Source organism: Schistocerca cancellata, chromosome 3 (genome assembly GCF_023864275.1).
Source record: "Schistocerca cancellata isolate TAMUIC-IGC-003103 chromosome 3, iqSchCanc2.1, whole genome shotgun sequence".
Lineage (NCBI taxonomy): Eukaryota > Metazoa > Arthropoda > Insecta > Orthoptera > Acrididae > Schistocerca > Schistocerca cancellata.
The window spans coordinates 803650422-803794600 of NC_064628.1; positions in this window are offsets into that span (position 1 = coordinate 803650422).

Here is a 144179-nt window from a genome sequence, read left to right on the forward strand (position 1 = left end):
ATTTTGGAAATTTATTGGCCTAATATTCTGGGAGATTCTTGGGTTGTCAGGGAAAAAAATGAACCTCAATATGACCTCTAAATGTCAAAAGTACGCATCTTTACAGCCATTTCCTCTAAATATGACAATAATACGCGCAAACGCCAAAAAAACGCAAATATATGCATTTTAAATTTGAATTTAAAGTGGTCTAGTACCTCCAAAATATCGTATTTCGTTGAGATGCAACACTAGATATCATAAAAAAATGATATGCAAAATATGTAAAATCCGAACTCTTATGATTACACGCACTGTTGAGTACCATGCTTCGCTTGTTGTAATGTCCAGGGGACCATCATTAATTGCAGTGACTACAGTCTCATTCCTGTCTTCGAATAAACGTGTCATTCTGTTCATCTCATTGCGTGTTTCTTTCAGTTACGCTTTGTACTATACTGTAGCAGTTCTTTCTGTGTATGGTCCAAGTTTCATCCAGCTATGTTACTTGGCGGAGACAAATCATGCGAAAATTACGTTGGTCCTTAAGTTTTTTACACATCGGTGGATTATTTTGATGCATGTGATTACTATTAAACTGATAAATGACAACATTTACAGGGTGACTATTACTGAACTATATGAAATACAATCGTCATAACTTCTCAACGGTTTGCTTTAGGACGTTCAGACAGCACGGTTGACCGCGGGGCAAATTGGAATTAGTATGCATTGTTTGGTTTGGCTTAGCAACGAAGCCCACTTTCATTTGGATGGGTTCGTCAATAAGCAAAATTGGCGCATTTGGGGGACTGAGAACCCGCATTTTGCGATAGAGAAAGTGTCTTCACCCCCAACGGGTAACTGTGGTGTGCAGTGTCCAGTCATGGAATAATCGGTGCCATATTATTTGATGCCACGGTGATTTTATCGACATTATCGAAAGTGCCCTGATGTCGACAAGATGTGGTTCATACAGGACGGAGCTCGACCGCATCGAAGCAGAGTGTGTGATGTCCTAGAGGAGCGCTTTCGGGACCGCATTCTGGCTCTAGGGTACCCAGAGGCCACTGGCATGGGCCACGATTGGTCGCCATATTCTCCCGATCTGAACAAATGTGACTCCTTTTTGTGGGGCTATATTAAAGACGAGGTGTATAGCAATAACCCCAAAACCATTGTTGAGCTGAAAACAGCCGTTCAGGAGGTCGTGGACAACATCGATGTTCCGACAGTTCAGTGGGTCATGCAGAATTTCGCTATTCGTCTGCGTCACATCATCGCCACTACATCGAACACGACATAACCTAAATACGAAAATCTGTAGTGACGTTACATGTCGAATAAAGTGTGTGCACGCCGTAGTTTGTAACTAATTTACGTTTCTTTTCATACAGTTCAATAATTGTCACGTTGTACTTACCAACTACGTTTTCTGTCACTTTCCTAGACTTTTTGAAAACTCATTTCGATGCTCTACAACTTTTCCCTTACACAGTTTTGCATCAAACCGGTCAATTCTCAGATATTGCACGTAAATGTGGAAAAGTAAACGTAAAAAAAAAAAAAAACAGTGGGATTATCTATGGCGCACACTAGCCTTTCCTCTCTCCTAAATGACATTAGTTAAAATAATCGTTTACAAAATACTCAGCACGATGAGAAAAACAGTATTCGTACTTTCCAGGAGAAATGTAGTAAACTATGGCCGTGTGTAGGTGAACGAGTGTCTTCTCACAGCGCCCAACTTCGGCAAGTATGCCAACTGACAATTTGGGTAGCCGTGACGCAGGGATAGCGCTGCCTGGACTTTCCAGGACTCGAGACAACCCACATTCCATTGAGGCGTAGTCCACACATTGGTGCCAATATTGTTGCCAGTAGTAACTCATCGATTCTGTATTCCCCTGGCGCACTACGCTATGCTGGTTATAGCAGCGGTTTGAAAACACGCTAATTTTGAAATAAAGATTATATTGCAATCGATTTAAGATCTCTTTTCACTTTTTTTTTTTAGCTTTGTGAATATTTCGGAAGGGGCTTCAAACCCCCAACGCCCCCTCTGGCTACGCCCGCGCTTTAGCAATATCATGGACAATCATCTACAGAAGTATAGAAGAATTCTGCAATTGATAAAAAGTCTGTCCTTCTGATTACATGGGAGTGGGCTCCGTTTTGTATGCGGTACTTATGACTGTTTTGCATACGTTTTGGAAAAGATATTGGCGCCACAATCTTCTGCGCCATCCATAAATTACGTCACACGTTAAGACAGAGGGAGGGAGGGGCCAACAAAGATGATATCGTGCGACAAGAGGGGCGGGGGAGGGGGGGGAGGACGAGACATAAGGTTCCTGATGTTACATGTATAAACTTTAGTTTTGTATTACAGCTCTAACGAACAACTCTAACGAAAAACTTGAAATCATTAGCAGTTCTATCATTATTATTTACTAAGGTTTTAATTTGTTTGTATCACTTTTTGGAATCTTTAAAATGTTGCACATTTTAAACCATAACTCGCTCGTATCGTGGATTTTCGTCGGAACCACGTTCGCGAATGAAAATGAACACGGGTTTTACAAAAACCTTCTCAAGCTCTTACTAACTTTTCGAAAGATGGTATTTCTTTCGTAGGTCTGTGGCATAACATGAATCCCTGCGGCTGGGGAAGAATGTTTTCCACTACGAATCGCTCCGAATGTAGGCCCAGAGTGTGTCACGCGTCGGCCACCTTTGACATACGCCGAAGCGCAATCCCACCTTTAAGGGTTTGACCAAAAATCGCCACAGCGCTGATTATGGCTATGTTGAATTGTCAGTCAAAACCTGACTTTCGCTGAGTGATGGACGTGTTTTCCTTGGTTCTACTATTTTGTGATTTTCCATTTTTCTAACTAATTTTAAATGACCAAAAAAGTGATTTAGTTATTCTTTACCGCAAACTTTAAAGCAAATAGTGCATCTTATGCTGATAAAATATACAAGACGAAGTTAACACCTTTTGGCGAAGTTTAAAAAAAAGTGACAATGTTGAAGGTGAAGTGAATTCAAAAATCAAAGAATTGCAAAAAAAAACTGACGAAAAACAAAATGACACATATAGATTTTTTTGAAAATTTTCTTCGTCGTCACAACCACCGAAACGTCTAGAGCCCGTGAGCGTAAAACGATGTTGAGTTTTACATTATTTTAACATTTCGTGCTCCACCACTAAGAATATATTTAGCGTTCTGTGGCAAATTGAAAAAGAGAACAAACCAGTCAATTACGTTCAGATGTTATTCACTACTTATTATTAAACAAAATCGGCAACCTTATATCTCAGTCTGTTTCTCGGAGGTAATCTCGGAAGGAACAAGGTCGATTTCAAAGCAGTTCTCACTATCGTGCAGCTGGATTCTTCAACGTGATTTAGTGCACTTATTGTGTGAAATGCCCATATTTAACATTTTACATGCTTACTTTTAACTACAGGAAGAAACCGAACAGGAAATACCAGAAGATACTTATGATATTAGTATACAACCAAGTGGAAGCCAGTTAACTCAAACAGCACCTAAAACTACGCCTAGTCAGAACACTTATACGAATAAAATTGTAATACTAGAATCTGAGCTCGATACCTTGCTGTTAGCACGCGATGCTGGCATGGCGACAGACGAAGCAACAAAAAGAATAACAGCACTAAGGAAAGACATTCAACAGGCAACGAACATACTGAAGAGAAAAATCAACGCGGCCGAACTACAGAAAAAAGTTGTGATTCTAAAGAAACAATAAATTCTAGAAATTCGTGAAAGTAATTCCGTCATAGCATAAGCTCTTAAACTTCGAAATACTGTTGGTCGGCCTAGAGGAAAAGAAAATCAATCCGGTTTACTTGCAGTCATAAAGGAGAGGGCTGTTTTTGGTGGTACATCTGATGATTGACGTCGCACTGAAATTATATGGTGCTACAAAACAATAGACAACTTACAAGCCCAAATATGTAAAAAAAGGTTATCAGTCGATCAGGGTTATATTTAAGACACCTTCCCAGACGAGTCAGTACAGAGGAAGAAAAAACTTTTAAACAGTACAAACTAGACTACGCTTCATGTAAAGCGTAGAAATGGCAAAATCTAAAGATATTATAAGAAACATTGAACCTTTAGTTTCAATTTTGGGCGCTGGTCAGTTATCCTTTTTATCTACGGATGATAAAGCAGGTGTGCTATTTGCTGTTACATCAGCACCAATATTAATGCACCTGGACTACAGTGTGAAATCATTGGATCATGATTTCGTGGGCACTGAAAAACATAAAACTTACCCCCTCTGTTTATGCGGGAGTTGTAATAAAGAAATATGTAGGGAAATCTGAAGCTGCGACGCACTCTGGGCCTACATTAGTAGCGATTCGTAGTGGAAAACATTCTTCCCCAGACGCAGCGATTCATATTATGCCACAGACCTACGAAAGAAATACCAGCTTTCGAAAAGTTAATAAGAGCTCGAGAAGGTTTTGTAAAACCTGGGTTTATTTTCATTTGGGAAGGTGGTCCCTACGAAAATCCACGATACGAGCGAGTTATAGCTTAAGCTGTGCAACATTTTAAAGATTTACATTGCCACAAATGCTTCCGGAAGAAATGAATTTAACAGAATGGAGCGTCTGATAGTCGCGGACCTACTGTTGTATTAAAATAGGACAGTTTCGGTTCACAACTTGATTCCAGTAATCGCACAACTGATTTAGAACTAGAAAAGCGAAACTTTGGGAATGCTTGCATCATGCTGGCTAATATTTGGAGCCAACTGGTCACTGGCGATTTTCCTGTAGTTGCTGAATACATTGTGCCAACATATACCAGACTGGATATCGTACAGGCTAGGACGCTACTTGGTACGTGACTCACGAACTTTAAATCACAATATTTTTTACAGCTGAAAATACGAGGTTGTCTCGTGCTGCGGTGTGCGACGATCCAGCCTGTGGCGATTATTACGAGAGAGGTTTTTACGACCACCTGTTTTGTTCAACCAGACTTCAGACGGGTGTGTACGCGTCGGAAATGATGACTCCAAAGGCAAATTTGCTGCGCTGTTACTTCAGTTATCTATGTATCTCTGAGCGTCATCACATTTGAAGCAAATTCCGTGTGATGGCTGTTGCCCAGTGTCGAGGAATACTTAATTAAACGATCGAGTGGCATCTGATGCCTATATGTTTCATCATACAAAGCCACTAACCAACACACGCAATGACATAAAAGGCGACAAAAGGTTTTGGCCATCACGAAGATTCATCCTCAAATAACTGCAGCTAGACGTGCCAGGGAAGTTCTTTGATTGATGAGCGATGATGATGCTATATTGTTGGATGAAGATGATGTGGACTCATCGAATGCTCCTAATGTTATCCAAATCGAGAACGAAGTGACTGCTATCCCAGTTATAAATAATATAAAGGAATTGGTTCAAAGTCCTTGGACGCAAGATGATTAAATTTTGTATCAGTTATTTGATTTGTTATGTTTAAATACTAACACGAATTCTTTACAGACGAATGGAAAAACTGGTAGAAACCTACCTCGGGAAAGATTAGTTTGGATTCCGTAGAAATGTTGGAACACGGGAGGCAATACTGACCCTAGGACTTATCTAAGAAAATAGATTAAGGAAAGGCAAATCTACGTTTCTAGCACTTGTAGACTTAGAGAAAGCTTTTGACAACGTTGACTGGAATACTCTCTTGCAAATTCTGAAGGTGGCAGGGGTAAAATACAGGGAGCGAAATGCTATTTACAATTTGTACAGAAAGCAGATGGAAGTTATAAGAGTCGAGGGGCATGAAAGGGAAGCAGTGGTCGGGAAGGGAGTGAGATAGGGTTGTAGCCTATCCCCGATGTTATTCAATCTGTATTTTGAGCAAGCAGTAACGGAAACAAAAGAAAAATTCGGAGTAAGTATTAAAATCCATGGAGAAGAAATAAAAACTTTGAGGTTCACCGATGACATTGTAATTCTGTCAGAGACAGCAAAGGACTTCGAAGAGCAGTTGAACGGAATGGATAGTGTCTTGAAAGGAGGATATAAGATGAACACCAACAAAATCAAAACGAGGATCATGGAATGTAGTCGAATGAAGTCGGGTGATGCTGAAGGAATTAGATTAGGAAATGAGGCGCTTAAAGCAGTAAATGAGTTTTGTTATTTGGGGAGCAAAATAACTAATGATGGTCGAAGTAGAGAGGCAATAAAATGTAGACTGGCAATGGCAAGGAAAGCGTTTCTGAAGAAGAGAAATTTGTTAACATCGAGTATAGATTTAAGTGTCAGGAAGTAGTTTCTGAAAGTATTTGTATGGAGTGTAGCCTTGTATGGATGTGAAACGTGGACGATAAATAGTTTAGACAAGAAGAGAATAGAAGCTTTCGAAATGTGGTGCGACATAAGAATGCTGGAGATTAGATGGGTGGTTCGCATAACTAATGAGAAGGTATTGAATAGAATTGGGGAGAAGAGAAGTTTGTGGCACATCTTGACTAGAAGAAGGGATCGGTTGGTAGGACATGTTCTGAGGCATCAAGGGATCACCAATTTAGTATTGGAGGGCAGCGTGGAGGGTAAAAATCGTAGAGGGAGACCAAGAGATGAATACACTAAGCAGATTCAAAAGGATGTGGTTGCAGTAGGTACTCGGAGATGAAGAAGCTTGCACAGGATAGAGTAGCATGGAGAGCTGCATCAAACCAGTCTCAGGACTGAAGACCACAACAACAACATGTTTTGTAAATTTTCTAAGACGTTTGATTTAGTCTTGATTATATATTAAAAAAGGTTTTATATAGAAGTACAGGATTTGTGAAAAATGTTCAAATGTGTGTGAATTCCCAAGGGACCAAACTGCTGAGATCATCGGTACCTAGTCTTACACACTAAAACTAACTTATGCTAATAACAACACACACACCCATGCCCGAGGGAGGACCTGAACCTCCGGCAGGAGAGGCTGCGCAATCCGTGACGTGACGCCTCAAACTGGACATGACGCCTCAAACCGCGCGGCCACTCCGCGCGGCCAGGGTGGGTCAAAAATGTACTATCAGTTGGAAGGAATACAAAAATTTTATTTATGAGCATAGAGACATGCTCATCGGCTTGAATTAGAGAAGAAAAATGTACTTAAAGAATCATATTCGCAAATGTTCAGACTGATGACCGTCACTGTCCAGACAAAGCCGATAACGCGAACCAGTGGATTCGCAAACGTCACGACACAGCTCTTTTTGGAATTCTGTGACATTGTCGTTCAATTTCAAATTTCAGTGTATCAGTTGTTCTGGGTTTTGTACGATAAAGTCTGTCCTTGAGGTATCCCCATAAAAAGAAGTCCATTGGTGTGAGGTCTGGAGAATGCGCAGGGTATTCAATACTACCCATTCGTCCAATCCATGTGTTTGGAAAAGCTGCAAGGGTAGCTACTTGTCACCAGTGGCAGTTTCGTTAAAAAAAAACCTAGTAAGTTTAAATGTTGTTCAATTGTAACAGGGGGATTTACTGGACCCAGTAGGTACAATTATGGCGCTTAATTGTCATTTAATTTAAAGGTGACCTCATCGCGCCAGCCAATTTTGTGTGGAAACCCTGAATCTTCTGCACATTTTGCCAGTAACCATTCATAGAATTGAACACACCGGTCTAGATCGCCTTCATTGAGAGCATGGATTAGAGCTGGTATCTAGCATTTCCAGCGAAGACGCTTCAAGATGAGATGAACGCTATCTTTTGAGATGTGTGTCTCCCGAGCAGTTTCTCGAAGAGATTTCTGTAGGGATCGAATGAGAGTTTCCCACACCTACTTTTCTCTCTAGGGCTGGTGGATGCCCGTGGTCGTCCAGAGCGTTTCTTGTGACGTGTTAACGGTTCCATCTACTTCAATTTTATCTAATTTACCTCTGATGCGAGCAATGGGCCGGTGCGTTGGTGACGGTTTATCGAATTCTCTTCTTAACCGTCTTTGCGCATCCGTGGCGTTTTCGGTTTTCCAATGACATTTAAGGACCATCTTTCCCTCTTCAAAGCTAAGTTGTTCTCCTGCCATTCTGTTCCATAGGTTACACCTGAAAAAACATAATAGTCAGCACATTATGGGCAGTCAAAGCGTTAGTGCAGTTTTAATTTAAAAATTTCTAAATTTAAAACTATAAAATATGTTGCGTCACACCAGGGGAGAGGTGGTGACACAAATGTGACCACCTGTGACATGGAGGGGTCTCCAAAAATTATTAAATTCGTGTAGCGTAATTTATGGGTGGCTCCTTTGCCATCTTAGCTAGAAATAGGTTTCTTACAGGATGTCATCTGGTACTCTTAGATAACGTAAATGTATGGCTCTAGTTGTTGGAGATCAACAACAGCCGTAGACTGCTGTGCTAACACGAGCAACTAAGTCGAGTGTCGTATCTTTCAGTGTGACTTGTGTTCAAAGGGATGCTGTGGATAAACGCACCATGTTTGCACGAGATGTTGCACCAAACAGATCCTGCAACAATCGCCCACCACAAACATTTGCCCTTCTAGATAGACAGCGCACACTCTGTATTTCAAGTTCTGACATTTGACCTTCGAAGCAGCTGATATCTTGGTGTACTTTAACTCTCCCTACAGAGCGCAAGTCGTCAGATTCCGAAAAATCTACTTTGATTTTTTCTTGATTTCTCGAGCAAATCATTAGCATTTAATAATTTTTAACTCTTGTCATGAAATGTAATTTGAAAGCTATATTTTGCGCTGAGGGCCCCAAAGAACAAAAGCTACCTTAAGAAGTTGTGCTAATTTCTGAGCAACGCTCAGCAGTGGTGAAATACTCTCGATGTTTGTTTTCTGGACACAGTTTTCCCGAGCGAATGGGTGGCTGTTTCCTCACGATTATAGCCAATTAATGGATCTCTAGTAAGTTACTTTAGAACTTGCATCTGAACTAGTTCTAATGAAATTTCTTTTGAGCGTTCCGAATCTTAATCGTATACCTGAAAAAACGATGTATGAGTCACTGGGAAATAACGGTCACATTATTAGCGTTTTTTCCTAAACCCAGACAAAAATTTAGTACTGCCGATGTTATCTTGATTGATTGGGCTTTACATGTTGCTAAAGGCATAGGTGCAAATGATTTTAGTTTTCCTGAATTGGATCACATGTTTCTACATAATTTAAGACAACGTATGACGAGAAAAACGCCGTAAAAAGAAGTGATTCAAGCAGCAGTGATCGAACCTTTCAGTGAAAATGCATAGATTATGATACCTGTTTTTTGCTAATCTTATGCATGTAAATCTGATTCTGAAAAAGAAATGCGCGCTTGAAGAAAGCAGTTTGAAGGCTACCCTCATGACCTTATTCCAAGCTAGAATCAGAAGTCCATTATCAATTTACGCTATTTTGTGCAAACAGCACTACACAGCTTCGACATACTTATTAAAGGCACTACGAAACCACCAAAATCTGCAGTAAATTTGTCTTTATTTACGGACAGTCATATTCGGTGAGTCGACAATATTCCAATCACCGACACCATTACATCAGGTTAAAAGGAGGTTGCTTGGCGTCAGGTACATAATTATTTTCACTTGCGGTATACGAAACAGATGGTGCAGCTGATAATAGTTACGTACCTAACACTAAGGAAGTTTCCACTACCCTTAAACCACCCAACAGAGGAAAGTCCACTGGACCTGACGGGATACCAATTCTATTCTACACAGAGAACGCGAAAGAACTTGCCCTCCTTCTTACAGCCGTGTACCGCAAGTCTCTAGAGGAACGGAAGGTTCCAAATGATTGGAAAAGAGCACAGATAGTCCCAGTTTTCAGGATGGGTCGTCGAGCAGATGCGCAAAACTATAGGCCTATATCTCTGATAGCGATCTGTTGTAGAATTTTAGAACATGTTTTCTACTTGCGTATCATGTCATTTCTGGAAACCCAGAATCTACTCTGTAGGAATCAACATGGATTCCGGAAACAGCGATCGTGTGAGACCCAACTCGCTTTATTTGTTCATGAGACCCAGAAAATATTAGATACTGGCTCCCAGGTAGATGCCATTTTCCTTGACTTCCGGAAGGCGTTTGATACAGTTCCACACTGTCGCCTGATAAACAAAGTAAGAGCCTACGGAATATCAGACCAGCTGTGTGACTGGATTGAAGAGTTTCTAGCAAACAGAACACAGCATGTTGTTCTCAATGGAGAGACGTCTACAGACGTTAAGATAACCTCTGGCGTGCCACAGGGGAGTGTTATAGGACCATTGCTTTTCACACTATATATAAATGACCTAGTAGATAGTGTCGGGAGTTCCATGCGGCTTTTCGCGGATGATGCTGTAGTATACAGACAAGTTGCAGCATTAGAAAATTGCAGCGAAATGCAGGAATATCTGCAGCGGATAGGCTCTTGGTGCAGGGAGTGGCAACTGACCCTTAACATAGACAAATGTAATGTATTGCGAATGAATAGAAAGAAGGATCCTTTATTGTATGATTATATGATAGCGTAACAAACACTGGTAGCAGTTACTTCTGTAAAATATCTGAGAGTATGCGTGCGGAACGATTTGAAGTGGAATGATCATATAAAATTAATTGTTGGTCCATCAACAAAGGAAGTGGCTTACGAAACACTCGTTCGACCTATACTTGAGTATTGCTCATCAGTGTGGGATCCGTACCAGGTCAGGTTGACAGAGGAGATAGAGAAGATCCAAAGAAGAGCGGCGCGTTTCGTCACATGGTTATTTGGTAAGTGTGATAGCTTTACGGAGATGTTTAGCAAACTCAAGTGGCAGACTCTGGAAGAAAGGCGTTCTGCATCGCGGTGTAGCTTGCTGTCCAGGTTTCGAGATGGTGCGTTTCTGGATGAGGTATCGAATATATTGCTTCCCCCTACTTATACCTCCCGAGGAGATCACGAATGTAAAATTAGAGAGATTCGAGCGCGCACGGAGGCTTTCCGGCAGTCATTCTTCCCGCGAACCATACGCGACGTGAACAGTAAAGGGAGGTAATGACAGTGGCACGTAAAGTGCCCTCCGCCACACACCGTTGGGTGGCTTGCGGAGTATAAATGTAGATGTAGATGTAATGGTGTTCGTTGGCGGAATGTGGTCGCTCGACGGAATCTGGTCATCCGTAAATAAATACACCTTACACCAGACTTTGGTGGTCTCGTGATGACTTTCTTTGAACGAATTTTGGGCTACACTTATTACAAACTGCATCCCAGTTTTGTGTAAAAACGTCGAAGCCCATCTGTGCCTTCCAGGATTTTCAAATTTCGTCCTTTTGGTGGAGCAATGGAGTATACTCTCCCTCACCTATTTGCAATAATACAAAAGGAGCTGCCTTTTTCGATGTCCTCCATCAATCCTATACTGCGCAGCAGTATTTTGGAGGTCCGCAGCTCGTGGTCGTGCGGTAGCGTTCTCGCTTCCCACACCCGGGTTCCCGGGTTCGATTCCCGGCGGGGTCAGGGATTTTCTCAGCCTCGTGATGACTGGGTGTTGTGTGATGTCCTTGGGTTAGTTAGGTTGAAGTAGTTCTAAGTTCTAGGGGCTGATGACCATAGATGTTAAGTCCCATAGTGCTCAGAACCATTTGAAGTATTTTGGATCCTGACGAACGAACGCAGTCTAGGCAGTCTCTTTAGTGGATTTATAGCATCTTCTAAGTGTTCTGCCAATAAACCACAGTCTTTAGTTCGCCTTCCCCAAATTATCTAAGTGATCTTTCCTACTTAAGTTGTTCATAATTGTGATCCCTAGATATTTACTTGGAATGACAGCCTTGAGATTTGTGTGATTTATCAAGTAACCGAAACTTAACACATTTATTTTAGTACTAATGTGAACGACTTCACACTTTTCGATATTTAGTAAAGACGGCCCTTAATGTACCCCAAAGCATCACGTTCACCACTACGCCTAATCCAGCGATCCGGAAGTTCGTCGACTAGGCTGCGACGAATATCGATGCTCCAATGAGGGGATGCTCCGTCTTGTTCGAAGATGAAGTTCTCGGAACCATCAATCAGTTGTGGTAGTTACTACAAACTGCGGAAACAACAACAAATGCAAAATATAATCGTAAGAGATACCCCATCACGATCTTCTCACAGAGGAAAAACGGCCCATACAGAATCGTGTGTGACACTGCATAGAAAACATTAACCTTCGGCGAGTCTCATTCATGCGTCTCTATTTCATGAGGATTTTCAGTGCCTCACATTTTCCCATTTCGGCAATTAATCTTTCCCGATAACGGGAAGGTTGCCTTGTCCCTGTATATCAGCATGCAGAGGAAATGGTCATCCACAACTCCACATGTGCCTCCTGCATTGTGATTAAAGTCGAAGGCGCCGGCTTCCGTTTTAAATTGTTGCACGAGCTGCAGAGGATACGGTTTGAAATGCAACCGCCGTCGCAAAATCTACCACACAGTATGCTGCGGTTTTCAAAGTTCGTGGCTTACGTGGATCTTCGACTCTTTCTGGACCACGTACAAAACTTTCCCTCGCCCTCTCCAGGGCACACTTTGGCACACTCGGTCGACGAGTGGAAGTCCAACATCTTGTCACCTATTTGGGCTTTCGCCCTTCCTTCAGTCACTTTCCACTGAAATTTCACATTCATTCTGCTTTGGCGAATAAGGGAAAAACTACAGCACAGAAATTTATATTTTGGGGAACATTATCTGTAGTTATTGCATGTGTGAACGTACCGTCTCAAGCAAATTTTTAGCTTTTTGCTAAATATTATGACTTCTTGTGAATCATAATTCTCTGTTACACGCTACTGTGTCTTCGACGAATTGTGGTTCTGTGTGTCTTTAGATTGGATAAGCTTCAAACATAAAGTTGCACTAATTCAGAGTTTTACAAATAAATGACTTTGATGGGTGGTGGAACAGGGACGTCTCCCTATTTCAAAATCATGTTACTCAGTTTTAGCCAGCCGAATGCAGTACTTCCATTGTGAAGTCCCTCCCTGGTGTTCCCCGATTTGCGGGTCCAATTTCGGATCTGCCCTGTTCAAAACGACTTTAGAAAGAATCTTGTTTGTTATATCCAGCAGTGATATTCCTCTGTAATTGGTGGGGTCTGTCTTCAAACCTTTCTTGTGGATAGGTTGGATGAGAGCTGTTCTCCGTTCTGTGGGGATCTCTTCTTCTTTCCAAATTTTATCGAAAACATACTTAAGGGATGTAATTGCATTTTTGTCAGCCTTTTTCCATAGTTCGGCCACTATTTGGTTTTCTCTGGACACTTTGTTGCTTTTAAGTTCTGAAATGACCTTCTGTAGTTCTTCAGTCATCGGCGGTTCTGAATCCGGCTCCTCACGGTTATTTGGGATGGATTCAAATTTTTCAAGGATGGGTTCACAATTCAAGAGTTTCTCAAAGTAGCCTGCTAGTATTTTGCAATTTTCCCTGTTACTGAGAGCGATGGTCCCACTTACATCTCGAAATTGGAGGGTGGGTGCTTTGTATCTTGATAACCTTTGTTTGAGGTGTTTTTATTATGCAATCATCCATTTTATACATGTTTATCTCAAAGATCTGCACTGTGGAACTTCATTCCATTTTTTGGAGTGAAATCCCGTAATTTTTGTTTTAGCTAAATTGTAAATTTGTCTGTAATTAATAAACAGACAAAGCTAGAATTTGGAGGTAACCACCCAACCTATGTCTTCAACTTGAAATCACGGAAAAATCTGCCCCTCATTGACCACAATATTAGAAAAATTGAAAATTTCAGGGCTTTTCCCCACCCATCCCATGGGAAAGGGACCTCTGGGAGCAGAATTATTCTCTAAGGTAAGGTAACCATAGTTCTGGGAGTCTAAGCTGAAACCAATGTTCATTCCTTGTAACGCAACAATGCTCTCTGATTGTTATACACTATTAAAGCTTACAACGAAGCGAATAGTAGGTACCAAATGATAATATACCAAACATGTCTAAAGCATAGGCACATTGGTAGTTATTGTATAGTTATACAACACTTAAATCTTAAAATTTGGTAAACACGGCACTTCGTTAGGTAATAACACATAGTTTTTAACACGTAGTTTTCCATGTTCTCATACTTCTGTGATGAATTAATTTGATTCAGCAAATCTTTGCTTCCCTTTAAGTTTAAGAGGTCATAGATTTCGTACAACTGTACTTACGGTCGTGTTAAGAAAAGAATTTCGTAATGGTCCATCCGCGTTTTTAAAGAGACTGTTATACATCTTGCTGGAACCTCTAGAATGTATTTGCCCCCAAATCATTATGTTCCCCATAGCTTCTTACTTGTATATGAAAATTGTTTAATTTCACTTATGTGATCTAAATTTCGTAGGCCTTTACATAGGGATTCCATGTCTATCACTCTCCAGTCTTACCCCAAGGTTTCTTATTTTACCTACTGACGTGTAGACTTCATTATATTCCTATTTTGTTACAATTGTTGGACTTTTTCGTAGAAATTTTTCTGCTCTACCGAAAATGCGATCAGTAACTGTGTCTTGGTAATTATAATTACTAACATTATTACTACGCGTTTGTTACGAGAGAGCGCAAAGCACAAATTGGAGACAGCAGCTGCTCTGCGTGGGAAAGTCTAACCTTGACTAGAATGGAATCACGTGACTGGAATGAGCATCTCCTATTGGTCGTAACGGAATAGTTCTTCTTTGCACAAAATGTATATGTTGACAGGTTTGTGCCTGCTCTGAACCATATATTTTCACAGCCTCGTACCACGACACATGTTTGACTTCACTTAAACTCCGTGATGTGTTTAGATTCTGCTTATCCTATACGTAACGTTCCACTCCGAATCTCTCTTTTTTTTTTAATTCTGAACTTGTTCGCCTTTGTGTGTCACTTCCTCAAATGTCGTTGCATGTTCTGCCCATGAAGCCCCTCAGTTGAAGGCTGGCTGCCGAAAGCTATTACACAGGATAGTTCTGTCAACTCCCAAGTAGCTGCTGGAACGAATCTTCGCGATAATATTCATTTGTTGTTGGTAAACACAGCACTCGGTGATTTCGACGGAAACGTCATAGGCCGTGAGTAATAGTGGCCCTCTCGTTTGACGATAAGATTCGTTCGAGGTCATCCTTATCTTTCGTGCTTCTGTTTGGCGCCCTTCGCCCTTCCTCGTACGATATCTGCTGTTTATTTCACATCTGGTCAGATACCCTGTAGAACTGTAGAAATTAAACCACCCTCCTTGACGGCAGCCGGAGACCGAACCATACGCTTACTTACTTTTTTTTTTTTTTTTTTTTGTCATCAGTCTTCTGACTGGTTTGATGCGGCCCGCCACAAATTTCTCTCCTGTGTTAACCTTTTCATCTCAGAGTAGCACTTGCAACCTACGTCTTCAGTTATTTGCTGGATGTATTCCAATCTCTGTCTTCCTCTACAGTTTTTGCCGTCTACAGCTCCCTCTAGTACCGTGGAAGTCATTCCCTCGTGTCTTAACAGATGTCCTATCATCCTGTCCCTTCTCCCTAACAGTAATTTTCCACATATTCCTTTCCTTTCCGATTTTGCGTAGAACCTCCTCATTCTTTACCTTATCAGTCCACCTAATTTTCAGCATTCGTCTGTAGTACCACATCTCAAATGCTTCGATTCTCTTCTGTTTCGGTTTTCCCACAGTCCATGTCTCATTATTTTACAATGCTGTACTCCAGACGTACATTTTAATATGTAACCGTATTATAGGGATCTGGGTCAGGTCGGCGTCTGTCTTATGTATTTTATAAACAACACAAGTTACTGCTTCAGTCGCATTTGATAACAATATTTACTCTAGCAAAGCGCCTTTCGCCAGCATGCTGCCATGACCTGTTTTAGATTCGATTGGATTAGATGTACCTTTGTTCCATAGGCTCATAGTGAGGAAATCCTCATGTATGTAGAACATGTCATAAAACAATACATTTCTACAAAGCAAAAAGAGATATGCTAATATACTTTCTACGGATCCCAAGTGAATTGGTCCACATGGCTATGGAACAAGGCAAAACATTTTGAACATTGTTTCATTTAAAAGATAATTTAAGTATCACAAAATATTTAAATGCAAAATACACTAAAGTGATGACAATTTTTAGGATAATATAGCGATGCATCATCAAATTGAAAATCAGTTTGCGACGCTTACTTAGATTGATCACATTACTGCACCGAAGATATACTGAATTGATATTACGTAAAACTGACATTCCTCAATATTATTAATAATATATTAACGTCATTCGGTTCTACTAAGAAATTCGTCACGGAAAATAGAAGCTCCTCTTACATGAACTTTATAAGCAGTTAAACTTATGGCTGCTATCAAGTTATTGATAATGCGAGATACAGACCAATCGAAACCTTTATGGGCCCAAGTAAGTGATTTTGAAGTTTTGTGAAAGTCATTCTTAGTTCCAGTATCGATTTTATGAACTGAGATTTTGTCGTTGGTTTGGAAAACGGATTATTATGTATGGTAAATTTCATTAAGGAATAAAGATACTGGAAGGCATTAGTTAGTATTCCCAGTTCCTTGAAGAAGCCTTTATAGGACACTGTTGAGCTCACGCCACAAATAATTCGTGTTACACGTTTTTGGACTCGGAAAACTGTAGTCCCCTGTGACATTATGAAATGAAAGTAAGCCAGTTTTTTTTAATTTTTATATCACCTACGTCTCCCAACGTCCGCATTGCAAATAAATACTTCTTTAGGCATTTCAGCAGTTCTGTAATATGCTCCTCTCAGCTGAATTTATGATCAAGCTGTAATCACAAGAATTTAACACTGCCAAACTCTTCTATCTGCTTGCCATCATATATTAGGAATATACGGGGGGGGGGGGGGGGGGGGGAGGAGGCGGAAGGCGCCGCCGGCCGTGGTGGCCGAACGGTTCTAGGCGCTTCAGTCCGGAACCGCACAACTGCTACGGTCGCAGGTTCGAATCCTGCCTCTGGCATGGATGTGTGTAATCTCCTTATGTTAGTTAGGTTTAAGTAGTTCTAAGTTCTAGGGGACTGATGACCTCAGATGTTAAGTTCCACAGGGCTCAGAGCCATTTGAACCATTTTTTGGGAAGGCACCTCTTACAAGTTCTGAACTGCAAATAACGTTATTTTTGAAAGTTTAATGACAAAGAATTGACGAGGAGCCGTTTGTTAATACCTTGAAAATTTCACTAACCGATCTACCTAAAACTATACTTGCTTTGCCCGCCCGGTTGGCCGTGCGGTCTAACGCACGGCTTTCCGGGCGGGAAGGAGCGCCTGGTCCCCGGCACGAATCCGCCCGGCGGATTTGTGTCGAGGTCCGGTGAACCGGCCAGTCTGTGGATGGTTTTTAGGCGGTTTTCCATCTGCCTCGACGAATGCGGGCTGGTTCCCCTTATTCCGCCTCAGTTAACCACCATTACTCTACCTCGCAAACATAGGGGTTACACTCGTCTGGTGTGAGACGTTCCCTGGGGGGTTCACCGGGGGCCGAACAGCACAATAACCCTGGGTTCGGTGTGGGGCGGCGGAGGGGTGAAGTGGACTGCGGTAGTCGTCGTGGGGTTGTGGACCACTGCGGCTGCGGCGGGGACGGAGCCTCTCCGTCGTTTCTAGGTCCCCGGTTAGCATACGATACATACAATTCTTGTTTTGCTATTCATTGCATTTTTTGCATAACGAACTTGGCATTTGGTAATGTTACTGATGTAAGGTCACTGATATACAAAAGAAAAAGTGCGGACTCTAAGATGAACTTTGTGGACACCACATGTAATCAGTTCCCACTCGCGTGATGCCTGATACCTTAATACGTACAGCACGTCTTCCTGTAGACACAGTGTTTCCTGTCAGAGAGGTACGATTTGAAACGTTTTAAGCATTTCTTGCTACACCATAATATTATAATTCACTTAAAAGTGTATTGTGATTTACACAGTCAAATGTGTTTGACAGATCACCCAATATACTAGTACCCTGTAATTTATTGTGTACATTCTCACCGTATTTGTAAAAAGCCTTCTCAGTATCTGAATCCTTTACAAACCCGAGCTGTGACTTTGACTATATAATATTTTAAAGTCAAACGATAGAAAATCGAGGATGGAATAATGACAATTTACGAAAATATTATGAAAATTATGAAAAGCATAGTTGTTACCATATAGCGGAGATGCTGTGTAGCAGATAGGCACAACAAAAAGAGTGTAAAACGAAGCTTTCTTTTTGTTGTGGCTATCTGCTACACAGAATCTCCGCTATGGCGAGTAGCAATCATACTTTTCATAGCACCGTTATTATTTGTAGCCAGATGGTTACGAAGTCGACTGTGTATTAGCTTTACAAAAATTTCTGCGAATGCTTGCAATAGTGAAACTGGTCCTCTTTTTGACTGTATATCTTTATCTCCATTCTTAAACAAAGGTTCCCCACAGTCGTTTAATGAACAAAGTAAGAGCATATGGACTATCAGACCAATTGTGTGATTGGATTGAGGAGTTCCTAGATAACAGGACGCAGCATGTTATTCTCAATGGAGAGAAGTCTTCCGAAGTAAGAGTGATTTCAGGTGTGCCGCAGGGGAGTGTCATAGGACCGTTGCTATTCACAATATACATAAATGACCTGGTGGATGACATCGGAAGTTCACTGAGGCTTTTTGCAGATGATGCTGTGGTGTACCGAGAGGTTGTAACAATGGAAAATTGTATTGAAATGCAGGAGGATCTGCAGCGAATTGACGCATGGTGCAGGGAATGGCAATTGAATCTCAGTGTAGACAAGTGTAATGTGCTGCGAATATACAGAAAGATAGATCCTTTATCATTTAGCTACAAAATAGCAGGTCAGCAACTGGAAGCAGTTAATACCATAAATTATCTGGGAGTACGCATTAGGAGTGATTTAAAATGGAATGATCATATAATGTTGATCGTCGGTAAAGCAGATGCCAGACTGAGATTCATTGGAAGAATCCTAAGGAAATGCAATCCGAAAACAAAGGAAGTAGGTTACAGTACGCTTGTTCGCCCACTGCTTGAATACTGCTCAGCAGTGTGGGATCCGTACCAGATAGGGTTGATAGAAGAGATAGAGAAGATCCAACGGAGAGCAGCGCGCTTCGTTACAGGATCATTTAGTAATCGCGAAAGCGTTACGGAGATGATAGATAAACTCCAGTGGAAGACTCTGCAGGAGAGACGCTCAGTAGCTCGGTACGGGCTTTTATTGAAGTTTCGAGAACATACCTTCACCGAAGAGTCAAGCAGTATATTGCTCCCTCCTACGTATATCTCGCGAAGAGACCATGAGGATAAAATCAGAGAGATTAGAGCCCACACAGAGGCATACCGACAATCCTTCTTTCCACGAACAATACGAGACTGGAATAGAAGGGAGAACCGATAGAGTTACTGAAGGTACCCTCTGCCACACACCGTCAGGTGGCTTGCGGAGTATGGACGTAGATGTAGATGTAGCTGTAGGCTTAACTTCAGTATGTTTCAGCCATTCAGGAAATATTCCACTGATAAATATGTGGTTACACAAATAATTTAATACGTTACTAAACTTAGAAGATCACTCTTTGATTAACTTTGGTGATGTTTTATTATGGCCACTACAATTTTTGATTTTGAAGATTTTGTGGTGCAGATTTATTAGTTATCTATCATTTTATATAAGTGAATATGCCACAGCTATGAAGATTTTGCTGTCACGTGTGCCAGTGAAGTTGTGTGGCGTAGTTCTGCGGAGAAATTTGTAGTGGGCTATGAACCAACATTGTATCAAGATATTTGATTTTCATCTCTCTCTCTCTCTCTGTCTCTATCTATCTACATTTAAACTGAAGCCACCTCCCGATGTTCGTCTGCGTGTGCAGGGTAATCTCAGGAACTGCTGTAGGGATTTTGTTACGTTGATTCACGAAGAAGGTTTTTGTATATAATTTGTAAACACTAGATACAATTTGTCTGAATTCCGATGAATTAAAGTTAACTTGTGAACATGATGCCACTACCACCTACCGAACAGCCGCCATAGCTCGAAAGAGCGGCAATGCTTTGAGTTTAGTGGTAAACGTGAGCTGCTTCGTGTCTGGAGTTGTGGGTTAGTGGTAAAGCGTTTGGCTAGCAACCCTAAGGTTGTAGCATCGAATCTCTACTGGGTAAAATTCTTTCATTCTGCCTTTAGACTTAGCATTCATCTCTCAATGATGTGCAGATTCGCTAGAAACGAAACATTGGTCGGATTTTACGTCACACTGCAGCTCTCTTTCCCGATTTGATAACTGGTTAGGGACATGCAAGTCGCCTAAGCGACATCCAATGGATTGCAGTCGTTTCAGAGCAACTGTGCAGCGAAAACACACGCGAGTCCAAAACTTGTGGTTTTCAATTATTTATGCAGAGATTAAAACCTTCAGCCTTCTGCTTTCCATGAGTCAGACACAAATGCGAACACGATTCTCTGCGTGGTGGTGCGAAAGATATTATTTGACACGACATTTTCAAATTATACAAAAGCCTGCTAAACGAATCTCCACCGGCGAGTAAGAGATTTGAGCCTTTTAAAGATAATTAACACCTGAGCACGATCCTCTTGAATGGAATTCAGAAATTTATTGTGGATGAATACATAAGATTTCGAAATACTTATTTAGAGCTTGAGGGATGCATTTCGAAATATGACGGCAGTTTCAGACTGCCAATTTGTGCTTCCCTCACTTAACTAGTCGCAATTCGCAGTCATAAATCACTGCAAATTCAACAAACAACGGGTAGTGAGTTACTCAACTTTGAAGTATCATAATAAATACGACCAACTGTGATGTGAGACACAGTGGTTACTAAGCTTCACAAAAGGAATGATGTAATACGAGCTAAACATGTAGCTCATGCATGTGTTTTCTTATTTTTTCTTTTATTTGTGCCACATCAGCCAACATTCGATACATACTGAATCACTCACACACATATATAACCATGATTCGCATACAATATCTACCTTTGTCGTAAATATATTATTTACAACACGATGTGTTACCCTCATTGCGTCGGCCGTTATGGCCGAGCGGTTCTAGGCGCTTCAGTCCGGAGCCGCACTGCTGCTACGGTCGTAGGTTCGAATCCTGCCTCGGGCATGGAGGTGTGTGATGTCCTTAGGTTAGTTAGGTTTAAGTAGTTCTAAGTCTAGGGGACTGATGACCTCAGATGTTAAGTCCCATATTGCTCAGAGCCATTTGAACCGATTGAACCCCTCATTGCTATGAGATGTAACTCCAAACGACGATTCAGTATGGAACACATAATATTCATGCCTCCAAACAACTTTCCTGGTGTTATATGCAAATAATAATAGTCATTAACTTAACGTTGTTCCCTGAATTTTATTTGTGGTCCCCAAACGAAATATTCTACGCCAGCCAAGTTGTTTGGCCGTAGATAAGTAATGCTACCCGTGCGTAGCCGGGCCAGGTTTCTAATAACACATAATGCAGAATGGTTATCAAACAGAGTACATGAAGAACTTCATGAGTGATAGGAAGTATGGAAATAAGTTGCTGAATTATAATTTAGAAAGCAGTAATGTGATCTAATTTCAATAAGTTTTCTATTGATAGTTTATTAACATGCGTTAGTTTTGCCCCTTACAGATGGCAGGTCATAAAAGTATACTGCAACTTATGCAATGTATACCTTGCGTGTTGCCTATAAGTCATCTATTCGGTATGAAAGTGGGTAGGCCCAGAGATTTCAAAGTTCTTGATTCGCTTCTAAAATACCTTTCTCCGCTCAGAGACATTCATTCTTAAGATTTTCTTTTTGAAAACTCAGTCACTTTATTGGCGGAGCTAGTCTGCAGCACACTTGGTTAGGAAACCTTGCCAGTTCCGTGAAATCTCATTGCCTCACGGCCGGTGAATACTGAAGGACGCATAGAGTCGCTGGTAAGCTTCAGCAAACATTTCGTCTCCAACAACAGTAGTTCCCCTTGACGTTTTCTATCACCCCTAAAAGTCTGATACAGAGTCTTTGAAGTAACTTGTATACTCTTAACAGGAATTTCGAGTAGTACTCACTTGGGCTACGTCGGAAGTTACTGTCATATGTGAATATTTCTTTCCAACAAGAACGATATTCTGTGTTCTGTTTGCTAGACTCTTCCGTCCAGTAATAAATCTAGTATGATATTCAGCACGCCCGTACTTAGTTCACTAGCCGAAAGTGTGAAACTGTACTGAATGACTTCCGGACGTCGGGGAACGGGGCGCCAACCTGAACGGCAGTAATTACATCCTTCTGGGTCTCTTGGACTAAAAGAGCGATCTGGCTTGCACAAAATCATTGTTTGAAGAATCCATTCTTGGCCACTAGAAAGGTCATAATAGATGAGCATGAAACGTATTCCAAAATTTTACAACAGGTTGATATCGGTGGTCTCCAGAAAGCGAGTAAAGAAATAATTCCAAAATTTTGCAACAGACTAATGTCAGCTATACAGGCCGATACTTGCGTGCATCTGTTCAGCGACTTGGAAACAGAATTACTTGTGCATTTCTCGAATCACATGTAACGCTTTGTTCCCCCAGTGAGCTACCTGCTTAATAGTTGGTGGTCCACCATTGGCACGCAGTACAGCAGCAATTTTGTGTGTCATGGATTTTCAGAGGTATGTAGCACCAGATTTCCACACACAGACCAAGTCAATCCCGAATATTATGGGCGAGAGGATTGTGGGTGCGGAACTGAGACCGTTAGCGTCATAAATATGTTCCTTCGGGTTCAGATCTGCCGAATTTGATGGTAAGGAGACCGTTAAGTACTGAGTTCACTATCATGGTCTTCAGTCCACTGTAATACGATTCTGGCCTTTTGATAACAACAGTTATCCTGTTAGAAAATGCAATCGCCGTCGGAGAAGACGTCTAGAATGAAGGGATTCAGATGACCTGCAATAATGTCATGGTGCCTTCGATTACTGTCACAGTTCCCATGAAAGTCAATGTGCCTCTTAGTATAATATTGTCTCCACCCGCCTGTGTCCTTGGCCCGGTGCATGTTTCGAGCAGCCTGGCGTTTGGATGGCGGTGTATACCACCGTGATGTAACAAGAAACGTGATTCATTCGGCAAGGCAACAAGTTTGAATCGATCTATGGTTCAGTCACAACTAACGATTTCGTTGGGTCATCGTGGGGACACGTAGTGGTCATGTGCTGCGAGACACCATGTTCAACAATGTGCGTTGACCGTTGTGCCCCGAAGCACTTGTGCTGTGCCAGCATTGAACTCTATCGCTAGAATCACTATGGATCGCTGGCTATCCTGTTTTACAGAGCAGACAAGCTTCCGATTCGGGCTAGCACAAGCAACACGAGTAGCTTCTTGGGACACTTGAGGTGCCCGAGCCCCAATTTGTATACGAAAAGCATCATAATTATTACCGAAAACTAACATCAGTGAAAATAAATCACAGCAGGAGTAAAGACGTCCCAGCCATTTGTGAGGTAGTAGCAAAGGTATGTTTACGAGCTGCCACTGACTTTAACATCAAATATGCCGTAGTTAGCATCAGTTTATTTGAAATGTAAAGTTTTCGATAAAATTTTCGTCTGATTGTAGTCGAATTCCATCTGAGGCTACCTTAACAAGAAACACGTAGCTACTTCAGCACATTACAGAATTTACTACTGAGTTTTCTTCACATGCAACAACAACCATCATGATTAAGGTGTGTCTCGCGTCAACACATGACTATAATTTTTTGTTTCATTTCTGTCCCACATTTTCTGATGAAAGGTGAAATAATTATCTGTATAATGGAGGAGGGTGGTTGGATTCCAAATGATACACGGTCGAGATGAAAAATTAGTACACTCTTTTAAAGGTTTCCAATGCACTCGCGATTTATTGTTGCAGTAGTGCGTATGGAGTACATGAAATGATTACATTGACACATCAATAGCACAAGCGGTTCTGAGTTACCAGGCATCGACCCGTCGATTGTGCAGACGACGAACATTGACCTGGGGTAAAGTGTGCCTCGCCTGCTCGACCTGTTCAGATATTTCTGTGAGAGTTATTGGGTGATGAGTCGTACGTGTCACTTCTCGTCACATTATGTCCCACACGTGTTCGATTGAGACAAGTAGGGAGATGAAATGATAATTAAAACCTTCAGCTGTCGACAGGCATTGATATACATCAACGGGGACAGACGCTCTATCCATCTGAGCCACCGAGAGCACAGAGGATAGAGCGACTGGAGGGACTTATCCCTTGCACGTTCCCCGTGAGACCCACATTCCCAACTTAATGTCCACTCTCTACATTCGCAGTGCCCCTGCACGTTACACTCATAACTCGCGGCAGACGATCTTATGAGTCCCGTAAGAGTTCGGGCAGTGCGTGTGCATCCGTACAGAAGAAGAAGGTCAATGGCCGGTTAGCCTTAACTATATGAAGATGTCCGAAAGAACAGATACCATCTTCATAAAGTACGGAGATAGACTTGGAATGGAAAGTTCCTGCACGTCTTGCAGAGTGCGTTGAGTTTCATGGGCAGTGTGTGGGTGAGCATTATCTTGTTGAAACAACACGTCATCTTTCCGCTGCAAGAACACAAAGGAAGGGATGTAACAAAATTCTCCACGCGCCGAGTGCTCGTTAGCGTCTCCTCCAGAAACACCAAAGGTGAACGATAGTTGTAGCTGATCGTGGGGCCGGTGTGTCTTCGACGAATGCACTCTATGAGGCAGTGCTCACCATGATTACGTCATATCCGCAAACGAACATCACTTGCGTGCAGGAAGAATCTGCTTTCATCACTAAAGACCACTTCGCGCCATTTCATCTTCCAAGAGATCCTCTGGTGCTGCACCAGTCAAGTCGGGCACTTCGAAGCTGTGGCGTGAATAGAAGACGGACCAGAGGTGTGTAATCCCACTGCTAGTGACTGGTTCGCAACAGTTCGTGTTGACATGTCAGGGTTCACAAGCGGTCTTATCTGTGCCGTGGTAGCTGTACAATCTGCCACTGCTGACCTTATTACAATACGACGATCCTGGCAGGCATCTGTGATTCGTTGATGTCCAGGACTTCGTCTAAGGGTGTGAGAGATGGGCAAAGTGGTTCGTTCGTCCTTGGGAACTAGTTCACTGGTGATCACTCTTTTTTGGGAACCGTTCATTTTTACTCGTTCACCGTTCACTGTGCTTGGTATATGGTTCTCATGAAAAAATAGGTGACTGAAGATGGAAGGCGCCAAGAGGGGGCACTTGCCTCCCCCCTGGAGTACAGAGTTTTTATTCATAACAGAATTCTCACACAATTGTAATTTTCGTGTTTCTGCCAAACATCTCGTTTAACCAACTGTAACGTTATGTGGCTGATCGCAGTGATATAATATAAGGTAGCGCACGAAAAACCGGCCCCGAGTACAGACTGCCAATTTCGCACGATTTGTTGACCGCTACAAGCAGAATAGATAAACATATAACAATTAGGCAGTGAAGAAATAACAAGTAAGCTAATGCAAACAACATCGAAACAATAGATGATGATTGGTAAGCGACTATGAGCACCTAGTACTCAGTGCCGATTTTTCGTGCACCACCCTGTACCACTGAAATAATTTTGTAGGAGTTATCATATTCTCTTCACAAAATGTGACACCATACACTCGATTACGAAGCGCGGACTTCATTCGGTTGTAAGTCGGTCTGCCTTCCATAACAGTGAACATGCTCTTTTACCTTGGATCAAAAAGACTAATGTGTGCCGTGCCGACGTTCTTTGCATGTGTAATAACAAAAAATCTAGCCTTTTTACAAATATTTCTTGTGTTGTTTATCGAAATAGTGAAGTAAGATGATACGCCGTTTTGTTACCTGAAAAGATGTATGTATCACATACCATGTAATTTTTATATAATTCACGTAACTGTAAAATACGTTTTAATTATCGGTCGTGGACGCTGAATAGAATACGAAAAGAAACAGAAGTTCAGAGTTCAAAAAAGGTTTGAAACAGATCAAGAATGGGCGTGCGAAGTGAACGGAACGAACAACAAAAACTCGATACTGAACTATGAACAGTCAGCAGTCGAAATGCGACGAGTGGCCGCGCGAAGGACGAGTTCAGCCGAGCGAGATCGAGACCGAGACAGGCGCGAACGGGACCGAGGCTGGAACGGGATCGGCCGTCGTGCCGTTCGAGAACGAGACCGACCGTATCCCGCAGCTGGGAACTATGAGTAGAAAGCCGATACCGAGACAGGCGGGAACGGGACCCAGGCTGGAACGAGAGCGCCGACCTGCCGTTCAGGAACGAGATCGACCGTATTCCGTTCCCGGGAACTATGAGTAGAAAGCCGAGACAAAGACAGGCGGGAACAGGACAGAGGCTGGAACGAGATCGGCCGACGTGCCGTTCGGGAACGAGACCGATCGTTTCCCGTTCCCGGGAACTATGAGTAGAAAGCTGAGACTGAGACAGGCGGGAACGGGACCGAGGCTGGAACAAGATCGGCCAACGTGCCAACCGTGAACAAGACCGAACGTTTACCGTTCCCGGGAACTATGAGTAGAATGCCGAGATAGAGACAGGCGGGAACAGGACAAAGGCTGGAACGAGATCGGCCGACGTGCGGTTTGGGAACGAGACAGACCATTTCCCGTTCCTGGGAACTATGAGTATAAAGCCGAGGCCGAGAGAGGCGGGAACGGGACTGAGGCTGGAACGAGATCGGCCAACGTGTCGTTCGGGGACGAGACCGACCGCTTCCTGTTCCCGGGAACTATGAGTAGAAAGCTGTTGACCGAGACAGGCGGGAACGGGACAGAGGCTGGAACGAGATCGGCCGACCTGCCGTTTGGGATCGAGACCAACCATTTGTCATTCCAGGGAACTTTGAGTAGAAAGCCGAGACCAAGACAGGCGGAAACGGGACCGAGGCTGGAACGAGATCGGCCGACATGCCCATCGGGAACAAGACGGACTGTCTCCCGTTCCTGGGAACTATGAGTAGAAAGCCGAGACTGAGACGTACGGGAACGTGACCGAGGCTGGACGAGATCGGCAGACGTGCCGTTCGGGAAAGAGACCGACCGTTTCCCGTTCCCGGGAACTATGAGTAGAAAGCCGAGACCGAGACAGACGGGTACGAGACCGAGGTTGGAACAAGATCGGCCGACGTGCCGTTCAACAAAGAGACCGACTGTTTCCCATTCCTGGGAACTATGAGTAGAAAGTCGAGACTGAGACAGGCGGGAACGGGACCGAGGCTGGAACAATATCAGCACACGTGCCGTTCGGGAACAAAACAGACCATTACCCGTTCCCGGGAACTATGAGTAGAAAGCCGAGACCGTGACAGGCGGGAACGGGACCGAGGCTGGAACGAGATCCGCCGACGTACCGTTTGGGAACGAAACCGAACGTATCCCGTAGCTGGGATCTATGAGTAGAAAGCCGATACCGAGACAGGCAGGAACCGGACCGTGGCTGGAAAGAGAGCGCCGACGTGCCGTTCAGGAACGAGACCGAACATATCCTGTACCCGAGAACTATAAGAAGAAAGCCGAGACCGAGACAGGCGGGAACAGGACCGAGGCTGGAACGATATCGGCCAATGTGTCGTTCGGGAACGAGTCCGACCGTTTCCTGTTCCCAGGAACTATAAGTAGAAAGCCGTTGACCGAGACAGGCAGCAACGGGACAGAGGCTGGAACGAGATCGGCCGACGTGCCGTTCGGGAACGAGACCTACTGTTTCCCATTCCCGGGAACTATGAGTCGAAAGCCGAGACCAAGACAGGCGGGAACAGGACCGAGGCTGGAACGATATCGGCCATTGTGTCGTTCGGGAACGAGTCCGACCGTTTCCCGTTCCCAGGAACTATAAGTAGAAAGCCGTTGACCGAGACAGGCAGCAACGGGACAGAGGCTGGAACGAGATCGGCCGACCTGCCGTTCAGGAACGAGACTGACCGTTTGCTATTCCCGGGAACTTAGAGTAGAAATCCGAGACCGAGACAGGCGGAAACGGGACCGAGGCTTGAACAAGATCGGTCGACGTGCTGTTCGGGAATGAGACTGACCGTTTCCTGTTCCCGGGAACTATGACTAGAAAGCCGATACCGCGACAAGCGGGAATGGGACCGAGGCTGGAACGAGATTGGCGGACGTGCCGTTCGGGAACGAGACCGACCGTTTCCCATTCCCGGGAACTATGAGTAGAAAGCTGAGACCGAGACTGAATGAAGCTGGAACGAGATCGGCCGATGTGCCATTCGGGAACGAGACTGACCGTTTCCCATTCTCAGGAACTATGAGTAGAAAGCAGAGACCGAGACAGGCGGGAATGGGACCGTGGCTTGAACAAGATCGGTCGTCGTTCCGTTCGGGAACGAGACCGACCGTTTCCCATTCCCGGGAACTATGCGTAGAAAGCCGAAACCGAGACAGGCTGGAACGAGACTGAGTCTTGAACAAGATCGGTCGACGTGCCGTTCGGGAACGAGACTGACCGTTTCCCATTCCCGGGAACTATGAGTAGAAAGCCAAGACCGAGACAGGCGAGAATGGGACCGAGGCTGGAACGTGATTGGCAGACGTGCCATTCGGGAACGAGACCGATCGTTTCCCATTCCCGGGAACTATGAGTAGAAAGCCGAGACCGAGACAGGCGGGAACGGGATCAAGGCTTGACCAAGATCGGTCGACGTGCCGTTCAGGAGCAAGACTGACCATTTCCCATTCCCGGGAACTATGAGTAGAAAGCCGAGACCGAGATAGGCGAGAATGGGACCGAGGCTGGAACGTGATTGGCAGACGTGCCATTTGGGAACAAGAGCGATCGTTTCCCATTCCCGGGAACTATGAGTAGAAAGCCGAGACCGAGATAGGCGGGAACGGGACCGAGGTGGGAACGAGATTGGACAACGTGTCGTTCGGGGCCGAGACCGACCACTTCCCGATCCCGGGAACTGTGAGTATAAAGCCATTGACCGAGACAGGCGGGAAAGGGACAGAGGCTGGAAGGAGCTTGGCCGTTTGGGAACGAGACCGACCATTTGCCAATCCAGGGAACTTTGAGTAGAAAGCTGACACCGAGACAGGCGGGAACAGGACCGAGGTGGAACGAGATCGGCAGACGTGCCGTTCGGAAACGAGACCGACCGTTTCCCGTTCCTGGGAACTATGAGTAGAAAGCCGAGACCGAGGCAGGCTGGAACGAGATTGGCCGACATGCTGTTCAGGAACGAGACCGACCGTTTCCCGTTCCCGGGAACTATCAGTAGAAAGCCGAAACTGAGACAGGCGCGAACCGGACAGAGGATGGAATGAGATCGGCCGACCTGCCGTTCGGGAACTAGACCTACCATTTGCTATTCTCGGGAATTTTGAGTAGAAAGCCGAGACCGAGGCAGCCGGAAACGGGACTGAGGCTGGAATGAGATCGGCAGACGTGCCGTTCGGAAACGAGACCGACCGTTTCCCGTTCCCGGGAACTATGAGTGTATAGCCGAGACTGAGACAGGCGGGAAGGGGACCGCGGCTGCAACGAGATTGGCCCATGTGCCGTTCGGGAACAAGGCAGACCGTTTCTCGTTCCCAGGAACTATGAATAGAAAGCCGAGACCGAGACAGGCGGGAACGGAATCGAGGCTGGAACAGGACCGAGGCTGGAACGATATCATCCAATGTGTCGTTCGGGAACGAGTCCGACCGTTTCCCGTTCCCAGGAACTATAAGTAGAAAGCCGTTGACCGAGACAGGCAGCAACGGGACAGAGGCTGGAACGAGATCGGCCGACCTGCCGTTCAGGAACGAGACTGACCGTTTGCCGTTCCCGGGAACTTTGAGAAGAAAAGTGAGACCGAGACAGGCGGAAACGGGACCGAGCCTTGAACAAGATCGGTCGATGTGCATTCAGGAACAAGACCGACCCTTTCCTGTTCCCGGGAACTATGACTAGAAAGCCGAGACCGAGACTGGCGGGAATGGGACTGAGGCTGGAACGAGATAGGCCGACGTGCAGTTCGGGAACGAGACCAACCGTTTCCCATTCCCGGGAACTATGAGTAGAAAGCAGAGACCGAGGCAGGCGGGAATGGGACCGAGGCTTGAACAAGATCGGTCGACGTGCCGTTCGGGAACGAAACCAACCGTTTCCCATTCCCGGGAACTATGAGTAGAAAGCCGTGACCGAGACAGGCGGGAACGGGACCGAGGCTTGAACAAGATCGGTCGACGTGCCGTTCGGGAACGAGACCGACCGTTTCCCATTCCCGGGAACTATGAGTAGAAAGCCGAGACCGAGACAGGCGGGAACGGGACAGAGGCTGGAACGAGATCGGCCGACCTGCCGTTTGGGATCGAGACCAACCATTTGTCATTCCAGGGAACTTTGAGTAGAAAGCCGAGACCAAGACAGGCGGAAACGGGACCGAGGCTGGAACGAGATCGGCCGACATGCCCATCGGGAACAAGACGGACTGTCTCCCGTTCCTGGGAACTATGAGTAGAAAGCCGCGACTGAGACGTACGGGAACGTGACCGAGGCTGGACGAGATCGGCAGACGTGCCGTTCAGGAAAGAGACTGACCGTTTCCCGTTCCCGGGAACTATGAGTAGAAAGCCGAGACCGAGACAGACGGGTACGTGACCGAGGCTGGAACAAGATCGGCCGACGTGCCGTTCAACAAAGAGACCGACTGTTTCCCATTCCTGGGAACTATGAGTAGAAAGTCGAGACTGAGACAGGCGGGAACGGGACCGAGGCTGGAACAATATCAGCACACGTGCCGTTCGGGAACACAACAGACCATTACCCGTTCCCGGGAACTATGAGTAGAAAGCCGAGACCGTGACAGGCGGGAACGGGACCGAGGCTGGAACGAGATCCGCCGACGTACCGTTTGGGAACGAGACCGAACGTATCCCGTAGCTGGGATCTATGAGTAGAAAGCCGATACCGAGACAGGCAGGAACCGGACCGTGGCTGGAAAGAGAGCGCCGACGTGCCGTTCAGGAACGAGTCCGAACACATCCTGTTCCCGAGAACTATAAGAAGAAAGCCGAGACCGAGACAGGCGGGAACAGGACCGAGGCTGGAACGATATCGGCCAATGTGTCGTTCGAGAACGAGTCCGACCGTTTCCTGTTCCCAGGAACTATAAGTAGAAAGCCGTTGACCGAGACAGGCAGCAACGGGACAGAGGCTGGAACGAGATCGGCCGACCTGCCGTTCAGGAACGAGACTGACCGTTTGCCGTTCCCGGGAACTTTGAGCAGAAAGCTGAGACCGAGACAGGCGGAAACGGGACCGAGGCTTGAACAAGATCGGTCGACGTGCTGTTCGGGAATGAGACTGACCGTTTCCTGTTCCCGGGAACTATGACTAGAAAGCCGAGACCGAGACTGGCGGGAATGGGACCGAGGCTGGAACGAGATTGGCCGACGTGCCGTTCGGGAACGAGACCTACTGTTTCCCATTCCTGGGAACTATGAGTAGAAAGCTGAGACCGAGACTGAAGCTGGAACGAGATCGGCCGACGTGCCATTTGGGAACGAAACCGACCGTTTCCCATTCCCGGGAACTATGAGTAGAAAGCCGAGACCGAGACAGGCGGGAACAGGACCGAGGCTGGAACGATATCGGCCATTGTGTCGTTCGGGAACGAGTCCGACCGTTTCCCGTTCCCAGGAACTATAAGTAGAAAGCCGTTGACCGAGACAGGCAGCAACGGGACAGAGGCTGGAACGAGATCGGCCGACCTGCCGTTCAGGAACGAGACTGACCGTTTGCTATTCCCGGGAACTTCGAGTAGAAATCCGAGACCGAGACAGGCGGAAACGGGACCGAGGCTTGAACAAGATCGATCGACGTGCCGTTTGGGAACGAGACCGACCGTTTCCTGTTCCTGGGAACTATGAGTAGAAAGCCGATACCGCGACAAGCGGGAATGGGACCGAGGCTGGAACGAGATTGGCGGACGTGCCGTTCGGGAACGAGACCGACCGTTTCCCATTCCCGGGAACTATGAGTAGAAAGCTGAGACCAAGACTGAATGAAGCTGGAACGAGATCGGCCGATGTGCCATTCGGGAACGAGACTGACCGTTTCCCATTCTCAGGAACTATGAGTAGAAAGCAGAGACCGAGACAGACGGGAATGGGACCGTGGCTTGAACAAGATCGGTCGTCGTTCCGTTCGGGAACGAGACCGACCGTTTCCCATTCCCGGGAACTATGCGTAGAAAGCCAAAACCGAGACAGGCTGAAACGAGACTGAGTCTTGAACAAGATCGGTCGATGTGCATTCAGGAACTAGACCGACCCTTTCCTGTTCCCGGGAACTATGACTAGAAAGCCGAGACCGAGACTGGCGGGAATGGGACTGAGGCTGGAACGAGATAGGCCGACGTGCCGTTCGGGAACGAGACCAACCGTTTCCCATTCCCGGGAACTATGAGTAGAAAGCAGAGACCGAGGCAGGCGGGAATGGGACCGAGGCTTGAACAAGATCGGTCGACGTGCCGTTCGGGAACGAAACCAACCGTTTCCCATTCCCGGGAACTATGAGTAGAAAGCCGTGACCGAGACAGGCGGGAACGGGACCGAGGCTTGAACAAGATCGGTCGACGTGCCGTTCGGGAACGAGACCGACCGTTTCCCATTCCCGGGAACTATGAGTAGAAAGCCGAGACCGAGACAGGCGGGAACGGGACAGAGGCTGGAACGAGATCGGCCGACCTGCCGTTTGGGATCGAGACCAACCATTTGTCATTCCAGGGAACTTTGAGTAGAAAGCCGAGACCAAGACAGGCGGAAACGGGACCGAGGCTGGAACGAGATCGGCCGACATGCCCATCGGGAACAAGACGGACTGTCTCCCGTTCCTGGGAACTATGAGTAGAAAGCCGCGACTGAGACGTACGGGAACGTGACCGAGGCTGGACGAGATCGGCAGACGTGCCGTTCAGGAAAGAGACTGACCGTTTCCCGTTCCCGGGAACTATGAGTAGAAAGCCGAGACCGAGACAGACGGGTACGAGACCGAGGCTGGAACAAGATCGGCCGACGTGCCGTTCAACAAAGAGACCGACTGTTTCCCATTCCTGGGAACTATGAGTAGAAAGTCGAGACTGAGACAGGCGGGAACGGGACCGAGGCTGGAACAATATCAGCACACGTGCCGTTCGGGAACACAACAGACCATTACCCGTTCCCGGGAACTATGAGTAGAAAGCCGAGACCGTGACAGGCGGGAACGGGACCGAGGCTGGAACGAGATCCGCCGACGTACCGTTTGGGAACGAGACCGAACGTATCCCGTAGCCGGGATCTATGAGTAGAAAGCCGATACCGAGACAGGCAGGAACCGGACCGTGGCTGGAAAGAGAGCGCCGACGTGCCGTTCAGGAACGAGTCCGAACACATCCTGTTCCCGAGAACTATAAGAAGAAAGCCGAGACCGAGACAGGCGGGAACAGGACCGAGGCTGGAACGATATCGGCCAATGTGTCGTTCGAGAACGAGTCCGACCGTTTCCTGTTCCCAGGAACTATAAGTAGAAAGCCGTTGACCGAGACAGGCAGCAACGGGACAGAGGCTGGAACGAGATCGGCCGACCTGCCGTTCAGGAACGAGACTGACCGTTTGCCGTTCCCGGGAACTTTGAGCAGAAAGCTGAGACCGAGACAGGCGGAAACGGGACCGAGGCTTGAACAAGATCGGTCGACGTGCTGTTCGGGAATGAGACTGACCGTTTCCTGTTCCCGGGAACTATGACTAGAAAGCCGAGACCGAGACTGGCGGGAATGGGACCGAGGCTGGAACGAGATTGGCCGACGTGCCGTTCGGGAACGAGACCTACTGTTTCCCATTCCTGGGAACTATGAGTAGAAAGCTGAGACCGAGACTGAAGCTGGAACGAGATCGGCCGACGTGCCATTTGGGAACGAAACCGACCGTTTCCCATTCCCGGGAACTATGAGTAGAAAGCCGAGACCGAGACAGGCGGGAACAGGACCGAGGCTGGAACGATATCGGCCATTGTGTCGTTCGGGAACGAGTCCGACCGTTTCCCGTTCCCAGGAACTATAAGTAGAAAGCCGTTGACCGAGACAGGCAGCAACGGGACAGAGGCTGGAACGAGATCGGCCGACCTGCCGTTCAGGAACGAGACTGACCGTTTGCTATTCCCGGGAACTTCGAGTAGAAATCCGAGACCGAGACAGGCGGAAACGGGACCGAGGCTTGAACAAGATCGATCGACGTGCCGTTTGGGAACGAGACCGACCGTTTCCTGTTCCTGGGAACTATGAGTAGAAAGCCGATACCGCGACAAGCGGGAATGGGACCGAGGCTGGAACGAGATTGGCGGACGTGAAGTTCGGGAACGAGACCGACCGTTTCCCATTCCCGGGAACTATGAGTAGAAAGCTGAGACGAAGACTGAATGAAGCTGGAACGAGATCGGCCGATGTGCCATTCGGGAACGAGACTGACCGTTTCCCATTCTCAGGAACTATGAGTAGAAAGCAGAGACCGAGACAGACGGGAATGGGACCGTGGCTTGAACAAGATCGGTCGTCGTTCCGTTCGGGAACGAGACCGACCGTTTCCCATTCCCGGGAACTATGCGTAGAAAGCCAAAACCGAGACAGGCTGAAACGAGACTGAGTCTTGAACAAGATCGGTCAACGTGCCGTTCGGGAACGAGACTGACCGTTTCCCATTCCCGGGAACTATGAGTAGAAAGCCAAGACCGAGACAGGCGAGAATGGGACCGAGGCTGGAACGTGATTGGCAGACGTGCCATTCGGGAACGAGACCGATCGTTTCCCATTCCCGGGAACTATGAGTAGAAAGCCGAGACCGAGACAGGCGAGAATGGGACCGAGGCTGGAACGTGATTGGCAGACGTGCCATTTGGGAACAAGACCGATCGTTTCCCATTCCCGGGAACTATGAGTAGAAAGCCGAGACCGAGATAGGTGGGAACGGGACCGAGGTTGGAACGAGATTGGACAACGTGTCGTTCGGGGCCGAGACCGACCGCTTCCCGTTCCCGGGAACTGTGAGTAGAAAGCCATTGACCGAGACAGGCGGGAACGGGACAGAGGCTGGAACGAGTTTGGCCGTTTGGGAACGAGACCGACCATTTGCCAATCCAGGGAACTTTGAGTAGAAAGCCGAGACCGAGACAGGCGGGAACAGGACCGAGGCTGGAACGAGAACGGCAGACGTGCCGTTCGGAAACGAGACCGACCGTTTCCCGTTCCTGGGAACTATGAGTAGAAAGCCGAGACCGAGGCAGGCTGGAACGATTTTGGCCGACATGCTGTTCAGGAACGAGACCGACCGTTTCCCGTTCCCGGGAACTATGAGTAGAAAGCCGAGACTGAGACAGGCGGGAACCGGACAGAGGCTGGAATGAGATCGGCCGACCTGCCGTTCGGGAACGAGACCTACCATTTGCTATTCTCGGGAATTTTGAGTAGAAAGCCGAGACCGAGGCAGGCGGGAATGGGATCAAGACTTGACCAAGATCGGTCGACGTGCCGTTCAGGAGCGAGACTGACCATTTCCCATTCCCGGGAACTATGAGTAGAAAGCCGAGACCGAGGCAGGCGAGAATGGGACCGAGGCTGGAACGTGATTTTCAGACGTGCCATTTGGGAACAAGAGCGATCGTTTCCCATTCCCGGGAACTATGAGTAGAAAGCCGAGACCGAGATAGGCGGGAACGGGACCGAGGTTGGAACGAGATTGGACAACGTGTCGTTCGGGGCCGAGACCGACCGCTTCCCGATCCCGGGAACTGTGAGTATAAAGCCATTGACCGAGACAGGCGGGAAAGGGACAGAGGCTGGAAGGAGTTTGGCCGTTTGGGAACGAGACCGACCATTTGCCAATCCAGGGAACTTTGAGTAGAAAGCCGAGACTGAGACAGGCGGGAACAGGACCGAGGTGGAACGAGATCGGCAGACGTGCCGTTCGGAAACGAGACCGACCGTTTCCCGTTCCTGGGAACTATGAGTAGAAAGCCGAGACCGAGGCAGGCTGGAACGAGATTGGCCGACATGCTGTTCAGGAACGAGACCGACCGTTTCCCGTTCCCGGGAACTATGAGTAGAAAGCCGAGAGTGAGACAGGCGCGAACCGGACAGAGGCTGGAATGAGATCGGCCGACCTGCCGTTCGGGAACTAGACCTACCATTTGCTATTCTCGGGAATTTTGAGTAGAAAGCCGAGACCGAGGCAGCCGGAAACGGGACTGAGGCTGGAACGAGATCGGCAGACCTGCCGTTCAGGAACGAGACTGACCGTTTGCCGTTCCCGGGAACTTTGAGAAGAAAAGTGAGACCGAGACAGGCGGAAACGGGACCGAGGCTTGAACAAGATCGGTCGATGTGCATTCAGGAACAAGACCGACCCTTTCCTGTTCCCGGGAACTATGACTAGAAAGCCGAGACCGAGACTGGCGGGAATGGGACTGAGGCTGGAACGAGATAGGCCGACGTGCCGTTCGGGAACGAGACCAACCGTTTCCCATTCCCGGGAACTATGAGTAGAAAGCTGAGACCGAGACTGAAGCTGGAACTAGATCGGCTGTCGTGCCATTCGGGAAAGAGGCCGACCGTTTCCCATTCCCGGGAACTATGAGTAGAAAGCAGAGACCGAGGCAGGCGGGAATGGGACCGAGGCTTGAACAAGATCGGTCGGCGTGCCGTTCGGGAACGAGACCAACCGTTTCCCATTCCCGGGAACTATGAGTAGAAAGCCGTGACCGAGACAGGCGGGAACGGGACCGAGGCTTGAACAAGATCGGTCGACGTGCCGTTCGGGAATGAGACCGACCGTTTCCCATTCCCGGGAACTATGAGTAGAAAGCCGAGACCGAGACAGGCGGGAATGGGACCGAGGCTGGAACGAGATTGGCCGACGTGCATTCAGGAACAAGACCGACCCTTTCCTGTTCCCGGGAACTATGACTAGAAAGCCGAGACCGAGACTGGCGGGAATGGGACTGAGGCTGGAACGAGATAGGCCGACGTGCCGTTCGGGAACGAGACCAACCGTTTCCCATTCCCGGGAACTATGAGTAGAAAGCTGAGACCGAGACCGAAGCTGGAACTAGATCGGCTGTCGTGCCATTCGGGAACGAGGCCGACCGTTTCCCATTCCCGGGAACTATGAGTATAAAGCCGAGACCGAGGCAGGCGGGAATGGGACCGAGGCTTGAACAAGATCGGTCGACGTGCCGTTCGGGAACGAGACCAACCGTTTCCCATTCCCGGGAACTATGAGTAGAAAGCCGAGACCGAGACAGGCGGGAATGGGACCGAGGCTGGAACGAGATTGGCCGACGTGCCGTTCGGGAACGAGACCGACCGTTTCCCAATCCCGGGAACTATGAGTAGAAAGCTGAGACCGAGACTGAAGCTGGAACGAGATGGCCGACGTGCCATTCGGGAACGAGACCGACCGTTTCCCATTCCCGGGAACTATGAGTAGAAAGCCGAGACCGAGACAGGTGGGAACGGGACCGAGGCTTGACCAAGATCAGTCGACGTGCCATTCGGGAACGAGACCGACCGTTCTCCATTCCCGGGAACTATGAGTAGAAAGCCGTGTCCGAGACAGGCGGGAACGGGACCGAGGCTTGAACAAGATCGGTCGACGTGCCGTTCGGGAACGAGACCGACCGTTTCCCATTCCCGGGAACTATGAGTAGAAAGCTGAGACTGAGACTGAAGCTGGAACTAGATCGGCTGTCGTGCCATTCGGGAACGAGGCCGACCGTTTCCCATTCCCGGGAACTATGAGTAGAAAGCAGAGACCGAGGCAGGCGGGAATGGGACCGAGGCTTGAACAAGATCGGTCGACGGGCCGTTCGGGAACGAAACCAACCGTTTCCCATTCCCGGGAACTATGAGTAGAAAGCCGTGACCGAGACAGGCGGGAACGGGACCGAGGCTTGAACAAGATCGGTCGACGTGCCGTTCGGGAACGAGACCGACCGTTTCCCATTCCCGGGAACTATGAGTAGAAAGCCGAGACCGAGACAGGCGGGAACGGGTCAGAGGCTGGAACGAGATCGGCCGACCTGCCGTTTGGGATCGAGACCAACCATTTGTCATTCCAGGGAACTTTGAGTAGAAAGCCGAGACCAAGACAGGCGGAAACGGGACCGAGGCTGGAACGAGATCGGCCGACATGCCCATCGGGAACAAGACGGACTGTCTCCCGTTCCTGGGAACTATGAGTAGAAAGCCGCGACTGAGACGTACGGGAACGTGACCGAGGCTGGACGAGATCGGCAGACGTGCCGTTCAGGAAAGAGACTGACCGTTTCCCGTTCCCGGGAACTATGAGTAGAAAGCCGAGACCGAGACAGACGGGTACGAGACCGAGGCTGGAACAAGATCGGCCGACGTGCCGTTCAACAAAGAGACCGACTGTTTCCCATTCCTGGGAACTATGAGTAGAAAGTCGAGACTGAGACAGGCGGGAACGGGACCGAGGCTGGAACAATATCAGCACACGTGCCGTTCGGGAACACAACAGACCATTACCCGTTCCCGGGAACTATGAGTAGAAAGCCGAGACCGTGACAGGCGGGAACGGGACCGAGGCTGGAACGAGATCCGCCGACGTACCGTTTGGGAACGAGACCGAACGTATCCCGTAGCTGGGATCTATGAGTAGAAAGCCGATACCGAGACAGGCAGGAACCGGACCGTGGCTGGAAAGAGAGCGCCGACGTGCCGTTCAGGAACGAGTCCGAACACATCCTGTTCCCGAGAACTATAAGAAGAAAGCCGAGACCGAGACAGGCGGGAACAGGACCGAGGCTGGAACGATATTGGCCAATGTGTCGTTCGAGAACGAGTCCGACCGTTTCCTGTTCCCAGGAACTATAAGTAGAAAGCCGTTGACCGAGACAGGCAGCAACGGGACAGAGGCTGGAACGAGATCGGCCGACCTGCCGTTCAGGAACGAGACTGACCGTTTGCCGTTCCCGGGAACTTTGAGCAGAAAGCTGAGACCGAGACAGGCGGAAACGGGACCGAGGCTTGAACAAGATCGGTCGACGTGCTGTTCGGGAATGAGACTGACCGTTTCCTGTTCCCGGGAACTATGACTAGAAAGCCGAGACCGAGACTGGCGGGAATGGGACCGAGGCTGGAACGAGATTGGCCGACGTGCCGTTCGGGAACGAGACCTACTGTTTCCCATTCCTGGGAACTATGAGTAGAAAGCTGAGACCGAGACTGAAGCTGGAACGAGATCGGCCGACGTGCCATTTGGGAACGAAACCGACCGTTTCCCATTCCCGGGAACTATGAGTAGAAAGCCGAGACCGAGACAGGCGGGAACAGGACCGAGGCTGGAACGATATCGGCCATTGTGTCGTTCGGGAACGAGTCCGACCGTTTCCCGTTCCCAGGAACTATAAGTAGAAAGCCGTTGACCGAGACAGGCAGCAACGGGACAGAGGCTGGAACGAGATCGGCCGACCTGCCGTTCAGGAACGAGACTGACCGTTTGCTATTCCCGGGAACTTCGAGTAGAAATCCGAGACCGAGACAGGCGGAAACGGGACCGAGGCTTGAACAAGATCGATCGACGTGCCGTTTGGGAACGAGACCGACCGTTTCCTGTTCCTGGGAACTATGAGTAGAAAGCCGATACCGCGACAAGCGGGAATGGGACCGAGGCTGGAACGAGATTGGCGGACGTGCCGTTCGGGAACGAGACCGACCGTTTCCCATTCCCGGGAACTATGAGTAGAAAGCTGAGACCAAGACTGAATGAAGCTGGAACGAGATCGGCCGATGTGCCATTCGGGAACGAGACTGACCGTTTCCCATTCTCAGGAACTATGAGTAGAAAGCAGAGACCGAGACAGGCGGGAATGGGACCGTGGCTTGAACAAGATCGGTCGTCGTTCCGTTCGGGAACGAGACTGACCGTTTCCCATTCCCGGGAACTATGCGTAGAAAGCCGAAACCGAGACAGGCTGAAACGAGATTGAGTCTTGAACAAGATCGGTCAACGTGCCGTTCGGGAACGAGACTGACCGTTTCCCATTCCCGGGAACTATGAGTAGAAAGCCAAGACCGAGACAGGCGAGAATGGGACCGAGGCTGGAACGTGATTGGCAGACGTGCCATTCGGGAACGAGACCGATCGTTTCCCATTCCCGGGAACTATGAGTAGAAATCCGAGACCGAGACAGGCGAGAATGGGACCGAGGCTGGAACGTGATTGGCAGACGTGCCATTTGGGAACAAGACCGATCGTTTCCCATTCCCGGGAACTATGAGTAGAAAGCCGAGACCGAGATAGGTGGGAACGGGACCGAGGTTGGAACGAGATTGGACAACGTGTCGTTCGGGGCCGAGACCGACCGCTTCCCGTTCCCGGGAACTGTGAGTAGAAAGCCATTGACCGAGACAGGTGGGAACGGGACAGAGGCTGGAACGAGTTTGGCCGTTTGGGAACGAGACCGACCATTTGCCAATCCAGGGAACTTTGAGTAGAAAGCCGAGACCGAGACAGGCGGGAACAGGACCGAGGCTGGAACGAGATCGGCAGACGTGCCGTTCGGAAACGAGACCGACCGTTTCCCGTTCCTGGGAACTATGAGTAGAAAGCCGAGACCGAGGCAGGCTGGAACGATTTTGGCCGACATGCTGTTCAGGAACGAGACCGACCGTTTCCCGTTCCCGGGAACTATGAGTAGAAAGCCGAGACTGAGACAGGCGGGAACCGGACAGAGGCTGGAATGAGATCGGCCGACCTGCCGTTCGGGAACGAGACCTACCATTTGCTGTTCTCGGGAATTTTGAGTAGAAAGCCGAGACCGAGGCAGGCGGGAATGGGATCAAGACTTGACCAAGATCGGTCGACGTGCCGTTCAGGAGCGAGACTGACCATTTCCCATTCCCGGGAACTATGAGTAGAAAGCCGTGACCGAGACAGGCGGGAACGGGACCGAGGCTTGAACAAGATCGGTCGACGTGCCGTTCGGGAACGAGACCGACCGTTTCCCATTCCCGGGAACTATGAGTAGAAAGCCGAGACCGAGACAGGCGGGAATGGGACTGAGGCTGGAACGAGATAGGCCGACGTGCCGTTCGGGAATGAGACCAACCGTTTCCCATTCCCGGGAACTATGAGTAGAAAGCTGAGACCGAGACTGAAGCTGGAACTAGATCGGCTGTCGTGCCATTCGGGAACGAGGCCGACCGTTTCCCATTCCCGGGAACTATGAGTATAAAGCCGAGACCGAGGCAGGCGGGAATGAGACCGAGGCTTGAACAAGATCGGTCGACGTGCCGTTCGGGAACGAGACCAACCGTTTCCCATTCCCGGGAACTATGAGTAGAAAGCCGTGACCGAGACAGGCGGGAACGGGACCGAGGCTTGAACAAGATCGGTCGACGTGCCGTTCGGGAACGAGACCGACCGTTTCCCATTCCCGGGAACTATGAGTAGAAAGCTGAGACTGAGACTGAAGCTGGAACTAGATCGGCTGTCGTGCCATTCGGGAACGAGGCCGACCGTTTCCCATTCCCGGGAACTATGAGTAGAAAGCAGAGACCGAGGCAGGCGGGAATGGGACCGAGGCTTGAACAAGATCGGTCGACGGGCCGTTCGGGAACGAAACCAACCGTTTCCCATTCCCGGGAACTATGAGTAGAAAGCCGTGACCGAGACAGGCGGGAACGGGACCGAGGCTTGAACAAGATCGGTCGACGTGCCGTTCGGGAACGAGACCGACCGTTTCCCATTCCCGGGAACTATGAGTAGAAAGCCGAGACCGAGACAGGCGGGAACGGGTCAGAGGCTGGAACGAGATCGGCCGACCTGCCGTTTGGGATCGAGACCAACCATTTGTCATTCCAGGGAACTTTGAGTAGAAAGCCGAGACCAAGACAGGCGGAAACGGGACCGAGGCTGGAACGAGATCGGCCGACATGCCCATCGGGAACAAGACGGACTGTCTCCCGTTCCTGGGAACTATGAGTAGAAAGCCGCGACTGAGACGTACGGGAACGTGACCGAGGCTGGACGAGATCGGCAGACGTGCCGTTCAGGAAAGAGACTGACCGTTTCCCGTTCCCGGGAACTATGAGTAGAAAGCCGAGACCGAGACAGACGGGTACGAGACCGAGGCTGGAACAAGATCGGCCGACGTGCCGTTCAACAAAGAGACCGACTGTTTCCCATTCCTGGGAACTATGAGTAGAAAGTCGAGACTGAGACAGGCGGGAACGGGACCGAGGCTGGAACAATATCAGCACACGTGCCGTTCGGGAACACAACAGACCATTACCCGTTCCCGGGAACTATGAGTAGAAAGCCGAGACCGTGACAGGCGGGAACGGGACCGAGGCTGGAACGAGATCCGCCGACGTACCGTTTGGGAACGAGACCGAACGTATCCCGTAGCTGGGATCTATGAGTAGAAAGCCGATACCGAGACAGGCAGGAACCGGACCGTGGCTGGAAAGAGAGCGCCGACGTGCCGTTCAGGAACGAGTCCGAACACATCCTGTTCCCGAGAACTATAAGAAGAAAGCCGAGACCGAGACAGGCGGGAACAGGACCGAGGCTGGAACGATATTGGCCAATGTGTCGTTCGAGAACGAGTCCGACCGTTTCCTGTTCCCAGGAACTATAAGTAGAAAGCCGTTGACCGAGACAGGCAGCAACGGGACAGAGGCTGGAACGAGATCGGCCGACCTGCCGTTCAGGAACGAGACTGACCGTTTGCCGTTCCCGGGAACTTTGAGCAGAAAGCTGAGACCGAGACAGGCGGAAACGGGACCGAGGCTTGAACAAGATCGGTCGACGTGCTGTTCGGGAATGAGACTGACCGTTTCCTGTTCCCGGGAACTATGACTAGAAAGCCGAGACCGAGACTGGCGGGAATGGGACCGAGGCTGGAACGAGATTGGCCGACGTGCCGTTCGGGAACGAGACCTACTGTTTCCCATTCCTGGGAACTATGAGTAGAAAGCTGAGACCGAGACTGAAGCTGGAACGAGATCGGCCGACGTGCCATTTGGGAACGAAACCGACCGTTTCCCATTCCCGGGAACTATGAGTAGAAAGCCGAGACCGAGACAGGCGGGAACAGGACCGAGGCTGGAACGATATCGGCCATTGTGTCGTTCGGGAACGAGTCCGACCGTTTCCCGTTCCCAGGAACTATAAGTAGAAAGCCGTTGACCGAGACAGGCAGCAACGGGACAGAGGCTGGAACGAGATCGGCCGACCTGCCGTTCAGGAACGAGACTGACCGTTTGCTATTCCCGGGAACTTCGAGTAGAAATCCGAGACCGAGACAGGCGGAAACGGGACCGAGGCTTGAACAAGATCGATCGACGTGCCGTTTGGGAACGAGACCGACCGTTTCCTGTTCCTGGGAACTATGAGTAGAAAGCCGATACCGCGACAAGCGGGAATGGGACCGAGGCTGGAACGAGATTGGCGGACGTGCCGTTCGGGAACGAGACCGACCGTTTCCCATTCCCGGGAACTATGAGTAGAAAGCTGAGACCAAGACTGAATGAAGCTGGAACGAGATCGGCCGATGTGCCATTCGGGAACGAGACTGACCGTTTCCCATTCTCAGGAACTATGAGTAGAAAGCAGAGACCGAGACAGGCGGGAATGGGACCGTGGCTTGAACAAGATCGGTCGTCGTTCCGTTCGGGAACGAGACCGACCGTTTCCCATTCCCGGGAACTATGCGTAGAAAGCCGAAACCGAGACAGGCTGAAACGAGATTGAGTCTTGAACAAGATCGGTCAACGTGCCGTTCGGGAACGAGACTGACCGTTTCCCATTCCCGGGAACTATGAGTAGAAAGCCAAGACCGAGACAGGCGAGAATGGGACCGAGGCTGGAACGTGATTGGCAGACGTGCCATTCGGGAACGAGACCGATCATTTCCCATTCCCGGGAACTATGAGTAGAAAGCCGAGACCGAGACAGGCGAGAATGGGACCGAGGCTGGAACGTGATTGGCAGACGTGCCATTTGGGAACAAGACCGATCGTTTCCCATTCCCGGGAACTATGAGTAGAAAGCCGAGACCGAGATAGGTGGGAACGGGACCGAGGTTGGAACGAGATTGGACAACGTGTCGTTCGGGGCCGAGACCGACCGCTTCCCGTTCCCGGGAACTGTGAGTAGAAAGCCATTGACCGAGACAGGTGGGAACGGGACAGAGGCTGGAACGAGTTTGGCCGTTTGGGAACGAGACCGACCATTTGCCAATCCAGGGAACTTTGAGTAGAAAGCCGAGACCGAGACAGGCGGGAACAGGACCGAGGCTGGAACGAGATCGGCAGACGTGCCGTTCGGAAACGAGACCGACCGTTTCCCGTTCCTGGGAACTATGAGTAGAAAGCCGAGACCGAGGCAGGCTGGAACGATTTTGGCCGACATGCTGTTCAGGAACGAGACCGACCGTTTCCCGTTCCCGGGAACTATGAGTAGAAAGCCGAGACTGAGACAGGCGGGAACCGGACAGAGGCTGGAATGAGATCGGCCGACCTGCCGTTCGGGAACGAGACCTACCATTTGCTATTCTCGGGAATTTTGAGTAGAAAGCCGAGACCGAGGCAGGCGGGAATGGGATCAAGACTTGACCAAGATCGGTCGACGTGCCGTTCAGGAGCGAGACTGACCATTTCCCATTCCCGGGAACTATGAGTAGAAAGCCGTGACCGAGACAGGCGGGAACGGGACCGAGGCTTGAACAAGATCGGTCGACGTGCCGTTCGGGAACGAGACCGACCGTTTCCCATTCCCGGGAACTATGAGTAGAAAGCCGAGACCGAGACAGGCGGGAATGGGTCCGAGGCTGGAACGAGATTGGCCGACGTGCCGTTCGGGAACGAGACCGACCGTTTCCCAATCCCGGGAACTATGAGTAGAAAGCTGAGACCGAGACTGAAGCTGGAACAAGATGGCCGACGTGCCATTCGGGAACGAGACCGACCGTTTCCCATTCCCGGGAACTATGAGTAGAAAGCCGAGACCGAGACAGGCGGGAACGGGACCGAGGCTTGACCAAGATCAGTCGACGTGCCATTCGGGAACGAGACCGACCGTTCCCCATTCCCGGGAACTATGAGTAGAAAGCCGAGACCGAGACAGACGGGAATGGGACCGAGGCTGGAACGAGATTGGCCGACGTGCCGTTCAGGAACGAGACCGACCGTTTCCCATTCCTGGGAACTATGAGTAGAAAGCTGAGACCGAGACTGAAGCTGGAACGCGATCGGCCGACGTGCCATTCGGGAACGAGACTGACCGTTTCCTCTTCCCGGGAACTATGAATAGAAAACCGAGACTGAGAGAGACGGGAACGGAACTAAGGCTGGAATGATATCGGCCGACGTTCCATTCAGGAACGAGACCAACCATTTCCCGTTCCCGGGAACTGTGAGTATAAAACCGCGACCGAAGTGAACTATGAAAGACCGTTCCTTATGAAACGTCCCCGTCTCCTCTATATGTCTTTTGTTGTTACGCAATAACCGTCTCCTCTATATCTCCTTTGTTACTCAACCTTCCCTTCTACAATAACCTATGAAACCTTTCCTTAGGATTTCTATCTCTTGCTTAATAATAACGAATGAAATCTTCCATTTGAAATTTATTCTCTTTCTTAATCTTCGTATACGTATTGAATTGCTGCTTATTAAAAGTGATTTTCTGATTATTTCGACGAAACATAGAATGTGTCGTCGTCGTGGCCTTCAGTCGTTATCTGCAATAACCTGAAACTGTTCCTTACCTTTTTTACTGTTAGTGGATCGCCATCTGACTGCTACATTGAACTGCAACATGAATATACTTACTCTGATTTACTATATTAACTGCTTGTGGGCTGTCATAATAAGTGGCCGTATTTATTACCATAGTTGACATTATTCTTTAATAGCAAAGCTGACGTTATTCTTTAATTAATTTGACTGAAGTTACGTAATTCATAGTTACACTTTTTCTTGACAACAATAAAATTTTTGCAAAGTTTTACATTGATAGTTTTTGGGATGGATTATAATCAGTAATGCAACACTGCTGGCAAAACTTAATTATATTCTGAAAACGCTTCAAACCAATGATTTTACAAACGTTCAAATGGGACTTACTTTTTACAATAATCTTACAAAATGGTTCGAATGGCTCTGAGCACTATGGGGCTTAACATCGATGGTCATCCGTCCCCTAGAACTTAGAACTACTTAAACCTAACTAACCTAAGGACATCACTCAACACCCAGTCATCACGAATAATCTTACAACTAGCATTGCGCAAACATACCTTTAGTAGTCTTGAGTTTCGCAAAGAAAATAATTCAATAATATTAGTTCCTCTTATGATAATAGTTAGTTGATGTCTCTGTACATCCGTTTATAATCTGTTGTAAATCATAGCTGGTGGCTGGCAGGCACACCGCTCCTCTCACCCTCTCGCTTCAGACCTGCTACCAACTCGCTTCACATCTCGCTTACTACTGACTTCCTACGAACTCTGAAGTGCTGTCTCTCGTGCCAACAACGCTTTCTGGTGCAGACAATCCCTGCTACCATTACAAAATGTATCAATGCGCGGTCTTTCCCGCTCTTTTCTTAAAATGTATCCATACGGGGTCTATCCCGCCCTTTTTAAAATTATATCAATGTGCGGCCTCTCTAGCCAAAAATACTTTGGTGCAGACATTCCCTGCTACCATAATTATTTCCAACATGACAAATATTAATTATTCCTACTTAATCCTATTAATAAAATATAAACATCTTTCATAAATTGTGGGTTGACAATAGATAATAGAAATATACACGTCTTACACTTAGAATTCGTTCCTCAGTCGTTCCGTTCATCTTGGTGAACGGTTCCTTTGGACCCGTTAGTTCGCGGACGACCCATCTCTGGTGAGAATGTTCACGTGACCACTGATACTCGCATCGTTACACGACTGGCGCAGCACGTCCCACTTGTGTGGTAATTCTTCGAAAGCACAATCCCGTCATTCGGTAGGCCGCGATCTGACTCCTTTCAAACTCGCTCAGTCGACTGTAGGAAGCACAGGTGTGTCTCCATGGCATGGCTTCCTGCTTGCTTCACACTTTTGCACCACACTGAGCCTTTTGGCTGTGAGCACTCCCTATTAAAGGGTAGACATAGATGGCGCTCTGGTAGCTGCACCACACGTCGTCTGTTGGCGAACGACGTTAAATCTATTATCAGTATATCTACGAGGTGCATTCAAGTTCTAAGGCCTCCGATTTTTTTTCTAATTAACTACTCACCCGAAATCGATGAAACTGGCGTTACTTTTCGACGTAATCGCCCTGCAAACGTACACATTTTTCACAACGCTGACGCCACGATTCCATGGCAGCGGCGAAGGCTTCTTTAGGAGTTTGTTTTGACCACTGGAAAATCGCTGAGGCAATAGCAGCACGGCTGGTGAATGTGCGGCCACGGAGAGTGTCTCTTTCATTGTTGGTAAAAGCCAAAAGTCACTAGGAGCCAGGTCAGGTGAGCAGGGACCATGAGGAATCACTTCAAAGTTGTTATCACGAAGAAACTGTTGCGTAACGTTAGCTCGATGTGCGGGTGCGTTGTCTTGGGTGAAACAGCACACGCGCAGCCCTTCCTAGACGTTTTTGTTGCAGTGCAGGAAGGAATTTGTTCTTCAAAACATTTTCGTAGGATGCACCTGTTACCGTAGTGCCCTTTGGAACGCAGTGGGTAAGGATTACGCCCTCGCTGTCCCAGAACATGGACACCATAATTTTTTCAGCACTGGCGGTTACCCGAAATTTTTTTGGTGGCGGTGAATCTGTGTGCTTCCATTGAGCTGACTGACGCTTTGTTTCTGGATTGAAAAATGGCATCCACGTCTCATCCATTGTCACAACCGACGAAAAGAAAGTCCCATTCATGCTGTCGTTGCGCGTCAACATTGCTCGGCAACATGCCACACGGGCAGCCATGTGGTCGTCCGTCAGCATTCGTGGCACCCACATGGATGACACTTTTCGCATTTTCAGGTCATCCAGGATTGTGTGCACAGAACCCACAGAAATGCCAACTCTGGAGGCGATCTGTTCAACAGTCATTCGGCGATCCCCCAAAACAATTCTCTCCACTTTCTCGATCATGTCGTCAGACCGGCTTGTGCGAGCCCGAGGTTGTTTCGGTTTGTTGTCACACGATGTTATGCCTTCATTAAACTGTTGCACCCACGAACGCACTTTCGACACATCCATAACTCCATCACCACATGTCTCCTTCAGCTGTTGATGAATTTCAATTGGTTTCACACCACGCAAATTCCGAAAACGAATGATTGCACGCTGTTCAAGTAAGGAAAACGTCGCCATTTTAAGTATTTAAAACAGTTCTCATTCTCGCCGCTGGCGGTAAAATTCCATTTGCCATATGTTGCTGCCATCTCTGGGACGTATTGATAATGAACGCGGCCTCATTTTAAAACAATGCGCATGTTTCTATCTCTTTCCAGTCTGGAGAAAAAAAATAGGAGGCCTTAGAACTTGAATGCACCTCGTACTACCCACAGGTGGGATCTGACATTATCGGATCAAAATCGACCTCATCTTTCCAGGTGTACTATTTTTTTTCCTGCACTATATATCACTTGTGTGGAAAAAAAGATTCTGCGATGAGGCATGGGCGCCCAACGCCGTTTCACCGTCCTTTGACCGCATTCCATTCAATTTAACAGATAGACCATTTCTAGTAAAGGTAGAACAATACGACAGGTCTAGTTCTCCATTTCCTCCATTTTCACTAAAAGCTTTTAAAGATCTTAGGATATACGTTAAATAGAAATGAATTGTTTCTCGTTTTTAATATTTAGCATCGGCATAAGATTAAAAAATTCATTTTTCGCGTGATATAATTACAAATTAACACTTCTCTGATTTTTTCCCTTTACATGTGCTGTTAAACCTTGCTTCTTGCCAAATTTCATGATTCTAGGTAAACTGGAAGAACCCTGCAAAGGTTTGATGACTGAGTTTGTGAGTATCAAAATATGTGACGTACATGGCCGTCTTCTGACTTCATTGACTTAGAAGCTTAAGTTGATTACAGCGTGAAGGAACCATAGACCTTAGTATGGGACATAAATGCACCGTCCCGTCCCTGAGAAAAGAGGGTCTTAACGGACGGTCAGACAGACAGACACTCAACAAATGACAAAAAATATTTTTTTGTGATATAGTTACAACTTATACACTTTTCGGATTTTTTTCCTTTATATGTACCGTTAAAACTTGCTTCTTGCCAAATTTCATGATTCTAGGTAAATGGAGAGTACCCTACACATTTTGATGACTGAGTTTGCGAGTATCATTAAATGTGTCATTAATGGCAGTATTTTTTGACTGCATTGACTTGGAATGTCAATTTTTTACGCACCCAAACGACCGCAGACTTCAATGTGCGACATAGATTTCAACTTGATACGTGTACCCGTTCCCGAGGGAAAGGGATTTTAACAGTCGGACAGGCGGTCAGACGGACAAAAAGTGATACTGTAAGGGTTCCATTTTTACAGATTGCGGAAAGGAACCCTAGAAACAACCGATTTTGACGATGAGTAGATTTACATTTATTTTTGAAGGTCTTACCACGAGCCCAAGACGAGGGTGGGGAATGATACGTCGCTTGTCTGGGAAAAACTACTCGAACCGACCATGGTCGTGTGATGAAGCGTGGGCTTCCAACGGCTTGTCGCCCACTCATTTCACCGTTCTTTAACCAATTTCACATTTGTTCACGCAAACAGCCGAGTAGCAAGACCGTTCCAATATGCTCGTTCCGAGGCACAGTGCCATAACAATCTGCTTTTGACAAAGTCGCCTATGTTAATGATTTTCACGATTTGCCGCCCATATCGTCGCTGGAATGATTTCCCTTTCCTCTCTGTTACGCTTGTATACATTCCTTACCTCATGACGTGCCCGCTGCGCCACCATGAGACATTCATTTTGTAACACCCCACCCGTTGCTTGTCCGATTTTTGCTGTGTTCGCGCCCTAACAAACAACTTACAGAGAAAGTGGGAGTGGAACTGTACGCAAAAATGGATAACGCTATATTTAAATGTGGCCCTATGACACCTAATTAATCTGCGGTGGTAGTGTTGACGATAAATCACACCTACTTTTACTTCCAAACATGAACGATCACGAACACTTACGGTGTTCAATGACATCAAACACATACACAAAATTAAAAAGGGTGAGTTCAGAATCAACTACTGAAAGTAAATGCTCTACTGAATCACAATAATTTCATTATAACCTTCAGATCAATGCTGAATAAAACACAATGAACAATTTACAAATTACGCTCCTAACTGGCACTGGCAGTGAACTGCGTTAAAATCGGTCCAAAACGCGATCTCTTATAACTTGGCTGACAGACTGACATCGACACAAAACGTAAAATACGAAGAACCACTACACCCCAAAGTGTCGTGAAACCTCTGTGGAAACAGCAGTTGCACGTGATCCAACTATGTAACGTTACTCCTAACACAGGCTGAAGCGGGAGCGATCTCAGTGTAATATTCCTGATGCAGCGGCGGTCTCCGACGGCGACGGCGCGGCTGTGCTGTCGGCGTGTGCCGTCTCGGAAAGTACACTCCTACATCTACATCTACATCTACATCCATACTCCGCAAGCCACCTGACGGTGTGTGGCGGAGGGTACCTTCAGTACCTCTATCGGTTCTCCCTTCTATTCCAGTCTCGTATTGTTCGTGGAAAGAAGGATTGTCGGTATGCCTCTGTGTGGGCTCTAATCTCTCTGATTTTATCCTCATGGTCTCTTCGCGAGATATACGTAGGAGGGAGCAATATACTGCTTGACTCTTCGGTGAAGGTATGTTCTCGAAACTTTGACAAAAGCCCGTACCGAGCTACTGAGCGTCTCTCCTGCAGAGTCTTCCACTGGAGTTTATCTATCATCTCCGTAACGCTTTCGCGATTACTAAATGATCCTGTAACGAAGCGCGCTGCTCTCCGTTGGATCTTCTCTATGTCTTGTATCAACCCTATCTGGTACGGATCCCACACTGCTGAGCAGTATTCAAGCAGTGGGCGAACAAGCGTACTGTAACCTACTTCCTTTGTTTTCGGATTGCATTTCCTTAGGATTCTTCCAATGAATCTCAGTCTGGCATCTGCTTTACCGACAATCAACATTATATGATCATTCCATTTTAAATCACTCCTAATGCGTACTCCCAGATAATTTATGGTAGTAACTGCTTCCAGTTGCTGACCTGCTATTTTGTAGCTAAATGATAAAGGATCTATCTTTCTGTGTATTCGCAGCACATTACACTTGTCTACATTGAGATTCAGTTGCCATTCCCTGCACCATGTGTCAATTCGCTGCAGATCCTCCTGCATTTCAGTACAGTTTTCCATTGTTACAACCTCTCGATACACCACAGCATCATCTGCAAAAAGCCTCAGTGAACTTCCGATGTCATCCACCAGGTCATTTATGTATATTGTGAATAGCAACGGTCCCATGACACTCCCCTGCGGCACACCTGAAATTACTCTTACTTCGGAAGACTTCTCTCCATTGAGAATAACATGTTGCGTCCTGTTATCCAGGAACTCCTCAAACCAATCACACAACTGGTCTGATAGTCCATATGCTCTTACTTTGTTCAATAAACGACTGTGGGGAACTGTATCGAACGCCTTGCGGAAGTCTACAATACTCGGACAACAGACCGCTGTCCGTAAACTTCTCTAATTGCAACAGTCTTCCTGGCAGCAAAGAGCTGGCGCAGCTAACGTCCTCTCAGAGCGAAAGATCCAGACGGCAGACGACTTGGCTAAAGTCCTCTCAGTACGAGAGCGCAGAAAGGAAGATCCACCGAGAGTTAAGCAAGATCGCTCTCTCACCTCTATTTCCCCACCGCAACTTTTACCGAGCGAATCACATCGCCAGACACGCTCAAAATACGCATTTTGCCAGTGCCGACCAATGTCTGGCCTGGAAATCTAACTCTCTCCCAAAGTTCTTCCCTTTCTAGAAAATTTCACAAGTAAACTCCGCCCAATCTGGCTGGGAAGGACCGCAGCTGCGGGCAACAACAATTTTACTGGAATTTTTATCCTAAGAGACCACTCGAGATTTTCCCGGCAAAATTCCCCGTCGTAGCGAACACAGTTTTGTTCCTCAGAACTCCTGGCCTGCCCCACTTGAACTGCTCGAGGTTGTAAAATCAGTGGAATTTAGGCGACAGCACGTCCTGGAGACCACGTTCAGCCAGCTTGCTCTGTTTAGTAAACCCTTGAGGCTCCACAGCTGGAGACGCGGGAGCTAGCGGCCTGTACTGCCTCTCTAAACGGATTACAGGACTTCCCACTTCTCCATTCATAACGGCCGGCTGTAGCCTTCGGGGGCTAGTCGAGGAGCTGTAGCCGAGCTCTGTCTCGCATACAGCATTTCCGCAGAATCTTAAGCACCAAATCGCATAATTCTCACTGTATTACCTAGCCAGCATGACGATGCGTTTCCATATAGACATTTCATACATCATACTGTAGAGTATTTCTCCGACAAAAACAACAAATTATCCACAAAGCGATTGCGCCGCTGTCCGTTTTTATTGACATAATGTCCTCACAAAGTGATTATAGTCACGTTAAATGGACTCATGTAAGGTGCAAGACCGTTGCCACCTTACAACTTATGTGTGTGTGTGTGTGTGTGTGTGTGTGTGTGTGTGTGTATGTGTAACGTTTCCGAAGTGCTACTTTTATTGAGGCTGGAGTTCTGAGGTGAATAGGTTTAGGGGTTTAGGGGATTTAGGTAAAAGCAAGGACTTGGCCTCGGGGTCTTGAATCCTGCTGAGATGTTGGTTACAACAGTTTGGTAGTTATTGGGGTGCCTCCACGATGGAACAAGGCACCTTTATGCGACGCCACCGTTCAGAAATTACTGAGCCGGTGTGGCGAGATGTAGGGCATAGCCCTTTGATTTGAAACTACTGAGTTCCTCCGTCAACTCTACTATTTGTACTCTGATCGTCGGCAGTTGAAGTTCAACTGTGTCCACAGCTCGTGGTCTAGTGGCTAGCGTTGCTGCCTCTGGATCACTGGATCCAGGGTGCGATTCCCGGTCGGGTTGGGGGTTTTTTTCCTGCACGGGGACTGGGTGTTTGTGTTGTCCTCATCATTTCATCATCATCATCATCATCATCATCATCATCATCATCATCATCATCATCCGTGACAGTGGCTAATTTGGATTGTGTAAAAACTGAACTGTGAAAAAATTGGGACCTTGTACGGGCGCTGACGACCGCGCAGTTGAGCGCCCCACAAACCAAACATCATCATCATCATCATCATCATCATCACGTAATTCGTATATCTGGGCAGTTCGTGGAGCACCCAAGAAAAGTCGTAAACTCCGATTCTGAATTACCTGGTGCGGCTTCAGATTGGAGCGGCTGGTAATATCCTATGATGAGCAGCCATATACGAGTACAATGAAGCGCCAAAGAAAGTGGTACAGGCAAGCTTATTCAAATACAGAGATATGTAAACACGCAGAATACAGCACTGCGGTCGGCAACGCCTATATGGGGCAACAAGTGTCTGGCTCACTTGTTAGATCGGTTACTGGTGCTGTAATGGCAGGTTATCAAGATTTAAGTGAGTTTGAACGTGGCATCGTAGTCGGTGCACGAGCTATGGGGCACAGCATCTCCAAAGAGGTACTGATGAAGTGAGGATTTTCGCGTACGACAATTTCACGACTGTACCGTGACTATTAGAAATCCGGTAAAACATCAAATCTCCGACATAGCGGGCGGCCGGAAAAAGATCCTGCAAGAACGGGACCAAAGACGATTGAAGAGAATCGTTCAGCGTGACAGAAGTGCAACCCTTCCACGAATTGCTGCAGATTTCAATGCTGGGCCATCAACAAGTGTCAGCGTGCGAACCATTCAACGAAACATCATCGATATGGGCTTTCGGAGCAGAAGGCCCACTCGTATAATCTTGATGAATGCACTACACAAAGCTTTACGCCTCGACTGGGCCCGTCAGCAACGACAGCGGAGTGTTGATGACTGGAAACTTGTTGCCTGGTCGGACGAGTCTCGTTTCGAATCGTATCGAGCGGATGGACGTGTACGGGTAGGGAGACAACCTCATGAATCCATGGATCCTGCATGTCACCAGGGGACTGTTCAAGCTGGTGGAGGCTATGTAATGGTGTGGCGCGTGTGGCGTTGGAGTGATATGGGACCCCTGATAGTCTAGAAACGACTCAGACATGTGACACGTACGTAATCACCCTGTCTGATCACCTGCATCCATCCATTTACATTGTGCATTCTGACGGAATTGAGCAATTCCAGCAGGACAATGTGGCACCCCACACGTCCAGAACACTCTTCTGAGTTTAAACATTTCCGATAGCCACCAAACTCCGCAGACGTGAACATTATTGAGCATAACGGGAATGCCTTGCAACGTGCTGTTCAGAAGAGATCTCCACCCCCTCGTACTCTTACGGATTTATGAACAGCCCTGCAGGATTCATGGTATCAGTTCTCTCCAGCACTACTTCAAACATTAGTCGAGTCCATGCCGCGTCGTGTTGCGGCACTTCTGCATACTGGCATTGTAACTGTTCAGGCAGGAGCGTTACTATGTATAGCTTACAGGTGGCCCAACATTCATTTGCTCACTGACCAGAATAGGATACAGATTGTGCAATATATGAAGAAGTTGAACTCTCTTGGCCTGAATGTGTGGTTCAAAGATAACTTATGATCGAGGGTAACTCCTCAATGCTTTACTCTGGTGGACCATGGGAGCCCACGGTTCTGGAGTACGACTCTGTGCCTCATGTTGGACCGTAAGAGAATATACATGACTGCCGCTGTCTTGTTAGCGTTGAGAAGAATGACGTCACCTGCTGCCCCTAGTCGTCGTTGCAGTCGACCGATTGTCGCATTGATTCGTTTGTTGCTGGTTAACAAAGCGGTGTCATCCACAAACTGGACCAGAATGACTTGTGGCAGCACAGGTAAATTATTAACGTACTGAAGCAAGAGTGTTGGCGACAATGTCGGTCATTGTGGGAGGCCTTCCTGAAGTTGCTTGTAAGTCAACCGCTGTCCGTTAAGTTTAATCATAATCTTCCGGTTCTGTAAAAAGCTGATGTTTAATCGTATCATACGCCTTCTCAAGGTCCAGAAACATGACTGCCGTATAGTTGGAAACGTTGTGGTTGTGAGGGAAATACACTCCTGGAAATGGAAAAAAGAACACATTGACACCGGTGTGTCAGACCCACCATACTTGCTCCGGACACTGCGAGAGGGCTGTACAAGCAATGATCACACGCACGGCACAGCGGACACACCAGGAACCGCGGTGTTGGCCGTCGAATGGCGCTAGCTGCGCAGCATTTGTGCACCGCCGCCGTCAGTGTCAGCCAGTTTGCCGTGGCATACGGAGCTCCATCGCAGTCTTTAACACTGGTAGCATGACGCGACAGCGTGGACGTGAACCGTATGTGCAGTTGACGGACTTTGAGCGAGGGCGTATAGTGGGCATGCGGGAGGCCGGGTGGACGTACCGCCGAATTGCTCAACACGTGGAGCGTGAGGTCTCCACAGTACATCGATGTTGTCGCCAGTGGTCGGCGGAAGGTGCACGTGCCCGTCGACCTGGGACCGGACCGCAGCGACGCACGGATGCACGCCAAGACCGTAGGATCCTACGCAGTGCCGTAGGGGACCGCACCGCCACTTCCCAGCAAATTAGGGACACTGTTGCTCCTGGGGTATCGACGAGGACCATTCGCAACCGTCTCCATGAAGCTGGGCTACGGTCCCGCACACCGTTAGGCCGTCTTCCGCTCACGCCCCAACATCGTGCAGCCCGCCTCCAGTGGTGTCGCGACAGGCGTGAATGGAGGGACGAATGGAGACGTGTCGTCTTCAGCGATGAGAGTCGCTTCTGCCTTGGTGCCAATGATGGTCGTATGCGTGTTTGGCGCCGTGCAGGTGAGCGCCACAATCAGGACTGCATACGACCGAGGCACACAGGGCCAACACCCGACGTCATGGTGTGGGGAGCGATCTCCTACACTGGCCGTACACCACTGGTGATCGTCGAGGGGCACTGAATAGTGCACGGTACATCCAAACCGTCATCGAACCCATCGTTCTACCATTCCTAGACCGGCAAGGGAACTTGCTGTTCCAACAGGACAATGCACGTCCGCATGTATCCCGTGCCACCCAACGTGCTCTAGAAGGTGTAAGTCAACTACCCTGGCCAGCAAGATCTCCGGATCTGTCCCCCATTGAGCATGTTTGGGACTGGATGAAGCGTCGTCTCACGCGGTCTGCACGTCCAGCACGAACGCTGGTCCAACTGAGGCGCCAGGTGGAAATGGCATGGCAAGCCGTTCCACAGGACTACATCCAGCATCTCTACGATCGTCTCCATGGGAGAATAGCAGCGTGCATTGCTGCGAAAGGTGGATATACACTGTACTAGTGCCGACATTGTGCATGCTCTGTTGCCTGTGTCTATGTCCCTGTGGTTCTGTCAGTGTGATCATGTGATGTATCTGACCCCAGGAATGTGTCAATAAAGTTTCCCCTTCCTGGGACAATGAATTCACGGTGTTCTTATTTCAATTTCCAGGAGTGTATATCTGGAGTACTGCCGACAGAGACAGTTGAAAAGCAACTGATCCGTTCTGATAACATCTTGGCCGATTAGCAACCAATCAATGTCGATGCCGCTGCACTGTTGGCCGAACTATAGCTGTCAGTGTTGCCGGTGTGCTAACCGCACAGGACGCCTCGATAGTTTCTCCCATCTCGTTCAGCGTAGCTGGCTTCTGTTGATAAACTTCATTTTTCATGGTCCCCTACAGGTATAATTCAAGAAGTGTAAGGTCTGGAGACCCTGATACGTACTCAGCAGCTCCTCTTCGAGCTATCGATCGTCTAGGTAGATTTTCGTCCAAACAGGCTTTGACATCTCTGTAGGTAAAATATTTCATTTCCAAACACCTCTCGGGTGGCAGGTAAAATCAATATTTGCAGCATATGAAGATACACCCCACCAGTTACGATACCTTCAAAGCAAAACGAGCCAATCAAACAACACGATGACAGACCACACCACAGGTTAACACCCGGTGGATTAACATGTTTGTCCAAGTGAACGTGAGGATTTTCAAGAGCGCAGTACAAGCAGTTGTGGCGCTTTACAGTACCGCTGTTTGAATGCGCCTCGTCAGAGCTGACAACCGAACCCGCAAACCGTTCATCCCCCGACGAATGCCTTCAAACCACTCGCAGTACTACATCCTTCAGTCCGGGTCGTCCTCGTTCTTAGCGTGCAGTGATCTTGTAATGCACCCCTTACGCTTTGGAGCCTTCAGAAATCGTCGTAGCCGGCCGTGGTGGCCGAGCGATTGTAGGCGCTTCAGTCTGGAACCGCGCGACCGCTACGGTCGCAGGTTCGAATCCTGCCTCGGGCGTGGATGTGTGTGATGTCCTTAGGTTAGTTAGGTTTAAGTAGTTCTAAGTACTAGGGGACTGATGACCTCAGATGTTAAGTCCAATAGTGCTCAGAGCCATTTGAACCATTTTTTGAAATCGTCGTAGGCTTTCACGTGCATCCAGTCCGACAACTATTTGAGGTGGTGACCTATTAAAATGTTGGAACTACAGCGGCGCTGGAAGCTGGACCTGTTGATGTATTAGGTCGACTAAGCTTTTTCTTATGCACATACTGGACAGTACTATCAGCTTCAAACTTATCCCGAATATGATAAATTGTTGTACGTATTGGTGGCCGAGTGCCGTACACATTACGCCAGTGCCGTTGTACCTCCATATGTTCTCGTACCTCCATGCAAAACTGCAACGATATGTTATTATGTTCTAAAGAATTTAACTATCAAAGAGTGTCCGCATTTTGCTTATGTTTTTTCACTTTCAGTAACACTTCAATACGGGCTTGCTTGCTCGAACGAAGAATGTTCGTTTCACAACAGTCCTCGCAAACACACAATACCGACGACCGTAAGGTCGGCTATCGACTTTTGTTAGCATTCGATACGGGCCTCTCACAAGGCTTAATGCACGCGTACCGGAGATTTACAAAAAACACGATATTCTTGGAATGATTTATCAAAATTATTGCTATAATAAAATTTACACAATGATTTATCGACGGTTGATATAAGAGTACTCAGGGGTGAGTTATTATCGTCAATAATTTACACATTAAGCATAAAACACCCTCGTTTTATAATTTGCAGTATGCCGTTTCAAGGTAATGAGCCACTGAGAATTTATTACAAACCCGTCATCATTACCATTAAATGTCACTTGGTAACACGTCACGATAAGACGAAGTAAATATTCCAGAATTCGAATAAAGAACAGCTATCAACATGAGTAACGTAGAAGTAAATATGCTCGGAGTAGTGAAGCAACTTAAATCACTTACTAGAGGCAAGTCTTCTGGTCCAGACTGTATACCAATTAGGTTCCTTTCAGAGTATGCTGATGCAATAGCTCCATACTTAATAATCATATACAACTGTTCGTTCGACGAAAGATTCTTACCCAAATCTGCACAGGTCACACCAATGTTTAAGAAAGTTAGTAGGGGTAATCCACTAAATTACAGGCTCATAACATTAACGTCGATATGCAGCAGGATTTTGAAACATATGTTGTGTTCGAACACTATGAATTACCTCGAAAAACTATTGACAGACAGTCAACATGGGTTTAGAAAACATCATTCTTGTGAAACATAACTAGCTCTTCATTCGCATGATGTGTTTAGTGTTATTGACAAGGGATTTCAGATTGATACCGTATATCAATCCGGAAGGCTTTTGACACTGTACCACACAAGCGGCTTGTAGTGAAATTGCGTGCTTATGGAATGTCGTCTCAGTTATGTGACTGGATTTGTGATTTTCTGTCAGAGAGGTCGCAGTTCGTAGCAATTGACGGAAAGTCATCGAGTAAAACAGAAGTGATTTCTACGTTCCCCAAGGTAGAGTCATAGGCCCTTTGCTGTTCCTTATCTATATGAACGATCTAGGAGAAAACTGAGCAGCCGTTTTAGGTTGTTTGCAGATGGCGCTGTCGTTTATCGACTAATAAAGTCACCAGAAGTTAAAAACAAACTGCTGAACGATTTAGAAAAGATATCTGAATGGTGCGAAAATAGACAGTTGACCCTAAATAACGAAAAGTGTGAGGTTATCCATATGAGTGCTAAAAGGAATCCGTTGAACTTCGGTTACACGATATATCAGTCAAATCTAAAGGTAGTAAATTCAACTAAATACCTAGAAATTACAATCACGAACTACTTAAATTGGAAGGAACACATAGAAAATGTTGTGGGGAAGGCTAACCAAAGACTGCGTTTCATTGGCAGGACACTTAGAAAATGTAACAGATCTTCTAAAGAGACTGCCTACACTACGCTTGTCCGTCCTCTTTTAGAAGACTGCTGCGCGGTGTGGTATCTTTACCAGATAGTACTGCCGGAGTACATCGAAAAAGTTCAAAGAAGGGCAGCATGTTTTATATTATCACGAAATGTGGGAGAGAAATGATACAGGATTTGGGCTGGACATCATTAAAACAAGTTCGTTTTTCGTTGCGACGGAATCTTCTCTCGAAATTCCAATCACCAACTTATCCTCCGAATGAAGGAAAATATTTTGTTGACACCGACCTACATAGGGAGAAACGATCACCACGATAAAATAAGGGCTATCAGAGCTCGTACGGAAAGATATAGGTGTTCGTTCTTTCGGTGTGCTATACGAGACTGGAATAATAGAGAATTGTGAAGGTGGTTCGATCAACCTTCTGCCAGACACTTAAATGTGATTTGCACAGTATCCATGTAAATGTAGATTTTCAAGAGAGAATATAACAACCAAGACAGGAAACAAGCATAACATGATTAACTGCTAACGTAGATTCACATCCGAACAGATGCAATTTTTTTTATGTTAGCGTTGTTAACGCATTCTGGGACTTTCTTACAAACACAAATACAAATATGTTCTGCAATATTGAATGTTATTTACTTTTCGTCTGATTTGAGAACGAAGGAGGAAATAAATATTTAGTGAATTCCGAGTAGGACCGTTGATATTTTTAAAATATCGGGAATCTGATACATCGATATTTAAAAAAGTACCATTATCGACCCTCGACATACCGAAAAAATTATTGTATCTTTAAATATAGACGGAAAAATTATTTACGTATCGGCCCAAAAAAAAACCCGGCTGCACATTGTAAATAGTAAATATAGTGCCAGTTTTAGAGCTGTATATTTAAGTGTTAATTTATTATTCGATGTTCTGTACATCAAGTTAGCAGCCTGCTTATCCCCCTTCGAGCAAGAATCGAAAGGAAAACAATGCAAGTTCACGCTTGGCGATAACCAATTTACCAGCAATGGTAGTCGCAAGTAAGTGGCACTACAAAAGGTGTTCCATGGGTCCGTCGTTCGGTTTCGACACATGTCGGATTTGTCTGGAACACTTCATGTCGACTTCCCTGTTTTTTCATTTCTGCAAACGCCGGCGACCTAGCAGTTGTACGTTAAAATTGCGGGGTGAGGTTAAACGCTGTTGTATATATTGGTAGCATCTAGCGTCGATTACGTCAGCACTTCCCCTCTCGCATCTCCGCCCTCCGCAACGTCAGTCTTGTCATTTAGATTTTTGTTCATCAGTTTGAGCAACTGTTTTTGAAGAATGCCGATGTGAAAAACTAGCAGAGTAGTTGCGTTAAAAACTGTTTTGAATTCTACTGGTGTGCTATTCCTTCACATCGGAAATCTTGTTATGTCCATTCACACTGTCATCCCTCTCCCCCTCCCCAGTGCGATCGGACTTCTTCGTGCCATCTACACTTGCTTCACACAGTCAAAGAGAAAGACTGGATGTGATTAAAACTCGAAAACAATGAGACTCCTTCATACAGTGAAAGTAAAATTAAGTCCTACTACAATTTCAAAAGAACGGCTTCAAGTATTCATCGAAAAGCGTGAAAAAAATATTATAAAATAATAGTATTGTCACTCGATATCGCCATTTCGATGTCGATATATCGGTATCAATTAGGTCACGTATATATATCGATACTCCTTGGCAGAAATGTCATTATATCGATATTACGTCATCAGTCCTATTTGCGAATGTGTGTTTAGATGGGGAGCTAAGAGGACAACTTAAATTACTGCGAATGAAACGAGCAGCAATAACATTCATATTCTTCCTTGTCACAAATATTTCGCTGTTTGTTTATGAATGTGTGGCAATTTCCGAGTGTGTGGTTAGGCGTGAACCTATGAGTACAGTTTTAAATCTAGAAATTTGTGGTAAGTTCTATAGGACCAAACTGCTCAGGTCATCGGTCCCTAGGCTTACACACTACTTACTCTAACTTAAGCTATCTTACGCTAAGGACAACACATACACCCATGCCCAAGGGAGAACTCGCACCTTCGACAGGGAACAGCTTTAAATGCTGCGGCTGAAGCGAGCTGCAATAAAATTCATTTTCTGTCTTTACATAAATATTTGGCTCTTTATTTCCGAATCTGTCACGATTTCCGAATGTGTGGTTTGGCTGGAGCGTAAGAGGACAGCTTTTGCTGCGAGTGAATCGAGGAGCAATGTTATTGCTCTTCGATTCGTACTTTTCCTTGTCACAAAGTCGATAGCCGATCATGGGGTTGATGAAACCACTCTCACTCCTGAGGGTATAATAATGGTCTACGAAAAACCAGATGCGTTTGTGAAGACACATTTTCAAGAACGTTTCTCTGTAAATGTGTAACGTGATATGATAGATGGTAAGTTGAGTGGGCACGTTGTGTTATCGCATTGTCTTACAAGGCCCTGTTTTCTATACTAGCTTGAAAACGAGCATCCGGCATTAATGGAAGACGTTTCTTTGGCTGCAAGGATGGATATGTTCAAAATGGCTCTGAGCACTATGGGACTTAAAATCTGAGGTCATCAGTCCGCTAGACTTAGAACTACTTAAACCTAACTACCCCAAGGACAGCACACACATCCATGCCCGAGGCAGGATTCGATCCTGCGACCGTAGCAGCTGCGCGGACTGAAGCGCCTAGAACCGCTCCGCCACAACGGCCGGCATGAATATGTACCTCCAGTATGATGGGCACCTGCACATTCTAGTCGTCAGGTAACACATCATCTAAACCTAACATTTCCCAGAAGACGTTCGGCAGAAAAGGTAACAATTGTTGATCACCAATGTCCCAGGTCCTTACAACTTCAGATTTTTGGATTAGATTAGTGCTGCCCTCCCCTAACGAACGCCAAGATGACGACACAAGAGCTACACGCGGAGATATCGAGAGAATGCGAAAGTTCATTGAAATCGGAGGTGGAACTTGTGAAAATAAATTTTGAACTTAATCATTTGCCTTTGTTTAATACCTTAAGTCATAATTTTCTTTATTACATTCTAACGATTGAATCTCCATAATCAGCAATAATTGGATACATGCTACTTGCAATGTTGCAATGCTTTATTTGAAACAGTTCACACTACCACTTCCTAAAACGCTTACTATTCCTCCTGAAAACCTTCGATAATATGGCGTAAAAGGCTCTTCTATCTAGACGAAGACCACAATATCTGTGTGCCATTGACTCGAAATTCTATCGAAAGACCTCTGAAGTGTTGAGGTATACTGTTTGAAAAGCTCCACATAGCTTACGGAGCCAGCCAGAGTGGCCGAGCGGTTCAAGGCGCTACAGTCTGGAACCGCGCGACCGCTACGGTCGCAGGATCGAATCCTGCCTCGGGCATGGATGTGTGTGATTTCCTTAGGTTAGTTAGGTTTAAGTAGTTCTAAGTTCTAGGGGACTGATGACCTCAGAAGTCAAGTCCCATAGTGCTCAGAGCCATTTGAACCATTTTGAACCATAGCTTACGGATATTTACAGCTGCAAGAGTCCACCTCAGTGACCGTGGTGTATACCTCACTGATGCTGTAGCGTCTAGCTCCAACCATCCGGATAAATATGCTGCTGATAGTGGAAGAAAGACATCCCACCCTGTGCCTATTTTCGTAGCTAAGTACCAGACGTCGTCGGACTGAGTAAGATTCCTAAAATCTGAGCTGAACTGTCCGCCATGTTTTCCCCTTAATACAGGATATTCATACTTGTTTACATATGAGTCACGATACGAGTGGTGATTTCTGATTTAACATATTGAATAATTCGTCATCAATTTGGGTGGCTGCTCAATTGTGAACTGCAATAATCATTGCAAAGATGGTTTTCGCATATTTAGATTCCCAAGTGACCTAAACCAGGAAAAAATCAGCCATAAGTTGCTGCAGACACAACTGGGAACCGAGACTTGACGCTCAATAGCGTATTGTAAATATGTGTTAATAAAAGTAGTTATAAACACGAAACCAACTGCGTTTCTTCTACACTGAAGCAAATTGTCTCAAAATTTGTCCATTCCTGAAATATTTTCGCAACTGGCTAAGTGAGGAGGTATATTTATTATGAAGTATTTATATCTCGTTTTCACAAACAGATATACACAAACTGAATGACACTTAACACCATTTCTCAAATGGCTCTGAGCACTATGGGACTTAACTTCTGAGGTCATCAGTCCCCTAGAACTTAGAACTACTTAAACCTAACTAACCTAAGGACACCACACACATCCATGCCGGAGGCGGGATTCGAACCTGCGACCGTAGCGGTCGCGCAATTCCAGACTGTAGCGCCTAGAACCGCTAGGCCACTTCGGCCGGCGGTACGATAGGACGAGTGATAATTACGGTATTGTTATAGCGGACAGGTCATTGTGAGGAAACCTGCACAAGTAACATAACCTTCAAAGATTAAAGTTTTGACCACAACTCAACAAGTAAGAAATGAAACAACTAATAGAAATTCGTTTCACTGGAACATGAAAATATACTATTCCGCCCTCTGTACAATTAAAATGCTCCAGTTGTACCTGCTTATGACTAAACAATAACATCATTTTTGCAGGCCTTATATACCGACAAAAACAACAGAGGGTCACAGGTCGATACTCCTTATATCCCTACTTGAAGAAATTCGTAATGTGCTCTTAACTCGTTATATTGAACATTTACAAACTACTGCAAATGAAATATTGCATTTCAATTTTTCTGTTATATGAAAATGGCGATCTAAGTATCTCTATATACATTAATTACTATCTGGTGCATGCAATATCAAATATTTTGTAAGAAATATTGTAGAAAGTTGCTGTAGTAGGTTAACCACCCACACGGACAACATTGCCGTATCCTCAGAGTTGGGGAAAACATGGTGGACGATTATGCCTATTATAAAGGATTGAGGACACGGGGCATCGCTGACAGTGATTCACTTGTTGGGTGGAAACGCCACTGTGTTACACTTTCGAGAGGAGCGCCCGGTGTGCTGCAAACAGGTTTCACTCCTTCCCTCCTCCAGCCTTCGCCGTCAACAACACAAACACGACGCTTTCCTATGCGGACGTGTATACAGTTATTACTCGTAACCCGTCAGTCTGTAAGTAGCAGATTCAAACTAAGGAATGCAGATTAAGATTTAACATCTCGTCGACGACGAGATCATTAGCATAGATAAATGCTGGATATTGTGCTACACCTATTATGATGTACCACGTCCAGTCACATTAATAGGACCGCCGCCTATATTCGACGTCAACGTGCAATAACCACTCACACACGGCAGGTGGCAGCACTAGGAGTGGATGGTATATGAAGCTCGTCACGGGCAAGGGGGGGGGGGGGGGGGGGAGGGGCGAAAGTAGCGCAATCGTTGTCGTAAAGAAGCAACAAAGCGATTTATCTTACATCCAAAAAGGGCGTTATCATTGGCTTTTTGGGCCAAGGGTGGAAGCATTTCGGAAAAGTGAGTTTGTAAGCCGTTCGCATGCCACTGTGGTTAAAGATCCCGTGCATGGCAAAATGGTGCTGTCCACAACTGGCGACAAGGCAGCTGTGGTACACCAAGGGCCATAGACGACAGAGGTGAACGACAGCTACGGGGATGTGTACGGGCGAGTAGACGTGCAACTGTTGAGCAACTGACCGCCCAGATGAACCAAGGGGCTGGTGGCTCTGAGCACTATGGGACTTAACATCTATGGTCATCAGTCCCCTAGAACTTAGAACTACTTAAACCTAACTAACCTAAGGACAGCACACAACACCCAGCCATCACGAGGCAGAGAAAATCCCTGACCCCGCCGGGAATCGAACCCGGGAACCCGGGCATGGGAAGCGAGAACGCTACCGCACGACCACGAGATGCGGGCGAAAAAAAAGAACCAAGGGGCTACCAGTGTCTCCTCAACGACTGTTAAGTGAACGTTGCTGCATGAGGGGCCTCATCATCAGGTGCCTGGTTCGTGCACCCATGCTGACTGCCGTTCATGGGCGATGAAGGCTGAAATTTGCACGCCAGTGCCGCAACTGGACATCCACTCAGTGGTGATAGATGTCCTTTTCAAATTAATCACGTTTATGACCCATTGGAAGGTGGCTGTTGGTGTTCACGGCATGAAACGTCTGAAAACAAGTACCCTGCAACAGTCGTCGGAAGGGTCCAGGCGGGAGGGCATTCCCTGGGTGATCTCGTCATTCTGGAAGGCACGGTGGACCAACACAAGTATGCATCTGTCCCTGGAGACCATGTCCACCCGTGCATGCAGTTTGTTTTTCCTCGGCACGATGGCATCCACCAGCAGGAGGGTGCAAAGTGTTGCACAGTTCGCTGTGTATATATGTGGTTCGAAGAGCAGCAGGACGAGTTTACCATACTCCCCTGGGCAACAAGCAGGCCAGATTTAAACCCACTCGAAAATCTACCACTTCGACCATGCTGATCGTGTCATGGATCCTCAAACGAGAAACCATGTTCAGTTGACCATGACATTGGGACCGCACTCTCCTGGCCAACAAGCTGCCCAGATTTAAACCCACTCGAAAATCTACCACTTTGACCGGGCATATCATGTCAGGGATCCTCAAAAGAGAAACCATGTTCAGTTGGCCATGACTCTGGGATCACACTCCCTTGGCCAACAAGCTGCCCAGATTTAGACCCACTCGAAAATCCACCACTCTGACAGCGCTGATCGTGTCAAGGATCCTCAAACGAGAAACCTTGCTCAGCTGACCATGACACTGGGACCGCTCTCCCCTGGCCAACAAGCTGCCCAGATTTAAACCCACTCGAAAATGTACTACTTCGACTGTGGTGATCGTGTCAGGGATCCTCAAATGAGAAACCATGCTCAGTTGACCATGACACTGGGACCGCACTCCCCTGGCCAACAAGTTGCCCAGATTTAAACCCACTCGAAAATCTACCACTTCGACCGCCCTGATCGTGTCAGGGATCCTCAAATGAGAAACCATATTTAGTTGACCATGACACTGGGACCACACTTCACTGGACAACAAGCTGCGCAGATTTAAACCCACTCGAAAATCTACCACTTCGACCACGCTGATCATGTCAGGATCCTCAAACGAGAAGCCTTGCACAGCTGACCATGACACTGGGACCGCACTCCCCTGGCCAACAAGCTGCCCAGATTTAAACCCACTCGAAAATGTACTACTTCGACCGTGGTGATCGCGTCAGGGATCTTCAAACGAGAAACCATGCTCAGTTGACCATGACACTGGGACCGTACTCCCCTGGCCAACAAGTTGCCCAGATTTAAACCCACTCGAAAATCTACCACTTCGACCGCACTGATCGTGTCAGGGATCCTCAAATGAGAAACCATGTTTAGTCGACCATGACACTGGGACCACACTCCCCTGCCAACAAGCTGCCCAGATTTAAACCGACTCGAAAATCTAGCACTTCGACTGTGCTGATCGTGTCAGGGATCGTGAAATGAGAAACCATATTTAGTTGACCGCGACACTGGGACCACACTTCACTGGCCAACAAGCTGCACAGATTTAAACCCACTCGAAAATCTAGCACTTCGACCACGCTGATCATGTCAGGATCCTGAAACGACAAGCCTTGCTCAGCTGACCATGACACTGGGACCGCACTCCCCTGGCCAACAATTTGCCCAGATTTAAACCCACTCGAAAACCTACCACTTCGACCGCGCTGATCGTGTCAGGGATCCTGAAATGAGAAACCATATTTAGTTGACCACGACACTGGGACCACACTTCACTGGCCAACAAGCTGCGCAGATTTAAACCCACTCGAAAATCTACCACTTCGACCACGCTGATTATGTCAGGATCCTCAAACGAGTAACCTTGCTCAGCTGACCATGACACTGGAGTCGGCGTGATTCCACACCCGTGGTGCTACCTTTCGGAATCTCATTTACTCTCCTCCTGCACGTCTCGCTGAAAAAGGAGATTATTCAGGCTTCTGACAGGTGGTCGCATTAATGTGACTGGACAGTGTATCTCTAGTTTCTAAGTATCCCGACACTTTTTGCTTTCATTTTGTATAATATTTTAATCACATAATGTTGATTACTTTTTTGCAATGCTCAAAAAAAGAACGATTTTCCTAAATTTCTTTAAGTAGTCAGTTAATAAAGATAACATATCTTATAGAACTCGATAGTTGCCCTAATAATTGCCATTTTCCGTCACCAAAATTAATCAGTATCTTGAATTTCAAGTTATCTTTTATTTGAAATGAAATTTTCATTGTATGTAGTATGTGAAATTTAAAACAGTTTTTCAACGGTGAACTTTTTAGAGTACGAATTCATTATTATTAATTTCATGTATATTTCAAGTAATGACGACTATAAACGATCTACGAAATCATGATGCCGACGCGACGCGATGCAACGCGATGTTGACACATATCTCCCGCAACACGGTAAAAGCCGTAGAATTGTGGAATAATTTCATATCTGCCTGGGTGTGATGTCTGCTGGTGCAACGAAATATTAATTTGTTATTGACAAATAGGCCTCGAGTGACGTAATTTGTTATTAACAAATAGACACAGCCTACCACCTATCCTTTTGGTGGTATCTCAGGTGTCCCAATTATAAAAGATGGAGTTGGGGAGATGTGCTTCAATTGCAGTGATATCTAATTCGGGTACGTACTGCACTGTTATTGCCAGAGACGCGACGTCGGGAACAGTGGGGTGGATCTTGCGTAATTGGGCAAAATATGTACAATTGTTTAAAATCCGGTAAAAATAAGTAAAATTGGGGAAAATAAGTAAAAATGAGAGTACTTAAATACCTACCTCTGTCCTCTGCTAACGCCTTGAATGCCGTTATATTGGTATTAACACTTAGAGTGACGTAATTTGTTAACAAGTAGATATATCTTACAACCTCTCCCTATGCTACACAACTCAATACTGCCCCCAATTGTAAAATAGCAAAATTGGTGAAAAATACGGAAAATATGGAGAAATGAGAGTACGTGCATATCTACCAGAATGTTGCCCCTGGTGGTGTCGCGTAATATTGGTATAACAAACAGGGCTCAACTCACGTGATCCATAAAAAGACCATGTCCTGATTGACATGTTCATCACTACCCAGCCCAAACCGCTAAGGATAGAAACTTGAAAATTTGGCGAGGGTGTTGATCCTATACTTTACGCGTCGGTTAATAAGGCATTTCTCGAAACTTCAGATGTTGAAATACGGGATGAAAGGTTTTTGAAAATATGTTGCTATTAAGACAATTTTTACGCTAGACCTACAAAAATTTGTATTTGGTTTCTCGGCGAGAAATAAAGAAAGGCGTGTTTCAGCATTTTTGGACATACAGCCTCTATGGGGATGAAATAAAGGCTGAAAGTTTTTCAAAGTAAAGCATTATTAAAGAACTACTAAAATATCTTTAAAGTGTCATCAATGAAAATTAGTATTTGATTTCTCGGTTACAGATATAAAAATAAGAGTTTCAGTGTTTTTGGAAATTCAGTCCGTAAGGGCGTGAAACGGAATCAAATGTTTTATGAAACATTTCTGTCTCGGGTTCTTCGGTCGATGTTCGTCTAATGATTTTGCTGACGTTTCGCCAGCCGCTTGTGCTGGCGAAACGTCAGTAAAATCATTAGACGAACGTTGGCCGAAGAACCCGAGACAGAAGCCAACAGAATAAAGGAATCTTAATGGATACGTAGGTACATTTGTTTTTGAATCATCCTCCGTGGTCGACCCCGAAGAGCTGTTAAACTCTAGATTTCTTGAAACTTCCTGGTAGATTAAAACTGTGTGCCGGACCGAGACTCAAACTCGGGACCTTTGCCTTTCGCGGGCAAGTGCTCTACCGATTGAGCTGCCCAAGCACGACTCACGCCCCGTCCTCACAGTTTTACTTCTGCCAGTACCTCGTCTCCTACCTTCCAAACTATGCAGAAGCTCTCCTGCGAACCTTGCAGAACCAGCACTCCTGAAAGAAAGGATATTGCGGAGACATGGCTTGCAGTTTTAAGCAGCCATGAAGTTTCATATCAGCGCACACTCCGCTGCAGAGTGAAAATCTCATTCTGGAAACATCCCCCAGGCCGTGGCTAAGTCATGTCTCCGCAATACCCTTTCTTTCAGGAGTGCTGGTTCTGCAAGGTTCGCAGGAGAGCTTCTGCAAAGTTTGCAATATAGGAGACGAGGTACTGGCAGAAGTAAAGCTGTGAGGACGGGGCGTGAGTCGTACTTGGGTAGCTCAGTTGGTAGAGCACTTGCCTGCGAAAGGCAAAGGTCCCGAGTTCGAGTCTCGGTCCGGCACACAGTTTTAATCTGCCAAGAAGTTTCATACCAGCGCACACTCCGCTGCAGAGTGAAAATCTCATTCTGGAAACATCCCCCAGGCCGTGGCTAAGCCATGTCTCCGCAATATCCTTTCTTTCAGGAGTGCTGGTTCTGCAAGGTTCGCAGGAGAGCTTCTGCAAAGTTTGGAAGGTAGGAGACGAGGTACTGGCAGAAGTAAAGCTGTGAGGACGGGGCGTGAGTCGTACTTGGGTAGCTCAGTTGGTAGAGCACTTGCCTGCGAAAGGCAAAGGTCCCGAGTTCGAGTCTCGGTCGGGCACACAGTTTTAATCTGCCAGGAAGTTTCATATCAGCGCACACTCCGCTGCAGAGTGAAAATCTCATTCTGGAAACATCCCCCAGGCCGTGGCTAAGCCATGTCTCCGCAATATCCTTTCTTTCAGGAGTGCTGGTTCTGTAAGGTTCGCAGGAGAGCTTCTGCAAAGTTTGGAAGGTAGGAGACGAGGTACTGGCAGAAGTAAAGCTGTGAGGACGGGGCGTGAGTCGTACTTGGGTAGCTCAGTTGGTAGAGCACTTGCCTGCGAAAGGCAAAGGTCCCGAGTTCGAGTCTCGGTCCGGCACACAGTTTTAATCTGCCAGGAAGTTTCATATCAGCGCACACTCTGCTGCAGAGTGAAAATGTCATTCTAGATTTATTTTCTTCCAAAGTCCACGTCATGCAGCGAAAACACTTGTCATTACATATGCGTTACGTGCCTTGGAAACGTTACACCTCTTGCAAAATACGCGACTTGGTATAAATAACAAATTGTGCAGTTTCCTTCTGAACGGGCCAGGGGCGGGGTTAAGAGGGGTGGCAAATGGATTGGCTGTACCTACAAATCAGAATGTGCAACGACGTAGGTCACTTTGGACTTAGCATGTTCATTTCAGTATGGAATCGGAAATTTGGGTATGGGAATGCAAATGGTCAGTGCACTTCACTGACGGCATTTTCTTCGGCAATCAGCCGATTAACAGGGTCTTACTGCAACGTTTCGACAAGTTTGCTACACCAGAATGTAGTGAGTAGTGCATTCGTCGAAGTGCTGCATGAGGACGATAGTAATATTTGGCTGATAACCGGAGAAGATTTCACTAGTTTAAAAATTGGTCAGCAGTTCGTTACACCGGGTATGCTTAAGCAGATGAACACATTACGATTTCGTGACCATCATAGAAGATTGTTTTGTCTCTGGTAGTGTATCGGTCCGATTGCGAGAACGATTATTACTTTCTATATGGTAATATTACCTTTCCAATGTTGTGTGAAATTGCATGTGGCTACTCTGTACTAAAAGTACAACTTTCACCGGCGCCTTTTATTTCTATTATTCTCTAAGTAAAAGAAGACCTGGAATCATACCTCAGAATAGCTACGAAGGCGGATGTATTGCTTCTCGGTGAAGAAAGAGATGCGATCCGTATGCGTGAGTCAGCTCTACGTGGTGATGACAGAACAGGTAGCAAGAAGTGCGTGGGACATTGTGTTGTCGGCTGAGAACCGTGCGCGATGCGGTACCGACACTGCAGAGAGAAGAAAAAGAACCTGATAATGAGTTCAGACCAAGATGGCTGCGTCTAATCGGGTAAAACGCTCCACATACGGGTAGGTCTGCAATGCCTTAAAAGACAGTAATCAGCGGCGGGTGCGCGGAGGTTTCACGTGCAAGAAAACGTATTTGAGTGTGTCTACCAGTTCAGGTTTTGTCTTAGTTCACACTTACTGATCTACTGTACTCGTTAGAGCAAAATTTCATTCGTGCTCCCTGTACAACAGGAAAATGTAGAGGATGTGTAATTTAGATTTCATTACTATTAACATTGTTCCTTAGGTACCACGAAGGGCCAGATTAATGGGAGAACACCTAAAAATGTAACTTTCCTTCTGTTTTGCCGATTTCAATCTAATTTTGAAATCATGTCAGTCATGTAGAGATGTAGCAACACGAAAGGTTTGAAGTGCAGAACTTCATAGGTTTTCGTGTTACGAATTTTAATATGATTTTAATGGTATTTTTGAAAATCATCTTTTGGTACTCAGATCTCAATTCCCGCATTCCAGATTTTTAGGTACATTCACAAGACGTTGTTCAACAGTTTTGTGCATTCTATTTTATGAGAAATGTTATTAATTTACTTTCATTAGGTTTTTCTTCTTTCAGACTTAAATTTTCTTGAATTATCGGAATACAAATGTGACAATAAAATACTCAAACTACATTTTCGATAATATTAATGCTTAAAAGTGGGCAAATACCTCAAAACTACTTGCTGCAAAAATTTCATTGAGATTGGATAAAATTTAGGGTTAAAAAGTTGGCTTTGACCTTAGAAAAACAAACTTAGGGAAAATGGATTTTAAAATTTCATTAAAAAATGAACGTTAGTACAATACACATACCTTTTAAAATTCACGAGCACCATACGTTTTCCATTTCTGCTCGTGTAAGGCCTTCTTCTTGTAATTTAAAGACCAGGGTAGCTTTTTTCTTGATTTTTTTCCTTCTCCACACAGCATCTTGTAGGACGCTTGATCTGTCGTTGATCCCTGGATAAGCAGATCTTCTTCGGAGAGGGTGATAAAGGAGTATGGCGAATCCTGTTGTCTTCATATTGAACTGAGATACAGCTTCTACACGACCCAAAAGAATCTTTTTTCTTTGAGACACATGGAGCAAATGACTCTATGCAAACTTCCATTTCCATTTGGTGTCCTGCCATCAGTACGTCTTGCCAGCTGAGCGTCAGATGCAAGTCTTGGCAGCTGTCAGTATGCCAAGGTCCCTCGTGCAGCCCATATTTCAGATATTTGTTACACATACTTGTAATTCGAATACAAAAAATCGTTTAGAGATGTAAGAGTAAACACACAAAAGATGTGAAAAAGCCATTACAATTTTAAAAAATGCCGAATTTTTAGGGTGCAGTCTTCCCTTAAGGGTCCGCAGCTCGTGGTCGTGCGGTAGCGCTCTCGCTTCCCACGCCCGGGTTCGATTCCCGGCGGGGTCAGGGATTTTCTCTGCCTCGTGATGACTGGGTGTTGTGTGATGTCCTTAGGTTAGTTAGGTTTAAGTAGTTCTAAGTTCTAGGGGACTGATGACCATAGATGTTAAGTCCCATAGTGCTCAGAGCCATTTGAACCATCTTCCCTTAAGGCCCAAGCGCCACAAGCGACTGTTTTGTATACAGGCTGTATTATAATTAGTAGCGGAAATTGACTTGTATGAAAGTGTTCATAAAAAAGGTAAAAACGTTTCAGTGAATATGAACCACAAAGCAGCCGTTTGCTAAACGTGTGGTTACGATCCGCCTCTGACTTCTGTAGGAAATATTGTTCTACTCAGTACAAAAGTATTTGACAGGTAAAATTTTCGATTAAAACCGTACCTAACTGGACTGAAATTTCACGCAAAACCTACCTTAACAATAAATGCAGAACTAGTTCAGCACGTTACTTGTTAAACTTTTCTCTACACTCGTACAGTACCTGTTGAAAGTGTCCCACGTGTCGCCCTCATATCTGCAGGCAATACTACACTCTTCTCTACACAGAGCTACAAATTCTTTCAAACATCACCTGATCAATTCGTATATCCTGGCGAGGCTATAGTTCGCTGCTACTCTTCTTCAACCGTATCAAATTTAAAAATTGGAAACTTGTGATAAGTTCTATGTGACGAAACTGCTGAGGTCATCGGTCCCTAGCTTACACACTACTGAATCTAACTTAAACTAACTTACGCTAAAGACAATACACACACCCATGCCTGAGGGAGGACTCGAACCTTCGGGGGGGGGGGGGGGGGGAGGCTCGCAAACCGTGGCAAGGCGCCCCAGATCGCACGGCTACCCCGCGCGGCTCAACCGTATCGACAGGCTTCTTGAACACTTTACTTTTGAGATGACCGCATACAGAAAAAGTCCAGGGAATTGAGGTCTGGTGACCTTGGAGGCCAAAATGCAGATTGTGCTCTACCTGTCCATCTACAATATTATTGTAATTCTTCATGCTTTCCTGGCGATCTGTTGACATCTTGGATATTCCGGAATCCAGCCGGATGTTCGCGTCGTTCTGGTCCACACTGGTCCACAGAGCACAAACTCTGTCTGATACTGATAGTCTGGCCACAGAAATAGAACACTCACAATCAGTGTTCAGCAGGAATGGGTACTCCTCTAGAGATATCCAGAAGGCACTTCAACCTGCTAACCGGCCAAAGGATCAAGAAGAAGAACCAGAAGAGGCAAAGAAGATGGCATACCTGCCATATGTCGGACCTATCTCTGCCAAGATCAGCAGGATTCTCCAGAAATATGACATCAAGAGCATATTTTGCCCACCCACCAAAATTGGGGCTATTCTGGGGAATGTAAAAGATGACCTGGGTCTACGCAAGCCAGGTATTTACAACATACCATGCCAGTGTGGGATGTCATACATTGGCCAGACCACCAGAACTGTGAACATCAGGTGTAAAGAACACCAGAGACATACCAGACTCAGGCAGGCAACTAAAGGTACGTTGTCCAAGACGCGACGCACACTAGCGACTGCGACGGGTCGCTACGTGACGTCAGAAGTTGCCTGCTGGCGCATGCACAGTTCGAGTTTGGGATGCGACGCGCGACTGTTGAGGCAGCTGTCGCAGCACTGCACCAGTGAGCAGTGTTGCGACGGAAGTCGGACGACACAAAGACGTACTGCTGCCACAAAGATGTCGAGCCAGTCAAGGAAAACTGAAATGAGCCACTCACAGGATGTGATGCTCTGTGAGCTGGTCTCGCAACATCCTTGCCTTTACGATTTGCAGAACCCTAAATATAGAGACACTATGTTCAGAGACAGAATTTGGGAAGAAATTGGTGCACAGTTGAAACTGGCAGGTGAGTGAAATATATATCTTCCCATTAAAGCAAATTTTTCAGGCCTGTTATGAAAATCAGTATAATCCATGCAGATGTAGAATTAAAATGATGAAAATGAACTTGAAGGTCAATTTTCGCATTTCTCTTTTTTGTGACGATAAAAATTGAAAACGGCAAGTACATTATAAAATAAACAATCTAAAGTACAACGAGAAAGTTACATTTTACAATACCTTCACTTTGAAAGTAAACGGTAGATTGGCGTCTTGATGATACCACCACCAGATTGTTGTACAGCTGTCTGCAATCAATAGATGTTCGTTTTTGAGGAAGGCGTTTCTCAACAGATTGCGCAAACAGTATGCTGCAATAAGTAATTTGTCACATTCACTTCAATTCATTGGTAGAAGATGGTGCTCAAAAAACTTGTGCCAAAAGTGCACTACTGTTTTACAAGGCCCTTCTGGTCTGACACAGTTCACAATTGAAATTCGTATTTTGTAAATCCTGGAGTCATCTTTTGAGTGCAGCTTGGCGAAATTAAATGTTCATGTCATCCATAACGATGTATGCTGTCAGAATATAAGAATATGGAAGTTCATTTGGATGGGAATAAAGAGTCAGTCGGCTATGAAAGTTGCCTTAGCTTGTTCCAAAAGTTTCTGCATGGGAGAAACTGACAAGTATAATTTGGGGATATTTTGTGAACAAGCACGGACATTATTTCTTCCACATTTCTGCCAGTGTATACTGTAGACGTTCAGAATGAAAATTCTAGAGATGTTTAAAGTGTAACCCTATCTTGTTGTCAAGAACTTGAAACAATGCAATGACGCTAGCGTGCGCTTATTGTTAATAAACCTATCTTTCATTGGAATTTTAGGTGAAATGTGCAAAAACAGATGGAGGAATATTCGGAACTCGTATCAGAGAAATAAACGAGAAAGAAAGCTTGGAACAGGTTCAGATGCCTCAGCAAAACCAAGAAAATGGGTTCTGTTTGATCACTTGGCCTTAAGAAACCTACATTTCGTGGCATTTTAAATGAAATTGTCTAGAGCATATGGAGAAATATTAGTAGCTCATACCGGAGAAATATATGACATAAAATGATTTCATTAGGTCCAAATGTATCAGCGAAACAAAACAAATGCATTCTCTATCGTGTGATGACCACACGATTCTCGTTGCGTGTCGACAGAACTGGCGACTAGTCGCGACGCTCTCGGAGATATATGAGCCCAAATCTCGGAAACGGAGATCGATATCATTCTGATTTCAACTTTAAAAATAATTTCGATATGTTAGCTTCTTTTCATCGGCAACGGTGTATGACCTAACGTGAACCATACGTAAAGTAGCCAGCGACCACATTTTTCACTGTACACAATTCAAATTTTATGCAGTAGGTTACTTGTAAATTAAGTATCGGAATAACTGTGACGAATATCGGAAAAATAGACACCTCATTATCAAGCTGTGATGTGAAACTGTAAGATACGCAAACATCAATTTTTTGTGCCTTTTACTTTCCTCACAATTGATAGAGAAGTAATATACAGCGAAAAAAACACGCAAAACCGGAAGAGATACTTTTCAATTTTTTAAAGTAAAAGGAGAATCTGTATCGAAAAACTAACTCTGGGAGCCGATGTAACTTTGTTGCATTAACATACAGTATTTTTTACAGCAAGAAAATCGGAATTCTTATTTTTCTTATGTATTTTGAATCCGCCGCCGCCGACCGGAGCTTGGGAAACAGCCACGACTCCAGTCGTGTTGCGGCCGTGTCGCCGTCTGCCAGGGTGGGAAAAGAGGAGGGGGCAGCGTCGCAGTCGCAGCCAACTGTCGCGTCTTGCACAACGTAACTTAAATCAGCCATAGCAGAGCATTGTCTGGAACTTGGTCATTCAATGGATTACAATGACACCAAGATTGTGACACAGACCTCAAGATTTTGGGACAGTGTCATTAAAGAAGCCATTGAGATTAAGGTCACAGACAATCTAATCAACCGTGACTCGGGATACCAAATCAGCACTGCCTGGAATCCAGCGCTTGAGCTTGTGAAAACTCAACGCAGGACACTCAGGGATTCTACAAGAAATAGAAGTGGAGACCGAGAGAACAGCCGTGAGACAAGGTGTCTGACATTGGAGACCAGATCTGACACACCCCAGATCATGAACTCGACTTCAGAAGACGGCCAGGCCGGGCGCGGACGGCGGAGGGAACACCAGCGACCAGAGAGGGACAATGTAGCCGCGTCTGGCGGGCGCGGACCTCAGACGGAACACACGACGCGGCGCGGACCGATTAGGGAGCGCCCAGCACGAAACAGAAGTGGAAATCATAGTAACAGTCAGGAGATAGAGTACCCAACATCTCAGACCAGGTCTGACACACCTCAGATGATAACCACATCCGTTGAGGACGGCCAGAACGGGCGCCGACGGCAGTCGGGACATCTGCGACTGGAGGGGTCCGTTGAAGCCGAGTCTGGCGGGCGCGGACCACAGATGGAACACTCGACCCGGCGCGGACCGATTAGGGAACGCCCAGCTCCTCCCAGGCATAAATACTGGACTCGATCGGCCCACTCCGACGCAACCATCAAGCTCCAGGCCGCCGACTGGAACGACTACAGGGCCCTGAAGGCCCTTGTGGCCGCTCACACGGTGGACGCCCCGGAAAGAGGTGCGATGGGTCAAAAGGCCCGTCGCAAAGAAGTCACCAAAGCGCTTCTGAGGGGACTACCTTGGATCCTCACGGAGCGAGCAGTGGAAGAAGGACTGCGCCGCCAAGGTTTTGTTGGGGCAACCGTCAGGTTGCACAACAGAACCAATAGGACGAAGCCGCCTCTGTTTATTGTCGCCACACCAGCGGCGGACAACGGCGGGGACGTTCTTAACATCCGGAAGCTGTTGGGCTTCCATGTGCAGCCGGAGACTCTCCCCCCCCCCCACCTGGACATGAAGCCGCAGTGTTTCAAGTGCCAGGAGGAGGGGCATGTGGCAAAGTACTGCCGCAACGCCGCCAGGTGCGTCAAGTGCGGGCGTCACCATGACACCCGCACCTGTACCAGCACCAAAGCCGTCAAACCGACGTGCGCCCGCTGCGGCGGTGAGCACGTCGCCAGCTGGCGCGGATGTCAGGCCTTCAACGGCCGAAATCCCGCCACTGCAAAGAAGACTGCGGCCCAGACAAAGAGGCGACGCCGCAGGAGAAGGAGACAACGTTCTGCAGCTGCGGCGAGCAACGGAGGCACAGAAACAGCGAGAGGAGGCAACGCCGCGGGAACAACGGCGGCACCTGGAGGAGATAAGACGACGGCCACCGCTCACGTGCGGCCGCCTTCCCCCGCCGCCTATGGCAAGGGCGGAGGAGGGAGGCGGCGGCGCGACGCGGCGAGTGGGAAGACGGCGGCGACAGCTGGTCCCGACGTCGACGTCGACGTCGACTCGGCCCTCCAGGAGGCGGAAACAAGATTCCGCATGGTCCTCGATGCAGAGATGGAGGCCGCCTGCTTCACTCTCCGTGTATACCTCCGCCGCAATACCAGCAAGGAGACGCAGGCGCTGCAGACGGATCAGCAGCACCAAGACGACGGGCCGGCAACACCGGCAACAGACGCAGCACACCCCAGGCGCGACCAGGCCACACAAACGGCCTGGCCGAAGAAGTTGACCATCGGTCGCGCCATACAGGTCTCGTCAGAAGGCACGGGAGCACTGGTAGCACGTCAGGACTCAAGCGTCCAAACCAAGGAGTTCGTCAACCACTGGAAAACCCTAGTGGACAGCGAAATCCTTGACGACACCATCCCAAACTTGGCCGACCGAGATGAACACCAAATGAGCTTCCTGCAAAGCACGGAGCTCATAAGAAGAAAGGAGGAAACCCTGAACGACCTGAACGAGCAGTTCAGAAGACAGAGAGAGGAGCAAGAGGCGGAGCGTGACAGAAGACGCGAAGCCCGCCGAACACGGAAAATAAAGAGAAGGCAAGACACAAGCAGTTCTGGCCGGGTTTTGCAGGTTTTCCTTGGCCGCTAAGGTAAATACCGGAACTGTCCCCAACAAACTCCTGCAAATAAATTCCCAATTGGGAGAAATGCCCCCCTTCCTTGCACCCCAGCAAAAAAGAATAAATAGAGCCAAAGCAGAATAACCAAACCCAATGGCTGAAAAGAGCACCGCACGCTCTCAAGCAGCCCGCCCTTCTCCATCTGAGAAGGGAATGAAAAAAAAAAAAAAAAAAAAAAGACCCAAGGACCAGTCTCAGGTAGCACCTGAAGAAGACAGCGAGGCACGCTGTTGAAATATCGTGCGAGAACGACGCGAACATCCGGCTGGATTCCCGAATATCCAAGATGTCTACAATAATATTGGCGCGTTAGACGTCTTGTATCAGCGGACTTCAGCGGTTTGACCACTGCCGGTGCAGGTAAGAGCTTATTTTATGTGAGCGTGCTGGAAAGTATTGCCCCGAATTCTTTGTGTTAAAACTCGTAAAGCTCTTTAAATAAAACAAACGTTATTAACATTCTAAATATTTATTCATGTCTATATACAGGGTATCTCAAAAAAATGACCCGATTTTTAAATAGAATTATTTATTAGGAAGAAGGGCTTAACACCAACAAATTGCATACTAAATTACTCAGAAACGACAGAAGTTTATTAAAATCCATCATAAATGTTCAATGACCTCCATTGGCTGCACGGATGACATCTATCCGATAGCCGAATTCATCCCAAACTGATCGTAAGGTGTCTTCTGTCACTGAAGGTACAGCAGTTGATATTCTGGTTTGTAGTACATCAATGTCACGAGGTAAGGGAGGAACGTAAACACATTGTTTAACATATCGCCACAGGAAGATATGGTATTAAGTCAGGGGACGTAGGAGGCAAAAAGTGTAAAGCCTGGTCTCGCGGTCCTGTACGCCTTATCCAACGTTGAGGCACGTTGGCATTGAGGAAACTGCGCTCGTAGCGACATCTAGCGGATTTTTTCTGAAACTCTAGACCATGCCGATTACATCTAGCGGATTTTTTCTGAAACTCTAGATCATGCCGATTACATCTAGCGCTGTTCCAGTTACCTAATGACATTTGTCTCAATATTATTACAAGTTAAAATCGGGTCATTCTTTTTGGGACACCCTGTATTTGTAGTCCTCTACCGCTAGAGGGCTCCGAACTGTAGCGTGTAACATGGCGGTGGGTAACGTAACTATGTCGGTTCGTGAGAAACACCGTGCTGTAATCGAATTTCGAATTCGAACAGTGTGTCCACACGTGAATCACCCTCTCCTTCAGCGTAACAATGCGAGACCACACCCGAGCGCTGTGCGAGACCTGCAAACAATTCGACGCCTTGGGTTCACTGTCATCGATCATCTTCGATACAGTCCCGACTTGGCCCCACACGATTTTTATCTGTTTCCAAAACTTAAAGAACACTTTTGAGGACTTCACTTCCACAGTGATGAAGTGGTGCAAGCAGAGGTGAGGTTGTGGCTACGTTAACGAAGTCAAACATTCTTCAGTGACAGTATCAACAAATTAGTCTCTTGTTGGGATAATGTGTTCGTCGCCAGAGTGACCATGCTGAGAAATAAACCTGTAGACATGAACAATAAAGATGTAGAATGTTAAGAACATTTGTTTTATATAAAAAGCTTTAAGGGTTTTCACAAAAAAATTCGGAAGCATTAGTTTTCAGCATGCTAAAACTTAGTTTCTTGTTTCTAACAAAAAATACGAAATTTATATGAGAAATTAATTTTTATTTGTGTTGTTTTTTTATATTATCGGCAGAGAGAAGGTAATCAGTGAAGTAAAAGTAATATGAGATTTCGGCTTTCCGGACGGGAAGGAGCGCCTGGTCCCCGGCACGAATCGGCCCGGCGGATTTCTGTCGAGGTCCGGTGAACTGGCCAGTATGTGGATGGTTTTTAGGCGGTTTTCCATCTGTCTCCGCGAATGCGGGCTGGTTCCCCTTATTCCGCCTCAGTTACACTATGTCGGCGATTGCTGCGCAAACAAGTTCTCCACGTACGCGTACACCACCATTACTCTACCACGCAAACATAGGGGTTACAATCGTCTGGTGTGAGACGTTCCCTGTGGGGTCCACCGGGGGCCGAACCGCACAATAACCCTGGGTTCGGTGTGGGTCGGCGGAGGGGTGAAGTTGACTTCTGTAGTCGTCGTGGGGTTGCGGCTGCGGCGGGGATGGAGCCTCTCCGTCGTTTCTAGGTCCCTGGTTAACATATAATACAACATGAGATTTAAAACATGACGAAGGGGGCAAAGCCTCGAGTATCCCGCCCTACATACTTCACAACCGTCACAAAAACAAAGCTTTGTGAATGCACAGCAAGGGGATAACTGCCTCGATCCCCCTAAATACCGTCTGCAAATCTCTGTTGTATCGTGAGAAGTCCGGAATCTCTTATGTACCGTGTGTATCATTTCACGGTCCATGAAATTAAATTAAACATTGTAACATTTATCTTAAGATGTCTAATCAAGAGTTCAAGGGAAGGTGGTAAATGTCTCATTTTGGTGAAGTTTCATGTCGTCTTCTCCTCGCCTTCTGTGTACTTCAGTTTTTTTGTCAGGCAGTCTAAATACTTGATACGAGTAGAATTCTATTGCTGAAGGAAGTTCTCTCCGCCTGTCACAACCTACTCCCGATATCTTCCTTGCTTCCGCCATATTGTTTAATCTTGCTTCCTGGATACGAAACGTTACCACTGCTTCCATTACTGTGTGGTTCCAAATTCTGATGTTCAGCATGTCGTTATTCTGCATTGTACTACTCTGCACCAACTCCGTCTTTTCGCTGTTTATCCTGTAGCCACATTCCATGGTAATTATGCTGCCCACTCTGTTTAACAGGTCTCCTAAGTTTCCCTCACTGCCTGCCAGTAGGAATATGAACTTGCACTTTGAACCATCTTCCAAAATTTTCTATCAAGTCTTCAACTGCTTCTTTGGAGCACAGTTTTCACAAAACTACAGTGTGATAAGCTTTAGTTCCGTCTTGGATACTGCTTAACATGAATTTGTCTCCCCGTTTATCTTCCACCTTTCTTAATTCCGCTTGGGTTGTAGATTATCCGCCTGTCTCTCTGTTGTGATCCCAGTCTCCCAAGAAGTGTGAATATTTCGTTACACATTACATTGGATTTTACTAGGTACATAAATACTTGGAAGGTTTCTCTAGTACTATTCGCCTTCTTGAAAACAAATGGACCTGCATCCAGTACGTCTTCAGTTTTTCTCTTGTTCGACACAGTCAAAAGTTTAAGAGCGTGATTTGCAGACTATGCGTCCGACAGTTCTCGCATTTGTGCGCTTGTGCCTTCGTTGTTAACGTAATGGTATGTATCTCGTTTCATAGCTTACTCAAGCAACAATCGAGGTCCTACAGCTTCCACAGACTTTAGTAATTCCAAAGGTATGTCAGCGACTCTTGTTAATTTTCTGAGCTCAGGTCATTCAGTGCACTGTCAGACTGACTGCACTACTAGATCACTTGTTTTCTTCACACCAACTTCCTGCAGTACTACCGTACGTCCGGGTAGTTCCCCTCCATCCAACAAGCCTCGGATGTACTCCTGCCTGTAATTGTTCTTTATTTACGTGACCATTACGGCACTCTAACCCCAGTTCTCGATACCAGTAATACCGTACTACTTCTCTGTGAAGTTACAGACATATTTTTGTGACAATATTCACATTTGGTTTTATTAATGTATAGGTACTCCGATGTATCGATATATTACAGTGATATGGTTCTTATATGTATTCACTTCTGTGAGACTGTCATAATCTTTGACTTACTGGTAACCGTTTTGGCGCGAATGCGCTTAGAGCAGTCTTTGTTTCACTTTACAGATTGGTTCAAATGGTTCAAATGGCTCTGAGCACTATGGGACTCAACTTCTGAGGTCATTAGTCCCCTAGAACTTAGAACTAGTTAAACCTAACTAACCTAAGGACATCACACACATCCATGCCCGAGGCAGGATTCGAACCTGCGACCGTAGCGGTCTCGCGGTTCCAGACTGCAGCGCCTAGAACCGCACGACCACTGCGGCCGGCTCACTTTACAGAAGTTAAGTTCTTATTTCGCTTTGTGAAAGAACAGTTAAGTCTTGTGTTTGGTTAAAGTGGAAATTAAATATATGAAGATTGATACAACACTGTTTTCTTGATGATGTGACAATTAAGAAGAAGTATATGCGAATTTACAAGAAGTTTAATAAAAATGTGGATCGTGAACACCAAGTCAAAAATTATTTCTACCAAACGATTGTTCTGATCTGGGATTGTTTGATCATTAAAAATTTCCTGAAAAACGCATTGGTTAGGTCTTCAAATATTGCTGAAATACAGATCTGGACCTTCTAGCAGTCAAAGTGGAATCACCCTAGAATCAACAAGATGAGCCATAACAACTTCGACGAAATCTACGTGGGAATCCATTCAAGATAAGGGCCAAAATTAATTACTTTTTTACAGTGACTTCATTATTTCCATTCTGACGATACCATCCACAGTCAATAACTTTGTTGTTGCCCGATAAAACGAACATATGCTGCGTGAGCAACATTATTAATCTGATTTCTAACCTACTTTGCAAGTGGTGGTATTGTTAGATGCCCTCTGTCGGCCTTTTCCATTTAATTGACGTTTCCCATCTACGTCCCAATGTTCCTGGGAGCATTACGCGTTCCTCTCGCCATATGAGGGTACATCTGGCATTGTCGAACATGATCGTTTTGGTGCCCCAGGGTGTACGGACCTCCAAATGTTTGAACACGGGGCACTTACCAGCGAACGCTATTGTGATGCTGTGCTCCTGCCCCTTGTGCGTGTTTTATTAAATGCATTTTGCCATGACTTCATTTTCGTTCATGACAATGCGCGACCGCATCGAACAGTGCAGGAGAACCCGTTACCAACCTCATGGGAGCACGTTGGAGAGCTGCACTGACGTTAGTGGCGATTACACACCCTATTAAGAACCATGTTTCGCCTTTTGTAATGTCCAGGGGACCTTCGTGGATCGCGGTGACTTCGAAAAAAAGTGTAATTTCCGTTCGTCTCATTGCGCATTTCTTGCAGTTACCCTGTACTATACAGTAGCAGTTCTTTCTGTGTGTGGTCCAAGTTTTATCGAGCTGTGTTACTTGGCAGGTGCACATCGTGCGGAAGTTACATTCGTCCTTAAGTTTTGCACGCCAGTACACTAACTGTGGTACCGATAGCTACGATGCCACGGCGTAGGGGCAAGTTCGTAGGTTGGCACTACGACATCGACACCGACGACAGCGCCCTCTAGCCGGCGCTGTGCAGCTCTACGAGGGAGGATGCTAAGTTCACCGGACTTGGATACGATGTGACGTCATTATGACGTATACACGCTACATCGAAAACGATAGAAACCGTATATCGACGATTCGACTTTCGTGAAATTTCGAGAGGTTGTGACAGGGTAGCGCTGTGCTCTGCACCATTCGTTGAAATGCGTTTTGCGTTCCTTGCGTTTAAATCGTGTATTGTACTGTGTTTGTGTCCTGTGCGTTGTTTTTCGTTTGCTCGTTTCTAATTATGTGTTCAGCATTCGAGAGACTAATGAGAGAAAATCTGAAAGAGTTCAGCATCGATGACGACGGGCAGTTGCGTGGTTATTGTGAATCTCAAGCAGAAATTTATGTACTTCTGACCCAGCTGAAGTGCGTCGGTTATTTGTACTCGGTGAGAAGAAGCACTCAGCAGCCAAAATCTTTAGATGCGTCAAGACACTAACCTTTCGTTAAGATTACATTGAGAAATCCACTTCCCCTCGTATTTCATCTCCGGTCGACGATTTTTCTTCAACAATGCCTCATATTTTTCTTTTTAAAATCGAAATTCAATCATTCTACACACCAGTCATTACTGGACACTAAGGTACCTGTCTCTGCGGTCCGAGTGTAAAATTACTTGGAATTATGGTTGATAAAAGACTATCTTGGGATGGACATATAAATTACTTAGCTAACAAACTTGCACGAGTTCTCTTTCAGCTAAATAAATTAAGAAAAAAAAGTCAGCAAGAGTATGCTGCTACAATCTAATATGTACTGACAAGACCAATTGTATGAAACCATACTAAAATATTGATAATAAATAAATATTATTTTCGGCGTAAGCGTTCAATACAACAATCACACAATCTAATCTGGTCAGGACATAAGAAGACTTCACTTTATTACGAAACGTGTTGTCCGTGGTGTTTTCAAGGCCACGGTCAGGAATATTTCTATTAATATCCAGCTCTTTTACTTTTATTTTGGCGAAATACATATACGCTGCCACACTGAGCTGTTATCAGAATCGCACGTGTCAAAACAAACCACTAGCTGATGACAGTTTAGAATCTCGAACGTTCGTAAAAGTCGATAGGTGTGTTAATCGACTAAAGCGTATTACGTCATAATGACGTCACATCATATCCAGGTTGGGTGAACTTAGCATCCTCCCTCTACGAGCGCCGCTCCAGATTCACCCCATTTTGATGCCGAGCAGACGACCAAGCAACATTGTTTCTCTTTCATAGTGGGCGAGCCACTACTTGTAACTTTGTAACTTGATGTACAGCTTCGCACCTACGTGCGCATCTCAGCGAAAGTTAAGTACATAGTAAAACCACTGTCAATTGCAATACTTCACGTGCTCCTCCTAGCTTCCTACATTCGGCCTACCCTTCAAGTTTCAGGAGCAGACCCACGCGCCACCTATCCAGGCGGGATACAAAACTAACAACTATTACCAGTTCAAAAAGAGGCTCATTCTTATAAAACTGAAGATGTGAGATAAATGATGAAATAATTACTTTTAAATCTGAGAAAATATTTCTTTTTTCCTCCACAGAGACCAATTTTTCTCCGTTGTAAAAATGAGAGTTACACCAGTTGTTTTGCATGTATCGTAATTTTCACTAACTAAAAAATATGTGTATTTCTAATATTTTTGAGCCAATGAAATAAAGAAGGGATTTAATAAGAAAGGATGGAAAGAAGATAAAAAGTTCCAATGTCCGTTGACCATCGGAGACGGAGCGGGGGCTTTGTTCGCGGAAGTATAGAGAAGAATCGACTATTTAATTTGTAACGGAACTATCTTGGTATCTGCCTTAAGCAATTCACCGCAATTACGGAAAACCTAAATCCAGATGGCTCGAAGGGGATTTGAACAACGTTGCTCCCGAATATGAGTCCAATGTTTTACAGCCGTACCACCTTACTTTCTCATTGATAACAGATTACCACACAGTCAAATTTTTTTCAGTTTTTTTTTTTCAAATAGCCGCTCAACTGGGGTAAAAATAACGACAACACGCAAATACTTTCTGACTAACAATAAAATATAGAGTGTCATGTATACATACCTGATATTTCCCGCCGGCCGCGGTGGTCTAGCGGTTCTGGCGCTGTAGTCCGGCACCGCGGGACTGCTACGGTCGCAGGTTCGAATCCTGCCTCGGGCATGGGTGTGTGTCATGTCCTTAGGTTAGTTAGGTTTAAGTAGTTCTAAGTTCTAGGGGACTTATGACCTAAGATGTTGAGTCCCATAGTGCTCAGAGCCATTTGAACCATTTTTGATATTTTCCCTTATCTGTAAATAATTCGCCCAGTAATTTGCATCTATAGATGTTAACAAGTAATGGGAGAATTCTAAAGATTCTAGGATTGCAGCACAGGCCAACACGCTCCTGTTTTCTTGGTTGTGTTCAGTGAGGACGCTTTGTGATGCGACCACACGAGGCCTGTTCAAAAAATTCCGGGACTTTGTCCACAATATTTTTGTACGCTTACCTTGTATTTATTGCGCATGGTCTCCTTCGAAAGACACTCCTCCACAATTGATACACTGCTCCCAACGCCATTTCCACTTCCGGAAGCAGTCCTGGTACGCATCCTACTGGATCGCGCGAAGCGCCGTCTGCGAATTTCATTTTATTTCGTCTGTCGTTACAAATCTTCGTCCTTACAGCGGAGTTTTCAACTTTGGAAATAAAAAAACTCCGCAGGGGCCAGGTCCGAAGGGGACGGAAGATGAGGCGGTACAGTGATTTCATATTCTGTGCAACAGTCACGCACCAACGGGGATAAATTTGCGGGTGCGTTATCGTGATGCAAGAGCCATGAATTGTCTTGCCACATTCCAGGTCGTTTCCTTCTCACACTCCCGCAGGCGTCCCAACACGTCCCGATAGTACCATCATTTAACAGTTTGTCCCTGTGGCACGAATTCATGATGAAATAATCCCTCAAGGCCAAAGAAAACTATCAGCGTGGCTTTGACATTCGACCTGACCTGACGAGCTTGCTTTGGTCTTGGAGGACCTTTCTCGACCCATTGTGAAGACTGAGCCGTGGTCTCACAACATCATAGCCGTAGATCCACGGTCCCTCTTCACAGACAGCGAAGCGAAGGTCTTTCTGGTCTTCACTCATGAGCCGTGGGACGAACTTGCGGCAACGCGACGCATTCCAGCTGAAGTGTTACGTTCTTCTGCACTCTCTCGGACAGTCAGTTTTCGATTGGTACGCGGAATTTCGTTGACGTTCCTGACATGAGCGTCGTCAGACGTCGATGGGCGTCCTGGACGAGGGTCTCCTTTAACTTCCGCCCGGCCTTTTTTAAATCATTACGGAGTTCGGCGTAAGCACCCATCACCATAGTCTTCCTGCATCATTTGGTGTGTTTCTTGAGTTTCATACAAAATTTAATACAGACGCGTTGCTCCTCAAACTCAGCCATCTGGAAATTCGGAAACTGTGCGACACAACGACCTACTCAATACAGCACTGAACAATAACTAACAGGCATACAACAATGAAACTTCCGGCTGTGACACATTAAACACAGGCGAGTGCGGGGATGCCAGCCGTATTTCGCTCCAACACATCATTGGCGCGAAATTACGAATGTTCCGGAGTTTTTTGTACAGGCCTCGTGTACTGCCTGATTATAACTAAGCTTTCGCTTCTTGAGAGAGCCACCATGAAACACCAGTGATAGTATGGCAATGAAACTTCGTGGAAACACTTGTAAGAAAAACAACGAATGAACTTTTGAAAGAAACATTTTAATTTCCACGTGGGAGTAAATTTGCCAATTGCTTACCATGTCTACGTTCTAGGTTGCAAACGTTGCTCAATGTGACGACCACATGCATCCACGACAGCCTGGAAGTCTGTACGGATACCATTTCACCATACTGTTCGCAGCACTTTTCGATTGGTGGACCATGGAATGCTCATCTGTCCTGACACAGATCGTGCACTGCTCGAACCGTGGGACGAACTTGCAGCAACACGATGCATTCCAGCTGAAGTGTTACATTCTTCTGGACTCTCTTGGACAGTCAAAATTCTCAGCTACCGCAACATAAGCTTCCTCCACAATTTGTGGCGCAACTGACCGTCGGCCTCCCGCAGGACCAATTTTCGAATCGCCAGTTAATTCGAAATCCCGGACCATGGAAAGAGGACCTCTCCGTTTTCTTCTAGTGGGTCGATCCTCGCGAAGAAAAGCGCCGCCATTTACGTTGTTTTGATAAAACGGCATTACGAGTAAAGCCCTGTTCATCTAGTCCAGACCCATGCTGACTGTCTGCAGCTGTAATTCACACTGATGCTTGTATTTCCATCCTCCGTCGCCGTACCAGTACCCGTGCCTAACGTCAAGTCATGTCACTAACATTTCTAAGAACGCAAATACTGCAGCTCTCAATCGGAACACCACTCCATAAAGTTGCTTAACCATACGGCAAACAATTTTCCATATACACTGTTCAAGTAGCGAAGTTTAGTTATAATCACCCTGCACTTGACTGTTCAGTTCGCTGAGTTTTCAAAATATCAGCGCAGACGCTGAACTTTTTGAAAAGCGTATCCGCACATCGATTTCAGGACCTACGCCTTACTACATTGGCTTAGTAACGTATACTATATACGGTAAACAAATTCAGTATATCATTTCATCAAGTGTTAAGCAATAATCTACACTCGTCACACTACATGTACTTGACTTAACAGGCGAACTGAAGAGATGGAGAAATATGATTGACTTTAGTACTCTAATGCATTAGATGGAGAGGGGACTAGCTGACTAGGTAATTTAAAATACATTGGAAATTAATTGAGTTGTTCAAAGTATATGTAAAGTGAGAGATTTGGATATGTTTAATACATTTGAAATACCTAGTCTGTTATGAATTCTAAATGCATGTATTAAAAAGCATAGAGAAGACAAGAGATGTATCAATTTGTTACTTACAGTAAATCCTAATTGATGAATCTTCGCTCTGTTAAGTTTATTTGACAGAGTGTGATTATTGCGTTTACATTCAGCACAGAGATTCCGTTATGATGTTACAAACTTTCAGGGATGACCCTGGTTCGGAAGTGTCCAAGTCGGACCGGCCGGTGTGGCCGTGCGGTTCTAGGCGCTTCAGTCTGGAACCGCGTGACCGCTACGGTCGCAGGTTCGAATCCTGCCTCGGGCATGGATGTGTGTGATGTCCTTAGGTCAGTTAGGTTTAAGTAGTTCTAAAGTTCTAGGGGACTAATGACCACAGGTGTTAAGTCCCATAGTGCTCAGAGCCATTTGAACCATTTGTCCAAGTCGAAAGTACAAGTGAAAAGCGTTCTGATACTTTTAAGACGGAAATACATGTACGGGTACTGTTGTTGCTCTGATTGTAGGACAGGCAACTTTCAGACGAGGCAGTATGGACCAAAACAAGAAAAAATGCAAATATGGAACCTAAAATGCATACTTTAAGAGTTATGAGCACTTTTTCATCTTCGCTATTATGAAACACATCTCTTCTATTGAATAAGTGCTTATAGCTCTTAAAATAAGCATTTTAGAGTCCGTCTTTATTGGACATTTTTTTCTTGTCATGGTCCATACTACCACCTCTAAAAGTTTTCTACCATACAATATTCGCAACAACAATAAGGATACATATATTCCACTGTCAAAGATATCAGAACGATTTAAATTGTAATTCCGACCCTATCGTTTCTGTACCAGGCTCCATTACCTCCAACTGATACATTTACCTTTCTCCATCATCCCTGAAAGTTTGCAACATCGTCAACGAATCACCCTGCATTATTTTAAGAAATACACCGATCAGTGACTGTTTCTTAAAATAATTTAATTATGGAAGTCTGATAATCAGTGAAATGTATCGATATTATCGATATATCGATGGGAATACACTAAAACAATACATAGATGTCAACTCTAGAAGAGACTGTTTTGCTCGTTTTGAATAGCTCTCGCCAGTTTTCTTATATCTTACAGTATATCTAACACATAGACTATCATCGTGTCCCTTTTCCTCGTCACTGTATTCCATATGTTTTCTCCTTGCCGATTCTGTGGAGAATCTTCTCATTTCTTATCAGTCCACCATATTTTCAGCATCCTGAATAGCACCACACCTCAAACTCTTTGATTCTCTTTTTCCGGCTTTGTCACTGTCCATCATTCACTTCCATACAATGCTGTGCTGTAAATGTAAATTCTTAGCAATTTCTTTTCAAATTACAGTCGATGCTTGACACTAATATACTTCTTTTGCGCAAGAATGCCCTATCCGCTTGTCCTAATCTTCTTCGCATAGCCCCCTTACTTTGTCAGTCACGTGTCATATTCCTTACGAAGCAGTAAAATTCCTTCACTTCGTCTATGTCTTGATCCCCAGTTTTGAAATTAATAGAGGTCCCCATTACTTCCGTCTTTCTTCAGTTCACTTTTAACCCATAGCGTATGCTCAGTAAACTGCTCATTCCATTCTACACGTCCTGCAATACTTTCTGGCTCTCTCTGAGGATAGAAATGTCATCCTCGAATATTATCATTAATATCCATTTATTCTGAATTTTTATTCCACATCTAAAGTTTTCTTTTTTTTACCTCATGCTTCGTCGAAGTATAGATTTAGCAATAGAGGCAAAAGACTTCGTCCCTATTTTACATCCTTTTTAAACCGAGTACCTTGTGTTTACTCTTCCAGTCCTATTTTTTCCCTCTTGATTCTTATATATAGTGTATATTACGCATCTTTTCCCATCTACAGTACGGCTTTCAGAAACTCTTTCTTCTCTGTTAATGGGGTTTGATGTGAAAGTGAAACAAGCACCGCAATTATATCGGATTGAATGTTATAGGTGCAAGTATAATTATAAACTGTGGATGTAAGGGTGTTGACAGTAGTGTGTTCTGTCATTTGGTTTCGCCTTGTATTGTCAGTAACCATCAAGGCGACAAGTAATAAAAACAGTGACAGTCGCAGGTCGTTCGGAAATAATATTTCCAGATCAAATACCTCGTTCCTAATGGTCTGTTTATCGAGAGAGGCCGTTGGTTAGATAACAGTCGAGTAAGACCGCGCTGCTGCCAGCCGCTCTATAAATAAAGTCCAGCACGAGTTTCGACGGTTCAGCAGAGTTCTTTCCGTTAGTATCGTAGCTGTCATTTGTGGCATGCACATGTGACGTATTTTTCGCAGTTCGGCGAGACAAGACCGTCTTGCATGCGTCATGTAGAATAGGAACATTCGGTGCCACAAATATAATCCAAGACTTAAGTCGACTGAAATCGATCTGATATTAATGGCATGACCATCTAAAAGCTTGGTGGACTTAAATAAAGAGCGAAAAATTAGTAATTCGATATCGTTTGTGTGTTTCGCGTTGAGCCTAGCAGGTTTTCGCTACGGTCTGGCCATTATCTTCCAGTTTACGCGCTGTGACGTAGATGCTTCCTCTTGATTGCACATGCCAGTGCGCACTTTCTCCCCGTGGCACGAGGAGGAAGTCACAGTCGGCATTCTGCTTCAACACAGCATGTTGTTCTCAATGGAGAGACGTCTACAGACGTTAAAGTAAGATCTGCCGTGCCACAGGGGAGTGTTATGGGACCATTGCTTTTCACAATAGGCCTATATATAAATGACCTAGTAGATAGTGTCGGAAGTTCCATGCGGCTTTTCGCGGATGATGCTGTAGTATACAGAGAAGTTGCAGCATTAGAAAATTGCAGCGAAATGCAGGAAGATCTGCAGCGGATAGGCACTTGGTGCAGGGAGTGGCAACTGACCCTTAACATAGATAAATGTAATGTATTGCGAATACATAGAAAGAAGGATCATCTATTGTATGATTATATGATAGCGGAACAAACACTGGCAGCAGTTACTTCTGGTAAATATCTGGGAGTATGCGTACGGAACGATTTGAAGTGGAATGATCATATAAAACTAATTGTTGGTAAGGCGGGTGCCAGGTTGAGATTCATTGGGAGAGTCCTTAGAAAATGTAGTCCATAAACAAAGGAGGTGGCTTACAAAACACTCGTTCGACCTATATTTGAGTATTGCTCATCATTGTAGGATCCGTACCAGGTCGGGTTGACAGAGGACATAGAGAAGATGCAAAGAAGAGCGGCGCGTTTCGTCACAGGGTTATTTGGTAAGCGTCATAGCGTTACGGAGATGTTTAGCAAACTCAAGTGGCAGACTCTGCAAGAGAGGCGCTCTGCATCGCGGTGTAGCTTGCTGTCCAGGTTTCGAGAGGGTGCGTTTCTGGATGAGGTATCGAATATATTGCTTCCCCCTACTTAAATCTCCCGAGGAGATCACGAGTGTAAAATTAGAGAGATTCGAGCGCGCACGGAGGGTTTCCGGCAGTCTTTCTTCCCGCGAACCATACGCGACTGGAACAGGAAAGGGAGGTAATGACAGTGGGACGTAAAGTGCCCTCCGCCACACACCGTTGGGTGGCTTGCGGAGTATACATGTAGATGTAGATGTAGAACATAAGGACGATTTTGGGAGTATCACCTTTTAGTATCGACGTTTTAATTCACGTGTTGTGTCAGTGTTTTTGGTTCATATATGAAGCAATCAAAGAACGAAGCAATGACTATGAATAGCCTGTTTGTCTCGGATTCGTCAGTTTTGAAAAAGCTTGCAATGTGACTACTGTTATAGAAGCTGGACCACTATAAAAAGTAGTATCTTTAGAGTTAATGAGGGTATGCTTCGAAGTCAATAAACTCATGACCCAATAATCAATTTTGTCACGAAATCTGACTTTGAAAACAGAACTTACAATAAATCGCGCGGGTAGTAATTGGTAGGCATAGCATGTATAATTAGATTTCAAATACTATGAAAGTCACTCGTAAAATCAGATCAAAACTATGAAGTTTAAACTAATGAACCTACAGCTGAACATAGTACAATGGGATTGCGGCCCTTGATTATGGTCACAATGCTTTAACGTCAAAGTGACTAACTGTTAATAAAACCTCTCCATATGATTTGAATAATGTTGCGACTCGAAAAATTGAATTTATATGAAATACTACAAAATGCCGAAGCGATCATTACGAATCTCTTTGGCAGTTACTTCGTGGAGACATGAACACACACTGCAGAAAATTCTGCGCCACGCGGGGTAGCCGCGCGGTCTTAGGCGTCTTGTCACGGTTCGCCCGGCTCCCCCCGTCGGAGGTTCGAGTCCTCCCTCGGGCATGGGTGTGTGTGTTGTCCTTAGCGTAAGGTAGGTTAAGTTAGATTAATTAGTGTGCAAGCCTAGGGACCGATGACCTCAGCAGTTTGGTCCCATAGTCCTGACCACAACTTATTATTAGAAAAATCTGCAACTGCAACACTGCGTTCAGGCAACCAGCTTCAAAACTTACCTTTACACCTGAAGTTCATTTATTTATTGCTTATTTAGCCTGGCCAGTTGGAACCTTAGGGCTCGCTATTACATCTAGCCAGGAACAACATATACCAAAGGTTGTAAGACATTCGCAGTAATAATAATGGAAATGTGTGGCTAGGGCCTTCCGTCACCTGGTGCAAGTCTTTTGAGCTGACACCACTTCGGCGATGGGGATGAGATGATTGATGATGAAGAAAACACAACACCCAGTCCCTGAGCGGAGAAAATCTCCGACCCAGCCGGGAATTGAACCCGGGTCCCTTGGCATGATAGTCCGTAGCGCTGACCGCTTTACTTTTTTTTTTTTGTTGATCTCATTTTGTTCGTTCTTGTTCGTTCTATTTGTTCGGGTCGAACGTCCCATAACGCTTGTTGAAGTTCATCGTTGATCCATTACGTCAGTTTTTTTTATCACAGAGGACAGCTAACCCTCTGACCGAACACGCTGAGCTATAGTGCCGGCTCCACTCAGCTATCGGTAATAACAGTAGAAACTAAAATAATAATAATACTAGGAGTAAAGCCATTAAGAGTGATAAAGGCTGATTAGCTCATTTTAAGCTATGTTTAGTATTAGGAGCAGAGGAAGAGATAAATAAAGAGAGTAAATTAAAATAACAGTGGCAGTGACTGTTAGGAAAGAACAGAAAATAAATAAAGAATTGTGCCGTCATGGGGTATGGAAAAATTGTGGGGGAGGGGAGATTGATGAGAGTCAGCGTCAGACTAATGTATGGAACAGATTGTGATAGAAGATGGGCTACTAGCTGCCTTTCGAAATTTGGAATGAATTTAATTTCTCTAATGTTTTAAGGAAGATCGTTCGAAAATCGGCTTCCTGACAGATAAATCGTTTTAGAGAAAATGGCAGCGTTATGAGATGGTACAGGGGAATTTTATTTTGTTGTGAACATATATTTCTGCTGTGCTGTTCAGATAGTAATGGGAAAATAAATAAGAGGGAGTGCAATGATTGAGAAGTCGATAGAGCAGACATATAGTACGATACCCTCTATGCTTATCAGCACGTAGCCGAGCCGTGATAATTGTTGACAGGTAGGAGTGATACGATCGAAATAGCGTACGTCACAATTGTATCGTACACAAGCATTCGGGAGGACGACGGTTCAATCCCGCGTCCGGCCATCCCGATTTAGGTTTTCCGTGATTTCCCTAAAACGCTCAGGGCAAATGCCGGGATGGTTCCTTTGAAAGGGCACGGCCGACTTCCTTCCCCGTCCTTCCCTAATCCAATAAGACCGATGACCTCGCAGTTTGGTCTCTTCCCCCAAACAACCCAACCCAACACACAAGCATTTATCGTCAGTTCTAGCCTGCATGAGCTTCTGTACGGAAGTCCTTTGAGAATGCCATTGCCATAGTCAAGTATGAGGAATATTGCTACTCTGCGAGCTTCTTTTTAAGTTCGAAAGGAAATATTTTTTTATGTTTGTGTAGTGCATGAAGTGATGCTGAACCTTATTAAAGGCTGCGGTTGTGTGTTCAATCTAGTCTAAGGTACGGTCCAGAATTGCTCCCAAGTTCTTTGCAGAAGAGGAAAAGGTTATTTTTTGTGCCGTTTAGGATTAAGGGTGGAAGAGATTCACTGAAGTTTGAGCGACTAAGATTGCTTGCGTTTTAGATGCTTTTGAAACCTATATTCCTCGCCCAAGACAAGTAAATCAGCAGCTACATGATTGATGCCTATGCACACATTAGTTGGACTTGCACTTAGATGTCAGCGTGCAGGTGACATTTACAGTGGGAGAGAATAGTTGACATATCATTAACATATGATGGAAAATGTAATGGGCCCAACACTGATCCTTGTGGCGCTCCTGATGCTACATTCCTCCGTTGTGACCTTTTAGTTCTAATCATTACACACCGTTGGCGGGATGTAAGGTGTGGGCGGGATCATTGTAAATCACTTTTGAAACAAAATTTTTACTTGTGATTTTCGCAAGTAGAATGCCAAGTCAACAGTGACAAAAGCTTTCCTGAAGCCCAAAAAGCACATAACAGTCGTCTGTTGTTTGTCCACAGCTTGTTTCAGTTCGCCAGTCACTTTTATAAGAGCAGTCGTCGTGCTGCGATTTTGCTGGAAACCAAACCTATATTCATTATGTTATGAGACCGAAAACTCTGCTGTGTTTCATTGTATTGCTTATTACTGTCGGCCTATATAGGCGTGACTGCCATCTTCAGGTTATCTGTGGAAGTGCACAGTTTGGCACAATATTTCGAATTTTTAAGCATATCTTGGAATTGTGATTTGTAATGTACGAGGGTCACTCCAAAAGAAATGCACACTATTTTTTTTAATCCATCTTTTATTCTACATATTTGAAAGTTTTACAGTGTGTAGATACATCCTTTAGGAACATTATTTTCATTTCTCCACATAATTTCCATCCCTCTCAACTGCCTTACGCCATCTTGGAACCAACGCCTGTATACCCGCACGGTAAAATTCTGAACCAACCTGTTGGAGCCACTGTTTGGTAACGTGCACAAGGGAGTCATCATCTTCAAACCTTGTTCCACGAAGAGAGTCTTTCAGTTTCCCAAAGAGATGATAGTCACATGGAGCCAGGTCAGGACTGTAAGGTGGGTGTTTCAGTGTTGTCCATCCGAGTTTTGTGATCGCTTCCATGGTTTTTTGACTGACATGTGTCCGTGCATTGTCATGCAACAGCAAAACATCATGATTTTCCCGATGTGGTTGAACACGACTCAGTCGAACTTGAAATTTCTTCAGTGTCGTCACATATGCATCAGAATTTATGGTGGTTCCACTTGGCATGATGTAAACAAGCAAGAGTCCTTCGTAATCGAAAAACACCATAGCCATAAATTTTCCAGCAGAAGGTGTGGTGTTGAATTTTTTTTTCTAGGGTGAATTTGCATGATGCCACTCCATTGTTTGATATGATGGAACCATATTTCATCGCCTGTCACAATTCTTCCAAGAAATTCATCTCCACCATTCTCGTACTGTCCCAAAAGTTCGCTGCATACCGTTTTTCTTGTTTTTTTGTGAGCCACTGTCAACATCCTGGGAACCCATCTGGCACAAACCTTTTTTAACGCCAACACTTTCAGTATTCTGCAAATACTTCCCCTATACCAACGTAGCGTGACAATTTGTTCATTGTGATGCGTCTGTCAGCAGTCACCAATTCGTTAACTCTCTGCACATTGTATGGAGTGTGTGCAGTACGAGGCCTGCCGCTGCGAGGACAATCCTCAATATTGCCGTGCCTGCTTCCATCACGTAATCTGCTTGCCCACCGACTAACTGTACTATGATCGACAGCAGCATCCCCATACACCTTTTTTCAACATCTTTTGGATGTTTCCCACTGTCTCGTTATCACAGCACAGGAATTCTATGACAGCACGTTGCTTCTGACGAACGTCAAATGTAGCAGCCATCTTGAAGACATGCTGTGACGGCACCAATCACGAGAACAGGTTGAACTAAGTTTGAAAGCAAGCGAGAAGGATGTATCTACACACTGCAAAACTTTCACACATGCAGAGTGAAAACTGTATTTTTACAAAAATAGTGTGCATTTCTTTTGGATTGACCCTCGTACATCAGGTGACCTTGATATCCATATGACATCGATGTCTTAGATGCTGACAGACTACTGCATAAGTCTGCTCCTTTGATGATGGAGCTGTAGTACATGTTAAACTTTTTGTTGGAGCAGTTATTTGTGCCCAGAAGAGGCGCTGTAGGGGATGTCGTGCAGTTAGCAATGGCACTCGCGTCGCGCGGCCATCTGCTGCCACAGCCCATTAACGACAAATTTCGCTGCACTGTCCTAACAGATACGTTCATCGTATGTCTCACATAGATTTCTGCGGTTATTTCAGGCAGTGTTGCTTGTCTGTTAGCACTAACAACACAACGCAAACGCCGCTACTTTCGGTCGTTAAGCGAAGGCTGTGAGCCACTGGGTTGTCCGCTGGGTTGTCCTGAAATTTGGTATTATCGGGACACTTTTGACACTGTAGATCCCGGAACCATGAATTCCATAACCATTCCGCGTTCAGAGTGTGTTAATTCCCGTCGTGCGGCCATAACCAAGTCGGAAATATTTCTACACTACTGCTACACCAAGAAGAAATGCAGATGATACACGGGTATTCATTGGACAAATATATTATACTAGATCTGACATGTGACTACATTTGCACGCAATTTGGGTGCATAGATCCTGAGATATCAGTACCCAGAACTCTGGTCTTAATAACGGCCTTAATACGCCTGGGCGTTGTGTCAAACAGAGCTTGGATGGCGTGTACAGGTACAGCTGCCCATGCATCTACAACACGATACCACAGTGACTGGCGTATAGTGACAAGCCAGTTGCTCGGCCACCATTGACCAGACGTTTCAATTGGTGAGAGATCTGGAGAATGTGCTGGCCAGGAATATTTTCTGTATCCAGAACGGCCCGTACAGGACCTTCAACATGCGGTCGTGCATTATCCTGCTGAAATGTAGGGTTTCACAGGGATCGAACGAAGGGTAGAGCCACGGGTCGTAACACATCTGAAATGTAACGTCCACTGTTCAAACTGCCGTCAATGCGAACGAGAGGTGACCGAGACGTGTAACCAATGGCACTCCATACCATCACGCTGGGTGATACCCCAATATGGCGATGACGAATACACGCTTCCAAGTGCGTTCACCGCGATGTCGCCAAACACGGATGCGACCATCAAGATGCTGTAAACAGAACCTGGATTCATCCGAAAAAATGACGTTTCGCCATTCGTGCACCCAGGTTCCTCGCTGAGTACAGCATCGCAGCCCGCATCTCGTGGTCGTGCGGTAGCGTTCTCGCTTCCCACGCCCGGGTTCCCGGGTTCGATTCCCGGCGGGGTCAGGGATTTTCTCTGCCTCGTGATGGCTGGGTGTTGTGTGCTGTCCCTAGGTTAGTTAGGTTTAAGTAGTTCTAAGTTCTAGGGGACTGATGACCATAGATGTTAAGTCCCATAGTGCTCAGAGCCACAGCATCGCAGGCGCTCCTGTCTGTGATGCAGCGTCAAGGGTAAACGCAGCCATGGTCTCCGAGCTGATAGTCCATGCTGCTGCAAACGTCGTGGAACTGTTCGTGAAGATGGTTGTTGTCTTGCAAACATCCCCATCTGTTGACTCAGGGATCGACACGTGGATGCACGATCCGTTACAGCCATGCGGATAAGATGCCTGTCATCTCGACTGCTAGTGATACGAGGCCGTTGGGATCCAGCATGGCATTCCGTATTACCCTCCTGAACCCATCGATTCCATATTCTGCTAACAGTTATTGGATCTCGACCAACGCGAGCAGCAATGTCGCGATAGGCTACAATCCGACCTTTATCAAAGTCGGAAACGTGATGGTACGCATTTCTCCTCCTTACACGAGGCATCACGACAACGTTTCACCAGGCAACACCGGTCAACTGCTGTTTGTGTATGAGGAATCGGTCGGAAACTTTCCTCATGTCAGCACGTTGTAGGTGTCGCCACCAGCACCAACCTTGTGTGAATGCTCTGAAAAGCTAATCATTTGCATATCACAGCATCTTCCTCCTGTCGGTTAAATTTCGCGTCTGTAGCACGTCGTCTTCGTGGTGTAGCAATTTTAATGGCCAGTAGTGTATAAGAATCACCTGAGCGCAAATAACAGCTCCGCTAATGCACTGCCGTTTTATAGCTTGTGTACGCAATACTACCGCCACTTGCGCATGCGCATGTCGCTATCCCATGAATTTTGTCCCCTCACTGTATTGTACCAAACCATGTACTTTTCACTGATAACCTGAAGATGGCAATGACGACGATATAGACCCATAGTAACAAACAATATAACCAAACACAGCAGTGCCTTTGGCCTCCTAATATCGTGTTAAATAATTAGTAAGCTGTTCGTGGGCTACGTATTCTAAAGGCTTGGATAATCCTGAAAGAATGCAAATGGGCCTGTAGTCAGAAGACTTGGCATATTCCTTCTTGGGCATTGATTTTATGAGCCCGTTCTTCCAGGCTGTAGGGAAATGCTGTAGGTCAGAGACTCTTTAAAGATGTCCGTCATTTTGGGCAATAACGAATCGAGTACAAAACTGATCATTTGCACTTTTGTACTACCGTGGCCTGCAGCTCCCGAACGAATTCGCGCGTTGGACTTCATGACCATGTTAGGGCTTACCGTCTGCAGGATTTTTTTTTTCGTTTGTACAAACCACTGATACTTTAAGGGAGTCGATGGCTAGCGCCCTTTTGCGTTGGTGGAGTAGAGACGTTGGTGTGGCGAAAATCATTTAGAGACACAACTGCAGATTTAGGTTTGCTTCGTGCACTATATATTTATTATTATTGATATGGGAAAACTGTCTTCACTATTACATGTAACCGTTGAACAGGAAAGAGGAGAGTGTCCTCAACAGCTGTACACAAGATGGCGATAGACAAGGAATGCACCATAAATGACTTGTCACGCAGTAAGTCATGTAAGAGAGCAGAAATGGGTAACAGCAAAGACAAAACAGTTAAACAAAAGCAGTGGACCTGAGACACGTGGGATTCACAATACACGTGAGATAAAAGTCGAATTCGATTGTGTGCACGATTCCAACCAAACCACAGAAAAATCTAAAGTTCGGAAGAGAATAACGGAAATGAGTGTGTAATATTTCGCACTGAAAGACTACAACACAATTCAGTAACCAGCTTCCAGCTTTCACAACGCACAAAGATCCTGCATCTCTGTAATACGTCGCACCTCAATATCAGTTTACCTACGTAATTCAAAAACGGCTCTGAGCACTATGGTACTTAACATCTTAGGTCATCAGTCCCCTAGAACTTAGAACTACTTAAACCTAACTAACCTAAGGACATCACACACATCCATGCCCGAGGCAGGATTCGAACCTGCGACCGTAGCAGTCCCACGGTTCCGGACTGCAGCGCCTAGAACCGCACGGCCACCGCGGCCGGCCCTACGTAATTCATCACAAGCTTACTACACTGACTGATTCCTAAATAAGTCGTGCGACGTGGCTATTACATCAATGGTGTGACTTAGAACCTTGCATATTAGCGAACACTGCAAGCAACTGAAACGATCTCACCAAATCTTCGAACTGCTGCTGCCACGAACCCCCCCCCCCCCCCCCCCCGCCAACCCCCAGACCAAAAGTATTTTCAAAGCACTCGTAAGCATCGTTCAAATTAACGGCCAGCTCTTATATTGGCTGGAGGCGTGCAAAATTCGTCAAAGACAAGCACGCTACACTGCAGTGTCTCAGAGAGACACCATCCAAAGAGTATGCACTGCGTGTCGATAACGGTTATGGAACGTCTTTGAGAAGGTTTGCAAAAACTAAAGTGCCATTTAACACGTAGCATTTCAAACTTTTGATTGAATTTCAACACAATTTGTTCTAATAGCCATAAAGTAGGGATATCTGTCGAATGAGTATTCAGATGCAAGAACAAAATTTTTGTCGCAACCATTCATTGTCTCAACACCGTATCACCTTCATCCTGCACTCACCATTTTCCTTTAGAAGAGACTTAATGAACGACTACAAACTACTGAATGTTGCTTCGGTGCTCAGAACTATTAACTAATACTTTCACCCTGCTCCTATCACATTTAGCATCGAATATCGTAACCTTATTAATTTTTTCTGCACGAGCGATAGCGATGAAGTGAATGTAACGGCTGGGATGTGCTTCTTCTATACCTGGACACAGAGATGACATATTTTATACCAAAAATATATTAAAAGCGGTTGAACTATCCCAGTCACGTAAGAACTCTCAAAGGGTGAAAATGTCGAAACGTGCAGTGCAGCAACTCTCCACCTTAGTGCAGACGGTAATTAGTACACTCTAAGACAAAAAAAGAGAGAGAAAAGGAGATACACCGCGAAGGAGTTATGCAAATTAGTCACAAACTGATATTCATGCAGAATCGTCGGAAAATTCAAAATTGTGAACTCTGGCAACCAATGGATGAATTTGTGTCGCTGCAGCACGGTTTAACCGCGGAGCTGGTAAGGATAGTGAACAGGGGACAAATCGATACCAAGGCATACAGTTTTCGCAAATTTTATTCCGTGTACGGTACTGAGTTGGACAGTAACTGCCTCGCAGTAGGTGGTTCAGATAGTTCAAATGGCTCTAAGTACTATGGGACTTAACATATGAGGTCATCAGTCCCCTAGACTTAGAACTACTTAAACCTAATTAACCTGAGGACATCACACACATCCATGCCCGAGACAGGATTCGAACCTGCGACCGCAGCAGCAGCAGCAGCAGCAGCGCAGTTCCGGGCTGAAGTGCCTAGAACCGCTGGGCCACACGATCGGCCGCAGTAGGTGTGTGAAACGTCAGCATTTGAGAGAGGACGTGTAGTTGGGCTCAAAGAAGCCGTTTGAAGCAATCGGCGAAATGCTCGACATTTGAATAGGAGCGATGCCGCTTTTTGACTACGTTAGCAGGAATGGGTAAACCACGGTCGAACACAGCGTCAAGAAGGATGTGGTCGACCTAGAGAGACGACTGAACGATAGGACCGAGCAGTCGTCAGAGAGGCACTCAGAGCCTCAGATACATCATTATCATCGAACCAATGTACAACTGGTGCTTCAGTGACCAAAAGGACCATCAATAGGCGGCTCACAGAAAGAGGGCTGAACCCACGGCGCCTCCTGCGTCTGCTACTATTGACCTCTGTGCACCAACACGCCCGTTTGCGGTGCTGTCGGGCACCTTCGCCCTGGAATCTTTTTAACTGGAATGGAATTACCTTCAGTGATGAGTCCCGCTTCGAACTGAACCACAATAACCAGCAAAGACGTGTCTGGAGACTCTCCAGCCAGTAATGGAATACCTAATGTCACCCGCCGTACGGTCCAACACCAGGAGAGATGGTCTTGGCGCCATTTCATTTCATCCGCGGCACCCTTACAGCACAGCGTATGTCGACGATATTCTACGGATCGTTTTGTAGCCCTTCGTGGCAAGCCATCCTGGGCTTACATTTCAGCAAGATAATGACCGCCCGCACAAGGCAAGCGTTTCTACTGTTTGTCTTCGTGCTTGCCAAACCCTATCCTGACCAGCAATGTGCCGTATCTCTCTCCAGTTGGGAATGTTTGGAGCATTACAAATGGCCCAAATAGCTCTGAGCACTATTGAACTTGACATCTGAGGTCATCAGTCACCTAGACTTAGAACTACTTAAACCTAACTAACCCAAGGACAGCACACACATCCATGCCCGAGGCAGGATTCGAACTTGCGACCGTAGCAGCAGCGCGGTTCCGGACTAAAGCGCCTACAACCGCTCGGTCACAAAGGCCGGCGGAGCATTACAGACTGAGCCCTCCAACCAGCACGGGATTTTGACGATCTAACGCTCCAATTGAACAGAATTTGGCACGATATTCCTCAGGAGGACACCAAACAAATATATCAATCAATACCAAGCCGAATAGTTGCTTGCATTAGGGTCAGAAGTGGACCAATGCGTTATTGACTTGCTCAGTATGTGAAACTGTTTCTGTTGGATAAATCATCCAGTTTTTATGAAATTGCATTCATTTGTTTTTCTATATGTGTAAATCACAAGAACCGATTTCCGTCCCATTCGGATAATTCCTTCGTGGAACTCGTTTTTATTGTCTAGAGTGTATTAGTGATGATGGTTGTGGTGGTGTTAGTACAAGAACGTAGTCATATACACATATCAAACTCATTTTTCTTTCGTGCAGGTAAGGCAAAGCCACCTCAGCCACTCGACATGAAAATAATGCTGTTTAACTACAGTTTTGAACAACAAACGCATGTGGCTTTTGAAAATCGTCGGTATAGTGATAGGAAAGTCATATTTTCCATGGAAGAGTGGGTTTGTCTAGCTGATACTTCAGTTTCAATTGCTGTTACGTCCAGTGTAATTGCTCATGCTCCCTCAGTAATTTTAGGTGATTATACGGTTCCACTGGAGCTATCCCACAAGAGGTTCGACTTTTTACCGAGAAAGAGTGCATACAGCTACAGGAGCAAACATTTAATGTATGTAAACTACACAATCCAGCATGTTCTAGTTAAGCGACTAAGCTGACAGCCGTACCTGTACAGATTCTACGAGAAAATATGCACCTATTTGACGGAATTGGCGCGCCAGATTTTTCATCCTTTGGAAGAAATCATCACTCACTTGACCCAAGCTGTGCATCAATACATGGAAATATGTGTGAACCAGCCACACTGGATGTGGGCACTGAACCACGTTGTTATTTAAGCATGTTCATATATCCAACCATATGTAATACTTTATACACTCCTGGAAATGGAAAAAAGAACACATTGACACCCGTGTGTCAGACCCACCATACTTGCTCCGGACACTGCGAGAGGGCTGTACAAGCAATGATCACACGCACGGCACAGCGGACACACCAGGAACCGCGGTGTTGGCCGTCGAATGGCGCTAGCTGCGCAGCATTTGTGCACCGCCGCCGTCAGTTTCAGCCAGTTTGCCGTGGCATACGGAGCTCCATCGCAGTCTTTAACACTGGTAGCATGCCGCGACAGCGTGGACGTGAACCGTATGTGCAGTTGACGGACTTTGAGCGAGGGCGTATAGTGGGCATGCGGGAGGCCGGGTGGACGTACAGCCGAATTGCTCAACACGTGGGGCGTGAGGTCTCCACAGTACATCGATGTTGTCGCCAGTGGTCGGCGGAAGGTGCACGTGCCCGTCGACCTGGGACCGGACCGCAGCGACGCACGGATGCACGCCAAGACCGTAGGATCCTACGCAGTGCCGTAGGGGACCGCACCGCCACTTCCCAGCAAATTAGGGACACTGTTGCTCCTGGGGTATCGGCGAGGACCATTCGCAACCGTCTCCATCAAGCTGGGCTACGGTCCCGCACACCGTTAGGCCGTCTTCCGCTCACGCCCCAACATCGTGCAGCCCGCCTCCAGTGGTGTCGCGACAGGCGTGAATGGAGGGACGAATGGAGACGTGTCGTCTTCAGCGATGAGAGTCGCTTCTGCCTTGGTGCCAATGATGGTCGTATGCGTGTTTGGCGCCGTGCAGGTGAGCGCCACAATCAGGACTGCATACGACCGAGGCACACAGGGCCAACACCCGGCATCATGGTGTGGGGAGCGATCTCCTACACTGGCCGTACACCACTGGTGATCGTCGAGGGGACACTGAATAGTGCACGGTACATCCAAACCGTCATCGAACCCATCGTTCTACCATTCCTAGACCGGCAAGGGAACTTGCTGTTCCAACAGGACAATGCACGTCCGCATGTATCCCGTGCCACCCAACGTGCTCTAGAAGGTCTAAGTCAACTACCCTGGCCAGCAAGATCTCCGGATCTGTCCCCCATTGAGCATGTTTGGGACTGGATGAAGCGTCGACTCACGCGGTCTGCACGTCCAGCACGAACGCTGGTCCAACTGAGGCGCCAGGTGGAAATGGCATGGCAAGCCGTTCCACAGGACTACATCCAGCATCTCTACGATCGTCTCCATGGGAGAATAGCAGCCTGCATTGCTGCGAAAGGTGGATATACACTGTACTAGTGCCGACATTGTGCATGCTCTGTTGCCTGTGTCTATGTGCCTGTGGTTCTGTCAGTGTGATCATGTGATGTATCTGACCCCAGGAATGTGTCAATAAAGTTTCCCCTTCCTGGGACAATGAATTCACGGTGTTCTTATTTCAATTTCCAGGAGTGTATGTAAAAAAGTGTAAGAGTCACATTACAAGAGGCAGACAAAAATATGGAAAGACAAAAAACGGAAGATATTTCCGTTGCCTAATAAGGTGTCGGAAAACTGTTGGCATTGATAATGGCGTCCAGTCGTATCAGAATGGATAAATACATGTCCTGTATGGTTTTCAAGGGTTCTTATGCTATTCTTCATGCAAAATAGCGGCAAATTCAGGTAACTATAATGGAAGTGGATAGCGATCATGTAACCTTCTCTCCAAAGTAGAGCATAACGTGTAACAATACTGAGAACTGGTGACTGGAGCGGCCAGGTGTGAGATGTGAAAATCCATCCTGCTGTTCACAAAACCAATCTTGAACTATACGGGTTGTGTTGACAGTGTCCTTGTCGCCTTGGAACACAGCATCACCACTGGGGAACAAACATTGTACCATCGGATGGACCTGATCAACCAAAATGGTCACACAATCCCTGACAGTAATGTGACCTTGCAGAGTAGCCATGGGGCCAATCGAATACCACAATATGGCTGTCCAAACTATCACTGAATACCTTCCACGTTTCACTCGGCTAGAAGTTGGAAACACTATCTGACAAGAGTCAACCGATCAAATGACTTTGTCCCATTGCACCATAGTCGCAGTTTTATGCCTTCGGCACCACGTTTTCCTGTTATAGGCAGGAACAGTTTTGTAATTCCAGCTCGCCGTGCAATTCCCTGCTTATGGAGCTCCCTTCAGGTTGTTTTGGTGCTCACATGTTCCGAAAGTGCGACATTCAGTTCTGCAGTGACTTTTGCAGTTGTCGTACTCTTATTTTTCGTCAGAACCTCCTTCAGTGACCTCCTGTCATGATTGCTCAACACGCGCTTTCGTCCGCGCTGTGACTCAGCGGATGATGTTTTTCCACTTTCCCTGTTTCGGTACATATTTTCGACTTGGTACCTCTTTAAACACCAAGAACTTCGGCTACCTTTGTTCTGGAAGCACCAATCATACCAGCAACAAGAACGTGCCTACGTTCAAATTCACTTAACTCTGAAATAATGCATGCACACGCTGTTCTGATCATGACTGACCCTTACCACAGACTGAGGATGTAGCACAGATGCAGTTCGTGGTCAGCTACAACAGCGCATCTGCATTTATTTTCAAGCATGCGTTTCTCGCAATGTTTCCTTATTTTTATACAACACTCGGGTATGTGTTATTTTTTTCTCTATTAAATCCCCTGCATCTAATGTAGCACCCTCATCACAAGGACTTTGTAATAACTAACTGTCCCTGCAGTACTACAGAAAACCAGAAGAAGAACGGCTCATTCGTACTTGATAATATATATGGGGGATAACTGTCTATTCATTGGACTGTGGCAACACAAATGTTTTTTTGTGACTTCTAACACATCCTAATGGGATTTGCTTCGAGCATTCAGCCCAAATGCCAGCTACTACGGGGGATATTGTCCTGAATTAATGATGTAGCATATATATATATATATATATATATATATATATATATATATATATATCCCTCCACAAGAAAGAGCAAAGCCGAACACCATGTTTATATTCGGCGATTTTGCGCTGGAAAAATAGGATCAAATAAGGAAATATTTCCGTTTCAGTCGTTATAAGAGGACTAAGACTTCTGTCCAAGCTTCCGAAGCAGTTGGCAAGCAATAATGGAAAGATTTCAAACAAGGAAATATTAATTTAATTCTCATTTATCAAGTACATGTAGGAACTGAGACTGCATTCAATGAATTTATAACCATATGCAGAGATGGCTGGAATCACACACAGTATAGTTTCCTGGCTACTGATAAAACAAAAAAAATTGAATGATGGGCATTATAGATGCTACTTCCAAGAGTTTTCAGACGGGTTTATTATTCATCTTGATTCCATCAATTTTTTAAATGACCAGCTTTGGTTCTACAGCCTCAGACGTGTAGACAACACTAAAATAACAATAAGTAAATATTCTATAAAGCACAAAATGTTACCATTCCAATGCCATTTTGTATTTCGTACAGTGTTTGCTAATTAGTTACTTTACTATTGTCTACAGATTTATGGACGGTTCATATTGAACTGAAACTGGTCACTTAAAAAAAAATTAATGCATTCAAGATGGATGATAAATCTATTTGCGAACCAGTGACTTTGGATTAGTTCACTATGGACATTGTGTCAATTTTTGCAAAATTTAGGAGTTTATTTTTAAAATGTAGTGTACCAATACATAAATGTGTCGTGCACTCATCCTGAAGAGATGGTGCACCGACCAAACATCCATTTATACACTGATACAAAAATTAGCAGAATGGATAGGATAGTCGTTTCAAGACAGCAGCTACAAAATGTGAAATTTTGAAATTTTTCTGTCTAAGGTGGAACAGATGACTGAAAGAATACAAGATGTGAATCGTATGTTCAGGGAAAAACTGAAGCAGGCAACGAAAGTCTCAATTAAGATTAACAGAACAGGATAGGTTTCTCGAGGGAATAACTACTACATTTTTGGTAACATTTCTAGGAAACAGCTGTCTTGTAAGCTACAAAATCAGTAAAAAAAACAGTATAGATGGCGATGGTTGTTATATCAAAAAGACTGGATTCAGCCTAGTCTTAGACCATCTTCAAATCAGCACCATCAGCTGAAGCTGACGATATCTGGAGGATAACATAATGGTTACATTTGTTAATGGAATTAGCCACCTCACACTTCCCTTAATCACCAGACTGATATTCCTGGATACCTTTAAATGAGGCCTATAAAGCGAACCCTTCCTTCAGTCAAATAGTGTCGTAATTTTTTTGCTCCCCAATTTGATTCAACAACACCTCATTAGTTACGTGACCTATTCTATTCTCTTCTTATCTGAACTGCTTATCATCCACATTTTACTTATGTACCTTCAGAAAAGACTTCCTAGTACTTTAATTTATATTCGATATAAATGAACGGCCCTTCCAAATGCTTTGCTGTCTCTGACAGAATTACAATCTGCAAGAACGTTCCACTCACACTAAAACTCCAGAAATGTCTCAGTTTTGCCAGTGAGTCCGTAGATAGTGGCATAAGGGCCTTTCAGTATACCTGGCCACGCTTCCCCACCCAAATTTTCCTGCAGTTAAGCCAGTCCATCCTTGAACGGACTTAGTGAGCCACCGTGTAGGAATACTTCCTACCTGTTGTGTGGAGATGCTCTCATATGTCCTCCTGCAGAGCCGTAGCAGCGGCGTCGGATTCTGAAAGTGCAGTACTACTGTCTATGTTTTACATAATGAAGCGGGAAGAAGTTCCTTTTGTGCAAATAGTTTTTACACGTGATGCCATTACAGAGCGTTTATTTGTTCACACTGAGTATAAGCTAACTACTAACGGTAGTCTATTACATGACTAGATCGCAAGACATCCTATCCACGACTGCCGACTATGCCGCACAGTCTGTAATTTGAATATACAATTGGTATAGTTCGTATAAGATTATACATCTTCGATTATGCCAAAGTTATTCATTCATTTATTAATGTCAACGTTTCGAGGCATTGCAAAATTTCTGAAAGATAGAATTTATGACCCGTAGATGCCTTCTGATGTCTGAGTGGGAAAAGGCCATTTTTGTTAGCAAATATTTATTAATAATAATTACTCGATTCGCGACATAATAAATATACTTTCCCTACGTATCTCTTTGCTGACGTCACGAGCGATTTCTGCATCGCTATCTCAGCCCAATGACACTGAAAGCGCCAGATAGCCAACTGCCTCTGTTAGCCAGCGTGTGAACCAACCCTCGCTCCTTACTCCACACGTACAGCAGCGCTGACCCTTTCATTTCACGTTGATGAAATAGCAAAACTGTAAACAGTAAAATGCTCTCTTATCTGCAAATAAGCCTTACCTTACAAATATCACTAGCAAACCTCAAAGTTCTTTATTTTTTGTCACTGACCTTTAATTCCTTCACTCCGTCTTCAGGCCACAAGTGGCCTACCGGGATCATCCGACCGCCGTGTCATCCTCAATGGAGTATGCAGATAGGAGGGGCGTGGGGTCAGCACACCGCTCTCTCGGCCGTTATGATGGTATTCTTGACCGAAGCCGCTACTATTCGGTCGAGCAGCTCCTCAATTGGTATCACGAGGCTGAGTGCACCCCGAAAAATGGCAACAGCGCATGGCGGCCTGGATGGTCACCCATCCAAGTGCTGACCACGCCCGACAGTGCTTAACTTCGATGATCTCATGGGAACCGGTGTATCCACTGCGACAAGGACTTTAATTCCTTCACTGTTTTTTTTTTTTGTTTCCTTCACTTCTTGCCACTATACAGACTGAATAACATGGGGGACAGGCCACAACCCTGTCTCACTGGCTTCTCAACTACTGTTTCCTTTTTATGTCCTTCAGCTCTTACAGCTACAGTATGCTTTCTGTAAAAGCTGTATAAAACCTTTCGCTACCTGTATTTTATCCCTGGTCCATCTGGGTATCCATTTAGGGCTTCGATTTTCGTGTTATCTTTCTTATTTGGAATTGTTTTTGATTGGTGAAGTTTGATGTCCCAGCACTCACCTAACAACCATAACAAATTCACTTTTATTAGTTTTTTGCATATTATGATCTATGTCATATGCTTCATAGGGAATATTGCGTAGAACATAGCGCTCTATGGCCAAAGCGGTACGCTATCTGGAATATTTATGAGGGTTTTCTATTTTCGACATTCGCCTGACAGCATGGAAGACTGTAAGGTGTCAGGCAAATCCAACACCTTCCATGAAAACCCTGTCATGATAAGCAAATCCAGCAGTATGTCACATAGCTCCGAATAAATCGTGACATTAAATTAACCAAAATAATACGAGTAACGAGTGAGCAAATGGAACACCACAGACTAACACAAGAATGCCTAAATGCATGTCATACCTTCCCACCGTGAGACAGACGCAGTTCCGAGGGGAGAAACGAGAACAGAAGCCGAGAGCAGAACCGTGTTAAGCTAGAAGGCCCTACGATAAGGGACGGACACCCACGTCGCCAGCTAACCACCAGGACTACCCCCCAGTCCATGTTAAAAGATAGAGCCCTCCAGAAGAACAGTATAGATCTTACGATAACACTAAAAGGGCCACACCAGCTGCAAGTTTTAGCGTGAGACTTTTTCATGTCTCTGTTACGTTGCAAACTTTAAAAACATTGCCCCACCACAAAAAGTATAATGTTTCTCATTGGATAGACAGAATTTTTGTAGGCGGAGCTTAAGGTTAACATTGAGACCCTGATTGGTCAGATGAAAACACAGCCAGATAGTTTTTTTTTTAAACCAACTTCGGTAAATTGTAGTAAGGAGAAGTTAGAAAAGAGTTGCTTCGGAGACGACGAGCTGTATGGAACTGCGCCGGCCGCCGCCCCCTGGCGAACACCGACAAGGTAATGAACGCACGCGATGCAGCATTTTTGAGTGCATAAGGCTTCACTCAGAACTGCAGAAGTCTCATCTGTTACATCCCCTTTCTACATGATACTAGTGTCGATCGTCAATTGAAGCTCATGGTATTCACATTTGCTACGTAAGTTAAAATCTGAAACGCGATGATTTTTCTGTTATATAATTACTGAGAAGCCACATCAGCCACTGTAATTTACGACAAATTAGATAAGTAATTAAAGATAATGGAGGGTCACTGTAGACCATTTTGATAGTTTTCTCTTTTGTGAAACTTAATTTAAACCTAGATTATAGATGTGATATGGCATAGGTCATCCTTCGATCCATTGTAGAAACTGGGAACCCATTCAGGGAATATTCGTTCACATTTTTGTTGAACGCAGTTGGTTTTTATCATCCTGTATTAAAACATTTCCTTTTATCAATAGTGCAATTTATAAACAATGTTTTGTGAGTAGAATAAAATTTCCTATGGTAAACTTAACTGCTTTTTCGACGTTATTTTACCAGCTAACTAAAAATAGGAAAGCCTTGAACCCCTTCCACTAAATTTAGTTAGTATTAAGATTCTTTTACAGGGAGTGCAGTGGAGCTGACGCTGAAATCTTCAAGTATTTGGTTATATCATTGCTAGTCTCACTGAGCTCTTCTGAACTCAACATGTCATGTGTGGTCTGGCGTCTCCTTACCAGCAACAGGTCCCAGGTTCAAACTAGTCAATTCCCTAAAAAACACGCTCAGAGCGTCGTTGCGCGAAAGTGGTAGGGATACACGACTTAGAACAGACAGACACCACGAAGAATGTTAGAAGACTTCCCAGAAACATTCCGGAACTGTCTTTTTAGTAGTATTTATTATTTGTTTCTAGAGCAATGTTGTCCACTGTCACAAAAATATTAATCTTCTGTGGTTTTGTAAGTGCTGGTAAGGTGGGAAGGGCTGGGATTAGCATAATTATGTGTGTGTACAATGGCCTTGCATTCCTCAGCCACGAAACTGTTAGTATGCCTGTGAGACTGTATGCTCCATCTACTGGAAAGAGCGAGACATTTGCTGTGAGACGACACTAGGTGTATAAGACGGACAAATGGGTAATCAATGTGTGCAAGGTCCGCCCCCGGTAGCTGAGTGGTCAGCGCGACACAATGTCAATCCTAAGGGCCCGGGTTCGATTCCTGCCTGGGTCGGAAATTTTCTCCGCTCAGAGACTGGGTGTTGTGTTGTCCTAGTCATCATCATTTCATCCCCATCGACGCGCAAGTGGCCGAAGTGGCGTCAAATCGAAAGATTTGCACCAGGCGAACGGTCTACCCGACGGGAGGCCCTGATCACACATTTACGTTTACAGCCTGCAGGGAGAATTAAAAATATTACTGACAATTTAATGTGTTACATCCGTACAAAACACTTTTTCCAAAAATACTTATTTAGAAGCGACATGTAATACTATATGAATAAAACTGTTTGGAAAGGTGATGGTTGCAAAGCTAACATCCTATGCACTGCTCCACAACTATGCTAAAGAATTTTTATGTTGCATACAAATATAATTTTCGAACCTACATTGATGAATTTTTAATATTTTTATGGCCGCTATCGACAAGGGATCTCAAGTTGATTCCGTAATCTCTAGATTTGCGGAAACCTTTTGACACCGTTCCTCACAAGCGACTTCTAATCAAGCTGCGGGCATATGGGGTATCGTCTCAGTTGTGCGACTGGATTCGTGATTTCCTGTCAGGAAGGTCGCAATTCGTAGTAATCATCGAGTAAAACTGAAGTGATATCAGGTGTTCCCCAGGGAAGCGTCCTGGGACCTCTGCTGTTCCTGATCTATATAAATGACCTGGGTGACAATCTGAGCAGTCCTCTTAGGTTGTTCGCAGATGATGCTGTAATTTACCGTCTAGTAAGGTCATCCGAAGACCAGTATCAGTTGCAAAGCGATTTAGAAAAGGTTGCTGTATGGTGTGGCAGGTGGCAGTTGACGCTAAATAACGAAAAGTGTGAGGTGATCCACATGAGTTCCAAAAGAAATCCGTTAAAATTCGATTACTCGATAAATAGTACAATTCTCAAGGCTGTCAATTCAACTAAGTGCCTGGGTGTAAAAATTACGAACAACTTCAGTTAGAAAGACCACATAGATAATATTGTGGGGAAGGCGAGCCAAAGGTTGCGTTTCATTGGCAAGACACTTAGAAGATGCAACAAGTCCACTAAAGAGACAGCTTACACTACACTCGTTCGTCCTCTGTTAGACTATTGCTGCGCGGTGTGGGATCCTTACCAGGTGGGATTGACGGAGGACATCGAAAGGGTGCAAAAAAGGGCAGCTCGTTTTGTATTATCACGTAATAGGGGAGAGAGTGTGGCAGATATGATACGCGAGTTGGGATGGAAGTCATTAAAGCAAAGACGCTTTTCGTCGCGGCGAGATCTATTTACGAAATTTCAGTCACCAACTTTCTCTTCCGAATGCGAAAATATTTTGTTGAGCCCAACCTACATAGGTAGGAATGATCATCAAAATAAAATAAGAGCTCGAACAGAAAGGTTTAGGTGTTCGTTTTTTCCCGCGCGCTGTTCGGGAGTGGAATGGTAGAGAGATAGTATGATTGTGGTTCGATGAACCCTCTGCCAAGCACTTAAATGTGAATTGCAGAGTAATCATGTAGATGTAGATGTAGATAGCAGGAAATCGTATTACTTGAGATGGTAGCTGTTGACCACAATTCTTATTACGGTTTTGTCCCTACTTCTAAACAGGTGTGAAATGTAGATGGCTGTTAAATAATCGATGTCATATGCTTCGAAGGAACTGATGGAAACCATTAAAATGGGGTAATGAAAAATTTTAAAATGTGTACTATGCCCGTACCTGAATCTAAGCGTGGGCTAACTTGTACTGCATTTTTCGAATTATATTTCGTTTGACCAGTCGATCAATTAAATTCACTGTATTGCCGTAAAAAACTGGAAGATGAAGTGTCATGATAAGATTGAGATGAGATGATAGCCATCTCATGTAAATGGGTACAAAATCCCCTGAATGAATCTTTGCATATGAAAAACGGAAGTGGTCGATAGGTGCCGCTTTTGTTGTCTCCAGAGCGGTTCTAGGCGCTTCAGTCCGGAACCGCGCTGCTGCTACGGTCGCAGGTTCGAATCCTGCCTCGGGCATGGATGTGTGTGATGTCTTCAGATTAGTTAGGTTTAAGTAGTTCTAAGTCTAGGGGACTGATGACCTCAGATGTTAAGTCCCATAGTGCTTAGAGCCATTTGAACCATTTGTTGGCTCTACACATATAATCGAGGGAGGAAGTTTTAAAATCAAATGAGCTTATCTATCATGGATATTACAGAATAAGTGGCTGTATATCAGTTGAATATAAATGCACATTACTGCGACCAGACATATATGAAATATTTATTTATTTCCATAAACCAGTTTTCTAGCATTTTCAGGTCCATCTTCAGATGGAGCATGCAGATGTAACATATTTACTTTCGTAGCATGTTGCTGGGTGCTGGCTTTCGACAGTGTGGGCGGTATTGTTGTTAATATCCACCTGGGAGCTTCCATTTTCATTGCATATTCGCCACAGAATTAATTATTATTCTCTATCAACACTGTCACCATAAATCCACCAGCATCTAGCATATGCTGTACAACTTATGTATACTACAAAGATCTTCGAATATTTAAGTCTGGTTTGGAAAAGTTGAAGTGAAAACGAAAAGACATCAGGATTCCTTATGTAAAAATGTCACGGAGATTCAGCTGCAATTAAAAATGGTGGTTTGGTAAGGGTGAAAGAGGGCTCATAGTAATTATTGAAAGAAATGGAGTACATGTTGTCTTACGTGCTGAGATCAGCTGATATTTTGTGTTTGGCCATGGTCTTCCTAGAGCTTAGAGGCAACAACACACAGCCTCAGTCCTTCATTCACTGATAACACGTACGCCAAGTCACACACTGAGCTTCTACTATTGCCTACCGCACACAAGCAGACTTGCCACTTCCTTGGTACAAAGTACTGTCACTACGCACTCACCTAACACTGTCGCGTGTTTACTGTTGCATCACATTACTCATGCAGGGACTGACTTAATAACTGACAGCTTCATATGCGACAGCCAAGTATATTATTTCGTGATATACAAATAACTGAAAAATTGTCCGGCATGCATTAGAAAATGTAGACTGAAATTTTATGGCCGCGTCACAACAATAAGTCTTACAAACAAGATCATGATATATTAAATGAATTAAATGCCCTCAAAAGAAATGGCTCGATACATGGGACTAAAATCTGGGTTCAAATGTCGGTCTGGCTGAAATTTTCGACATTTTCATTACATTGCAGGTTCAGCATATCTGAACGGTTTGCGCTAATACCATTTCATATGAGTGTATTCAATTAATTTAGTATATTACTTATGGAACGGCAAACCACTGTCCTTCATTGACTCCATTCTCCAATAGTGCTGTTCCGACAAACCCCGTGGATGATCTCTAGTAGTAGCTGTAATGCTCCTTTCCATATCAGTACGCCACGAAGTTAAAACATCAAACAAAATAAATTGCACTTTAGGTATATGTGATCGCCATTCGTGCGCGACATAATTAAAACTGGAACGAACTAATTACAAACAAAGCGATTATTACCCATATTTTATTCTTGTTTTTAGCTCGTTGCCCAAGGCCGTGTTTGTTATGATTCAGATAGTTTCACTGCCTTTGTCTTCATTTATTTACGTCGAAGCACTTCCTCACAGGAACAGTCACTGCATGTTTCCAGATTGAAAACGGAATAGAAACTGAGATGAGACGTAACACGTTTACAGGTCGAAAAACATCACACACTGATGATGAATTTCATGTTCATCGCTCACATTTCTGTGAGAATTTCAGAGAAAAAAAACTTTTTAATTAAAATAGTTTTATAATTAGTGCATTAATTTTGACAATATTATATATTTTTAGAATGTAGAAAACTGAAACAAATAATATAATGTTGGTTATTTAAATTTATTTCAGTTTAACAGAAAGTTCTAGAATTCGGAGCTTTCTTTCGTCAATGACTTTATGCACAAAATATTTTTTTGGGAAAGTTAATTGTCTTTTGCCAAGTGTAAAACTGGAAGTTTCATATGAGGTATGTGGGTGTTAATATAAATAATTTTTACTTGTGTAGAAATTTTTTTGCAGTACATATATAATAGGTGTCGTGATTCCATAATTCGAGTTTGAATAAAAATTTTTTAAAAAAATTACTTGCATTTTTACAATCAGGTGACTGGTAACTAGATAATGAATCATAAAATTGAATTTGAAAAGCTTTCATAGAATTTCAGCTAATTCTTAAATGTAGTGTTCACAATAATGTATATAATAGATTGCATAAAAGAAAAACAAAGTGTCATCTCAGTGGTTAACGCCTCCTTTTGTTCCCGATTACCTTCCTCATTACAAAACAAATGGTATATGACGAACCTTTGCTGCTATATGTTAGATATAAGTACTGTGCTCGACTATAGCCAAAATAAATGCTTCTATTACTTATAAAACAGGCTGAACGAAGTAATTGCTTCTCTATGATCACCTGTATTGCATACTTACGATAGAAGCTCGTATCGATTTGAATATTAAACAATGATATCGACTTCTATAGTAAAATTAATTTGCCTACCTCGCTGAAACATGTCGTTGTGTTCGAAAATCAGAGACAACAGACGTTTCAGTTAAGACTGGAGGCATAATCAGGACACTGCTCGCGATAAACAGGGAACCTGAGTTCGAGTCCCTATCTGTCATAAAATTTTAATTGTCTTTACGTATTTATCATTATATACACCGGTAAGCTAGAGAATATATTTGGATCGAAACAGTTAAGAAGGAACTGTAGAAAGCCCAATTAGAAACAGTGGAAGTAATAGACATAATCTGTTAAGGTACAAGATTAATTGTGGTAGTACAGGCAGGGAGCGAGGTTCCAAAGATACCAGGGACGAAATGGACTGAAAAAAGTAAAATATCCCCGGAGAGAAAATTAGAGCGATGTAAAAATCAGGAAGTGCTGCTTAATCCATCAGAGTTCATACACAAATAATGTTGTTGTGGTTGCTGCATTCCTCAGTCCCCCTCCACGCTAATGTATCCTGTGCAAGAATCTTTATCTCTGCATAACTACTGCACCCCACATCCATTTTAACTTGCTTGCTATTGTAAGTCTTGATCTACTTCTGCAATTTTTACCCCTATCACTTCCCTCCATTAACAAATTACGATCTTTTGATACCGCAGGATGTGTCCTATCAACCGGCAACTTCTTTTAGTCAAGTTGTGTCATAACACTCTTTTCTCCCCAATGCAATTCAGTAATTCTTCAGCAGTTATTCGGTCTACCTAACATCCAGCATTTCCTCTGCTTCTCTACACTTCTTGTCTGAACCGGTTACCGCCCACGTGTCGCTTCCGTAAGAGGTGGTACTATAAACAAATATCGTCAGAAAATACATCCTAAAACTTCAATGTTTGTTTAATGTCAATGATTGCCATTTCCAACTTAATACTGCAACAGTCTCCATGAAGTACATGTGAATGTTTATATTTTCAGTACGAATGTCATTTTCAGCTCCTAACCAGTATGTGAATGGCTTGAAAATGCTCCCGCCAAAAAGGAAATAACAACAAACTAATTTCCATTGAATTAGGTGATTACAAACCTTTGGAATGTTGTCTGGAAACTCAATATTCAGAAACATTCTATATTAACAAATGTCTGTTTTACACCAACAATATATGTAGCGAAGAAAAGGTAAGTTTATGTTTTTTCGTGTGCATCCTAAATTTTCTCATGTTGTTTTCGTATCTCTGTTTGAGATACACGATGGAAGTAGCGGGACAGTTGCCCAGCCTATCTCGAATATCCATCCAGCAAACTCCTGACTGATACACTTTCGTATGAGATATACTGACCTGTTACCATCTTAGCAGTGCGTCAACGAATTCTTTTGGCTCTTTCTTAGATCTATTTGATAAGCATTAATGTAGAACAGGGCTAATTAGAGCCTAGCTTGTGGTTTTCGTCCTCGACGTGCCGCTCTTTCCCGGAGTCCTTTCACCAACTCCTTCATTTACCTTGCTACTATTTTCACGTATTCGTTGCATTACATACGTATGGCTTCGCAGTATTACACGTTGGTATATTTTACGATTCTCTGAAAGCAAAAAAGGAACACGACAGCACTTACTATTTCCCGAGGAGAAGCAGGTATACTGTATCGCTTAATGACGATGGCGTCTTCCTGGATAAAAGATTCCAGAGGTAAAATAGTCCCCATTCGGATCTCTGGCCGGTGACTCCTCAGCAGCATGTCGTCATCACGAAAAACGAAACTGACATTTGACGGGTCGGAACGTGGATTGTTGGGTCCCTTAACGGGGAGATAATTTAAAAAGAGATATGAAACTTCCTGGCAGATTAAAACCGTGTGCCCGACCGAGACTCGAACTCGGGACCTTTTCCTTTCGCGGGCAAGTGCTCTACCATCTGAGCTACCGAAGTACGACTCACGCCCGGTCCTCACAGCGTTGCTTCTGTCAGTATCTCGTCTCCTACTTTCCAAACTTTACAGAAGCTCTGCCAGGAAGTTTCATATCAGCGCACACTCCGCTGCAGAGTGAAAATCTCATTCTAAAAAGAGATATGTTTGTTATGGTGAGAATTAGTGATGTGCGATGGCAGGAAGGACTTCTGGCCAGGTAGTACGGGGATTGTACATACAAAATCAAATAGGGATAATGCAGAAGTAGGTCTAATAACGAATAAGAAAACAGGAATGCAGATAAGCTTCTATGAACAGTGTAGTGAACGAATTATCGTAGCGAAGATACACGAAACCAACACCGACCACAATAGTACGCCATCTAGCTCCATAAATGATAAATATATTGAAAGAAAGTATGTTAAAATGAAGGAAATTATTCAGATTGTTAAGGGAGATGCAGATTTATTTGTGATGGGGGACTGGAATTCGAGTGTAGGAAAAGAACGAGGAGGAAAAATATTAGGAAAAAAAGGTCTGGGGAAAAATGATGATCTGCGCAGAATTTAAGTTGATCATCGCTTATATTTCGTTTAAAAATCATGAAAGAAGGCTGTATATGAGGGAGAGACCTGGAGGTACAGTACTGTGTCAAACTGATGACATAACTATAAGACGGATTTCGAAACCAGATATTAAGCTGCAAAATATTTCCAGGGGTAGATCTGGACTCTGGCCATAACTTATTGATTATGAGCTACCGATTACAATTGAAAAAATTGCAGAAAAGTAGGAAACTAATATAGACTTCGATAAGTTGAAAAACCAGAGGCTTTTAAGAGTCTCAAAGGGAGGTTTAGGCAACAATTGACTGAAACTACTGTACGGAACACAAGAGAAGAAGAATTAGTCTTGAGAGATGAAATAGTGAAGGTATCAGAGAATCAAATAAGCAAATGAAACTGGCGAATACAGACGTCTAAAAAACGAGACTGACAGATGGTGCAAAATGTAAAGCCACGAAAGGCTAGATGACAGGTGTAAGGTTGTAGAAGCATGCGTAACTAGGGGAAAGATAGACGCTGTGTACAGAAAAATTAAAGAGACCGTTAGAGAAAAGAGAAGCTGCTATGAATACCAAGAACTCGGGTGGCAAACCAGTATTAAGCAAAGAGGGGAAAGCTGCAAGATCGAAGGAATACATAAAGGATCCCTAAGTGCAAAACAAACATCAACACAATATTGTAGAAAGAGAAGATAGACAGGTGAAGATGAGATGAGAGATATGGTACTGCAAGAAAAATTTGACAGAGCTCTGAAAATCCTAAATCCAAACAAGCCCCTATAGTAGAAGACATTTTTCCAGAATTATTGAGATGGTTGTTTGGCTGTTTGGGGAAGGAGACCAGACAGCGAGGTCATCGGTCTCATCGAATTAGGGAAGGACGGGGAAGGAAGTCGGCCGTGGCCTTTCAAAGGAACCATCCCCGCATTTGCCTGGAGCGATTTAGGGAAATCACGGAAAACCTAAATCAGGATGGCCGGACGCGGGATTGAACCGTCGTCCTCCCGAATGCGAGTCCAGTGTGCAGAATTATTGAGATCTTTGGGAGAGTAAGACATGCAAAATTATTTCACATGAGTCGGAGGATATATGAAACAGGCGAAATACCCTCCGACTTCATGAAGAATGTAATAATTCCAATTCCAAAGAAGGCAGTTGCTAACAAATGTGAACACTACCAAAACATCAGTTTATTAAGCCATGTTCGCTAAATATTTGACACGAATTATTTACAGATCAATGTAAGAACTGATAGAAGCCAATCTTTGTCAAGTTCCGGAGAAATGTAGGAACACACAAAGCGATACTGATCTTACGAATTCCCCTAGAAGATAAACTGAAGACAGACAAACCCACGTTTATAGCGTTTGTGGATTTAGAAAAAACTGTGGTGTCACCGCCAGACACCACACTTGCTAGGTGGTAGCCTTTAAATCGGCCGCGGTCCGCTAGTATACGACGGACCCGCGTATCGCCACTGTCAGTGATTGCAGACCGAGCGCCGTCACACGGCAGGTCTGGAGACACTTCCTAGCACTCGCCCCAGTTGTACAGCCGACTTTGATAGAGATGGATCACTGACAAATTACGCTCTCATTTGGCGAGACGATAGTTAGCATAGCCTTCAGCTACGTCATTTGCTACGACCTAGCAAGGCGCCATTATCATTTGCTATTTATCTTGTGATGCATGTACCGTCAGACCGATGTTCACCAATTATGGATTAAAGTTAAGTATTCCAGAAGCTACGTACTTTTCTTCCTACTATAAACTCCTATAACTGTTCCAGACCTCACGCCAGCCTGCGTGAGCTTAGACGCGTGCCTTTCGGCTACCAATCATAGTGGCATGGCTGTCTTGCCAAGTCACAACAAAAACTTTTAATGCTGTTACTGTACTACACTGAAATTTTGAAGGCAGCAGCCATAAAATACAGGGAGTGAATGTTATTTACAACTTTACAGAAGCCTGACCGCTCTTATGAGAGCACAAGGACCTAACACGTAGACTTTTCGTGAAGAGACGAAAACGTGGCGAAGCCACCCAGGCTGCCCTTGCTAGTACCAGAAAACAAAGAGAGAGAATGAAATAAAATTAATTCAGAAAATCGGATTACAGGTACATGTTGCTGACGAGATTATTGGTACCAGACACAGACCTATCAATAGAGTGATTAAAATCCTCCTTAATTAAATCAGTCAATTTGCAGACCAAAACTAATTTTCTCCAGCCAATAAACACCGCTAATGTCAAGACCGCATGGCGGATTATCGAATGGATGGACCTAAACATTTTTTTTCTGTTCGCCATTCAATTACTGTAACGATCGCTCAAGATGACATCTTTCTTAAAGTTGAGCCGTTACTTTTAAACCAGCACGCCAACGCTTAGGGACACCGACTGCCCATATGTTCGAAGAAATGGTGCCCAAGAAGGCCGTTAAACTACTAATAGCTGAGCCACACCGACGGTCTGACGTCACAAGAACCGTTAGCCTACTTCCTCTCCCAGTTATGTGGGTTACGGGCACCACATCGCCTTCGGGGGGGGGGGGGGGTGCCCGTGGCAATAGAAGCTAGGAAAGACGTTCTTCTGCCCCCCAGTTGTTTGAAGACTTTAGATATGTCGCTTCGTAAGTAGCCGTATCACATTGCAAGCAGCATTGTGTGTCGAGCAGATTGCAGCGGAGTAACATGATAGGTGGTACGGGGCTTGTAGCAAGTTGAATAGCTGCACTCAGAGTCATACCGAATGCTTCGACCGCATTCACCACCGCATGTCTGTCACCAGTAATGCAATGAGCTTCAACAAGCCGCCCCTGTTTCTGCTGACCTGTGGCTTGCATTTTCCATTTTCGAGGTTCATCCCTCTCCATTAGCTCTCGTGCTCTCTCTCTCTAAGCACTATTATTCGATTTCATTGTCTGTATTGAACTTCTTGATGTGTTTGCCATGTGTAATATCTAACCTTCATCAGGAAGGCAGCTCGCCAAATAATTTGTAATTTTGAGAATACAAATGTAATTGTGAAATCAAATATCTTTCAGCCATCTAAATTTCCAAATTATTATTTTCTTGGGCTACCAGTTTCGGCGCTACATTATGCCATCTTCAGGCACCCTGACGGACGTATAGGAAGATTCCCACCTGTAATGCCACTTCCTCGGACGAGAAATGAAAATCAAAAATTAGCTCCAAAATTCCCAAAGATTTCCCCAAAACAAGCTCCAAATTCCATGAAAAATGATCAAGCAAACAAATTTCCAGTTAACACTATTAACCAGTAATTGAATCAGGAATCTAATACTTAGTAATTTATTAACATAAGAAAGAAGGATAGGATTCCACTAAAATCAAACTCAAAATCATAGTAAATAGCAAAATCATTATATTTAAAATTCGCAAAGTAGAACCAACGTTCCCAAAGAATACTCCGTGTGAATACTCTGTGAGATTCGTGAGTAATGGCTGAGGATAATTCAATCCATTGTCACTACGTTACGAGAGTTAGCCAAAGCAGGTCATACTTTTGAATGCTTGTATATGTAGGCGCAATTAGATTGTTTTTTCAGAATTGATTATTGCGATCTACTATGACGCAGTGAAACGATACTTTGACTTCAAATATTACGTTATTTAGAATTCAGATAGAGGGCTTGCATATATTAGACAGAAGTGACTTTTAATTAGATAACCTGAAGTTAACACTATTTAGGAAGTGAACACAGATAGTCAATTTCATTCGTAATAACTAATGGATTATGGAACTTGGCGATAGTTAAGAAGCATATAATTTATAATTCCCCCCAACACCTGGGAAAGCTTCTTTCTCACGGCTCTGTTAGGAAGTGACTAATATTGTTTAATAAACCAGCATATCGTGTCAATTCACGCATTTATCATTCAAGTTTTACAGTATCATTTATAGAGATGACGTGCTGCGATATTATTTGACTGAAGCGCTCGGCGCTTATATAGAAACTCCTTGACGTTAGGAATAAATAACACTCTTACGACTGATTATAGATTTGAGATTGCAACCAGTCTATAAGGAATTTGTTGTCGCTGGAACTAATTTGAACTTATTATTAATATTTAAATAGCAACTGATAAACCATCGAGTATAAACGATTTAATTACATTTGGTGAAGTAAATATCTCGCACAAGTCACGAGTTCAGTTCATCAATGTTGTGTTTGTAACGTCGATACCGATACATGAAATAACAACCTCATTGCTCTACCGCTGCGTGTTAGCCAAGACCGAAGATCCGAAGGGACGTTACACACCTTTGGTCCAGTCAAAATAGGGACCAACATCACCACCAGCAGTTAACATTTGCAATAACTTACCTCGCGCTTGCATTAACCAGTGATCTTGAAATTTTAAAAACTGAAATATGTTACCTAGACAAATGTACTCCTGAAATTTCATTACTCTACATTAATTAATTTTTGGTGTTCCGATTTTTTCCCTCAGCGTATAACAAGGGTGAAAGAAGGAAAGAGTAAAGTTGCAGTCAAAAATCAGTAACGATTATTTATTTCAGAGTACATTCTACGCTCGAACGTGATTGTATTCCTACAGGAAACGAAGCTTCTCTCATAACGTAAGCACGAGTTTGCGAGACCATATTCGTATCTAATATGGCTCGTTTTTATCACTCTTGATATCTTGAAAACGGTAGACACATCCAAAGAGGCTGCCTTCTTCTTCCAGATTTCTGTAACAAATTCATCTCGGTTGACTGATAACGAAGATGCTATCATACGGACTATCTTGTATGAATATGTATTCAACACAAGTATTGACAGATAGTTCTACGTACGTTGTACTTGACGGCGAATGGCCAACAGAAACGGAAACAGCATCGAATGTGGTCTCAGAAAGCTTCATATAACCTCCGATATCTCAGTATACATAAGTGATTCGTCATATACGGTCAACTGACTTGTCGCTTCGATCACTTGCTGTTGTCTACAGGAAAATATCCTCACCGACGATTGTTGGGAAATGCTGAGTGGCCCAAATAGCATTTCCACGTGGCGTACTGAATGGTAGTCCTTAACTGTAAATACTTGTGACAAGAGCGCACACTCAATATGAGCTTGGAGGAGGAGTCGTGGATGGGAACTCATTATTTTCGTGGAAGACTGGGTGGTGAAATCGGCGGAGGAAATTAACTAAAATTTCTTACAAAATAAAGCTCAACGCATTTGTAGAACGGTGTTTATTACTCACAAAACATACAAACGCCATCCCTTCATTAAAGGTATCTACTGCCTACAACGACTAAATTGACAGAGTACTGTTTGTGTGACAGTTTCATTACTCACATTTTTATTAGTTGCTGATGTTGACTGGTAACCCCTTAAAAAAGAAAAAAAATCACGAATAAAAAATACAACGCAAATGGGAGCTTTTGGAACTCAGACCCATTTCAGATTTCCAACTGAAAGGATAATAGCGACGAACGACGAAACTGTTTTGATATTGCAACAACAACAATTCCACGACATTTTAATTTCGTCAGGGACAGCAGGACACTTGGAAGAGCACTTAAGTGGATAGTGTCTTCAAGAGGAGTTACAAATGTAAAACAAAGGTGATGGAATGTAATCGAATTAAAGCAGGAGGGGGGTGACGGAATTAGATGAGTAAACGAGGCAGTAAAAGTAGTCGTTTTGCTATTTTGTCTGCAAAATAACTATGGCCAAAATAGAGAGAATAGAAAATGCAGACTGGCAATTAGATTGGAGTAATACTTGTTCCATAGACCATGAATACCACACTTAGTAGTGACGTGGAACGTGTCACCTTAACAAAAGGCTCTTCAGAGGTCATAATTAGTTTTTTTTTTAATTTGTGTTTTCTGCTTAATATTTAAGATTCATTCAAAAATTCTTTTAATTTGTTTTTATATTCTGCTTGACTATCTGTCAGACTTTTGATGGTGTTTGGTAAGTGACCAAAGACTTTTGTCGTAGCATAATTCACCCCTTTCTGTGCCATAGACTTAAGCCAAGATAGTGAAGATCATATAGAGTTTGAACGGAATTCACTTATGAAATTTTTTATAAATAACGCAACCCAATTCTAAAGCAACAGCAATGTGCTTACCTACAACACTACGAGAAAGGCTGAATTTCGGAAGGCTGTGTTTAGTAACCCTGCTTTGGCAGCACTGTTGTCGATAATATTTCCATTGCTATCGCGCAGAGAAGGCATTGATTGTGTCTTGCCACTAGTCACGACCAGAAATCTCATAGGATTTTCTGTCAGGTTTCGAGGCAAAATTTCGTTGTTGAAACCATTATAAGCATCTCGCATTGAAGTCCGCGCTAAATTTCGGGCTTCTGTACGAGGTCGTCAATCGTGGAGTATCTGCTGGAGAAGTAACCATACGTCCGCCGCCGCGGCGCTGGGGAGACGGACATAGCCTAGATATTTTAGTATACATGGTATATAAATACGCGGTATATGTAGTGCCTAAAAGGAAAACATTCTTAGTAAATACCTCGAGAAGTCCTTGATCGATTTTTTCCTGTCTTTACACTATACTCCAATAAACTTTCGGATGAACATAGGCTACATACGTTTTAAATTAATAAATAAATAATACGTAAAGGGGAAACATAGGCAGGAAAAATCCGAAAACAGCTTGACCGATTTACTTCAAATGTTCACACAATACTCCAATAAACACTCTGACGGCCATGCTACATTCTTTTCAGCGTATAAACTATATATAATACAAAAAGAAACGTGAGTCAGTAAAAATTTCGAAAAATTATTGACCAATTTCATTCAGATATCTGCACGATGCTGTAACATACGTTCGAATGGATACAGGCAACTTTCTTAATATGTGTGATATATAAATGTATATGTAGCACGTATGGGGTAGACAGTATTAGCAAAAAGCCTAGAAACTTCTCGACCGATTTACTTCAAACTTTTACACGGTAGTCTAATAAACGTTTGGTCGGACATAGGCTACATATTTTTGTAGTATTATATGTGGTACATAAATATATGTGTAATACATAAAGGGAAAACGCTGTTAATAAAAATCTCATCAAGATCTTGACCGATATATTTCAAATTTTTACACGGTGCTGTAATAAACATTCTGACAGAATATGGCTGTATATATGCTAACTAGATCCGCAGATGAGGAGGAGATTGAGGAAATGTATGATGAGATAAAAGATATAATTCAGATAGGTCAGGGAGCTGAAAATGTAATTGTCATTGGGGACTGAAATTGGATAATAGGAAAAGGAAGAGAAGAAAAAGTAATAGGTGAATATGGACTGGCGAAAGGAATGAAAGAGGAAGTCGCCTGGTAGAATTTTGCACAGAGCATAATTTAATCATCGCTAAAACTTGGCTTAAGAATCTTGAGAGAAGTTTGTATATGCGGAAGAGACCTGGAGACACCGGAAGGTTTCAGATTGATTATATAATGGTTAGACTGAAATTTAGGAACCAAATTTTAAATTGTAAGACACTTCCAAGGGCAGGTGTGGACTCCGTGGACTCCGATCACAATTTCTTGATTATGAACTGCAGATTGAAACTGAAGAAACGGCAGAAAGGCAGGAGGTTAAGACAGGACATGGATAAACTGACAGAGGTTTTAGAGGGTTTAGGGATCGAATGACAAGAACAGGGGAATGAAATATAGAAGAAGAATGGGTAGCTTTGAGAGATGAAACAATGAAAGCAGCAGAGTATCAAGCAGGTAAAAAGAGGAGGGTTGGTTGAAATCCTTGGGTAACAGAAGAGATATTGAATTTAATTGATGAAAGGAGAAAATATAAAAATGCAGTAAATGAAGCGGGCAAAAAGGAATACAAACGTCTCAAAAATGAGATCGGCAGGAGATGCAAAATGGCTAAGAAGGGATCGCTACAGGACAAATATAAGGATGTAGAGGCATATATCACTAGGGGTAAGATAGACACTGCCTGCAGGAAAATTAAAGAGACCATTGGAGAAAAGAGAACCACCTGTATGAATGTCAAGAGCTCAGATGGAAATCCAGTCCTAAGCAAAGAAGGGAAAGCTGAAAGATGGAAGGAGTATGTATAGGGTCTATACAAAGGAGATGACGGCAATGTGGTGGAAAAGGAAGAGGACGTAGAGGAAGATGAGAAGGGAGATATGATACTGCGTGAAGAATTTGACAAAGCACTGAAAGACCTAAGTCGAAACAACGCGCTGGAAGCAGACGACATTCCGTCGGAACAATTGATAGCCTTGGGAGACAGAACTCTTCCATTTGGTGCGCAATATGTATGAAACAGGCGGAATACCCAGCCGGCCAGAGTGGCCGAGCGGTTAAAGGCGCTACAGTCTGGAACCGCACGACCTCTACGGTCGCAGGTTCGAATCCTGCCTCGGGCATGGATGTGTGTGATGTCCTTAGGTTAGTTAGGTTTAAGTAGTTCTAAGTTCTAGGGGACTTATGACCACAGCAGTTGAGTCCCATAATGCTCAGAGCCATTTGAGCCATTGAGCGGAATACCCTCAGACTTTCAGAAGGATGTAATACTTCCAATTCCAAAGAAAGCAGATGATGATAAGTATGAAGATTACCGAATGATCAGTTTAATAAGTCACCGCTGCAAAGTACTAACACGAATCATTTACAGAACGAATTTTAGACGCTGACCTCGGGGAAGATATGCTTGGATTCCGGAGAAATGTAGGAACACGCGAGGCAATACCGACCCTATGATTTCTCATAGAAGATAGGTTAAGGAAAGGAAAACCCACCTTTATAGCATTCGTAGACTTAGAGAAAGCTTTTGGCAATGTTGACTGGAATGCTTTCTTTCAAATTCCTGAGATGGCAGGGGTAAAATGCAGGGAGCGCAAGGCTATTTGCAATTTGTACAGAAATCAAGTGGCAGTTATAAGAGTCGAGGGGCATGGAAGGGAAGCAGTGGTTGGGAATGGAGTGAGACAGGGCTGTAGCCTATCCCCGATGTTATTCAATCTATATATTGAGCAAGCAGCAAAGGGAAAAAAAAAGAATAATTTGGAGTAGGTATTAAAGTCCAGGGAGCAGAAATAAAAACTTTGAGGTCTGAGGATAACATTACAATTTTGGCAGAGACAGCAAAGGACTTGAAAGAGCAGTTGAACGGAATGGACAGCGTCTTGAAAGGAGCATATAAACTGAAAATCAACAAAAGCAAAACGACGATAATGGAATGTAGTCGAGTTAACTTGGGTGATGCTGAGAGAATTAGATTAGGAAATGAGACACTTAAAGTAGTAGATGAGTTTTGCTATTTGGGGAGCAAAATAACTGATGATGGTCGAAGTAAAGAAGATATAAAATGTAGACTGGCAATGGCAAGAAAAGCGCTTCCGAATAAGAGAAATTTGTTAACATCGTGTATAGATTTAAAGTGTCAGGAAGTCTTTTCTGAAAGTATTTGTATGAAGTGTAGCAATATATGGAAGTGAAACATGGACGATAAACAGTTTAAACAATAAGAGAATAGGAGCTTTTGAAATGTGGTGCTGCAGAAGAATGATGAAGATTAAATGGATAGATCACGTAACTAATGAGGAGGTATTGAAAATAGTTGTGGTACAGCCTGACCAAAAGAAGACATCGGTTGTGAGGCATCAAGGGATCACCAATTTAGTACTGGAGGGAAGCGTGTGTTGTAAAAATTGTAAAGGGAGACCAGAGATGAATACAGTAAGATTCAGAGGGATGTAGGTTGCAGTACTCGGAGATGAAGAGGCTTACACAGGATTGAGTAGCATGGAGAACTTCATCAAACCCGTCTTTGGACAGAAGACCACAATAACAACATGGCTATATATTTTGTTGAACATACATATATATATATATATATATATAAAATATGCAAGTACATATGTAATATACCTGTATAAAGGGAAAACGTTGTTAGCAACAATCTCGAAAAGTTCTTGACCATTTATTTTGAACTGTTCCACGATGCTGTACTGACATTCAGACGGACGTAGGTTACATACTTATTTTGAACAACAATGTACATATTTTCTGTTAAAGCCGACTGCGAGGAAGAAAATGATGTGCTGTGAAAATGTGTGCTTCAAACTTAAGATATCAGGACATTTAAATCATTAGACAAATTATTTCTTCCACATATATTCTTTATCCGTATATATAATTTTAAACAAAATTTGTATACCCAACGGTGTGCTTTTATTTTCTCGTTGCAGTCAGTCTTAAGAGGAAAGAGGACGGTTACATTTATGACTTATGGACTTACGATTAGAATATGGATTCTGAATAACCCGAAACTTTGCAATCCTACCCATTCACAGATCAAAACTATGAGAAACACTGTCGCTGAAGTTACTATCCTCGCAGATCCAGCAGCTGGAAAGGTCTCTCTTATACCACTTGTGTTAAGGATCCCAACCGATTCACCCACTCATTTTAAGTAACTTCATTCCCAATCGAGGTTTCATTTGCAGTAACAATAAATATTGCTCAAGATGAAAGAGAGGAAAAGGTGATGGAGACAGAAGGGGTGGGGGAGAAAATGGGCAGAGGGAGGAGGAAGGAGGAGATGGAGAGAGAAGAGTGAGGAAGAGATGGAGAGAGATTGGGGGGGAGGGGAAGAGGAAGAGGAGATGGACAAACGAAGGGGAAGAGCAGGAAATGAACAAAGAGAAGTGGACGAGGTGATGGACAGAGAGAGGAGTTAAGGAGATTGGGAGTGTATACAATTCCAATACATATTTTACAGCTACGAAACGTTGTCGGATCCACTAGTAAATCTGTACCGTCACAGCAAACTTCCTTCAGACGTGTACTCCGTTTCTAGTTCATAGTTAAAATCCCAAATACTTGGAGACGTTCGCTTCCTGCTTTTCCTAGACCTGACGTCACCTCTTGTTGTCCCCTCTCCCTCACGGACCGTTACGAGTTTCCAGTCGCACAGTCTCTCGACTGAAGCACAAAGCAACCCTCTGTCGTTGCTAACTGAGCATGCAACCATTTTGATATGCGGAAAACTACCGATCGAGAGACATACGAACGATAGGAAAAAAAAGTACACGGGTAGAAACTGAACCTGAACCGAGAGCGTGGCAGCCATGAACTTCAGCCGCTAGGCTACGCTCTCTTCGTCGAAACGATACTAACGTTGTGGGTATAGGAGATAACGTATAAAATTTCAACATCATTTTCCTGAGAAACTAGGGGCCGTCGCATGAAATGCCGCCAGCCAGCCAGGTCTCTCTTCAACATACTCACCAAAATCCGTGATTAACAGGTCCCCTTGCAAGCGACTTGGTTTGCTGCAGAAACCCTCAGTATCATTGAGAACTACGCCACGTCGCGAAATATTGTTTATTCTAAGAGGATATGCGGAAAATAATCACCGTATAATTGATAGGCTGAAAGTACAAGCGGTACAAATGCTTGTTGAAGCAAACTGAGTACATGACTGACTATTTATTAATGGTTATTTATAAATAATGGGAGTTACTATCGAAATATCAGATATTCTTCCCTAATGTTCAGTTGGTATGTGTATAATCGCAGATATTTTGCTACAACACGCACGAAATACATAGTACAATACATCTTCCCTATAAAACGAGGATATGTGACAAATTAAAGTGAAATTAATATAACAAGCTGAAAAAATATGTAAATAACAAATAAAATTAAAATACCACGACGGAAATATATTGATGTGGTTCAGACTCATACAAGAGATCTTTCATAATCACTTTGTATAATTCCCTCACAGTCTGTGTCTGTAGAACCTAAGGCATGTCCTTCTGTGGCATTTCTCGAAGAATGACCTGGCTGGGTAACACTAGTGATGCTGTACCATTGGGTTGTGCATTTTTCAGTTTTTCTCGTCCTCTTCTTTGACCATGTACTCCTCTTTCTCCAATTCCTTTTCTTATACACTTGGTAACTGCTGTCTGGCAATGGGAAATATTGTTATAGAACTCATGCTAAAGTAAAGGATGTAGTTCATCATTTTCTGAAGATTTTTCCATTTCTCAAATATTACTTCAAACTCATTTTGATGGAGAGGCTGCGGAAGAGGTATTGATGAGGTATCAATATTTGGCCTCCTACAGTACGCTTCTATAAACTCAAGTTCACGGTCTAGTAATAACTTGATCTGTATAGTTAGAGGATTTTCTCTGCTGATTCAGATCCACCTTGTATTCCTTCATTACATTTTGTCTCCTTCTGTGTCTTTAGCAGCCTTGTCCTTTGCTACGGCATCCATGGCTTTAATTGAAAGAAAGGTTTCTGTTTTCATTTCCACAACGGAAAATTTTCTACTGACCAGCTTCTCTGCTTCCATTCTGTCTTGCGAAACAAATATATGTTTCAAGTGGTTGTTTATCTTTTCAGAGAAACCAAAATCTTTGTCACATTCTATGGACATGCTCAAGGACCTTATCCTCTATTGTCTCAATAAGCGATTTTGTCTCAAGACGTACATGCGGTATTTCAAAATATGACCTATTTAAACATGCATTAAATATTAGTGTAAGTACTCTTAAAAGCATACACATTAGACTACTGCTATACTTTCAAAAAACACATAGCTGAACCTTCATTAAAGACAGCAGCAACTCTTCTTCTGTTTGCCATCTCACTTATACCTATTTTATTCTAAATGAAGTCCAATCATTGGTTCAGAGCTTAAACTTTATTTTCACAGCGTGTGGCACTATGTGGGAAAACGCTCGTAATTGTTTTACTCAGAAGAGATCCACACTTTAACTTTCCGAATGCGTCTTTAGGTAATTTTCTAGTGAAATGTCGCTTGTTTCACTCGTAGTATCAGCCCCTCAATTAAGGAAACTATCCAGCGACTATAACTAGGCTGGGACGACTGGACCAGTGCCTATAGCTTAAATTGCATTTGGAATTTAAAAGAAAAGAAAAAAAATGATAAAAACTGAAATGGGGAGAAAAAGTGGAAAAGTCAGTAAAATCGATCAGTCAGATCAAGTCTTTCAATATAATGAAAGATTGTTTTGGAAATTATTCTGATGTAAAGACATGCGAATCATATAACTGCTTTATCCACGTCAAAGATCAATCAGCCCTAGGATACGGACAGCAGGTAACCGAAACGCGACTAGATATGGTCAATTGTTTCGGCCAAGGCTACGGTGGAACATCCATCATGTGTGGCGTATACAATGGTGTGCAGAAAAGGATCAAGGAACATCTTAAATTTAGTCCTTACAGGCGCTATAGAGACTAAGAGGCTAATCAAGCAACAGTTCTGAATTTCAAAACATTTGAGAACACCTACAAATTTTTTGGTCTCAGCACATAATGTGGGCACGATTTAATAACTTGGTCCGTGAGTATTACGAAAGTAACACTACAAACTTCAAATTCAATGTGTTGGGTGGGCAGATAAGCGATTCATTGACGTTTTTACGGCTCTGACGAATATCAGTACGCATGCGACAGCGCGAGCTACCTATATATTCTACAACACCGCAAATAAAAAGGGGAAATTTCGGATAGCCCTTATGATACGGACTATTTTTATCGGATGGTTTTTCTCGCGTTTGATGCGGTGTACAGTGTGCCCTAAGGGGCTTGTGGAGGCACCATTGGCTCATGGGAGGCTCCTTAGAAAACCCACAAAAGAAACCTTTTTACAATTTTTCGTACCAAAACCGAGACGCGAATTCCAAGACTGCTATGCATAACAAGTGCCTGCAATTTCTACGATATATTCCTAAGATTCCGATCTGGAATAACTTTGAAAATTTCCTTGGCATATTTATCCGTTTCCGAGATACAGAGTTTCAGTTTACCCTTCTTGTACACGTAAAACCCGGTATGGCGAGAAATCTAAATAATAAATAACCCCAGAAAATTCTTCAGATTTTAACAGTATATTGTCTAGGTATTTATCTAGAAGTCCTATCTTCCCGTTTTCTAAAATCTTTTTCTGTTATCGAAAAAGACGCGAAAAACGTAGTTTTTGGGTACCAAAACCGAGCCGTAGATTTCAATATGGCTGCCGGCCGCTGTGGCCGAGCGGTTCTAGGCGCTTCAGTCCGGAACCACGCTGCTGACACGGTCTCAGGTTCGACTCCTGCCTCGGGTATGGATGTGTGTGATGTCCTTAGGTTAGTTAGGTTTAAGTAGTTCTAAGTCTAGGAGACTGATGATCTCAGATGTCAAGTCCCATAGTGCTTAGAGCCATTTGAAACATTTTTTCAATATGGCTGAACAGAGCAAATGGCTGTAATCTTTACTATATAATCCTAAGATTCCAATCTCCAACAACCTTGAAAATTATTGTATCTTAATATTTTATCCGTTTCCGAGATACAGAGGTTCAAAGTTACCTTACTTGTATAATTAAAATACCCACTTAAAATCAGATGTGAGACCCAAGTGACGTATCACTGAGAAATATGATCTATAAAAGCTCTGTTATCGCCAGAAATTTTTGTGCACATAAAATCCGATCTGAGGTGTAAAATTAGTTTTTTGCGTTATTTCAGTTTCATATAAGTAAACTATCGGCATTTTAATGACCCATGATATTCTTTTCATATGAGTGACATGCCCTACTGTAGTTGGGAAAAGAAGGGAATCAGCGGATAAAGGATTCTAATGCAGCACAAAAAGGGCGAATATGCTCTTGTTTAAAAGTCTCTGACTGAAAAGTGGGGTACCAGCTGCTTCTTTCTATCTTCCTCTGCAGCTCTACAAATTTTGGCTTGAGAACATATTCGCGCATTTTTATGCTGAGAGAGAAGGAGACAGTGGCAGTGAAAAAGAGACGAAAAAGTAATAAATACGGGATGATAGAAGACAGTGGATGTGGTATAGAAAGAGCGAAGGAGACAATGGTAGTGCGAGAGAAACAGTGGGACACTGTGCTGGTGGATCATAGTTGACAGTGACAGAACAGAGCTAGGAAAAGAGTGAAGGAGACAGTGCCTGTGGGAAAGGAATAAAGAGAAGGAGAAGGGGGAAATGGGTGAGGCCAGAGATAATGAGGGACAGAGTTTATGGCAATGAGAACGAAGAAGAGAGTTATAGTGAGAAGAGGCAGCAGTAGTGGCAAGGTATGAATGAGACAGCAGAAGTAAGAGAGAGCAAGTGGGAGACAATGATCGTGAGAGGAGACAGGAGACTGTGGCTGCGAGACAGAAGACAGTGACAGAGAGACACAAAGAGGTAATGACAGTGAATTGGGCTGAATGAGTGAGTGAGAGAATGGGCAAGTGGATAGATATGACCGACTTACAACAGTGGACTAGTGGGTGTGAGCAAGCTACAGGTAGGGATCTTGTGGAAATCAGAGGTGAGTTGCATGTTAATATGAGCGCAAATATGATCGACTGCCAAATTTTTTAAGAAAATTTTTTTAAGGTGCTTCTCCTCCACTTTTCAGTCAGAGACTTTTAAACAAGAGCGTATTCGCCGTTTTTGTGCTCCGACAGGATCACTTTTCCGCTCGTACTTCGTAAGAATAAGAAATGCAGCAACGCAGTCTAGCTATAGGTCTTACAAATATAATCTTACTCCTTTCATACTCAATATAAACCAGTGGAAAGAATTAATACAGCACCTAAGTTTCAAACGTATTTGAAACGGAAATTTTGAAGCCAGTGCGTATCAGCATTTCCGATTTATGGCCGTGAGGCATCTGTACTACTATACGACTAAAACGGTCACCTGGTTCCAGTTGCAGATTACCTATATAACGGCTTCCAGGTGATACAAAAATTTGAGTTTCAGTATTTCGTATAATTACTGTACAAATTTAAAAATTTAAAATGCTGTCATAATACTCATTAGGAAAAATAATGTTGTGTTAAGAGTTTAGCGCAATAAGACAAGTTTGAACGTAAGAAACTGTGTGTACGTCATGACTCACGCTGCACATATTACCCACATTATATTCATCCAGTATTTGAGGTTAAGAGCATTTAGCGACTTCTAAGCATGACGTTTTAGTTTACTACTAACGACATTCGCTACCCATTTTGCAGACAGTGGTTTTGACTTTTTCGTTAGTCTGTGGCTGAATAATCTAAACCAAAATAATTAGCGTTTTCCGTCTTCAGTCATAAAGATTTTTCAAGCTTAACGAGAAACACAACACATTAACCCATTTGTAGTAATCACATATCTGAAGCTGTTTTATATACTAGGTGATGCAAAAAAGGAATAGATTTCAGTTGTTTATTACAAACAAACTACAAAGAGTACAAACACACTGCGCATCTCACTGGACAGAGAAAGGTTCAAAATTTTGACGGAGCTGCGCTGTCGTCTGTAGCAACATGATCACTATAACACAGGGGAAATCATTTTGTGCGTTGGAATTTGCGCAAAGTCAGTCGATTATTGAAGTGCGACGTGCATTCCGCCATGGATTCTGCAAGAAGCCGCCTGTGCACAAGCAGATTTATGACTAGCGTAAAAATGTTTTGTGGATTGGTAGTATACAGGGTTATTACAAATGACTGAAGCGATTTCACAGCTCTACAATAACTTTATCATTTGAGATATTTTCAAAATGCTTTGCACACACATACAAAAACTCAACGAGTTTTTTTAGGCATTCACAAATGTTCGATATGTGCCCCTTTAGTGATTCGGCAGACATCAAGCCGATAATCAAGTTCCTCCCACACTCGGCGCAGCATGTCACCATCAATGAGTTCGAAAGCATCGTTGATGCGAGCTCGCAGTTCTGGCACGTTTCTTGGTAGAGGAGGTTTAAACACTGAATCTTTCACATAACCCCACAGAAAGAGCTCGCATGGGGTTAAGTCGGGAGAGCGTGGAAGCCATGACATGAATTGCTGATCGTGATCTCCACCACGACCGATCCATAGGTTTTCCAACCTCCTGTTTAAGAAATGCCGAACATCATGATGGAAGTGCGGTGGAGCACCATCCTGTTGAAAGATGAAGTCGGCGCTGTCGGTCTCCAGTTGTGGCATGAGCCAATTTTCCGCGGGCTACGCGTGAAACTTGCCCGCACGCGTTCAACCGTTTCTTCGCTCACTGTAGGCCGACCCGTTGATTTCCCCTTATAGAGGCATCCAGAAGCTTTAAACTGCGTATACCATCGCCGAATGGAGTTAGCAGTTGGTGGATCTTTGTTGAACTTCGTCCTGAAGTGTCGTTGCACTGTTAGGACTGACTGATGTGAGTGCATTTCAAGCACGACTTACGCTTTCTCGGCTCCTGTCGCCATTTTGTCTCACTGCGCTCTCGAGCGCTCTGACGGCAGAAACCTGAAGTGCGGCTTCAGCCGAACAAAACTTTATGAGTTTTTCTACGTATCTGTAGTGTGTCGTGACCATATGTCAATGAATGGAGCTACAGTGAATTTATGAAATCGCTTCAATCATTTGTAATAGCCCTGTATGTAAAGGGAAGAGCCCTTGTCGGCCACGCACATCTGATGGGAACGTCTAGCGTAGCCGAGATGCGTTCACACGGAGCCCTTCGGGCATGCTACGAACTTCAACTTTCTCAAACAATGCTGTGGCCTGTTCTGAAACGACGCCTGCATATGAAGCCTTGCAAGATGTAGGTACTACAGCAACTGCATCCCGGAGTTTTCCGAGATATGACAGAGGACACTTTTCCTTAGCAACCCATATTTGCAGACAAATGGACGTTCCATCTGCTGGGTTGTGTAAACCGTCATAATGTAAGAATTTGGTGGTCACAAAATCCTGCCGTCGCCGTCGAATATCAACGAGACCCATCGTGACTGAATGTGTTTTATGCTATTTCGGTTCACAAAGTTTATGGACCTCTCATTTAGTGGAGAAAAATGTGGCCGAATGTCATACTTGGACATGCCAGAAAATCAGTTGTTTCCTCAACTTTCAAGAAGAGTCCAATGAATTCATTTTTATGCATGACAGCTTCCCGCCTCATTTTCACGCTGAAATGCGGAGCTATCCTAAGAACAACATCCCATAATGTTAGATTGGAAGAAATGGACAACAAGATCTTGTTCATTGCTTTTGGCCTCCTAGCTCACCAAACTTCACACCTTGCGATTATTTTCTGTGGGGGCACATAAAAGACCTATGGCAGCCGCTCATCAAGAACTCATAAATCGCATTGTTGACACTCTCGATTCAATAAAGAGGGACTTTTTGATTCACGTGCGGAATGAAGTGGACTACCGTTTCGATGTTTCTCGAGCTACGCTACTCTGATGTTGAGTATATGGTATAACGTCTGTACGAACACAAAACTTCGAACCTTTCCCTATACAATGACATGCGCAATGTGTTTCTATCGTTCAAAGATTGACTGTTATAAACGACTGAAATCTGTTCGTTGTTTTTAATTGTCGTATATTCCTTGAAGAAACGAGAGGCGAGGGGGAGGGGGCGTTATGGTGGACTTCGAATCGGGAAATAATTCAGAGACTACGAGTTACTCAGTGATCATATGAAAGACGGACACTAGAAATGGATAGGAGACAGAGGAAAATTACGGATGACTGAATAGATTGGCGTAGGAGGCGAAATTATGACAGTAATGAAAATAAAATCGCAATGGGGAAGACATGTAGCCGAGCGAGTGAATAGTATATGTACGAAGCAGTTCTTTTGCCGATTCCAAGAGATAAGAAAAAAGTCGAACAAATCACCTTATGAAAAGTGGGTAGTTGACATTCGAGAATATAAAGGAGCACGTTGGACGCGTATCATTGGGGAATGTAGTGCATGGAAACAGTAGATGTCTAATTACTAATGGTGATGATGAAAGGAAATGATCAAATTGATGGGAAGAGGCACTGTACGGCAAACAACATCTAAACATAGCGTGTATATTATACAAAACATCAGGAAAATAAGAAAACTAAAGTGGTTAAATGCGAATTGTCTAGTATTCAAGTATAAGCCGGAACAATTAAATACACCAGAAAAATTGTAAAATTTTGTGACCGTTAAGAATATGTGATATCATTTAGGGTACAGAAATGAATACATGCTGGTAAATGAAAGATTTCAAGTTGAGATGCTATACTTCGCAAGCGTTGGTGCATGTGCATCAGATGGAGGAAAGACGGAAGATACTGAGAAAGTTATGAAGAACTTCACAAATATCTCTCAAGATCAAATAGTAAACATTATGTCATTTGAGAAAGTTGTCTAAATGCTAGAAGAGGCCAAGAAGTTATTGATAAAATGACTTGAATCGAAATGGGCAGTAGTTAAGAGAATTTGTAAGCATCATTGAACTGAATGTGACGTAAAATTCTAGAATAAAAGCGATATTATCAGCTACAAGTCATCAGTTTTTCAATAACTATGTCGCTATTAACCAGTCGTACGAATATTAACATCGTATTTGAGGTTCAGTGGTTATACTTCACATTGATATTCGTTAAACATTGCATGTCTAATTTTTTGCACCTCCATCTGCAAGAGGTCTAACACGTACGTGATGGCAAGAACCATCAGTAGAAACTAGGTGGTTCTAGGCGCTTCAGTCCGGAACCGCGCTGCTGCTACGGTCGCAGGTTCGAATCCTGTCTCCGGCATGGATGTGTGTGATGCCCTTAGGTTATTTAGGTTTAAGTAGTTCTACGTTTAGGGGATTGATGACCTCAGATGTTAGGTCCCATAGTACTTAGAACCATTTGAACCATTTGCGTACAAACTAGGATAAGCCATTTGAGCTATTAGTGAAGGTCCTACGATGCCTTACCTCCAAGAGATTAAGACCGCAGTAAAATAGACTCTCTGACGGCGGCACAAACGTGTCAAAACATTTTTTAACTAAAAAAAAGTGTTTATAAGTAGATTTTATTGGTTGCATAAAAATTCCCATGATTTGTTCTGCAACTATGACATTTCTTATAAAAGGTAGTTTCGTTGCTGCGTGTTTAAGCCTGTGACAACGATTGAGGGCTTAATAAATTGCAATATACTAGGAAACTCAGTTTCTATTCGAAAATGGAGTGCTGTCAGATAAACTACTGTATTGATCCCGCAGGTCAGTAATAGGCTGATTCGGATAATTGTCGAGCTATTCCAAGCTGTAATGCTAGGTAACTCCAATATCAGTCACATGAACTTTGCCCCTGGAGCTGATCGCTTTCTGTTCATGAATTGCGGCGAGACGGATATATTTCTTGCAGACGGCGGAAATGTGACGCAGACAGTCACGGAAGTTCTGCCGGAGAGAACTTCTGCGGTTTCAAGCGGTGACCTTCAGACTGTGGCGCAGAGAAGGCGGAATGGAGTCGTGATAAATGAATCATTGTTAGTGGCAACAGAAACCCTGAAGGGTATTATTATCAAATGCCATGCGTGATTCATAGAGTACTGACAGGGGCCAGTAGAGGACAGTGAAACAGCAAATAATCTTAACAAACATAGATCCGGAAACCAGTGGTTTCCCCTATACAACATATTAGGACTGAGTGCATGAACGTCCTGAGTTCCCGAGGATCCAAACAGCAGACATGCACTTAAAGGGTAGACCTGGGTGACGTTTGATTCTGGAACCGATATTCATAATTTTTTTCAATAAAATAAACAGAGGTTCAGAGAAGGTAGAAAAATAGCCTCCTACACAATCAGAAACGAAAAGAGACTGTTTGAAAGACTATCCCTTCAACAACTACAGACGTGCTTCACTCGAAACAAATCCAGAGACTATTACCAATATTCAGAAGACACCTGAAAGGTTACGAAACATCCAGTTTAAATTTTCGTGACAAATCAGGGAAATTAGGTACAAATGACCAAGAAAACTGCAATATTTTAGCATACTATTTCGGAGAACTTCTCAAATGTAAAGAGCCTCCAGACAAACCGGAATTCAAAACTCCAGAAGAAATGCCTGCAGAATCACATCCACCAACTCAATGAAGCGAAATACCCTCAGACTTCAAGAAGAATATAATAACTCCAATCCCAAAAAAAAAGCAGGTGTTGACAGATGTGAAAATTACCGAACTATCAGTTTAATAAGTCACAGCTGCGAATTACTAACGCGAATTCTTTACAGACCAATGGAAAAACTAGTAGAAGCTGAACTCGGGGAACATCAATTTGGATTCCGTACAAATGTTGGAACACGTGAAGCAACACTGAATTTACGACTTATCTTCGACGAAAGATTAAGGAAAGGCAAACCTACGTTTCTGGCATTTGTAGACTTAGAGAAAGCTTTTGATAATGTTGACTGAAATACTCTCTTTCAAATTATAAAGGTGGCAGGGGTAAAATACAGGGAGCGAAAGGCTATTTACAATTTGTACAGAAACCAGATAGCAGTTATAAGGGTCGAGGACCATGAAAGGGAAGCAGTGGTTGGGAATGGAGTGAGACAGGGTTGTAGCCTCTCCCCGATGTTATTCAATCTGTATATTGAGCAAGCAGCAAAGGAAACAAAAGAAAAATTCGGATTAGTAATTAAAATCCATGGAGAAGAAATAAAAATTTTGAGGTTCACCGATGACATTGTAATTCTGTCAGAGACAGCAAAGGACTTAGAAGAGCAGTTGAACGGAATGGACAGTGTCTTGAAAGGAGGATATAAAGTGAACATCAACAAAAAAAAAAAGACGATAATGGAATGTAGTAGAATTAAGTCGGGTGATGCTGAGGGAATTAGATTAGGAAATAAGACACTTAAAGTAGTAAAGAAGTTTTGCTATTTAGGGAGCAAAATAACTGATGAGTAGAGAGGATATAAAATGTAGACTGGCAATGGCAAGGAAATTTGTTAACATCGAGTATAGATTTAAGTGTCACGAAGGCGTTTCTGAAAGTTTTTGTATGGAGTGTAGCCGTGTATGGGAGTGTAACATGGACGATAAATAGATTGGACAAGAAAAGAATAGAAGCTTTCGAAATGTGGTGTTACAGAAGAATGCTGAAGATTAGATGGGTAGATCACATAACTAATGAGGAGGTATTGAATAGAATTGGGGAGAAGAGGAGTTTGTGGCACAACTTGACAAGAAGAAAGGACCGGTTGGTAGGACATGTTCTGAGGCATCAAGGGATCACAAATTTAGCATTGGAGGGCAGCGTGGAGGGTAAAAATCGTAGAGGGAGACCGGGAGATGAATACACTAAGCAGATTCAGAAGGATGTAGGTTGCAGTAGGTACTGGGAGATGAAGAAGCTTCCACAGGATAGAGTAGCATGGAGAGCTGCATCAAACCAGTCTCAGGACTGAAGACAACAACAACAACACAATCAGAAATGAAAAGAGACAGTTTGAAAGATTATCCCTTAAACAAATACAGATGTACTTCACTCAAAACAAATCCAGAGATTCAAAAGCCACCTGAAAGGTTACGAACCACCCAGTTTAAATTTTCGTGATAAATCAGGGAAATTAGGTACAAATGATGAAGAAAACTGCAACATTTTAGCATACTATTTCGGAGACCTTTTCAAATGTAAAGAGCCTCCAGAGAACCCGAAATTCAAAACTCCAGAAGAAATGCCTGCAGAATCACATCCACCAACTCTAAATGAAGTCCGGCAAGCTATAAAATACCTCAAGAACAACAAATCTTCTGATGAAGATGCAATCTCAGCTGGACTTTTGAAACTAGGCGAAGAAAAAATAGCACTACACCTCGGTATAATTATTAAGGAAATTTGGAGGACCGAGGAGATCCCAGAAGCCTGGAGGACGCCACTTACACATCCACTTCACAAAAAGGTTGACAGATCAGATGTGAACAATTACAGGGGGATTTCCCTTCTATCCGTTCCATATAAGGTCCTTTCCAAGATATTACTAAATAGAATTGAACCAGTTCTCGATGCACAGATAGGAGACTACCAAGTTGGATTTAGAAAATGGAGGAGCTGTTCGGAGCAAATTCAACCACATGTTACGACGTTTATTGATTTTAGACATGCGTATGGCTCCATATACAAAGAAAGCCTCATTTGAACTCCGGAGGAATTTGGAACTGACAGAAAAACTAGAGAGATAGTAAAGAAAACACTAACAGATACCAAGTCCAAAGTCAAATTTCGAGGCAAGATTTCTGAACCTTTTAAAACCCAAACGGTTTTGAGACAAGGGGATGGACTCTCCCCAATTCTATTCAACATCACTTTGGAAAAGATTATGAGGGAGACATTGGAGGAATACACACTACAAAAAGTAAAGGGAATTTCTTTTGGAGGATTAGATAAAGGCCTTACCATACATGCACTAGCTTTTGCAGATGATATTGCTCTCCTATCCACAAATATAGCAGATGCAATTAAACAAATAGAAATCTTAGCAAAGCATGCAGCTAAATTTGGTTTACAGATATCACAAGAAAGAACTAAATTCATGTCTAACAAATACAAGGGACTCAAAGAATGGCACACAATTATTGGCTATCGAAAGGGTCAAACACTTTAAATATTTGGGAGAAATAATAACGGATACTGGTATAGAAAAAGAAGCTGTCAATCTTCGAGTAGCTAAACTTGGGAGGGCACACATTTTAATACAGAAGCTGTACAACAAAAAATGCCTATCTCGAAACGCAAAGTTATTACACTACAGTACAGTGACAAGAACAGAAGTTCAGTATGCAGTAGAAACACTCTCCCTCAAGAACAAAGGAGTAATAGATGAGCTCGAGAAGAAGGAAAGAGTAAGTCTGAGGAAGATTCTTGTTGGACACAAAGAAATTGGTGAAAAATGGATAAAGATGAGCAATGAGAAGATTTACCAATTTATTAAACCAGTCACAACGAAAATGAGAAAGAGAAAGCTGATGTTCTTTGGTCATCTGGTGAGAATGGATGATGGCAGATTAACGAAGAAAATCTTCAATATAATTCAACAGAGGCAAACACCCAACTCTTGGTCGCAAGGAATAAAGAAAGACCTCGGTGAACTTGGGCTTACAGAAATGGATGCAATGAATAGGGATAAATACATAAAGGCAATAAGTGAATTCGAGGTTTCTCAGGAGGCTCCAAAACCGAAGACCAACAGGAAACTAACAGCTGAAGATCTGGAAAAAATGGCAGCAGGCAGCAGCCCGAGAGAAGAGAAGGAAAAAGTGAACATCAGACAAACTTTGTAACGCGGTCCTTGTGTAAGAAAATAAATAACAAACAAACTACAGAACTGACGTTAGACCTTTATTGTAATCCCGAAAGATTGTATTATGAATTTTTTAAGCAAAAAATTTGCAGCTTGAGGATACTATACGACATCGAAGAAAAGCCTTCACGGAGTGCGAGGGCAACCTGGTGGGAGCTCTGAACGCCACATTTTTCAACCTAGAACAAAATTTCTAAAACTGTTTTGAAACTGATGATATTTTCTAACGTAGGACGTAGGAAAATTTTAAAAAAAATGTTTTAAACGAGAGGGCGCCGATCTGAATTACAAGTCAGTTTTTTCGACAAAAACGTCGTTACAAAAACCAAAAATCGAAATTAAATTGTTTTGCAAAAATCCAACGTACTACACAAGAAAAAAATCGCCGACTCACAAGTTACAAAAATGTTATTCAGTATTCATTGGCAAATCTAGACGAAGCCAAAGTCAAGGAAGTGTAGGACGAGCAAACCAAGACATTGAAACATGCTCGCTAATTGAATGGCTGATAACCAAACCTATACGTGGAGTGAGGGCGTAAGACTCGTGAATTCATGAAGAATCCTGTCCAGCGTTCTGCTATTAAGAGAAGTCCATACGAAGCCATGTTCGATTGTCTGGTAAAATGGGACTGTCTTCTTCTATTATACCACGAAGTGTATTGCATTCCATAAATACTGAAAAAGACCTTTAAAAATTAGAAAATTCGGAAGGGACCGTAATTATGGGACCACAAACAAATTTTACTCAGGATGACATTCCGTTATCGCCTGCTTCTACAGAATTACCAATACAAATACAAGAATTTATCGATAGTAATCTTAAAACAGCCTTCTACACCACTGACTGAGAATACAGCTGTGAAGAATATTCAGTTACCCAGCACCTCTAAGGGATCACGTCTGCGTGTTGAAGACGTCATCACTGAGTTAGCCACAACTTCAGCAGAATCGCCATCACAGTTTCGTACAGAGCCTGAGAAGAGA